Here is a 135,021-nt window from a genome sequence, read left to right as displayed (position 1 = left end):
TTGTAGTCTCCCAAGCTTTGGCTTGTGAGGGATGAGAGTAGAAGGAGGAGTGCAATACCTCTTTGAATTTGGCAAAAACACAAGGCAAGGAGAGTAGTGTGTGATCTACATGGGGTAATCCTACTCTGATGAAAGTCTTCCTTTTTTATATGGACAAGAATTGGAAGGTGATCGAAAAGAATCAGTGCATTAGGGGAACTTTGGACTTTCAAAGGGCCCTTTGGATTAAGGAGTGATTATGCATTGACCAATAGGAAGAGGGTTATTCTACTCTAAAGAAGGTGTCTTCCTTCTTTATATGGACAAGAATTGGAAGGTGATCGAAAAGAATCAATGCATTAGGGAAACTTTGGACTCTCAAAGGGCCCTTTGGATTAAGGAGTGATTATTCATGGACCAACAGGAAGAGGGTGGTGGCCACAGCTAGTCCCTTCAGAATAGTAGGGAACAAGGTCTAATCATTACTTTGTCCATAGAGACAAGTAGAGAAAAGGGAGGCCTAAGGGGTCCCTTTCCATCCAAGATTAGGGCCACTTCTCTATCACGCATTTATTCTTGACAAAAAAAAGTTGAGTTTTTCAAAAATTACTAAAATTCACTATTTCCCTCACCCTCCAAATCTATATTATACTCAAAGATTCATTTTTTCGTCTAAAAACTCATTTCATAATACCTTTTTGCCCAAGAAACTACTCATACACATTTCCTCTCTCTACTCTCCATCACCCTCCCCACCAAGCATGCCATTGATGTAAGCTTGTCCTCTTAACCAAGATTTACGTCACTCTCCCCACCAAGTTTTCCATTGCTGCAACCTAGCATCCTCCCCACCAAGCTTGCCACCACTATTGCTAGCTTCTCCTCTTCACCAAGCTCTCTATCACCATCCCCAGCAAGCTTGCCATTTCTACAAGATTCTCCTTCTCACCAAGATTTCCAATCACCCTCCCCACCAAGCTTTCCATTGGTGCAACCTAGCACCCTCCCAACAACCAAGCTTACCATTGTTGTAATCTAGGTTTTCTTGTTATAGAAATCTGAATTAATAAAATGATCTAATGATTGTTTGATGTTTATTGGGATACAAGGACTCATTCAATTTGGGCAACGACCATTAGACGATTTTAGATTAGGGATTTTGGTTATTTAAATGTAAAAATGCTTTTTCATAAAACGAGTTTTATTTTTACCCAAAGTGGAATGTACCTCTATTTTTTAGCATATGTTTTTTTTCTAATACATCTATAAGTACATGTGCAAGGAAGGTGTTCACTCGTGCATGCAGGCAAGATTGGAACCCAATACTATGTCATCTCTCTTGTGAAGCTGTCTTTCAAGTTTTGTCTCATCTTACATATGCAATAGTGGTATGAGAGAGTCAGGTGTACGACCTACAACAAAAAAAGAGAACCAAGCATGAGAAGACCGCCATCGGCAACCCCTCCTTCAACCTCACGTGAACAGCCTGCCTCCTAAGGCAACAACCAAGGTATAGTCCTTGGCATTGATTGGCACACATAGGCATAGTTGGTGTGCCGTTGGCACCGCACATGAGAGAACACACTCTAACTTGTTGCATCAAGAAGGAGGACAAACCCAGAACAACCTCAAGGTAAAGAGACAAGTTCTTTACCACTTGGCTATTCATCCTTTGTTGCTACTTATAACAAAGACAGTCTGCCTCCTAAGGCAACGACCAAGGTATAGTCCTTGGCATTGATTGGCACACATAGGCATAGTTGGTGTGCCGTTGTTGGCACCGCGCACGAGAGAACACACTCTAAGTTGTTACATCACAAGAAGGAGGACTTGAACTCAAAACCTCAAGATAAAGAGACAAGTTCTTTACCACTTGGCTATTCATCCTTTGTTTACTACTTATAACAAAGAAACTAGTTAAGAGGTAACGTGAAGGCTCCAATTTCCAAGCAACAAGCCTTTCTTTTCCACTTTTAACACATAGTCTTGAACACAACCCCCCCTTCCCCCCCTCCAAAAAAAAAAGTTTCTAACCCTTAACACATCATCATGGCAACTCCCACCAATAACGTTTTGGATGATACAAGCTCAAATTCTTCAACGAAAAGCGTCCAACCTCATGAGCGCAACGAGTTTAATACTTGACCATAGTTTTTCTCTCTCTACAAATGATGGAAGGGAGTTTTTCTTCTTCTTTCTCTTGTTCTTGCATAAGAAGTCATGTTTTTGTTTTGATTTATTCATTAAAAAAAAAGCTAATCTCTCTTTTGTGTAGAGACACTTTGAGAGAAAAAGCAAGTCTCTTTTACATCCATGCTTTCTCCTCTATTCAAAGTTAACTTTGATGATTATAATTTTACTTCCAAGTCATTATCCTCTTCATCTCAAGAAAGGTATAAGAGGCACCACTTTAAAAATAAAAGTTCTAGCATCACCAAGTATGTTTTTTTAAATTCAATTTATGGTTTTTATTTTGATATATAGAGTATGTGACAGTAGAAACTTACATATTTACTTATGTTAGCACATATTCATGATGCATAACAATTGAATGAATATTAATGATTTTCAATGATTTTTTATTTTTCCATGGTAACTGTGTCATTGCACCTTTTAGAGACAACTTGCATCACAAGAAATGCATGTGCCACCATACATGGGTCATCGAGGAATTTCCACTACACTTTCTTCTTGTGTGAAGAACAATTCTACTGGCCAAACATGAAACAAGATGTGCATAACTTTGTGTCCACTTGCATTGTTTGTCTCAACGTGTGAAACATGCACATGGAAAACAACAAGGATATATCATGCCTTTGTCTATTCCTTCCGCACCTTAGCAAGATTTATCTATGGATTTCATTACGAGTTTCCCTCTCACTTCATGACATCATAATATGATTTGGACTATTGTTGATAGATTTAGTTAAATAGCATATTTCATTGCATGTAAGAAAACATTGACTACACCACAAGTTACACATATTTTCATAAAGCATGTGTTTGTTCATCATGGCTTTCTTAAAGTGATCGTTTTTTATAGAGATTCATGTTTTTGTAATCACTTTTGGATAGCTTTATTTTCTAATTTGGGATACAAAATGGACTTTAGATCAGCTTTTCACCCTGAAAGTAATGGTCATACCAAAGTGACCAATAGTACTATTCTTGATCTCCTTAGATGTTACACAATTGACCACAAAAAGAATTGGGATGAGCATTTTCCTTTGTTGCAATTTGCTTATAATAACACTATTCATTCTACCACAGGGGCAAAGCTCCATTTAAAATTGTCTATGGCCTTAAACTTCCCACACCTATTGCAAATCTTAGTAGTAATGTTCTTGAGGTTGATCAGATAGCTAGAGGACCATATACATATATACATATATACATATATACATATAGATATGTATGTGTGTGTGTGTGTGTGTGTGTGCATGTATTCTATGAAAATATGTGTTTATGTATGTATATGTATGTACATATATATATATATATATATATGTATATATATATATGTGTGTGTGTGTGTGTGTGTGTGTGTACACACACACACACACATTTCTCTTGCATTAGAACTATTTGGTTGCTAGGCTGGCACTCTTATTCTATATTACAAGATTTTTTTGCTTTCTTTAAAAAAAAATGAGTTAATAACCTCATTCTAATTGTGGGGCATATGACTGGATCCTTAACTAATTTATCTTGCTACAAAGATCTTTTTAATTAATTTAGATTGGCACATGACTGGACCCTTGGTACTGCATCCTTGGTGTTTTTGGGCTGGATTTAGCCTTGGTGTATTGATAACCATTTGATAGGTTATGCTATATATGGTGGGTATTGGGTTTGGTAGCCGTCCGCCTCTTTACTTTCATGAATACTCGGATATTCGCTTGCAACGACTGGGGCCCTGGATCTTCTGCTGGGCGGGAGCTCTACATAGATGGTGCATGGCTTCCTATATAACTCAAGGTGAGTGGTCTATCCACTCACTTAGTCCTTTGTGCTTGTTACAGTAGATATGGCTTTGTCTCTGGCTACATCCGGGGGTGCGTCTCCTTCGGTTAATCAGGTGCATATTTTTAACAAATGCACTTGTTCAGTTTACGTCTGTTGCTGCTAACTGAATGGCCTTGAATATTTTGCAATTTATTCTCCCTTTGATGGCTTCATACATGTTTGCTAGCTTATACAGGATGGCTGATGCCTTGATTCCATAGGGATAGATGTGTAGGTGGAGTCTACCTTTCTGTGGAATAGTGGCATGTGTGCCATGCTATTTCCTCATTGTTTTTGGCAGATCTCATAGTGAGTTGTTTTGTTAGATGTTCACGGATTGCCTGATGCTCTGTTTTGTCAACATATTATAGTTGTCTAACCACATTGAGCAGTCCATATTAAATGGATTATTGTAGGAAGTGGATGCATATAGGCTATTTATTTATATTGGGTGTCTGTAGCAGGAATTTGCCTCACGATTTTTGTCCTGCTCGTGGGTATGCGTTGAATGCACGCGTAGTAATGGGTAATTGCTTTTGTGGTACTGCTGTTTGACTTGTATTTTGCACTTGGATGATGGCTTCTTTTGTGTCCTCTGGCACTTTGTCAGGTGGAGAGTATTTCCTGTCTGATGATGTTGCGTTATTATGAGGAGGTGTTGAGGGCTGCCTGATACCATGTTTGGTAATCAATACATTGGTTTTCACTGTACAGGATTTGGTGGTCTCTCAGGCCATAAATCTATCTCGATTGATTGTGTTGAGGTGGACATTGGGTTTGTATGGAAACACTAATGGCATAAGACACATTCTGAAATAGATAGGTGTTAATACATACACTTCTTGAACCTAGGTATGTGCAGATTATTTCTCTAAAACCTGGGTTACTCTGGTACCATTGTCAATATACAGGTTTATAAGTTATACTATATGATGGGAATTAACATGAGTATAGTGATGCCGTTACTGGTATGGTATGATATGGTTCCTGCAGGCATGATTTTGTGGTGGTAGGTGGGCACTTGCTTTGATGCATGTACTCCATAGATGGACTGAGATACAATGGATGCTCCATTTTGTCTGGTGCTCTGCCAGTTGTAATCCATCCCTTTTGCTAGATTTGTCATCCATGGTTTTTTGGTATATTGCTTACCTATTTTGTAGAGAATGTTCTATAGTCTGGGCATACTCTGGCATTGTCGTGCTTTTGATCTGATTTGGTTGGATTTCTGATAATGTTGGTACAACTTGTACATGACTGCTACTATGTAGTCATCTACCTGTTTTCAATATACAGGGGTATTCTAGTATGCTATAATATAATCTGTAAATTAACATGTAGAATGAAACATTTAATGAATCTATTAAGCCTATGAAAAAATTACGTAATTCATCTGGACAGCATTCGAGTTTATATGTTTCAACAGTATTAGAGTTGCATATTGGTTTGACATACTCTGAGTGGATGGTAAAAAGTTTCAAATTGCTTATGGTATATAATCTGTAATGAATGTATCTGGTAGGTAAAAATCGGAACTGCAATTTTTCAGGGATTTGCACCAATCTTGTCTAAGTGCAGAACTAATTTTAGACTGCTTGTGGCGAGATTAAGGCTTTGGTTAATATTAAAATATTACAAACGTTAGAATATTCATAAATAACTGATGGGCTTACAAACTTTGTAGAATATCTGACAATGATATTCTGGATAAATTTCATAATGATTCAAATGTTAACTTTAAAAAATCCTATTTGCTGGACATCTATAACACGTGGTTGGGCTTTACGACACCTGTAATACGCACAAGGACTAACATTTCTGTTGTTGTTTGTGTATGGATGCAGGTAACAGAGCTCACCTTTTCAAATAGGATGTTTTTGGGTTGATGTTGCTGCTGGACAGTAAAGCCTATGGGCAATTTTGTTCTTTTGAAACATTGTTTCTTCACTTGAAAATCTTGTATAATTTCAATGAAATAATACAGTTTTTCCCATTTACTTGTCGGAGTTGTTTTGGTCTTCTGACGTTTTGTCAGCTGTGTATAATTATGTATTTTAATTTAGGCAAAACACACACACACATATATATATATAGATATATATATATATATATATGTATGTATATACATATACACACACACATATATATATATATGTATGTGTGTGTGTGTGTGTGTGTGTATATATTTCATATATATATATATATATATAGTTATGTGCATATGTATATATATCCTCTCCTTTTCAAAAGTTCATAATATAAGACTATATGAAAAGATTCTTTTGGTATTTTGGGTTAGATATTAAGGGATTTGGGTTGAGGTGACAGCTATAACATGTGAAGGGATTGTAGTTACCTGTCACTCATTGTATTCGGTTGAGTTGTTACTAACTAGTACTCTGATTGGTTGGCAGGTAATGATTTCTTCTTATTCAATGTTGGCACCTGGATATCTTCCCAATGACTTTACAACTCCAAGAGTATTGGGATCAACCATAACTTTTTATAAATCCTATCTTTTGTCATTCTCAAACTCTATTGTCATTCTCCAACTCTATTGTCATTATCATATGTCATGTTTACGTTAAATTTTAGGGATATGATTCTTATGATATAATTTTTCATCTTATTGTGCAAATGTCAATAGTGTTCGAGTTCTTACTTCTCGTTATCCTACTTGTCTCTTGCACATGACGCATTTTTCATGCGACGTTAAATCTCAATATATATAATTGTTTCTTGAATCACCCTTGGTTGGGTGATTGTCATGTACAGAGTGTGTAGGATCCAGTGATTATTCCTAACTTAATTATATTTTTATTTTATGATAGGAAGCTTGGATTCCATCTCTCACAAATTATAAACTTTGGTGTCAAATAGACACAACCATTTTCCCTTGGGGGGGGAAACCATTCAATACATTTCTGAGACGACTCCAGTAGTACTTTTTATTCGAATATTATTTTTAAACAGGTTGCAACTATCAATCTTGACGATGAGTGGTGCTGATCTACTATGACACAAATAAAATAATTACTCTACTTTGTATTTGCTCTCATTCTATAATTATGTTCTCATAACACTTATATGTGGACAATTGGCTATTCACGCAAGTGGTAGCCAATTGCTCCACTTGTGTAGTCTAGCCTCCTATCGGGTTGGGAGGTGGGATACATACATACATACATATATACATTGGCATGTGTGTATATTATTTACATACATACATACATACATACATATATACATACATACATTGGTATATGTGTATATTATATACATACATACACATATACTTATCTGGTTAGATATATACTTACATGCATACATACATACATACAAACATACTTATTGGTCTGTTTAGATACACACACACATTCACATACATATATACATACAAACATACTTATTGGTCTGTTTAGATACACACACACATACACATACATATATACATACGAATCACAAACACCGAGCACACTCCTATCTATGTACTTGTAATTTTCCTTTTATATGCTTCATAACACATATATACAATTATACATACATAATGATATAGTTATACATACATGTATGTATATATGGAAATATCTATGTACATAATGATATAATTTTGTATAGATATATGGAGTCATGCAATATATAAGAATACCAAAATATAGGTATATGATGTCTCTATGCACCACACATATCCAATGTTATATAAGAATACAAAAATATAGGTATATGATGTCTCTATGCACCACACATATCCAATGTTATATGAGAATACAAAAATATAGGTATATGATGTCTCTATGCACCACACATATCCAATGTTATATGAGGTTATGATGTCTCTATGCACCAGACATATCCAATGTGATATGAGTTTAGAATCAGGTAATAAGAAACCTTGAAACAAGATTATGATTATGATTTATTATTTATATAAAAAGTCATAAAATCGTGGAACTAAAAGATCAAATGTCGCCTCATTGAGTTCCATCATGCATGAAGCCGACGATGATTATAATGTACATATAGATATATTAGTATGCAGACAATCTCCAACAAGAATACTCTTGCACCATGAAACAGTCCGCGATGCTTCAGGTTTTTACAACCTTCTTTAGAACATGCATGCTTTGATTTGGCGATAGTAGCTACATATAGTTATTATTGCGCTCCATTAATACTTGTTTGGGTATTGTACCCTACTCTTGTTGTTAGTAACCTCAAAGGCTTGTTGCTCATGCCATCTCTAATCGGTTACATCCTGCCTTCGGCTTAACAGAACTCTCGCATGGATATATACATTGACTATCACATACCTACCTAGTCCAACATGGGGCCTCGGCCATCGCACTTACACGTTCACACCCACATTCTCAGATTATGAATCACAATAATGCCCATAAATATTTATTGAGATTACGTGTTTTTGAGAATAAGGATTTTCCATGCTTTGTATCATTACATACTGGTCGGGCATGCTCAACGTATTGATAATCTAAATATATAACTAATGTTTACCTTATCTTCAACCTAGATTATGCAATTATGGATTATATAATTGAGGTGCTTATACCCTACGCCACTTGAAGAAATTTATTGATGTACTTGTGCCAAAAGCTAGACACCCATTTCCCTTATATAGACATAATGAGGTGATAGGTACCCTTATATAGACATAATGAGGTGGTAGGTACTCATATTGTTTATATGGCCAATCACCGATCTAAGTAGCTCATACCATACATAGTCTTTCTAATATGATCTTACTATAGTGACAAGATATTGAGACCATTGTCAGAATAGGCATGTTGAAATGAGGAACAACTCTTTGGCCATATAGGATGCTAGATGTATATACATAAAAGGACCATTAGACTAGTATAGTTAATGAATAATGGTTGTTCTAATGTTATACTAGTATAGATTACTCTGACTAAGCACATAGGATGCTAAATGTATATACATAGCCACCCTTGGTTGACTTCGTACTACACATCTAAAACCATTTTGCAACTGCATGATCATTGTTCTTTACTAAGAGTTCCCTTAATAATAACAATCCCTTTTTAGCTCCCTCTAAGTCTCTCTCTATTTTACTAATGGCTTATTTTGATATTACTTATGTGTTTGTAAACGAATACTGGGTTATGCATAATTTACAAAGTATTATACATTCATGATGCATTTATATATATCAGCATGATATTTTTAAATAAATCCTCTCCTTTTAAAAAGGTCATAATATAAGACCATGAAAAGATTCTTTTGGTATTTTGGGGTATATATTAAGGGGTTTGGGTTGAAGTGACCGCTATAATATGAGAAGGGATCGTAGTTACCATTCCATTGAGTTGTTATTAACTAGTACTCTGATTGGCTGATAGGTAATTCTTCTTCAATGTTGGCACTTAGATATCTTCCCAATGACTTATACAACTCCAAGACTATTAGGATCAACCATAACCTTTTCTAAAACTCATCTTTTGTCATTCTAAAACTCTAGTGTCATTCTCCAACTCTATTATCATTATCATCTGTCATGTTTATGTTAAATTTCAGGGGATGTAGTGCTTTTGATATAATTTTTTATCTTATTGTGCAAATGTCAATAGTGTTCTAGTTCTTACTTCTCCTTCTCCTACATGTCTCTTGCACATGACTCATTTTTTACGGGACTTCAAATCTCTCTCTCTCTCTCTCTCTCTCTCTCTCTCTCTCTCTATATATATATATATATATATATATATATATATATATATATATATATGTATGTATATATGTATGTATGTATGTATGTATGTATGTATGTATATGTATATGTGTAAATATATATGTATAATGTATGTATATGTATGTATATATATACATACATACATACATACATACATACATACACACACACACACACATACATACATGTTAAGTACCCACTGTGCAAACTCCTTTTCAATAGCATCATTTGAGTTGTTCAACACTTGCATATTTTTTTTAAAGCCGCAAAATTCGTATACATTTTCATATATGACAATAGCACAAAAATGCATTGACAAGATTTACTCAATTTTCCTTACGTCAACTGATAAAACTTGTTTAAAATCACCTCCGAATAACACCACCTTTCCACCAAACAATACATCTTGATGCATAATATCTTTGAGAGTTTATCCAAGGCCTCAAAAGTATATGGATGAGTCATTAGAGCTTCATCCCAAATAATCAAGGAGGCTTGCCTCAAAATCTTGACAAGGTGCATGTGGATTGAGAATGCAACTCTACTGGTATCTTGAATCTAGAGCATGCAATTCTGCCGTTGTTATAAGTAGCAAAGCTACAATGCCATATGATGCACATGCCAAAGAAATCTTTTGTTGGCCATAAATATGACATAATAAGGCATTATAAAGATATGTCTTGCCAGCCCCACCCAACCCGTCCAAGAAGAAAGCAGCTGCATTTGCATTTTCAATAGCTTGCATGACCTGGTCACATAAGCATCTCCTTGCTCCTGATTAAAAGACCTATCCATCCTATGATTAAAAGACCTATCCATCCTATCTGCCATTTCACTCTATTCAATGGCATTAAACATTGTTTCCTCTGCGCTATTAAATCAACCTCATTCATGTAAAGACATCATTGATCCACCTCAAGCATTCCAGACTAGTCAGCAAGCCTCTTACCATATTGCTCTGCAAGGTACTTTCTACATTATGCAATCCTTGGTTCTGTCCCAAGCTTGTGCAAAGTCTCTCATCTTGTATGCATGTATGCAAAGCATGTATATAGTCCTCTGAAAGCTCTTTAGATAACTTATGCCACAAATCACCAGGACATAAAGGATCACAAAACACCAAGATTATAACAAACAACTCTCGCAATTGCTTCCCTACTTGCTAAAAGGAAGCCTCTTATAAGACACTATTGTTTTTCAATAACCCTATTGCATTTCAAGCTTCCTTAAATGTAGGATAAATCACCTATTGTAGGTTTGAATCTTTTCAAATGACTTGCAACCTTTGCATACGGTGACAAGGGAAGCCAACAGCGTGACACCTCTATAGCTTAGCCTCCTTGATGTTTGTAAAATCAACTTCCAACACAAGATAGCCCAAAAAAACACAAAAGGGCATATCCTTTCTCCCAACTCAAGCCTCACCTGTTGGGAATTATGAGAACATACCAACCCAAAAGACCCTATGAAGCGAATTGAAGGGTCGGGGCTTGGAATTACAAGCACACACCAACCAAGCCTTGATGAGAGCCTCCTCAAAACAAACCATAGACCTAAACATGATTAATCATTCCCAAAATCTCACAAGATCAAGCCAAAATTCAAGCATCTTTCATCGAATCCCTTCACTCTACTCCCGACAAGACCTAGGCAGCACCCAATTGTTGCATCCAAAACCTAGCTTCCATGGTCAATACATTTTCAACCCAACACATCAATAGAACTCTAGAAAACTCTTGATGCATCCAAGATATAAATTTGGGCATGAAGAACCCTAATCTACACTCTCATACACCTAAAAATGAGTAGACAATAGGGCGGGATTGCACTGGTGCTCCTCCAAAGAAACCCCTCTTCCTCCTCAAAGTGGCCAGATGAGTTGTTTTTCTATTCAATAAAGAACCCCCTTTCTTATCAATGGCATCTACTTAATTGATGTGGCATTTCTTGTCCATTTTCATGCTATTCTTGACTTTTTTCACCCAAACATGACTTTTTTAAAGGCAATTTTAACCACACGAGCGGGTTAAAATCCAAGTCACCCAAATAATTGTCACCACTCCCAAATTAGTCCTCCATGCCTTCAACCCACCTCTCATAGCATCTAGGCATGTTTTTTGAAACTATGCATACCCATTTCTATATATAGACAACACCGTCACACGCACCGCATCGTCATTCTACCACATTTTATTCCACATATGTACATGTTAAAAACATGGAAATCATTTCCTAGACCAAAATCACACAACCCGTGCCACCTCCAAGGCCCTAACACCTGAATGAGATATATACATGGCAACCACGGGGCTAGGAATGTATTCATAATATATACATTGCATAATCATTTCCACCACCCATGAACGAATTGGCAAGTCTTTCCAAGGACCATATGCACTTGTTTGGTTTTGCAAAAAGTTTTTAACAACGGTAAGCAATATTCAAAGGTAGTAAACATCCCGGCAATGGGAACAATGTTGTAAATTCTACCAATTGTGCTACCTTTTTGCCTCTGAGTCTAGCACTTAAGGATTCCAAACATGTTTAGTTGGAAAATCAATATACAATAGTCCATGTGTTGCATCATGATTTTGGTTTGTTGTGAGCCACTTTGTGAGTGTGATTTTTCTATTTGCATCATCATTGACCGCATTTGTAACATCTATAGAATCGTGAAAGTTCACTAGGTAAATGAACTTGCAAGCGGAAAATCTTAGGCCTTTTGTCATGTATTTTAAATATATAAATTCTCCATATTGCTTTAAATGCAGATACATACTGTGCATTTAGATAGCTCTAAATTTCATCAACCACACCATCCTTGTCTTGGAATACAACAATTGCTCGATCGTGCCACTTGTATACATATTGTACAAATACTTCATAGCTGTAATAATTGAGTATACCTTAACATTTATATGGGCATTATATCTCAAAAAGACAAAAATGGATTGTAAGGAACAACCCATTGATTATCTGACTTCATGTTCTGTTTAGACACAACATATTGATCATCATCATCACTTCTCATATATGTTGGATATCCATCTCTACCAACATAGGTTTCATCACCAAAACGGCGAGAAAATTTGAAACTACATCTATCATACATGCATCTTTTGGATTTAAAGTACCACACGGACCATGTATGTTGCCAACGATAGATAATATCATGTAATTATGGAAACAAATGTCTATCTGGAAATTCAACACAAACCAACTTATCATCGTCTGATAATTTAGTCATCTTATGCTTAGCAACAAAGGACTAATAGAATGTGTGCATGAGGTAGACCTCACTTCTGAAATTATATCACAAAAACATGACCAATCACAGTTCCAAATACTACTTTCAAAGACCCGTAAATTTAGTCCTGGATGATCTGAAGCAATTTGGCTAGGCAATAATGCATTCTCTACCTCTTTCAATTGCGGATTGCATGTGAATGTTTTAAATAGATCAGGTTTCCCTCTCATGCATACAATTGCAATGGCATCTTGATAAAGTTGATACATGAAGCGTGTTTCTCCTTGAAATGAGGGCTTCAGCACAATCTTTTGGCGAACACTACTTCCAATTATTGGATGCATGCCATCTTGTTGAGCCATGCTAGCTATGCCTCGTGGTGCACTTTAGATCAGAGTGCCTTTAGATTATTTCTCATCCATAAAAGTCGATATTCTTCCATAAAAGTTGATATTCTTCCATTGCACACTGTAGGCATCAACAATATCTTGTTGTAACAATTTGTCTCCTCTTAGAAGAAACTCAACAATATCACTTCTTATTTGCAATCTAAAAGTGTAGCATTGCATTTGAGAAACAAACTTTGTAGTACTACCATCGAGGTATATATAACGATGCCACTCATCATCTCCTCTTGGAAACAAAAAAACATATAATAAAGGCATGTATGATCTGTGATTGCTAGATATTCTCTTCAATCCTCCAGCACAATAGTTCAACACAATATCATGATGCCCTATGGTACTCTCATCTCCCTGTTCTACAACTTCACTCCCATGTAGAGCTAAGTATTTTCGATTAGTGGACCTTTTTTTAGCAATCACCATTTTTACCTCAAGCATATCAAAAGCTTCCATCATCATAGTGGCAAAATGGAAAGCATTGGCATATGGATTCACATGATGCATCATATCTTGTAAACATTGCACTATATCTTGATCCAAATCATGCATATGATGTAATGTGCTTTCCAACTCATGCTCAGTATCAAAGAAATATAACTGACCAAAGTGAGTGATTGACTAGAGCTCTCATTAGGCATCATAGGTCCAATATTATGATATACACTTCTATGAACTTTGAAAGTGTAGACACCCCTTCCTTGAGAGAATGATTTGTCCACATGAGCACACAAAGATGATCACTTCCATGAACTTTGAAAGTGTAGACACCCCTTTCTTGATTGAGTGACTTGTCCACATGAGCACCCAAAGATGCAAAAGCTAATGCAATATTATAGGCTCTGATAGATTTGAGAAACATATAGCTCGTTGTACTTGTCCCGTGCATCAAATCCTTTAGCTCCATGGGCGGATAAAAAAGGAGGTAAGATCACTTTTCCACTAAGCAACAATTCTTTCCTACAAATGTAAAAATAAAATTTCCTTCTTCTTTCCACGAAAATGCACCACAAAGAGAGCGTTGATATTGTAAGGCTCCCAAATTATGTAGTAAGAATTTTCCATTGTATAGACATAGCAAAGAGATATGTTTCACACTTGAGGAATTTGGATAATTGTATCTAATGGATAAGAAATGCCTTTCAATTGTTGAGTAATTTCCATTTGAAAGTAGAGAGTAACCACCTAGGTTTGGGAACTCATGACCACTATTTGAAAGTAGAGAGTAATTTCCATTTGAAAGTAGAGAGTAACCACCTAGGTTTGGGAACTCATGACCACTATTTGAAAGTAGAGAGTAACCACCTAGGTTTGGGAACTCATGTGACCACTATTTTTCAAGTTTTCCAGATGTTCATAGCAAAGTTCAGCTATTCTGACTTCATGAACGCCCGCGTCTGATTGGTTGTCTCACATCTTCACATAGTGAAGTTCATTTCTTATGATTTCATGAACTGCATTGTTTATTATTGGTTGTATTACATTATTATATTGCTCTAATATGTGATTTGAGATATCTTGTAGAGGTTGTCGAGCACTGCTTCGTGATTTCGCACATTTATCTTTTTGAGTAGCATATGCCTAGCACGTTCAGGAGACAAAACCAATCGTCTAGCAACCATTTGATAAATAAATATATAGGACTTTTGTTATGGACTTTTCTGCATAATTTGGTTGAGAAAAAGATTTTTAGATGTGTGTGTGTGTGTAAAATATATAGTATTCAGAAAATATGCAAATTGGACAACTCTAGAAATCCTTCACTTTTACTATGGATTTTTGTGTTGCATAATACTTTGTTACAAATAATTTAGAGATAGAAAGATATTTGAATATATGTATGTGTGTGTATGTGTGCGTGTGTGTGTGTGTGTTTGTGTAATTCTTAACCATAATCATTTCTACACTTCTCTCCTATTTTGTAAAAAGAAATAAAGCAACATACATCTTGCAAAGACAAAAAAAAAAAGAACATTAGATACACATTGTCATTTTGTCGAAGTTTAACAAGTTCATGCCACCCAAAAACTCTGTTCATAAGTACATGCCACCAAAAAAAATTCTTCAAAGTGCTATCCTCTTGACCTTGAAAGTAGTCAAGAGAACCTTCTCCGTATTTGACATTTGAACCTTCAAAATTGCGTCTAGTTTATTTGCAATGATTCGTAGTTCAGAGATAAGACTATTGAGACGATTTTCTTCACCCACATGTGTAGACCCTAACTTCTCAAACACTTCATTTCACCAAAAATTGGATTACCTTCTTTTGATTATTCTCTATGTGAATGATATCAATCTACTAGCTTATTGATTGTGAATAATTTTAGCATTTGCTTCTCTCCTCTCTCCTCTTAGATTCCAAAAGAATCCACCCTCTATCTCCACCATGTTACATAACTTATGTACACAATCTCCACAATACTAACATGATGTCTTAATTTCCCTTAAAGATTCAATGATCTGGTTTTTAAAAACTCCGAGAGATGTTCATGGTGCAAGTAATTTAGCTTGACACCACACACTACTCACACGGCCTTCAAAGTTGACATCTAAATGCCCTAATCCATCAAAAGTATAGGCATGCTGAGATTACCTTGGGCTTCCATCTCTGTAACATAGAGAATAAATCATCAGCTCTCTTTCTTGTAGTCATAGAGAAAACAAAATATAGCCATGAATACAATGTTATATTGTGATACATCTAGGGGTAAAAAATACCTCACTATTAATAATGATTTTTATAACTCGAAAAAAATACTCTAAACTAATGTCAAATTAGATAAATGCATTATTAGTAGCTAATCATAACCATATCCTCCTCATCCCTAATTTGAGCATCAAGCTCTTTCTCAACCCTTGGGAGATGGAGTCTGATAGAGAGAGAGAGAGGTATATATATTGAGAGAGAAAGAACGGTACTTGTGTGTGTGTGTGTGTGTGTGTGTGTGTGTGTTCATTTGATTATGTTAATAAACAATGACAAATAGAGATTATCTACATGTATGTATCTCTTTCTCTTTGAACATAGTTATTCTATCAAAAAAACCAACATTGTAAAAACATAAAATTGTACACATGTATCTCTCCTCCTCCTCCTCCTCCTCCTCCTGGGCAAAATAATTTGCAACTACATATGGTCTATCCATTGCAGCTTTAACCTTGTTTGCATTTGACAATTGAACCTTCAAAATCGCACCATGTTTATTAGTAGTGCTTTGTAAATCAAGAAAAAGAGTATGGGTATGTTCCTTTTCACCCATATGTGTAGACCCTACCTTCTCAAGCACATCATTTTCAATTGTCTCCAAAATTTGCATTATCTTGTTTTGATTATTCTCTAGCCAAATGATATCAATTAGGAGAGCTATTTTAAGAGAGTGAATAATTTCTACATGTGGTTCTCTCATCTCTACTCTCAAATTCCCTAAAAAACCAACTTTTTCCTCCAAAGTGTTGCCAGAGTAGGTCTGGGTACTCTCTGATTGCTTGCAAGATGATTTAATCTCCCAGTAAGGATTCAAAAATCTATATTTTGAAAGGTCCAAGAGATGATTGTGGAAGTCTTTTAGCTTGCCACATGTTATTAACATGGCCTTCAAAGTTGATGTTTGAAGGATCAACTCCAGCATCATTAATCACCACAAACATGGCATCCTTCCAAGCGTCTGTAGATCATCTCGTTGACCTTTGCTCTCATTCTGTCCTATAATTATCTTCCAAATCATCTCACCGACATTCTTGAATATGTGCATCGGATCTAGAAGATGGTTGATTAGCAGCTTATCCCAGTACGGAAGAGAGTAGAAGATTGAAAGGTGCTTACATGGACTTTCTCCTGACGCTTTCCATGTTTTTTTCCAGTCTCCAATTATTAAGTGGTAGCGTAATGGTGCCCTTGCAAGGCAACCACCACGTAATTCATGGCCCTCCGGGAGGTATCGAGCATGCCCCTCATACACTGTCTTCTTTAGGGCCTACGAATATCTTGTGTCGAGTCTGGGGCCACAAATGAGACATGCATTATATCCTGAGATTGTTAGTCCAGAGAACTCTCCATACCCTGGCCAATCGTGCATTGTCCACATTAATATGCCTTGTATCATTGATGCTCGTTGACCTGTTGCAAATGCGGATGCATATGCACATATACATGCGCATGTACATTTGCGGATGCATCTGTACATGAACATGTGTACATGTAATAGAGTGAGGAAGAGGGAGGGAGAGAGAGATAGAGAAAAAGAGAGAGAGAGAGAGATTGGGGGAGAGAAAATAGAGCGAGGGAGAGAGAGAGAGAGAGAGAGAGAGAGAGATACATATACGGATATACATGTACATGTGCATATGTATCCACATATGCACATGTATATGTACATATATATGTACATGTGCATATGTATCCACATATGCACATATATATGTACATGTGCATATGTATCCACATATGCACATATATATGTACATGCATATATGTACATGTGTATATGCACATGTACATGTGCATATGTGGATGTACATGTGTATATGCATCCACATATGCACATATCGTTCTACCCCTCTCTCTCCCCTCCCCCTCTCTCTCTCTCTCTCCCTCTTTCCTCACTCTATTCTCTCTCTCTCCCTCCCTCTTCCTCACTCTATTACATGTACACATGTACATGTACACATATACATATGCATCCGCAAATGTACATGCACATGTGCATATGCATCTGCAGTTGCACATGTATATATACATGCGTACATGTACATGTGCATATGCATCCGCATATGTACATATATATGTACATGTACATGCACATGTACATGTGCATGTATGGATGTACATGTACATGCATATATACATATACGGATGTACATGTACATGTGCATATGTATCCACATATGCACATGTATATGTACATGCGTATATGTACATGTATATATGCACATGTACATGTGTATATGTGGATGCATATATGCACATGTACATGTGCATATGCATCCGCATATGCACATATCGTTCTACCCCTCTCTCTCTCCCCTCCCCCTCTCTCTCTCTCTCCCTCTTTTCCTCACTCCATTCTCTCTCCCCCCTCTTCTTTCTCTCCCTCCCTCCCTCTTTTTCTCGTTTTATTCTCTCTCCCTTCCCTCTCTCTCTCTCTCTAACTCTCCCTCTTCCTCGCTCCATTTTTTCCCCCTCAATCTCTCTCTCTCTCTCTCTCTCTCTCTCTCTCTCTCTCTCTCTTCCTCTCCCTCCCTCCCCTCAATACAAATGTGTGTGTGTGTTTTTGTGTGTGTGTGTGTTTGTGTGTGCAGCACAAGAAGAAAGAGAGAGAGAGATGTGTGTGCATGAGAGAGAGAGGGAGAGATGCATGTGTATGCGTGTGTGTGGAGAGAGAGGGAGAGATGCATGTGCATGTGTGTGTGTGGAGAGAGAGAGAGGTTACCTAATCTTCTTGCTCTTAGATCTGCAATTGCAGGTCTGGGAGATTTCGCGGCACTTATCCTTTTTTACATGACGGTATAAGCGTCGTATAGCCGTCACAATAAAGGCATCGGTATAACTGACGGTACGTAAATTGACGGTACTGCCGTCGTAATAGTCACTACAGGTGTCGGTATATGCATCGGTAGCGGTGTCGATATATGCGTCAGTAGTGGTGTCGGTATATGCACCGGTACCGATGCCGATAAGTGTGCCGATATAACAGACGATAAACAAAAATTTGATTTTTTCCCAATCCAGCATTTCCCTCTCGTTGATCGACAGACGATGGGGTCTTGCCGTCGGTATGCAGCCAACCTCTTGTAGTGATACCTCTCCATATTTGGCCATCCTATCCATTCATTGACCTTGATTTTTCCTAATGCTTAAAGGGTCCATGATACCCTTCCCATGGTTATATCTCAAGCCCAAAATCATTAATGCCAAAAGGCATTGGCCCATGGAAGGCCTAATCAACACACAATCCACACAAACAACCTGAGATAGCTAGCTAGATACTCAACCTTGAATAACTTGTTGCCAATATAGCACTTATAAAATCAAGTCATGAAAACATTGACGACGGCTAGAGATATCTCTCCTCGCTTGACACATTGACCTTAAAGCCCAAAAATCATAGCCCAAAAGAGAGGGTCAAAATCATAGCGAAAAAGAGAGGCCCAAATCAAGCCTAAAGAGGTTAGCCATACAAAAAACAAAAGGCATGGCAAGCCTAAAGACAGCCACAAATTAACCTTATCTCATCTATCCATAAGTTCATCAACACACTTTTTTTTGTCCTTCTTACATGTACTACTGTGTCGAGTGTTATTCTATTTATGCATGGTGGAGTACTAGTTTGGAGCTTTTGCCTTCACATTTTCCAATTTTTGACTCATGAAAAGGTCATCTTTTGATCCCTTTTTCATGGCCAAAGTGGACATGAAGGTTGGAGCACCATCAATGTCAATGTGGTCCTAATGATCATGTGATGTGGACCTTATCTCAAGATTCAAGTACCCTATCACAAGAAACTTTTGACACATTTCCACCATATTTCCCACATTACTGGACTAACAATATCATTAGCTACTACAAGGGAGGGATCCGCATACCTAAGCTAGGTGCGGTTGGGGACAGGGGAGTGCCCACTTGGGATGGAGGTCGGTTCATCCCATGGGGTGGCATAGATGGATCCAAATCCCATAAACGCTTCCAATCACTAACATGGGGCATGCCAGGAGGTCTTGCAAGGAACCCCTCCCGCATTGGATGGTCCAAGGGCAAATATTGTCAGCACCCTCATACACTAGCTTTCACAAGGTTTTAGAGTATCTTGCATCCAATTTCGGCCCACACATGGGACATGCATGTTGTCTAGAATAAGTAAATCCTATAAACTTTTGCAGGAACTCGTTCTCCTTGGGCATCTTGTCGGTCTCGTGTATTGCCACATTTTGGACATTTTAACATATCTGTGTATTCATGTCGAGAGAGAATACAATCATTTGGATATGTGTGGTAGGATTTGAAGTCAATACTAATATCTGAAAGAATCTTTTGAGTCTGACTTTGATCATATGGCATCTCATTCCCATCCGACAAAATTTGATCCTTCCATAGACTATTTAGATCTCTTCAAAATATTAGTTATTATGGACAAGTTAGTACACAACCGAATCTAGAGGAAAGAAAAGATAAAAGGAGAACTTACACAAATAATTTGGATACGCTTATATCAGACCATCCAAAAATCAATTGTAGATTCAAAATGGAAAGACATGTATGTAACATAGAAATACTAGCACAAGCATAAAGTGGTAGATAAGCAAGTCTCCATAATTCCGTCTCTTTCTTAGAGGTATGCTCCATAGAATGCTCTTATATGTGGGACCGGCCTTCATAAACAGGCACAGCCTCGTCCTCTTCTATATGGTCCCTAATGTGGAACGCATCTATCATTTCATCCATGTTGGTCTCAAAAAACTCATCAGTGGTGGGCTCGTCAAATATGGGATTATCCTCTGCAACAGTGCCTCGTACTCATTGACCCCACTCTGGTTGGAGATCAAGCGCCTTGTCATTGCTTACGTTGACCCCACTAAGCAATGATTGTAGATGCTATATTGGAAATACATCCCATTTCTTTACATGCTCGTTTACAAATTCTCCGTTTGCAAGCAACTTGATACTTACATCGTGCGCAAGGACACAATAATTTCTTTACATGCAGTAGTGCCTCATACTCATTAACCCCACTCTGGTTGGAGATCAAGTACGTTGACCCCACTAAGCAATGATTGGCGCAAGGACATAATAATTTCTCCTCCAAATTTGTAGGTATTGGTGGTGAGTTCACAACATTTGTATGTGCTCTCCATTGCTCGTGGCATGGGAATGTGGGATATACACTGAGCAGGTTGGTAGGTGGATTTATATAATCAGTAAGAAGTCGATTAAAACTTCAAAATTTTAATGAAAAATCGTAGCCGCCAACATTTGAAATGTAGAAGCCTTTAAAACATGAAATGTAGAAGCCAACATTTGAAATGTAGAAGCCTTTAAAACATGAGATGTAGAAGCCAACATTTGAAATGTAGAAGCCTTTAAAACATAAATTTTTTTTTGTCTAAAAAATGTCAATAAAAATGTTTTAATATATATCGTTAAAAACATCGATACATCGGTATATGCGTCTTTATAGATGGTGGTGAAACATATTTATCGATGCATATACCGACATTATTTTGGACACAAATTTCGACGAAAATAGAGACGCCACAAAAAACTACAAAAAGCAAAATTCACCTCACTTCTACATTCCATTTTCTCATATCTTGAATTTATTGCACTCCAGTCTTGCAGATCTTCACTTTAGGGTTCTATGTAAAGATATCCCTTCTTCCCCAGATCTCCTCTGGCCTTCCTCCTGTGTGTGTATGTGTGCATATTTTTGTGGATGCATGCGCATGCCTAATCTTTTTTGTTGTTATGCTTTTGTAGGTTAATTTATTACTAATCGTTGTTGTCGATCCTCATTGATCCTCGCTAATCTTCCCAGTACTTGCATGTGAGTGCCCTCTCTTGAGATTCCTCTTTCTCTCTCTCTCTCACACACACACACATAAAAATACTCACACTCATACACACACATACATACACATAAAAAATGCTCTAGAGAGATGGAGAGAGAGAGAGAGAGAGAGAGAGAGAGTGTGTGTGTTTTATTTTAATAATTTTTTCAAAAAAAGTTTCTCATACACACATATATATATGTACACACACACACACACACACATATACATACATACACACACACACAAACACACACATATACATACATACACACACACACACACACACACACACACCCATACACACACATATATATATATATACACACATACAAACACACACATACATAACTACACAAAAAAATGTTCTAGAGGGATGGAGAGAGAGAGAGAGTGTGTGTGTGTGTGTGTTTTTTTTAAATAGATTTACATACACATACATACATACATTAATATATATTATATGCATTAACACATCAATATATATATATATATATATATATATATACAAATGTACATACATACATTAATACATTATATATACATATACCCACAAGCTACTAGAACACATGCCCAATACATATTAGTAGCAACAGATTATCTCACCAAATGGGTTAAAGCCGCAGTAAAACCCCCAAGAATGATGCGCGTACAATGACTGTATTCCTTTATGAGCAAGTTTTCACTAGAAATGGATTGCCAATCGAACTTGTCAGTGATAGGGAGACCCACTTCATAAACAGTCATTGAGCACCTCGTAAGCGAATTCATGGTGGTTATCCATTCTACATACATTAATACATTATATATACATATACCCACAAGCTGCTAGAACACATGCCCAATACATAATAGTAGCAACAGATTATCTCACCAAATGGGTTAAAGCCTCAGCAAAACCACCAAGAATGATGCGCGTACAATGACAGTATTCCTTTATGAGCAAGTTTTCACTAGATATGGACTGCCAATCGAACTTGTCAATGATAGGGGGACCCACTTCATAAACAAAGCCATTGAGCACCTCTTAAGCGAATTCATGGTGGTTATCCACCAAAAGTCGGCCCCATATCACCCACAAGCGAATGGAAAGTAGAAAGTTCAAACAAAATCCTTTGTACAGTGCTCACAAAGATAGTGAATACAAACTGCTCGGATTAGGACGTGAAATATAGAGTACTTGCTTACAAAACTGCTATTGGTACCACGCCATACAACATAGTCTATGGTGGGAATGCCATCTTACCCATCAAATTCTTGGTTCCTACATTAAGAGTTGCAAAAGAACTCGAGTGAAATGGGAACATCTTCTCCCAACACCTAGAGCAGTTGGAAAAGTTGGATGAGATTTGACTAAAGGCCGTAGCAGGCATGTATGCTCAGAAACACCGACAGAAACAGTTCCATGATTCTCATATAAAATCTAGAAACTTGAAGCAAGGAGATGTACTTGTGTGTATACCCTTAAACAACACGCTCTAAAACTCAAAAAAAGGAGAGTCGGACCATTTTTTGTGTACCAAATATCTAACAGTGGTGTCGTTCGACTGGCTAGTCTAGATGGCAAAGTCATGCCTAACTGGATGACCGGATGTCGCATAAAAAAATATCAATTGCCACTAATACATGAAATGCTAGAAAGAATTCATGTAGCTAAAAGTAGAGTTAGAGCAAAGGAACGGACAATCCAAGAGGCATTGGAGGAGTCCAAGCAAAAGAGACGGAGGCCACAACACATTCGCAAAACACAAAGGCCCAACAAATGACAGGAGTTGGAATTCAAGATGGAGAGAGAGGTCTTCTCTCTATTCACACGAGCAGTGTACTTGGGTCCAAGAATGGATGATGAACTTAATCCATATGTATGTGCTCATTTGGGAACGAACAGCTACCCACAATTTGCCCTCATTGATTCAGGAGCCCATAAAAACTGCATGAGCTATTCATCAGTATACAGCCATGTTAAAGAGGCAGTATTAGTCAAGGAGAAACTCACCTTCGTGGGCTTTTCTTCTGAGACAACCACCACCCTTGGCTATGTGTGTGATTAACGACCTAAATTGTTCAGACAAGTTCTATGTCCTGCCTCAAAATATCGAAGGAGTGGATCTTCCCTTGGGACATGTGTCGCAGTAGATCTTCTCTTGGGACATGTGTCGCAGTGCAAATACAATGCCTACATTGATTGGACACATGACAGGTTGTACTTTGGTGCCAAAGTCACAAGGATGTACATTCAGTTTGCCAAAACCAACCCCTTAGCTAAAGAAGCAAAAATGTTAGAGGGCAATGGCCACGTCACTCAATCAACAGTACAAGTGCCCAACTCAACAGACACACAGGCCAACCAGGCAGACTCCACACCAATGGATGATTCACCCATGATGAACTATCTCCCAGAAGTATGGCTGGTGCTCAACTGTCAAACCATTCAGTGCTTGAGCCTAGGGAAATCTCTAATGTACAGGATAAACAAGTATAGGAAAAAGATCAGCAAAGAGGTGTACCTAACTTGGTAAAAACTCAGCCACACATCACCACGACTCAAACAGGTATGGGTTCTGAAGGGTTTAGACCCTACGGCCATGACTAATCAAGGAAAGTCAATCACCACCAAGGAGAAATCAAAACCCACTAAACTGAAGCCGACAAGTAAGCCAAGGTTCAAGCAAGTCTAGGTACCAAAAAAGGTGATGGAAGCCCAAAGAACAAACCAAGCCATTTGGATTCTAAAAACCACTCCTAGAACCCCCAAGGAAGTGCCATCCCCCACCCAACTGACAAAAAGGTGTCACACCAAAAGCCCTATAAAGAAAAAATGGATTCCGAAGAAGCCAGAAGGTAAGAATGATCAATCACTAATCACTTCAAAGCTTCTTCCAATCCATCAGACCAAACAAGTTTGGTGTCGCAAAACAACAAATCCCCACAAGATACTCAGTCAGTGTTGAAAAATAGGTAGAGGGAGAGGAGACACACACAGAGGAGTAAACCCTAATGTATATTGCAAACCCTATAACCATAGAGGGAAGCCATCTCCCTTCTCACACAATGCATAAAGCCTTAATCCATATAATACACACAACACACTATGAGTTGTGTCCACACACATCTAACCCTAGCTAATGTCCACACACTATGACCAGCTGGACACGGTCATTTATGTGTCACACATGCTGCTACCTAACATGCCAGCATATAGCATAGCTGGCACACACTGACATCGAGCTTGAATCTCAACAGCCCCTCTCAAGCTCATGATGTACTGCCATAGATGAAGATGTAGATGAGCTTGGGCTATCAAAGCTCTCAACACTCCCCCTCAAGCTCATCCCACGTACTCCCAACATAGTACGAAAGTACTCAAACTTCTCCCTGCTAAGTGGCTTTGTAAAGATGTCTGCCACACTTGTTCACATACTGTAGATCCACTGTACCATCCAGCACCTTCTCTCTGACAAAGTGATAATGGAACTCTATGTGTGTTTGGTCCGCGCATGAAACATTGGATTCTTGGCCAACTGTATACTGCTCATGTTGTCACAATGAATGACAACTTTGCCATCAATAGGCTCACCCAAATCTGCCAAGAGACTCTTTAACCAAATTCCTTCACAAGTAGCAATGGTTGCACCCTTGTATTCAGCCTCTGTACTGGATAAAGCAACTGTATGTTGCTTCTTGCTACTCCAACTCACCACGGCACTTTCAAGTTTAAAGGCATAACCACTAGTAGACCTCCTGTCATATGAGCTACCTGCCCAATCAGTATCTGTGTAGCCATGTATATCCAAGCCTTTACCACTCTCATAAAGAAGACCATAACCTGCAGTGGTCTTTACATATCGCATAATGCGTATCACTGTATCCAAATGAGGTTTTCTGGGGCTCTGCATAAATTGGCTTACTAGCTCCATAGCATAACTTAAATCCGGGCGTGTGATAGTCATGTAAATGAGACTACCAACCATCTTTCTGTACATAGATGGATCATCCAACTCCTCACCAAAATCAGCCCGCAACTTCACATTCTGCTCCAAAGGTATACTCATAGGCTTACACACTGTCATGCCATATTTTGCCAACATATCCAATGCATATTGGCGTTGCACTAACCATGTACCTGCATGGTATTTGATCACTTTAATTCCAAGAAAGTATCTCAACTCACCCAAATCTTTCATGTCAAACTACCCACTCAATGCTTTCTTGACATGCATCACATCTGTACCATGATCACCTGTGATAATCAAGTCATCCACATAGATGACAAGTAAAACAATCCCATGATTTGTTTTCTTCACATAGAGTGAAGAATCTGCTGTAGAAACCTGAAATCCAAGGGAGATAAGATATATGCTCATCTTATCACTCCAAGCACGAGGTGCTTGCTTCAAACCATATAATGCCTTTTTCAATCTGCATACATGAGCGGGATACTTTGAGTGTACATACCCTTCTGGCTGTGCCATATACACTTCTTCTTGTAGATCACCATTTAGAAATGCATTTTTGACATCCATTTGATGCATTTCCCAACCATTTGCTGCAGCCAGAGCAATGACTGCTCTCACTGTTCCCATCTTTGCCACCACTGGACTAAATGTTTCATCATAGTCCAAGCCTTGGGTTTGTGCATAACCCTTAGCTACCAATCTTGCTTTATATCGCTCAATGGAACCATCTGACTTGCACTTCACTTTGTAAACCCATTTACAACTAATGACATTTTTGTCCTTTGGTAATGCAACCAAATCCCATGTATCATTATGAACCAATGCGTCCATCTCAATATCCATTGCCTTCTCCCATACATGCTTTCCAATAGCTTCTGTATAGCATGTAGGTTTCACATGTTTCACCAAAGACGTCATATATGCATAATGCATAGCAAAATCACGGTATGTCAACCTGTCAATTGGATATCTGACCCTTTGGGATCTCCGTAATACATGCGGATCACTCTGAACACCTGTCACTCTAGCATGTGGTGGCACATATCTATCCTGCCTAGCACCAGGTGTGCGTAAAACAGGTATGCCAAGCTCCTCATCCAAACTCTCTGAACTTGACAACTCATAACCTGTAATTCCAATTCCTTCAACCTTCTTCTTTCCTTTATCCACAGCACTACTCCCAGTGCTCACACTCTCATGCCTCAAACGCCCTGACCATAGACGTACAGTACTACTCTCAACTTCTGTTGGCCCAGACATAGAAGTAGAACTAGAACTTGCTTGTGGCAAGTTCACAGGCACATCAGCTTCAAGTGACTCAATGACACCCTCATCCTTTGCCTTATACCAACTAGCAAGCTCATTAAACACATCTCGTGAGATAACCACTTGCCTAGTTTGTGGATTGTAACATTTGTATGCCTTACGATCTTGTGCATATCCAACAAACACACACTTTTCTGCCTTAGGATCCCACTTCCTCCTTCTTTCGTCAGGCATATGTACATAAGCTATGCATCCAAAAACTTTGAGGTGTCCAATGTCTAGCCTAAAACCTGTAAGCTACATCTCTGGCGTACTTCCATGTATGGCTGCTGTAGGTGTTTTATTCAGTATATACACTGCAGTGGCACATGCTTCTACCCAATAATAACCTGGCACATGCTTCTACCCAATAATAATCTGGCATGCTCTTTTCATTGAGCATTGCCCTGGCCACTTCACAAATGACTCTATTCTTTCTCTCAGCCACACTATTTTGCTGAGGTGTATACCTGCAAGTCAATTGTCTTCTTATACCATGCATTCTCAAGAAATGCTCAAAAGCATTTGAGGTGTATTCACCACCTCTATCTGTCCTCAAGCACTTAATCCAAGAACCATATTGCTTTTCTGCAAAAGCTTTGAAATCCATAAACTTTTCCAACACTTCACTTTTCTCTCTGAGAAAGTATATCCATGTCATTCTGCTAAAATCATCAATGAATGTTACATAATATAAACTGCCTTTGATAGATGGGTTTTGTGCAAGACCCCATACATCGCTATGTACTATCTCAAGTGGCCTGCTACTCATGTTGCCTTCTCTAGGAAACCGCAACCTTGCCTGCTTTCCAAACTGACAGGCTTCACAAACATGCATATTCCCATCATACTTGAATCTAGGCAGTCCACTAACAATGCCTTTTGTCTGCATATTCTTTAACCTTTGTATATTGACATGTCCAATCCTCTTATGCCACATATCAATGTCTTGTACCACATTTCTGCTTTTAGAGAACATGGCTGATTTTAACTCATGAATCCCAGCATCCAGCTTAAACAACCTACCTTCTTTCTTGCCTTTAGCAATGACTCTACATCCATGTTTGAAATCTTCAACGAAGCAACCATGCTCGTTGAAACGAACCTGTCATCCCTGTTCCACCATTTGACCAACTGAGGCCAAGCTTTTTGTGATAGAAGGCACATACAATACATCTAACATAGATTTTGTTTGACCATTGTGCATAACCAATGGTACACTTCCAACATGTGTAATGGCATGCTGAGTATCATCTCCTGTCTCCACATAGCCTTTCACATCCATAGGCTTCATATGCTCAAACCATTCACACATGACAAGTCATATGGTTTGATGCTCCAGAATCCATATACCAAGTGTCATCATTTTCAGCATTTGTCATCATAGATCCCACAACATGTTTCATGGCAAACAAGTGATTTACACTACCATCATTAGCATGATGCATAATTTCCACCATGTTGTGCATAATTTCCACCATAATGTCCACCACGTTGTGCTCTACCCCCTCTCAAATCATTTTGTTTGCGGAAACAATCACGTGCCATATGACCAAATTTTCCACAGTAATGGCATTCCACATCTTGCATAGATGTTTGTTGGCCTTGCCAACGTCCTCTACCACGAGGATTACCTCTGAGGTGTATATCCAAGAGGATTACCTCTGCCTCTCTGAGGTGTATATCCACGACCACCTCTAGCACCATATGAAGGCTGAAAATTCTGTTGTGGTGACCTGTCGTGCCATCCACGACCATTACCACGGCCACGTGATGCGAATCTCCTCCTGCCTCTAAATTGCGAATAGAAAGCCTGATTTCTGCCATTATCATCATGGCTAGTAGATGCATCCAGAAAGGAATCACTGAGTTTGATTTCCTCAACAAGCAAGAGTAAAACCAACTCATCAAAGTCTGGTAAACCTGTACTCCGAACCGAGATGGATGTATCAAATGATTTATACTCCTTGTTGCCAAGACCACACAAGGTAATGTCTACCAAATCATCATCAAGCATGGGGGCATTTATTGTTGCCAATGCATCTGCAAACTTCTTTATCTCTTGTACATAATCATGGATGCTCCTTCCATTCCGCTTCACATTATGTATTTGTTGTCGCGCAACTGAGACTTGCGAGCACTAGTGTCTGTATCAAACAACTTTACCAATGTATCCCATGCATCCTTGGGATTCTCAGTATCATGCATGTGTATGAGCATAGCATCCGAAATACATATAGACAGATAATGCAACACTTTGAATGCTCTTTCTGACCATTGCTTATGAGCTATAACTTGCTGCTGTGTAGGTTGTCGGGGTAGTTCCGGCTCTGGCTCAGCCATAGTGACAGGGGGACGGCGGGACGGCCACGTGGGACGTGGGAACGCCGTCCCGATTAACTGCAGGCGCGGGACGGAGGCGGGACGGCGCAGGGGACGGGACGGAGGGGACGTGGCAAGGGGACGGCCGTCCCCGTCGGAGGGGACGGCGGGACGTTGTCAGCCGGGGACGGGGACGCCTGCAACGGCGCAACGGCTACAGAAAAGTAGCCGTTTTTTTTCGGGCAACGGCTACTAGCCGTTGGCGGCTGGCCGTTTGAGGCTGGCCGTTTGAGGCTGGCCGTTTGAGAGAGAGAGAGAGAGAGAGAGAGAGAGAGAGAGAGAGAGCTGCCATATGCTATATAATGGGCTTATGCTACTTCTCTTCTACTCATTGCTCAAGCCTTCCATGAATGATGATGTACCTCTAGGCTCTCCACCATCTCCCTCTCCTACTCAAGCTTTCCTCTCCACTATCTCCCTCTCCTACTCCACCACCTTCCTCTCCACCCTCTCCTACTCCACCACCTTCCTCTCCACCCTCTCCTACTAGACTACTTCAATCTTCCCTCTACCTCTTCTCCTACTCTACCCTCTAAGCTCTCTCCACCCTCTTCTACTAGACTACTTCAATCTTCCCTCTACCTCTTCTCCTACTCTACCCTCTAAGCTCTCTCCACCCTCTTCTACTAGACTACTACTAAGTTACTAACTATTCATGGCATCCTCTTCTCGTGCGGGCGGTAGGAGTAGAACGGATGGGTGGTCATGGTGGGATGAGGTCAACTTCGAGCCTCCTACTCATGCGGGGGGTGCACGTCCATGGACATGCAAGCTTTGCCCATATAAGCGTGTGGGTGGGGCCAATAGGGTGAGGGCCCATTTGTTGCATGAGCCCGGTCATGAGGTGAAATTTTGTGAGCGGGTCACACCGGAGATAAGAAAGGAGCTTCTTGCAAAGCTTGCCGCCCATCAAGCTTTGAATGCAAGCCAAAGGGTGCGTGGAGTGGATCCCAACACTTATGTCACTCCAACCCAAACATCAGGTTCTACATCGGGTGGTGGTGCATCTTCATCTACCCCTCTACCACGTCCTCCTCGTGGCACTACTCGTGGCTTCACACAAGCCGCCTTCTCAATGCCGCAACCTAGTCCACCCTCTCTCTCTCGTCGGCAAAGTACTCTTGAGGGGAGTTGGGATCCCCAAAAGAAGGAGGAGGTTGATGCCGCGGTGGCCCGCTTCTTTTTTCATGACCACATTGCTTTTCGTGTGGCACGGTACGTATTTCACTCACATGATTTCATCATCATGTCTCACGAGTCTTGATTCACGGATCACCATTTTGCCATTCTAATTACTTGCCCTCTTTTTTTTTGAAATGATAAATAGGTCCGACTACTTCAAAACGATGGTGAAGAAGATTGGCGAGTACGGTCCTCACTACACACCTCCATCCTCCGAAACCTTGCGGACCACTATGCTTGACAAGGAGAAACGCCTTGTTGAGCAAGCGGCGGCAAACACAAAGAGACAATGGGCTCGCAATGGAGTCTCTTTGATTGCAGACGGATGGAGTGACACACGGAAAAGGTCTATCCATGGCCTTGTGGCATACTCACGGGGGGAGATGTACTTTGTCTCCTCACATGATGCTTCAGGGACGGGAAAGAGTGCGGATGTACTTGCTGCTGAGTGGAGTAGTGCTGTCGAGATTATTGGCCCCGAATGTGTGATCGGTTTCGTCACGGATGGTGAGGCGACAAATAGGGCAGCGGGAGCTATTCTTGAGAGTATGTATCCTCAAATCACCGTCTCTTTTTGCATGGCACATTGTCTCAATAATCTTTTGAAAGATATTGGGAAATTGTCATGGATTGAATCGGTGATTGATGATGCATGTGCAATTGTGACCTTCATCAACAATCACACATACCTTCGATCCGAGTTTGGGAAGAGGTCCACAAAGGTCCTTCTCAAGTACTCGGACACTCGCTTTGCATACAACTTTCTTATGTTGCATCGCTTGAAGGATTGTCAGGGTGCCGTGCGGCAACTATTCATCAGTGATGAGTTTTGCTCCTCATCTTTTGCACGTACACAGGTAGGGATTTCATGCAAGAAAAAGGTCGACGATGCTGATTTTTGGGAGGACCTCAAGCGCACTGACGCCATGGTGCATCCCATTGTCCACTTGCTCAGGATTGTTGATGCTATGCAGCCATGCATCGGCAAAGTATATGAAGCCATGGACCAGATGATAGAGAGTCTTGAGAAGCTTGAGCCAGACGTAGATAGATATGAGGAGATCCACTCGCTTTGTGTGGCGAGATGGAGCTCATATTCCTCTCCTTTACATGCAGCTGCTTTTATGGTGGACCCAGAATTTCAGGGAAAAGGGCAGGAGGGTGATAAAGAGGTGAGCAACGGTTGGAGACTCATCTTGGATCGCCTCACGCCGGATGCAGAAATTAGGCGCAAAATTAGAGACCAGCTCTCTAATTACAGGGCATTTCAAGGCTCATATGGATGTGCAGATGCGCAGCAGGACAGATTCAAGGTTGGTGCAGCATTATGGTGGGAGGACTTCGGATCAGATGGACCAGAGCTACAACAGTTGGCGATCCGGATCTTGAGCCAGTCCGTTAGCTCTTCTTGCCTAGAGCAATTATGGTCCTCCTACAGCCACATTTCATCAAAGAAAAGAAATCGGCTTGGGGTGGAAAGAGCTAATGATCTTGTCTTCATTAGCGCAAACTTGCGCATGCTTGGCAAGAGTGCAAGATGCAATGCCGATACTTTTACACAGTGGGAGATGGAACAGGAGGAGGCAGCTACAACTATTGCACAGGAGGGTGGGACAGATGGTTCTCATCATGAGCCTTCATCGGATGACACAAACCCCATCCACACTTCACGCACTCATGATCATGAGGCTAGCACCTCTCTTATTGGGAGCGCAGAGTATGAGAGCGAGTGACTTATATTTTGTATCGCCTAGGCCCGCGAGTGACTTATATTTTGTATCGCCTAGGCCCCAACATCTTTTGAGTATATCTATTTAATGTTATCAACTTTAAAGTCTTTCTTTTCCGACTTTGCAAGTCTTGACTCTTGACTCTTGCACCTCGTAGCGTAATTTAATTTTAAATGTAATGTGTATCATGATTCATAACTTTTGGAGTTAGAAAGCTTGTTGTTATTGATTGATTAATCTTGATTCTTTACTCCTCTAAAATTAACAATTTTGAGTGCCGTCCCCACCCCCCGTCCCCCTTCCCTACCTTTAGCCGTCCCCGTCCCCGTCCCCGTCCCCGTCCCCCGTCCCCGTCCCCGTCCCCTGGTAACTATGGGCTCAGCACCTGTAAAATGAGATTCCAAAAACCTTTTCCCTTCAGAAAACTTTTGATCCTGTACTTCCATGCCTGGAAGTTCTTCCTATCCATCTTTTTACCAATAATCTATACTGGATTATCCGACATATTGCTCAATGCAAATACACCTTTCGTACACTTCCAAATCTGTAAACGAACCTTCCTCAGCTCAACCACACTCCAATGAGTGTTCCAGATACTCCAAAGTAGTCAACAAACTTCAATTTTAATGTAGAAAATCAACCTGTATGCATCCAAAATGAACTGGCTCACGCAGTCCAAGATACCCTGTTTTGATGCGCTTTCCAAGGCTCCAAATTACAATGTAGTGGTTCAATCAAGTATGGATAACTTGTATTGACACCTAAACAAATCAATGTTGAGTATCAACACCAACCAACATGTGTACATATCAAATTTTGTCAAACCTCCTTCTCTGTTTTGAGAAAAATCAAAAAAACCAAAAAAACCAGTAGTAATTTTGCTCTAATTTCTTCAATCCTTGTCCAAATTGAGCAACCAAGTATTCATTAGCTTAGCAATGATATCCACTAACTCCATGTAAAAGAAATTAGACCAATTATTTAAGACCAGTGAGTAATTGATCGATTAAACACACTCTGTTTCTCTGCAAACCAGTAGACAGCTTGTTTAATCAGCTCATTTCCAGCTCCATAGATGATAATTGATCAATCCAATCATATAGCCTCCTTCTCAATTTTGAAATTAATCAAGTACCAGAGTTGAATTTGGGTCTCCACCAATGAAATAGTTGAAAAACTACCCTGTTTTTGCTGTCCAGTCTGTGCTACCTGCTCCTGAGGGCTTTGGGAGTGTTTATGTTGATAATTGGTGATGTAATTGAGATCTCCAAGAAATCCCGAAGGTATTCCTTGAAGGTGTGGCTCATTAGCCTCTGAAAAGTTGCAGGGGCATTAGTCAACCCGAAGGACATGACTCAGTAAGTGAAAATTCCCCATTCTGTGGTGGCAAATGCCATCTTGTATTGGTCCTCTGGTTTGATAGAGACTTGGTTGTATCCAGAGAATCCATCTAGGAAGCTATAGGCCTCCTTGCCAGCCACTCTCTTGAGAACATGCTCAGTGATTGGAAGGGGGTAGTTATCCCTAATGGTCACTGCGTTGACCTTCTTTAGGTTCACACAAACCCTTAACTTCCCATTCTTTTTGGGAACCACCACAATCAGTAAGACCCACTCGGTATGCTCAATCTCATAGATAAACTCAGCATCCTTGAGTTTATCAATCTCCTCTTTGATCTTCTTAGGAAAGTTCTCATTGTTGTAAGTGTATGGCCTTTGTCTAGATGGTTTTGAATCTGACTTACGAGGTATGGTGTGTTGGCAAATCTCAGGATCTACACCTTTTAAGTCTTTATAAGAACATGTGAAAACATCCTTGTACTCGTGAGACGAAGAGTATCCAATAAGGCCTCTTCTAGTGTAAGATCTGTGGCAATGTAAATTGGCTTTGCTTCCTCTCTCTGAGGTCAGCTAAGCCCACTCTCTTGGCATCTTCTGGTCCATCACAGGACTGATTGGAGTTATCTTGCACCCTATGAGGTTGTTGGACTACTACTCGTCGGTGACCTTGGATTGTGTAGCATTTGTAATGCTCTTGCACCCCCTCTTTATCTTCTAAGTTGGGGTCCTTTTCAGAGTCACCTTCACACTCTCTGGTCCAAACATCCTTAAGAGCTCGTTTTAGCTCTTGTTGGACTACTACTCGGTGACCTTGGATTGTGTAGGATTTGTAATGCTCTTGCACCCCTCTTTATCTTCTAAGTTGGGGTCCTTTTCAGAGTCACCTTCACACTCTCTGGTCCAAACATCCTTAAGAGCTCGTTTTAGCTCTTGGTGCTTCTTCTTCTTCTCCAAGCGTGACAAGTTTCTTGTTTATGTTTTTGGTGGTCCTTTTTCTGACCTCATTTTTCTTGATCTTTTGTGGGTTATTCACGTCATGTAGATGCCTAAAATTTCATCTTTAATGCAGTCGTTTGCCTCTACATGAGCTAGGTATTGATTCTTTGCCTTGAATTGAGGCATGGGCTGACTTGCAGCTTCAAACTTTTGCATCTCTTTGTTCTCTTGTTTTCTTCGAAAGTGATTTTGCCTCCTAGTTTTTTTATTAGGAAAATCAAAAAACCTTTTTTCACAATTCCGTCATAAGAATCTCCTGCGTCCATATGTCTCTCTCTCATTGTTGGACCCACTGGACTTCTCATCCATTAGTGTCATCTAACTCGAGGTGGTCTTGCATTTCGAAGAACTTGTCTTCCTCTTCTGACGCTGTGAGATTCCCATTTCTCCACCCCAAAAAGTATCTAAAGTAGACACACACACACACACACACGAGTCTCGAACACCCTTTTTTCTTTTCTTTTCTTCTCATAAACCTTGTACATCGTTTTCTCTGTTTTGTGAGAGCTCAAAAACCAGTAAATTTCACACATTCAAATGCATCAAAAATGCTCCAAAATCAGTGTAGGGCTTGTACATGAGTTGCCAATACATTCCTCCTTGTCAGATACATGTGTCTTTGCCAGATTTGCATCTATTTCACCATACATCACCGCTTCCAAGCTTCAATGGAAAGCTTCCAAAAAACCAAAATTTTCTTTTGCTTTGGGTTGCCCAAAATTGCTTTGTTTCTGCCTGAATCAGCTGCAATCCGCTCAAGGATGTTTAGAATACCTCACCCGGTAGGCCAAGCTCTCAGATCTGATAGAAATCGGTGTGCTCCAAGCTTCACAGCTTCTTCTCCCTCTTCTCTCACTCACTCATAAACCCTAATAGAGAGCACTAGGCTCTGATACCATGTTGAAAAATAGGTAGAGAGAGAGGAGACACACACACAGGAGCAAACCCTAATGTATATTGCAAACCCTAACCACATCTCCCTTCTCACACAATGCATAAAGCCTTAATCCATAATACACACAACACACTATGAGTTGTGTCCACACACATCTAACCCTAGCTAATGTCCACACACTATGACCAGCTGGACGCCCACCCTACAAGGCCATGCAAAGACACATTTGTTTCTCCCACAAGTAGGTACCCTGTATTTATCCGGAGGACTCAAACAAGGAAGGGGGGAGGCAATGTTGCAATCTAAATCTAGGCATAGCATCAAGTATTAAGGGTAGTATTTTAATGGACCTTATGTTCAATTTTTGAGCACTTGCTCACAATTTCGAGTTTTAATGCCCTTAAGTAACCTACAAGTCAGGGATATAAGCCATATCAAAATTCCCATAGGTGTGAGTTACCCCATGTACATAAGTTAAGTACTATATATAGAAAACCTCCAAAAAAGTAGCCAATTTGGCTCAAAAAGGACGATCCACTCATAGGAAATCACAAAAAGAGAGGGTACTAGAATCCCTTAGTGTCTCACTATTTTTGTATCTTTTATTATAAAAATTTTGCGTAATTTTCTTGATTTTCTTTAATTTCTCGACCAAATAATTAATTTTTCCCTCCCGAAAGCCCAAAAAATCCAACGATTGCCAAACGCTTCATCAAGGAGTCATCATCTTCAGGCAGAAAAAATTTGGTTCGGATCGGAGCAGGTCAATTCTTCAAGTTTAAATTCGGCAGCCCGACGAGATAAAAAGGTCACAAAATGGAGTACAGGTGTCCAAAATGGATAATTAACGAAGCGTGGAGCTTCTAAAGGCCCCTCTAGAAAGGTAGGTATGATTATTTCACTCAGCAAACCGGGCTTGAGGTGAGCTAATATAGTTCTACACTATAATGAGTCCCTCATTTTTGCATTCGAGCCCGAGGAAGAGCGCAAGAGAGCCGCTGGAACGCTTCTTCTCCTCTACACACATAGGAGTGCCACCGACGTACCAGCTTCTAGGTAAGCCTAATATACTCAACCCTCACCACCCACCAGGAGCAAGGCTCATGAAAAAACGGGGCGATTAAGCGCCGGCGAAGGCCGCGAGCCAAAAAGGCCCGTCGACCCCCGGTAGCATGCCATCTCACCACACCAAGCATGGCACAGCACTCCAAAGACCAAGGCGACTTACCCAGTGTGACCACAAAGAAAAATAGTCACTTTGAGCTACATCACGATGTAGTTGCTACATCGCGATGTAGCTAGACAGTTGCCATCGACCACCCAGAGGACCCAAAGAACACTCCAGGTACCAAGGCGACCCCACGACTCAAAACAGCAACAAGATTGGAGTAGATTTTACTACATCGCGATGTAGGGCAAATATCCCCAATGTAGCTGGCGTCAGCTACATCGTGATGCAGCACAGTGCTACATCGCGATGCAACTCCAACACTACCATCGCGATGCACCTCCAACACTACATCGTGATACACCTCGTCAGCTACATCACGATGCACACATCGCGATGTAATAAACAAAATTTCTTAGGAGCCAGATTCAGAAACCAATCAACAGACTCGGCAACGTTGTCGGAGCGTTTGTTGTCGGATAAGCCACAAGTCACAGGGACTTCGTGAGTTGCAAGCACACAATCACTTTCACCAAGCAAAATTTATCGGATGTATAGTGCCCGGCCACGTGAATCTTGACACAAAAATTGATGGTTCTCAATGCAAATAGGTCCACGGAGTGCCCAATCTTTTCACCAAGCGGTGTTTGATCTTTGTAGAAGGGTTATTTGAATGTGGAAGGAGGATTTATGTGAATAAGAGGGCTTTTCCCAATTAAGATCAACAATTCAGTTATTGCTTTTGATGCGTTTGATCTCTATGTTAGAGTAAGGGACTTCTCACCATACATGATCCAAATAAGAGAATCAAACACCATGTACAAAGAATGAAGGTGAGCTTTTATTGGATTTGGAAAAAGAAAGTCATTCTCAAAGGGACTCTTAGAGACTCCTATGTTGAGAAGCCGTTTGTCTTCTCCTTGTATACTTCCATCTTACTCTTCCATATTGATGCTGCTGATGCTATCAATGCATATACTCCAACTGACCATTGACCTTTGGCTTCGGTATGGGTTCCGGATGATCCTCCAGATTGTTGCTGCAGATCTCCCTCCTTCCTCTGGCCTGATCGCTATGGCTCCTTTTCTCTCTCTGCCGCCCTGATTCCGATCTGCACTAAACCAGCTGGTCACCTGCTCCACACGGCCTGGGCCTGCTGCCCTGTGTACTGGTTGCAGCAGCAGCCTCCTCCAAAGCCAGTAACTATGTCAAATCCCCACGGATCCCCTCGTGATCGATCTTGGTTCGAAACTTGAATCCTGCAAACAAACGAACAACAAACAAGCAAGGGGGTGCAGGCCTGACTCACCTCCCAACCTTGACAGCCGTGGGCGAGCCCACAGTCTTGGCTGTCCCCACCGAGCCACGAGCTGAGCTAACTAGGTTGACGTACCGACCAATCTCCTCCTCGCGACGTCCCATACCGCCACGAAGCTGCCCTCGTGGGCCTCGAGACTGCTGCCGGCCTCGGCTGCATAAAGCAGGTGCACGTCTGCACTAGATCCAGGCTCCAAGACCATAGAGCTCTCACAAACTCGCGAGACTCTCTATAATACAATAACTAATCTTGGCCACCCTTTTATAGGCTCTTGGCCGGTCATCGGGCGTCCACACTTGGCCGCCCGCCCGTCCATACTTGGGTGCCCGCCCGTTAGTATATCCCTAACTCAGCTCGTCAATCAGCCTGCCTAGTTCCAAGCTTCCCTAAGCCTCGAAACTAGTCTTGCATGCGTATAGCACACGGTAGATACCCACTGTGCACATGACATACTCCCCTTCCTCTAAGAGCTCACTCCTGAGCTCACTAAAAAGCCAGGGTAATCTCTCTGAAGAGAAGTCAATGTCTCCCATGTAGCGTCCTCCTCAACACGATCCTTCCACTTGATCTTGTATTCCGTGATAAGCGTATGACGCAATCTTCGTTCACGAAATCCAAGAATCTTTTCAGGTTCGTGCGGAACAAATGTCATGTCCTGGACATCTATAATTTCTTGAGGAGTAACTAACTGATCTGCTCCACCCAGTACTTCTTTAAGTCTACTGACATGAAATACAGGATGAACTTTCACATGAGAAGGCAAATCCAATTCATATGCAACTGAACCAATCCGTCGTGTAACACGAAATGGTCCACAGTATCTAGGGGATAATTTCGGAGATCTACCTGTCCGTAAAGTCTCGGAATCTTTCGGAACTCGCAAATACACCATCGTTCCTTCAGAGAACTCTCTAGGTGAACGATGTCTATTAGAATAAAACCTGTCTCGGTCTTGAGCACTTCTAATAGATTCCTTTGCAACTTGTAACATTTCTTGCATATCTTGCAAAAAATTACGTGCGGCATCATGCTGAAGTCCTGAGAATCCTACTGTAACAGGTGATCTTGGTTAAAAACCGTACATAAGCATGAAAGGACTAAACCCTGTACTCGTATGCTTAGTACTGTTATATGCAAATTCTAACATAGGAAGATAATCCTCCCACGAACTTTGTCTTTTGGATACATATGCTCGTAGCATATCCTCCAAAATCTGATTCACTCTTTCAGTCTGGCCATCAGATTGAGGATGATCTGAGGAACTCAAATTCAAAGTTGTTTCCAACTTCTCGAAAACAAGTTTCCAAAAATCACTCGTAAACTTAGAGTCCCTATCACTGACTATGTCCTGCGGTAACCCGTACAGTCTAAACAATTGCTCGATAAACTGCCGAGCTAATTGCGTAGCTGTAATATTCTTCCGGGTCGGTAAAAATCTAGCCATTTTTGTCAAGCGATCTACCACAACCCAAATAGAATCGTGGCCTTGATGTGTTCTTGGCAATCCGGTAATAAAATCCATGGAAATACTTTCTCACTTATTACCTGGGATTTGCAAAGGATGCAACAACCCAGCCTGTCTAAAGCGTTCATCTTTATTTGCCTAACAAATCTGACACTTGAGAACATAATCTTCTACATACCCTTTCATCTTCGGCCAATAAAAAGTGTGTTTCACTAATGATAGTGTCCTGTGTACCCCAGGGTGTCCAGCAAAAGGGGCGTCGTGACACTCCTTCAGAATCTTGGACCTAATGTCTGGGATCTCTGGTACACAAATTTTGTCATTACGGAATAGTAAACCATTCCGAATCATCCACTGACCTCCTGCAGCCTGAATGGTAGACTGCGCAGTCACCGAGTCTTGGTCAATCAATGAGCTCCCGTCCTGGATCTTCTGCCAAAATGGACCAAAATAACTATCAGTCCTGCAAAGCCCTCTCAATGACTGAAATAAGTCAGTGGAAATCTCGGTGAACGACAAAGTATTCACCTCTCTAATCCGACTAAGCGCATCTGCAATATTATTCATGGACCCTTTCCGATAACGGATCTCAAAATCAAAATCTTGCATTAACTCTGCCCAACGAGCTTTCCTGCCTCTCAAATCGTCCGCATCACACACATACTTGATTGACTGATGATCAGTCAATACCACAAACTTGGAGCCATATAAATAATGTCTCCAAACCTTGAGAGCATGAATCACAGCATAAAGCTCCTTCTCAAGGGTTGGCCAACGAGATTGAGTGTCGTCTAGCTTTTTACTTTCAAAAGCAACCGGTCTACCATCTTGAAATAAAGCAGCTCCGATAGCATAGTCACTGGCATTAGTTTCAAGAACATAAGGCCGACTAGGATCAGGCAATGCTAAGATAGGTGCTTCCTTGACTTTATCTTTCAAAAGTCTGAAGGCCATATCCAAATCATTATTCCAAGTGATAGGCTGATTGGACTTACGTCCACGACCTTTCAATAAGTCGGTCATCGGTAGTGTGAGCTGAGAGTACTCCCGTACAGATTTCCGAAGAAAAACAACAAAACCGAGAAAAGAACGAAGTTGTTTCACTGTTCGCGGTATAAGCCAGTCCAAAACCTTCTGAACTCGGTCATAGTCAATGCTCAATCCATCTCTAGTGATCTTGTGTCCCAAGTAAATGATGTTGGTCATAAAGAACTTACATTTACTCAATTTAGCATATAGTCGATTCTATCTTAAAATAGATAAGACAATCGTGAGGTGTCTGACATGATCCTCAAGAGTACGGCTATATATCAAAATATCATCCAGGAACACCACCACAAATTTTCCCAAATGTTCACGAAAAAGATCGTTCATCATTTGCTGGAAAGTGGCTGGAGCATTGGTTAACCCAAAAGGTAATACGAGAAATTCGTAATGGCCATACCTAGTCCGAAAGGCGGTTCTTTCGACATGCCTTTCATGAATACGTATCTGGTGATAGCCAGTACGTAAATCTATCTTCATGAAATATTTCGCTCCTGCTAACCGGTCAATTAGGTCATCTGATCTAGGGAGAGGATAACGGTTCTTAATTGTCAGCTTGTTCAATCTTTTGTAATCTATACACATTCTCCAAGTATTGTCCTTCTTTCTCCTAAGCAACACAGGTGCACCCCAAGGTGATTTACTTGGACGGATCTGGCCCATCCTCAAATAATCTTCGAGTTGTTTAGCCAACTCATCTTCCTCAGCTTGGCTCATCCTATAAGGTGGAATACTCACAGGATGAGCACCAGGGATCAAGTCAATACGATGATCTACTGTCCGTTCAGGTGGTAAACCCGATGGCAGTTCCTTAGGAAATACATCTTGAAACGAATCAAGTATCTTCTGTAATTCTTTGCTTTCAAACACACTTAATTCATTCACATCCATGGAAGGGATGAGAAAAGAAGAAAGTGGAATCAATACACAATGGAAAGCGGTATACAAAGAAGAATTCATTATATTTCCAAAATCAATTGTATTTACAAGAGGTCCTTGAGAGGAATGGATACAATCACCTAAAATACTATACTTGGTGTCCCTATGCTGAAAAGAAAAAATATGACTAGACCAATCTATCTGGACGTCAAGAGTCTTAAACCACTCAATCCCTAATAACAAGTCTACATTTTCTAGATGCATAACATAGCATTCCAGAGTATCGTTGTAGTCCTGAATCTGGATTGGAAGCATCTCCACCTTGCGATCCCAAACTTGTCTGCCCGCAGGTAGACGTACCTCATAGGTATGGTCGTTGAGTGTCGTATCAAGACTCAATTTCTGCACAAGTTTGTAGTTAACAAAGTTATGCGAACTACCAGGGTCTAACAGAATGTGAATTTTATGGCCATTCACTTCTCCATAAACTCGGAGAAGATCATGCATGCCAAATACCTTAGAATTGAACAGACAATCAGAACAAGTACTAGGGCGAGAAAGTACAGTAATTGACGTACCTGTCAAAGACAACTGGTTAGCTGCCTTTGGCTTGGGTCCTGCGTTTGTCTTGGTACCCTTTTGGTTCGGACACTCATTACGCATGTCCTTTTTCTTCGCGGATAAAACAACGTCCTTTCTTCTTGAGCTTCAAAGCCCGAAGGAGTCGTTTTTTCTTCGCTGGTGTCGAACTAGAATTCTTCGAAGGTTGGTCCGAAGACTTGCCTTCAGTCGTGTTAGCCATAGGTGCAGAGAACTTTCTTTTATGCTTGTTCCCCTGCTCGGTAACGGGTTTCGACTTGGAAGAGACCATCGTATCATCATAGATACGAGCTGAATGAATGGCCTCGTCCAGAGTTTTACATTTGTTATTTTTTAACCTATAATCGATACGAGTCTGGTAAACCAGCTACGAAAAACCCCAAAAGAGTAGTGGGATCCATCTTTGTACTTTCATCTCCAAGTCACGAAACTTCTGGAGGTAGACCTCATAAGTGAGGTGCTGCGAGGTCATGGTCAAAGCTGAAAACCGGGCAACAACATCGTAGTCATCCTCTTTCTTGAGGAATTCTTTCTTGAAAATGTCTTCGAATTGTGCCTAAGTCGTTGGCTTTGGGTTCAGTTCCTTCCACCAAAGCAAAGCTTTGCCGGACAGGAAACCAGCTGCTAATTGTATCTTCTTTCCATCATTATATGGATGAAACTGAAAGTGAACTTGCCACTTGTGTAGTCAAGTGTCCACGATCTCCTTGGTTCTCTGCTTTTGCTCGCCCCCGAACGGTTCCGGAGTAATATTGGGGCCTAAAAAAAATAAAAACCTTGGAAACCTTAGAGAGGGGAGGACTTTTAAACCTTTAAAAAAAAAAAATTAAACTCCCCTAAAAAACAAAAGCGAAAGCAATAAAAAAAAGAATGCTTTCCTACGTGTTTTTTTTTTCTCAACCTCCTGGATTAGCCCGACTGTGTGCTGACTGCGTCGATTGAAGCTGCCGTCAGGATTACGCTGGCGCCGCCACACGAGTATCCGCCTGCGTTGCAGCCAGCGCTTGTGCGCACACGTACGCCTGGCCACGTCGTGGCCTGGGCGCTGGTCTTGCGTGGCCTGGGCGCCGGCTGGGGCTGGCTACGCAGGCCTGGCCGCATGCCTAGTAGGCCTGGCCGTCTGTAGCTATCAGCAGCCCCCACGCCTATGACACACACGACACACACGTCAGCAGTATTCGGCCAGTCGCCAACTTTTCAACGGCAATCAAGCACTTCTCTCGCTCTCTCTCTCATGCGCCAAAAAACTACGAAAAGCATCATGCTTTTTTTCTTTTTCTTTTTTTTTTTCTGTTTTCTCTCCCTGCAAGGTATGCAACTGCACACAAGGCCTCTTCTTTGCAAAGCAATCAACCCTACTAAAACTACCATCTCCCATCATCAACATGGGTTTCTTTGATGAAGAAAAAGCACATACCAAACTGAAAACTGCATTAAGCACAGAAAAAACAGCAAGCTTTTTTAACACATACCGTACTTCGACCTCTTCTTCTCTACCTACCGACTTGCTCCTTCACGAGGTATGCTCTGATACCATTGTCAAATCCCCACGGATCCCCTCGTGATCGATCTTGGTTCGAAACTCGAATCCTGCAAACAAACGAACAACAAACAAGCAAGGGGGTGCAGGCCTGACTCACCTCCCAACCTTGACAGCCGTGGGCGAGCCCACAGTCTTGGCTGTCGAGCTAAGCTAACTAGGTTGACGTACCGACCAATCTCCTCCTCGCGACGTCCCATACCGCCACGAAGCTGCCCTCGCGGGCCTCGAGACTGCTGCCGGCCTCGGCTGCATAAAGCAGGTGCACGTCTGCACTAGATCCAGGCTCCAAGACCATAGAGCTCTCACAAACTCGCGAGACTCTATAATACAATAACTAACCTTGGCCACCCTTTTATAGGCTCTTGGCCGGTCATCGGGCGTCCACACTTGGCCGCCCGCCCGTCCATACTTGGGTGCCCGCCCGTTAGTATATCCCTAACTCAGCTCGTCAATCAGCCTGCCTAGTTCCAAGCTTCCCCAAGCCTCGAAACTAGTCTTGCATGCGTATAGCACACGGTAGATACCCACTGTGCACATGACAAACTACCTCCTCTTCCCTATCTATGCTGCGCTGACCAGATCAGATACGCACTGTCTCTCTACTGATTTTTTTTTTTTTACCAGTTCGCAACGTCTTCCCTTTTATCCAGATTCACGACGACCTCTACAATTCGCTTTTTCCCAGCCTTCCAGAAAATCCTTGCTTCACAGGCAATCCAGCTTTGCTTATATATCTTATTGTTATAAAGCTTTTCCTAAAAAGCTAGGAGTTCGTTCCCACCCTTGACTCCTCACTACCAATTTGACTTCCTCAATAAACAACGCATCCTCAAAAGCTTTGTATAGATCTCCACACTAGCCATGGTATAAGTCTCCAGTCACCCAATATACATTATGCCGAGAGCCTTCTTTATTAGCCAAGTTTTTATTGACTTCCCAAGTGACGTTCTTGGTGACATAGTCAGAATCCCATCCAGTTTTGTATCTAAAACACCAAACCCAAAATAGCAAATAGATACACACCCACACAATTACACACATAACATATCTAACTTTATATACATACACATACTATATGTATACACGCACACTAAACTACCCATATACACACACTATATACACGTTTACCCAACTCAACTCAACCCCTAACCCACACATACGTATACTCCTTAAATCCTACAACATACACACACATATACTTTTCACGTGTAGACGTCTGGTTCCATGACATCCACCCCCTCTAAACCTTCACATCCTCTGGCTGCATGTGCCAAAACGCTACATCATCTGGACCATTTCACTTCCACCCGGATCAAACGGATTGCATAGGCGCTTTGGTAGTATCAAGGCCACTGAGTGTATCAACTGTCCTTTCCCTCGATCAAATGGATAGTCAACTTGTCTCTTGTTAAATCCCTTTTCTTCTTCATAACCTATCAGCACATACCTGCTGGATACCTTATATACCTACGTGTACATCCCCCAAGTCCGTGAAAATGTGTTTCTCTTCTGTATGCCCTGTGAACCTTGTATGCCTATGCACTTTGTGACCACTATCAACCCCAAAAACCTGTTGGAACTTACCATTCCCTCGATAATCCCTTGGAACCTGTATATACCTATTGAATTGCCTGGGATCAAATGGAAACCCCCAAACCTGACATGTACTGAGCATGTGTCCAACACTGAATCACCTATACTCCAATATCCTTGTGACAACTTTGGCATTGATGGTAAAGCTTCACCCCCTCTATTCTCTTCACATATGAACTCATACCCCCAAAACTCTTGCGGTATCTCCACACCCTCTTGGACCTCTTGTGGGATTACCACACCCCCTAAAAACTCTTGTTGCTCACCCTCACTGTCACATGCACTCTGCACTCAGTGCATGGTGACAAGATGGCTCATCATCAGAAGTGCATCAGTTGTACAGTTTTAGAACCCAATAGGATGATATTTGTCGTACGCCGTGACCCCATTGTACATCCTCAGTCCAGGATAAGTCAGGCACGAGCTACGTAGGTCATTCCTCAGCCTTAGTGAGTTAGTCAGTCAGTCAAGTCCCTTAACCCACTTGGAGAGAATCATTCATGCATGTAGAGTCAGTAGAAGCCTTAGGGTTTGCATCAGAAAGCACTCTGCATCTTGCATAATATGCATACATATGCCTGTGCATCATTTAGAACATCCCCAAAGCCTTAGGGAATTTACTGGGATTTATTTGGTATTTTTTCCATATTTATTAGTATTTATTTATCATTATTTGCATTATTGGGCATTTATAAATATTAACTTTATTAAATGACCAACCTCCAGTTAGTATAAATAGGCTTGCCTAGAGCCTCTTTTGCTCATTCAGTCTTCATTGTGCTAAGAGCTCTCCTCTCTCTTGCTTTCAGCCCAAGACTAATCCAGCCCTAGTGCCCATAAGCTTTCTTCTCCAGCCCCTTGAGATCCATAGCTTCAGCCCAGCCCTAGGTGCCTGTCTTCAGCCTCATTCAGCCCTGAATTCAGCACTCAGTTCAGGCCCTGATTCAGTCCACAGTTCATCTTCAGTTCAACGCCAGTTTGCAGCCTCCAGACACCTGCGTTTTTCTGTCCAGCAGCAGAAGACCTCTGCGTTTTCTGTCCAGCAGCCTCAGTACCCTGCAGCTTCTGTCCAGCAGCCCCAAAACTGCTGCGTTTCAGTCCATCAGCACTCCTACAGGCCTGCGTTTCTGTCCACAGCAGTATCCAGCCCTGAATCAGCAGTCTACAGCAGTTTCCAGCCCTGAAACTGTTGTTTGCATCAGTGTCCAGCCTTCTGTGCATCATCAACACATTCAGCAGTCACATCTGGTGAAGGTAACACAGCATTCATATGTGTTTTCAGCATTCTAACAGTGTGTAGAACAGTCCACCTTCTTCTTCTTTGAGCCTCAGGTGTGCAGCCCTTCCTCATGCCCTTGGGAGGAGTGCATAGGCTCGAGATCAAGTGATTGAGGTGTTTCTACAGCAGTGTACAGATCAGCCGCTCTCCGATCCTCCGAGATCTTGCGTTTGGCTTATCTACAGTCCAAAGTCATTCTCTCTAAAGTAATAAAGCAAATACTATCTCGTTATCGGGATAGGGGGCCCTTCAGTGGGTAATTCGGGACCCAATCTGGTGTACAGTTATCATATATCTCTCTCTCATCTCTTTAAAGTTTGAAGTAAATGAAATGGATTGCTAAACTCACGAAACTCAGGATACAGAAGACGGTGTGAGCATATTGTGTGACAGGATCAACCAATACAAAGACTTCCGCTGCATATCACATTGGTATCAGATTCAGATAGTCCACACACACCGTATCCTAGCGTGGGGGCATCCTCGGATGGTTAGATTGCGTTCCGGCACGACCACTGACTTCAGCATCATGTCTACAGGAGAGAGTACCCATCAGCCGGAAGACGTCACCCCCGAAGGAGACCTTGTTCTTCCGCCTACAGCAGCAGACACCATAGCTCTTCTTAGAGCTCAGAACCAGCTACTAATGGAGCGTCTCCAACTCTTGGAGGCAGCAGCAGCACGTCCTTCTACACCTCCAGCAGCACCCGACTACATCTCCCTCTTCTTTCAGATGGAACAACAAAGGAGAGAGGACGAGGCCCGAAGGCGAAGAGAAAAAGAAGAAAGACGGGACTATGAGGAAGCCCAACGCAGGATCGACGAAGACCGGCGTCAGGCTGAACTCGCCGCTCGGGAACACCAACGTGAGCTTGATCGAGAACGTATGTTACTCGCATAGTTGTCACGGTACGAAAATACGATACGGTACGGTACGATACCGTACGGGAATATTCGGTACGATATGAAATTTTGGGATACGGTACGATAAAATACGGTTTTTATTTTTTACACTTACAAGCTATGGAGCTTCAAGCTTGAATGTGAGGGAAGGTTGGGAGGGGAGGAGTCTACAGTGCTTGAGAAACGAGTACATGGATATGTGTCTCTCCCGGTTGGATCTCCCGATTGTCTCCAAAAAAGAACCTGGATGGGTAATGCAATACCAAAGGTCTCCCAGTGTAGCATTTATGACTAAGGGACCGTCCTTGCACAAATACGAGGAGTGCATCTAGGGTGATAAGTTTAGGGACTCCTCTCTAGATCAAAATGGCCATGTCCAAATGTTCTCCCTTGTGCATAACTTGAGAATCTAATTGTCTAGCCTACCTATACCAGGGATCCCCAAGTGATGTAGCAAGATTCTCTCATCCTACCAATCAAGTGTACACTACCAGTCTACCTCGCCAGATTTTTTAGGTCTCTCCACAACCCCATATGGAATACTGAGTGGACACGAAAGTTGCGAAGTATTGCGAGCATTTGGGATCTTCGTAAAGCAGGGTTTCTATTTTTTTTAAGCATTTGGAAATTTTTTTTCAAGGAAAAAAAATTTTGGGGGAAAAAAAAAAAAAAAAAAACCTAACTCGTACCGTACGATATCGTACGAATTCGTACGGTATCGTACCGTACGACTCGTACGTACGAATAGGTTCGTACGCGTACGAGAAACAACTATGGTTACTCGAACACCAACGGGAAAAGGAGGCCATACACCTGAGGTATCAGCAGCTCTCCTCAGTCTCCCCAGTCATAGGTGTCACCAGCCAGCATCCCGCAGCAGCAACCACCATCATTCACAGTCAACCGAATTTCAGCAAGTATGATGGTAAGTGTGATCATTCTTCAGTTAATCAATTTGTTCATCAGTTTAATGCTCATTTTCCATTAGCTAGGATCACAGACCCACAAGACAAAGTCCACTTAGCGGCTCCCCATCTCACTGGTGAGGCAGTCACTTGGTGGCAGCATTGGTCTAGTATTCATACAGACCAGGCCACAGGTGTCACAGCCTTTGACTGGGACATCTTTGTCCATGACCTGAAGACCAGATTTCTCCCGCCCCAGTACATGACCGGTCTGAAAGACGAGTTCTATGGACTCAGACAGAACGGTTCCCCAGTGCTTCAGTTTTCCGGTAAGGTTATTACTTTAGCACATCAGTTAGGGTTATCTGAGCAGGCCAAGATGGAGCAATTCATTCGTGGATTGGACTCCAACATTCGGTTCACAGTTCGTAACTTTGAACCAAGTACATATGACCTTATCAGACCAATGCTGTTGAACCATATTGGTCCGTGGGAGCCATATTTGAACTTACACAGTTGAGAAATTACTCTCCTTGTCCTCATGAGAGACATTGGGATGCATCGTCTTCATCACCATTGATGTAGCAATGCCATCTTACCCTTCCCAACGATCTCCTTCTGGCTCCGAACCAGTTGGCTCAGCCAGTTCAATGACCTCATCATCTTGTGTAGAGACAAAACCAACAACTTCTACATTGTGCCTTCATCTACCATTTCAAAAGAGCAACAAAAGGTCACCAAAAGACTAGGTTCTTGAAAAGTCATTCTCTCTAAAGTAATAAAGCAAATACTATCTCGTTATCGGGATAGGGGGCCCTTCAGTGGGTAATTCGGGACCCAATCTGGTGTACAGTTATCATATATCTCTCTCTCATCTCTTTAAAGTTTGAAGTAAATGAAATGGATTACTAAACTCACGAAACTCAGGATACAGAAGACGGTGTGAGCATATTGTGTGACAGGATCAACCAATACAAAGACTTCCGCTGCATATCACACTCACTCTCATCAAATTCTTGGGGATTCACTTCACCATCTATGCACCCTTGAAAACTCCCATCATCCTCTTCAAACTCTTGTGAAATAGCAATGTACCCCAACTCTTCCACTAGGATCTCCCCTTTGCTAGGCTCCTGTTCAATAGGTTTTTGCTCAAGTTCCTGCGCACCAAAATCTATCTCACTTAGGTCCACATCACTAGGGTCTACATCCTGGGTATCATCGCATATGCCCTGTACCTCATGGGTTTCTTCATATATCTCCTGTACTTCTCCCATACCCTGTTCACCCTCATCTTGTGACTCTTCACCCCCTATTGTCTCAACCCCAATAATCTCTAATTCATCCTCTGTGGTTTCAATCCCACTAGACTCCAACTCACCTTGTGGTATGGCATCAATGCTACATGCACATTCCATAACAACATCACAAGCATTAACCCTCAGTACTTCAATCTCTTCATTCCTAGGCACACATGGAGTGGTTGGAATCTCTTTTTCATTCCCCAGATTAGGTACATGCTCAGACCCCTTTGGTTTATCCTGTACAAATCCATCTTCCACCCTTTCCATATGTAAGCTATAACCTCCAATATCTCTACCCACATAGGAAGATTGCATGGATGTAACCTCAAAACCATGTCTCATATCACCCGTATGTTGGTTTGTAACAAGAGGCATACCTGAATCACTTGTGCATACCTTTCTGGTGTTCCAAATAGCTTAACTGGGAGCTCTGTAGTTCCTGCAGTCATACTCAGAAGTACCATGCCACAGTCCTCCTGAGCAACTTCGGTACGGCATTGAACAACCAAGGAACTTCTACCGATGTCGTCTTCTTCAAGCTAAGCCATCTTGTTTTGCAAGTCATGCATAATCCTCACAATCTCGTCAGTCACATCCTTTTGGATAACTGTAGAAGCACACACATAAGGTTGAGGCTTAGGCAAAGGCTCAGGCTGCATCTATGAGGGAATATCCAATGTACGTGTGCCAAGCAATAGCTCACGTCTTTTCTGCTTCTTCACCAGCCTTACGACAGCCGCCTGTACACTTTATGTGGAGTCATCCCCAAGAGAGTTACCAACTCTGCCTGTAGTGTAGGATCTGCAGCTTGTAAAAATAGTACTACCTTCTCTGGCTGAAGAACATGCTAGTGCGAGGTACTTAGCTGGTCAAACCTGTATTCAAACTCTCTTTGTAGTGCGGTAGAGCTGAGAGTCTTTTGTTTGGTTTTTCTACCCATTCCAAGAAAGACTTGCGGGTCATTTTGTCATTATCCTCCAGGTAGAATTCGTCTTTCAAAACCTTCTTGAATCCCATCCAAGTCTCCCCGTGGCTCTCCACCAATGCTCATACACGGCTCCGAAGCTCGGAAACCACAACATGGGCAAAGTACTGTGGCATCTCGTCCTCCGGAACGCCGAAGAATTCCAATTTTTCTGAGTAGATTCAGAGAAACCTGGAAATATTTCGATCGTCAAACCACTTGACCTCCGCTAGAACCTCCTGTAGGGCTTTGGTAACAACTCCTTTGTGTTTGAATGTGTGGTAGGACCTCATGAATGTGTTGAAGTTGTCAGCTTCCCCCATCTCCCTATATCCTCTTGAAGAATTTGGTTCATCCATCTTGCAACTCGAAGTGTGGCTTTCACGTCGGGTTCACCAAGTATGTCGGAGCGTTTGTTGTCGGATAAGCCACAAGTCAAGGGACTCTGATGAGTTGCAAGCACACAATCACTTTCACCAAGCAAAATTTATTGGATGTATAGTGCTCAGCCACCTGAATCTTGACACAAAAATTGATGGTTCTCAATGCAAGTAGGTCCACGGAGTCCCCAATCTTTTCACCAAGCGGTGTTTGATCTTTGTAGAAGGGTTATTTGAATGTGGAAGGAGGATTTATGTGAACAAGAGGGCTTTTCCCAATTAAGATCAACAATTCAGTTATTGCTTTTGATGCGTTTGATCTCTATGTTAGAGTAAGAGATTTCTCACCATACATGATCCGAATAAGACAATCAAACACCATGGCGTATCAATGGTGAGCTTTTATTGGATTTGGAAAAAGAAAGTCATTCTCATCAAAGGGACTGTTATAGAGACTCCTCTGTTGAGAAGCCGTTTGTCTTCTCCTTGTATACTTCCATCTTACTCTTCCATCTTGATGCTGCTGAAGCTATCAATGCATATGCCCCAACTGACCAGTGACCTTTGGCTTCCAGGATCCTCAAGATTTTTGCCGCAGATCTCCCTCCTTCCTCTGCCCTGATCGCTATGGCTCCTTTTCTCTCTCTGCCCTGGTTTCGATCCGCACTAAACCACCTAGTCACCTGGCTCCATACGACGAAGGTCTGCCTTGTGTATTGGTTGCAGTAGCCTCCTCCAGAGCCAGTAACTACCTCCTCTTCCCTATCTATGCTGCGCTGACCAGATCAGATACGCACCGTCTCTCTACTGATTTTTTTTTTTTTACCAGTTCGCAACGGCTTCCCTTTTATCCAGATTCACGGCGACCTCTACAATTCGCTTTTTCCCCAGCCTTCCAGAAAATCCTTGCTTCACAGGCAATCCAGCTTTGCTTATATATCTTATTGTTATAAAGCTTTTCCTCAAAAGCTAGGAGTTCGTTCTTCCCACCAAGCCTCGACCCGACGAGGACTACTCCTTACCAATTTGACTTCCTCAATATGGTCCCCCTAACAACGCATCCTCAAAAGCTTCGTATAGATCTCCACAATAGCCATGGTATAAGTCTCCAGTCACCCAATATACATTATGCCGAGAGCCTTCTTTATTAGCCAAGTTTTTATTGACTTCCCAAGTGACCTTCTTGGTGACATAGTCAGAATCCCATCCAGTTTTGTATCTAAGACACCAAACCCAAAACAGCAAATAGACACACACCCACACAATTACACACATAACATATCTAACTATATATACATACACATACTATATGCATACACACACACTAAACTACCCATATACACACTATATACACGTTTACCCAACTCAACTCAACCCCTAACCCACACATACGTATACTGCTTAAATTCTACAACACACACACATATACTTTTCATATGTGGACGTCTAGTCCCACGACAACGTACACATACAAGATACGCACATAGGGACATATGCACAAAAACACGCCTAAAAATGGCAAAACAGGGACCAAAGACTGATTAGCAAACAAATAAGTAATTAACCTTGCCAATTTGTGTTATTAACAGAATGGCAAGCTCCTCTAGAGCAGCAGCAAAGCCCCAAGGCGGACATATCTCCCCTTACGTGCCCGATATGAAGCAATTGCGGCGGGTAGACACTGGGCACAAGTTGGACTCAGGACCACCTCTTGGAAGAGCAAGGCATAGAACTCTTCTCATGCCAATACCAAGATGAGGAGAACAATGCTTTATGAATACTCCATCATCTCCTCCGACTATACGAAGATATGCATTAAGCACTACCTGGTATGGTACAGAATGGGACTGGCCAGATTCGTCGCATCAAAGCTATGTGGAGTAGATATCAAGAGGGCCCACTCACACTTGCACACAATTGATGACCAGGGCAGGGCATTCATCCACAACCTCCAAGACCAACCAATCACAGTGGTCATCACACCTAACCTAGTGGCGTAGGCCTTGTAACTAAACCCCGGAGGTGTAGACGTCAAGTCAAAGATCGCTCCAGGCACAGCAAAGAAGGTCTGGCATGAGATAGAGCCAAGGAGCATTAAAACCTTTAAGAATATGAAGAGCGAACCGATGGCAGAGGCTCTATCAATCTTCTATCAAATGACAAATTTTGGATACCCTGTCCGCTTCACTCTACCGTGAGCAGGCCTGAAATTTGATACCCATTTTGGGCGTCATCCACAAATTTGGGCGTCAAATACACCTTGCACAATGCTCTAAGGTGTCAACACGAAATCTTACCAATGGGACTAAGGCGTCAAAAGAAACCCTATAAAAACCCCTAAGGAGTCATGGGTATATATATATATATATATATATATATATATATATGGGCCTAAATATATGGAAGCGCCCTCAGCCCCACGGGCCACCGCCCGGCGCCCACGACGCACGTACACGCTTCCCAGGGACCCAGGCTGCCCAGTGCCCGGCGCCCACGACGCACGTACACCTTCATATCCATAATCCGAGTGTCCCAGGGGCCAGAGTCCAGACTCCTAGCCCTATCTAATAATCTATCCCATCCTCTCTCTCCAGCAGGCGAGCGCAGTGGCCGGGCCCTATCTATCCCATCCTCTCTCTCCAGCAGGCGAGCGCAGTGGCCGGGCCCTATCTATCCCATCCTCTCTCTCCAACAGGCGGGAGTTGTATTTGCCGGGCGCCTTCTCCACCGCCATGCGATTAGGCACGCCACCGCAGCCCTCTTCATCATCAGTACTGGTCTGATCATCATCATTATCATCACGGATATGGCTGTGACGGGCAGTTGGGATCCCATGCGCAGTGGGTGCAGCGTCGTGACAGTGGGCCATGGTGGGGTAGAATCAATGGGAGAGGACTCGAGGAGTGCTGTGAACTGAGACTGCGAGAGGAAAAGAAGGTAAAATGAGAAGGCAGGTTAAGGCAGACAGTTATATAGCTTAATAATTAGATTAAAGCTGAGGCGCATGCATCTTGTAAGTTGTCGCTCAATGTCCAGTTTTCGATGCACTGTCAATGTGTAGTTTTCTGGCTGTTAGCACGCCGACACCCATGATAAAAAGAAATAGACAGGGGTTTCCATCGAAGCATGTATTTGGTGGCATCATGAAGCGGACTGTCAAGCTTGAGTGAAGCTGAAAAAAAGTAAAAGTAGGTGCAGCTACAGTGTGTGTTGTAGGTACTCACTTAAAGATGTTCGTCTCGGCAACTTCTGGTGCACCTTCATCATCAAGAGGCATGAATATACAAACAAAGGTTAGACAAAACTTGATTTTTTTCACTATGCTCATATATGAAATTGTATTTACTTGCAAGTGTTTGGTATCGATGATTAGTGATGATTTGATTGCTCTTAATATTCTGCTAGATGAGTCAAACTACTCTCGTTCAACTTTTTGGCAAAGGAAAAGTGAATGAGACTAGGATTGAAGAACATCCATCAAGGAGGCAGACAAGACATGATGTAGTGATGGAGGAGATATTTGGCGTAAGTGATGACAACAACAACGAATTTGCTGATTCTGAAATTGAGACATGCGAGGATGAGCTTGACTTTGACATGGAGGTACTCGGAGAGGAGACAGTAAGGGCTCCTTCTACCGCCACTGGAGATAGTGAAGAGAAGAAGAAAGGTCCAGTACGTAAGTTTCGTTCAAAATGGGTACGTAAATATGCTTTTCTCAAACATGTAGTTTGTGGTAAAGAAGAATTCATGAAGTGCATTTGGTGTGAAAAATACAAGTTGAAAGGGCCATGGGGTAGAGGAAATGGATGCAAAAGTATCATGCTAAGTGCCATTAGAAAGCATCGAAAGTCTAGAGAACATGCATGGGCTGCTGGAAGGTATCGAAGTGAGTGTGGGGTACAAATGCCAGCACGTATTGAGGTAATGACATGTAGAAACACATCCAAGGTGATAACAGTGATGAAGCTAGCCTATTTTAATGCACAACAAGACTTAGCATTGAGAAAGTATGAGAAATTATGTGATCTTGCTTATGCAATGGGTGTGGAGAATATGCCTATACAGCATGACTATTCTTCATACACAAATAGAATAGCATGTAGAGATTTTGTCATTTCCATTTCTGAGTATATAAAAAGATCTCAACTTAAACAATTATTGCAAAGCCCTTTTTATGGAGTGACTGTGGATGAGACAACTGATAGGGGATTAGAAAAGCATTTGATTATTTATCTTTGCTTTTTGCCTATGAATGGCAAAGCTTTATGTAATATTGAGTTTGCAAGATTGGTTTTGGTAAGTGATGGTTGTGCTCAGACAAAATATGATGCAATTTATAATGTTTTTAATGAGTGTGGTCTTGAAAAGCATCGCATGGTGGGAATTGCAACGGATGGAGATAGTTCCATGCTGGGTTGTAATGATGGTCTTGTAGCAAAGTTAAAACGAGATGTGCCTCACCTTGTAAACATACATTGTATAGCTCATAGGGAAGCTCTTGCCGTAGTTGATGCAGCAAAATGCTTCAGTTGTCTCTCATATATTGATAAAATGGCTAACAAGGTGTATACTTGGATATCTTCATCTAGCATACGACATACAGAATTCCAAAATTTGTTATAGGAGATGAATTTGCAGGTTTAAGAAGTGCTACGTATTCATGATGTCAGATGGCTCGCCAGAGGTAATGTTATGGTGCGGTTGACAAAGCTAATGCCTGCTGTTTTGAGCTTTTGGCAAGAATCTGCACCTGCATGGTACAATAAACTGAGAGTGTATAAGGTCTTGTTTTGCATTCACATGCTAGCTGATGTCTTGAATGACTTGAATATGCTAAGCAAACAGTTTCAGGCAGACATCATTGATATATCTTCAATAACTACTTGCATAGATGTAACTATTTCTTCGTTGAAAAGAAAGTTCTTGCGGGAGGAGTTTGGAAAAGGCACACTCTATCTAAAGAAGTTTATGGCTGATTCAGAAAGTGGGTTTCTACAGCATGTAAATGATGATGGAAAGGTCTATGCGCATAAACTCTTATACACATGTATTCCGGGTAAGGATAAAGATGGTCTTCCATTGGATGTATTGCCAGGTGATGTAATGAGTTGCACTATGCTTGCTAAGGCTTTTGTACAAAAGGTTGTGGATTGCATTAATGATAGATTTCCAGATGTGTTTCTATTCAATGCTGTCAAGCTTTTCAATCCACAGCATTACCCACGTGATAAAAAACGACCACGAGACTCTACGGAAAGAGAGAAGAAAGTCTCCATGTGGCTTGATCAATTGTTGGAGAGGTTTGGGGGATACCTTGTGGATGAACAAGGTTGCAAAAATGAGGTATTATCATTCACGGATACTTTGTATTATGGTTGTGAAGGCATGAACATGATAGATGCATGGCGTGTTTTTGCTTCTAATACTGAATGGCAGAACACATACCCCAACATGATGAAGCTTTGGCAAGCTATTTTGGTGATTCCTGCCTCATCAGTATCATGCGAAAGAGGCTTTTCAAAGCAAAATATGATCAAAAGTGATCTACGTCAATGCTTGGAAGTGAGCACACTTGATGCCTTGATGAGAGTCTCCCTTCTTGGTCCTGATGTTAATGATGTGGATTGGCCATGCGTTCATGAAATTTGGAAAGATGTGAAAGCGAGAAGGGTCTGTGATGGCTTATGATTCATGCATTTCAATGTACTTGGTTTGGAGCAACGTTTGACTCATTTTTCAATGGAATAGCATGCTGCCAATCGTGGGTTTGTGATGGCTTATGAGTCATGTTGCTATTGTCAGCTTTCAGCTTGATTTGGTTTGGAGTTATGTTGAATAAGTTTTAATTATTGGCAAAATTCTGGGTTTCTCATCCATAGCGTATCTATCAGGAAGTAAATTTCAGCTTTCAGCTTGATTTGGTTCGGAGCAGCTTTAAGCTTGATTTGGTCTGGAGTAAATTTTTTCCCCATCTTTTGCAGGTTTGACATAAAATTTTTAAGGTAAATTTAATGTTGTTATGGTCTGGTGCCAGGTGATTTGAATTGTTGCCTCATAGTGATGATTGCAGTTTGTTTGTAGCAAAGGCTAAGAAAGTTGTAGCTGTAGAAGGGAGAAAAGAACGTCTCTTATAGCCTAGCAAGTATGTGTTTTACTCATCCATGTTTGTGAGTTTATCTTGCTTGGAGCAGATATTGTAGGAGTGATAATATACTTCAGTGGAGTCCATGCTCAACTCTGCTCTCTTCGTACGGGACGATGGTTGGAACTTGGAGGTGCCATTCTTCTTGATGTAGCTGAGATGGTATGTGATGATTATTGGCATTTTTTGAGTATTTTGTATATCAAAGAGCTGGTCAAGTTCTATTTCTGTTGATAGTATGCTGCAGGGTTTGGAGTAGTAGCTGGTGGAAAAGAAGTGCTAGGCTCTAGCCGATGCAGCTTCATCCCTCATAGTGGATGTGGTAGAAAGCGAGGACATGGTGATCTCTATTATGTGCATCGCATAGATGCCAGAGTCCCCATTGAGGTCACGGTAAGTGCAGAGTTCTCTCTTGTGGATTTTGATATGCTCAATTATTTTTTAGCAGGAATCATTCATTCTTCAAAACCATACAGTGACAATCCATGCGAAGGATAATATTGATGGATATGTATGCAACAAAAATACACACAATACAAGAGCTTAAAAACGTTTTCTCATCAAGAGAATGCTGTCCTCTTGCAAGCGCATGGAAGAGGACGAGTTAAGATGACTCAAAATGCCATCTTCAGTTGTTTATTTACAAGTTGATGTGTATGTGTGTGCAATCACACTGTTAATGAGTGATTTGATAGTTTGTAAACTAAGTGATTTACATTACTGGACAATGGCCTGTGGGCCGTAGGTGTTTGGGGCTAGAGATAGAGATCGATACATAAGGCTTGAAACCTTGAAAATTACATCAGGGCATCATTTGATGCCTTGAAAATAAGGGGAAGACGTCATTGGATTTTTTATGAAGCCCAATACTAGGCATCAAATTTCAGGCCTGACCGTGAGTCACCCAATCTTTCATAAAGCTGCCACCACCGAGCAGATAATACATTATAATTGGTCAAAGTGGTGGACAACATGATCCTATACCAGTGTTCGAAAAAAACCAAAATCCTATATCTTTTTATACCTCCAATCTGAAAAATCAAAAGTAAGTTCTTATATTGCCAAGTGTAAAAATTTTTCTCTAAAATTCTTGAAAGTTTTATAAGTTTTATTCAGAATTTTACACTTTAAAAAACTCTTGCGACAAAATAACTCGAGTATCAAGAGAATGTACTTAAAAACGACTTTAAAACACTCTCGCAACAAAATGATTGGTGACATCAATAGAATTTACTAAATTGTTGATTGCCAAATTCATGAGTAAAATGATATTTATCATTAAAGAAAATAGAACCTTGCTTTCACAAGAATATCATCCATGCTTGTGCATAAATGCACTACAAATATTGCATTGCGTCCTAAAAGAAGCTAAGACTAGTTGAAATTATTTTACTCACAAGCTCCCAGATCCTTCATGCTCCTCCATCTCCTAACGAAAAGAAGATTGTATTATATGTTAGTACTTTGCTATGAAGGCATTAATAATGTATTTAACCTCTAAAGTTTTTAGAAATACCTTTTAGTCTTCATTTGTAAAAGCATGTCTTGTTGTAATGGCATCAAGCCTCCAAAGCTCTATTGCTGAGCTAAAGTCGAACTCTGACATTGGAGGACCTTCGATGGATACTCGCATTAAGGAAGTTGTACTCTTTGTCGTCAATCTATTCCTCAACTTTGATTTGATAATATTCTGTATACTAAAGCCACGCTCACAAATTGCAGTACTGGAGCATTGGACTAATGCAACTTGCGCTAGCTTTAGCAACCCTTCATACTTTTCTTGTAGAGTGATATTGTTACTTATGTAAGACCAAGTGTCCCGCAAATTCCACCCTTTCCAATCATTAGTGGCTTGAATCTTGAATGTAAGGTATTCTCTTCGAAGAGATATTGGATCTACAAATTTCTCCATTAACTCACCATTTGCAAGTTTGCTTTCTCCATAAAATGATATCAACCTGTCTAATTCATCAGCTCCAAAATTCTTAAGTAGCTTTCTAGGAGGATAGCAAGATGAAGAGAGTATTTTAAAACAAGCCAAGGTAGAGTTATCCACAAATCTCTCTTTCAAATCTTTAATAACACTTAATGTGAATGCTTTTTGAAAGCTAATAACCAATTCAATATCAGAGCCATCAGAAGAGCGAGATATCTTTTTGCTACGAAAATGGTCACCTTTTATTGAAGATCGTAAACCATGGAGAAAACCCTTATCTGGTCCATAATCAGGAATAATAGGAAAACCCCTTGTATCTTCCTTTCTTGCATTCATGTCAATATCCGGTTCTGACACAAACTCTATTTCCAATGCACAAATCTCAGCATTCACAATGCCAGGAATACTAGTAATATCAACATATGACTTTTGAAATATTTTACTTAACTTTGTCAAATGTTGATATAGATCTGCTAAGAAATGTAATGCATAAATGAGTTCTAGAGAAGACAATTTGCTAAAGACTACGAGATTCTCACTCTCAAAGAACTCAAGAAGAGGCTCTAGTGAGTCACAAAACTTTGCTAAAACCATTGATCTACTCAACCATCTAATTGAATGAATTTTATCCAATTGAATTATTGAGCATTCAAATTCTTCTTGTAATTCTTTTAATTTCTCTTTGCGGATGACACTCTTTCTAAAAAGAGTTGCGACTTCATTAACTGTGGAATCAATAGCTTTTGCAAATGAAAACTTTTCTATGCTTTTAGATGCACAAAGATTTGTGTGATGAGCCACACAATGCATAGATGTCATGAAAGGACAAGACTCCTTTAATCTAGTAGACACCCCGGATCTCTTTCCTATCATTACGGATGCACCATCAGATCCAAATCCAACCAACTTTCTTAAGTCCAATCCATTTTCTAAGATCAATGTTATTAAAGAATTATACAAGCCCTCGACAGTACCCAATAACATCTACAAGTCCAAAAAAAGATGTACGTGGACAATGATTCTCTAGATAAGATGCATATACTATCATGTGCTCATCGATAGATATATCTGTTGATTCATCTATCATGATCCCAAAACAAGGAGAATTTTTTAATCGTTCTACTATATTATGTGACAATGCTTTTCCAATATATTGAACAAAAGTTGCACAACTCTTATCATTGTTGTACATATGTTCGGGTACATTGGGAGTTTTGCATTCTCGCAGAAACTCTAACGTTGACACAAACTTGTTTAATGGGATATCATTTTTAGCAAGAAAATAGGCAGTACGAAATAGATTAGTAATCTCTTCGTCATGTGTTTCATTTTGTTTGCTCAATCCTACTTCAAGACTTCCTCTTGACATAGAAGGAATCAATGATAACCTATGTGTGCGAGAGCGTGCATGTGTACTTAGGGCACTATGCTGCATGTTTTGTGCACCTATTGTTGCAAACTCACTTTTGCAATTAGGATCCTCCATGCAAACCTTACAATACATGCGTGCTTTCTCTCTATCAAATTCCAGCCAATGAAATTCACTTCTCCAATTTTCACACCACGATAATCTAGCTCTTTTTCTACGCGTAGCCTCTTTTTCATCAATCTCTTCGCTGCTTATAGTAAAATCATTAGCAATAATTTCTTCGTCAATTTCTTTACTTGACCTTTTACCTTTTTTCTTCTTATCCACAATAACTTCTTTACTAAATCCTCCAAATCCGAGTAGTGTGGATTGCACAAAAGCCATCTGAAATATTTGAAATGTATTATTATGATAATATGTTCCTTGTAAATTAATTTTTTACCAAGAAATAGCAAGTCATGTCAAGTTGTATGCCTCAACATATCTAAAAATGAAAAGAAAAAAGATGTTGAGTAGTTGTGAATGAGAGACATAGAGAAGAGATGCAAGCTAGAAAAGAGAATGAGAGAGGCAAGCTAAAACAAAATTTACCCTGACCTTAATCCTGCAAAGTTTGATGCCAATCAATGATTTGTGAAGTGTTCGAACTTCGTACCCGAGCCACAACCTATATCAACCCTGCACAACCTATAGCATGTTATTTGACTGATGTGAATCCTTCTCCCTCTCAATCGTCTGTTATCAATTCTCTCTCTCTCTCTCTCTCTCTCTCTCTCTCTCTCTCTCTCTCTATATATATATATATATATATATATATATATATATATATACACACACACACACACATAACAATATAATCAGCTAATCACGATTCACCTCTGTCTGTCGCACAAAGAAATCGCAACTGGTCCAGTTCTGACAGGAAATGGGACTCTCCACGATGCTCAGTTGCAAGTGCTAGACTATAGACAACGGTGACCACACACAACACTGTATTTCACCAGGAGCTAGCTAGAATCGAGTCTGTCTGCTAGATGGAGCTTTGCAAAGCCTATGTAATCCACTGTCGCGTGTCTACTCAACAATTCTATGTTCTACAACTGCGTGGCCTGCAAGTGAAAACTGCAAAGGTTAGTAGTGAGGTTTGTGATGAGTAAATTGTGATGCCGTGGGTGTGGTAAAGCAAGGTCAATAAAAACGGGGGAGCGGTGCAGTTGGCACTTGGCAGATCAGCGCTCAATACACACGACTCACGAGTCACGGGTTTCTGACAAACTTGTCGTTTGCCCGTGGACATGGAGTCTCTGGAGTCTGAGACTCAGGGACGGGTCACGGAAGAAGGCTGAGAAATTAGAATGAAGAAGAAGGCTGGACACTCGTTTTGCATACCTGGAAAGAGAAGTCGTAGCATAACTCCGAGGACTCGTGGCAACACAGGGCTGAGGGAGGCTAGTAGTGAGCAGTGAGTGAGTGAGTGGACTGTAAGCGTCCTCGAGCAAGCGATAAGATAATGACTCGATAATTTATAGTTAATTTTATAAACGTTTAGATTCCATAACGATTAAAAATAAACGTTTTAAAACGTTTAGATTCCATATTACATAACGTTTATTTTTTTATTTATATTAATTTTTATAATATATATATAGTGTATAAATATGGTATATAAAAAAATTTTATTTCAACCAATAAAGGTGAAGTACCGTTGACTCTTATAGTTTGAAAGGTATTTGATTATTCCTTTTTTTACTAAAAATTATCAAACCTTTTGTAAATTTTTTTTGAAGGTTTTGAACACCTTCATTCGTAGAATAAGAAATTAAAATTTGAAAACTGAAGGTGCAAACTACGGTTTTTTTCGAACACTGATCCTATACAACAAATAGAAGCAGGGCAATAAAATGAAATTATTTCTATTCACCCGCTGGAGAGCTTCTCACAAAAGTGCACTAGGTTTTGGAGACAGCCAACTCCCAAGTGCCACAGCAACCATGCCTACTGGGCAAGCCTCGCAAAGCCGATTCCGGTGTCGCCCAAGGTAGAGTGAGGTCTATGAAAAAGCTTGGAGACCATCCCTTGGAGACGGTGAGCGAACCTAGAATAGAAGAGGAATCAGAGGAGTTCAACATTGAAGACTACCCTTTGAAAGCAGAAGAGGAGGCAAGAGCAAGGGCCGAATTGTACGAGGGGTTTGAATATGAGCCCTAGCACCCCATTGCCTCTCAAGAGCTCCAAGAAGAAGAGCAAGCTAATGTCATGAAAATTAATTTCCAATATCCTAAAAGTATTTCTTCTTCATAAATTGGCCATTCAAGAAAAAGTGGAGAATAAAGGAACAAGGGGAAATTAACTAAGTACTCATAGCTCCAACCCAAAGGTACGGGGGAAAAGGTGGAGATGGCTATGAGAAGGAATGAAGACCCTAAAGAAGCTTTCATACTCATAGGGGGGGAGGGGGTCCCAGATACGGATACACCTACGAGATGGGTGAAGGCTTTTGCACTCGTATTGGGTCCAAGGTATTAGGGACCAAATGTTACGAGTCAAGGCTAGGATTTAGCACTCATAATCTTGGTCCTAAGGTAAGGGGATCCAAGGGGGAAAAAGTTATGAGCAAGGGCTAAACCCTAAGGGTAAAGGCTTCATTTAGCCTCCAAAAGGACTTGCGAAAGACCCTTAAAAGAATCCATATTGGCAAAGGAATGAAAGGCCAAGGGTCTTACGTGCCATGGGCAGGCAAAGACCTAATCTATTTGGGCAGGCAAAGGCCTAGCCTATTTGGGCAGGTAGTGGCCATAGTACCTTTTTGCAAGCCAATCTATCTTTCATGATAGATGAGTATGCTATTGATCCAGATTTCAAGGATATCATGTTGGCTATTGCACTAGGGAGGAAAGAGGAGCCATTCAGTGTACAAGATGGCTATCTTCTCTATGGCAATAGGTTATGTGTTACGTGTAACCTACGTGAAAAAGTAATGTATGAATCCCATGCTCCTCCTTATGCGGGATTCAATCTACCCTTAAAGGGGTAGAGATATATGAAAAAGTAATGTATGAATCCCATGCTCCTCCTTATGCGGGATCTAGAGGGATTCAATCTACCCTTAAAGGGGTAGAGATGTATTTCTACTGGGGCCAACAATGAAGGCTGACACATAGGACTATGTCGCTAAATGCATTGTATGTCAAAAGACTAAGTATGATAGGGGGAAGCAACCTAGTTTGCTCCAACCACTTCCTATACCTAATTCTCCCTGCTGCTGGGAGATCTTATCCATGCATTTCATCTTTGGATTGCCAAGATCTGTCCATGGAAATATAGGTATGTGGACGATAGTTGATCGATTTAGCAAGCAAGCACACTTCATACCGATCAAAAAGACTATAACAGCACATCATATGGCTACCCTCTTCATTTCACAAGTATTTAAGTATCATGGCTTACCAATGTCAATTGTATCTGATAGAGATCCCAGAATGACAAGCATATTTTGGAAGGGTCTCTTTGACAACTTGGGTACAAAGTTGAATTTCTCTTCGACCTATCACCCAAAGTGAGATTGTGAATTCAACTATTCTTGATCTACTAGAAGCCTATGTAACGGAAGTAGATCAAAGAGATCAATGGGAAAAGTATTCGCCCTTGCTTGAGTATGCATACAATAATAATGTTCATACCTCAACAGGAAGGCACCCTTTGAGATAATCGAAGGAAGGCCCAAGCTCCCATTGATAGGCGAAACAAACTGGGCATGTATTTGCTGGGAATGATGAAGAGCACGGAGTGCGCAATGGAAGTTGCTGTGTGTGTGACGAGGGAGAGAGAGGAGAGAGAAGACACAATCTACAAGGGGAGAGCCATGCCCCTAATCTCCATACATGAGAAGCACACTCTCTGTACACTAGCTCTCTCTAGTGTTATCTGTACCCTTGAGAGGTTAGTGAGTAAGTGGGGCGTCCGGTCGGTCACATAGCCAACAACCTAACATTTCTCCCACTTGATGGCTAATGTGGGAGTCAAACAATTATACAATGGTTAGTTGTTAGTGAGATCCATAAGTCTCACGTTACGCCCATCAGCTGTGTCGACAGTCACGTTACGCCCATCAGCTGTGTCGACAGTGCTGGAAGCACTCACTGGACAGACTCTTTGTCAATGCATCTACTGCGTTCTCAGATGTATGTATCTTCACCAAGTCGAGCATCTTGCTTGCCAAGTACTCAGGGCTAAAGTGATAGCGCACATCAATATGTTTCGTCCTTGCATGAAACACCAGATTCTTGGCTAAAGCAATAGCACTCTGGCTGTCACAGTGAAGTACTGGCATCTTCTGCTCCAATCCAAGATCTTCCACTAGGCGAGCAAGCCATATAGCGTCTTTGCATGCTTCACTCAATGCAACATATTCAGCCTCTGTAGTTGAAATAGATGTACAATCTTGAAGAACGGATCTCCAAGAAATAGCAAAACGAGTAAACGTGTAGATCCAACCTATCATTGACCTACGACTGTCAACACAGCCTGCATAGTCACTATCAACATATCCATGAACAGTCAAATCCCCATGTCCATAGCATAGCTGTCTATCAGTTGTCACTCTCAAGTACTTGAGGATCATTTTGACAGCTTCCCAATGCTTCTTTCGAGGATTGGATAATAGCTGATAACTCCCACTGCATGGGCAATGTCTGGTCTCATAGCTACCATAGCATACATGAGACTACCACAAGCTGAAGCATATGGAACCTTAGCCATTGCGGCTTTTTCCACATTAGATTTGGGACAATCATCTATGCTAAGTATGCAGGTAATGGGGTATCACTGCTTAACTTCAAGTAAGCATGAAACTTAGAACCATCTACCTCCCCCTTCTGCATATTAAAGCATTCAAGCACCTTTTGCACATACTCTTTCTGAGACAAGTACAACAAACATTTCTTCCTATCCCGAGTAATGCGCATGCCCAATATTCTATTGGCTTCTCCCAAATCCTTCATGTCAAATTGTCGTGACAATTCTGCTTGATGTCAGCAATGTCCTTTGTGGATTACCAGCAATGAGCATGTCATCCACATACAAGATAAGCATAATGATCTGTCCATTCCATGGTCTCTTGATGTACAAACACGGATCCTCAGTATTGCGTACAAACCCTTGGGAGAGCATAAACTTGTCTGGGTGCTTGCTTCAAACCATAAAGACTTTTCTTAAGTTGGCACACCATATCTTCCTTGCCAAGAACAACAAACCCTTCATGTTGTAGCATATAAATCTCTTCCAGGAGATCACCATGTAAGAAAGCTATCTTAACATCCATCTGAACGAGGTCAAGGTCTTCCTTGGCAACCAATCCAAGCATGACACGCAAGGCGAAAAGATTTCCTTGAAATCTATGCCATACTCTTGCTTGAAACCCTTGGCTACCAACCGAGCTTTGTACGTTCCAACTCCGGATGCATACTTTTTCTTGTATACCCATCTACATGGTAACGCTTTCTTACCCTTTTGCAAAGGAACAAGCTCCCAAGTATCATTCTTTTCAATGCTCGCCAGCTCACTTTTCATCGCAAGTTTCCATTTTGCACTATCACCCGCTTAGCATGGCCTCTTTGTAAACAAGACGGCTCACCACTGTCACTCACCAAGATAAAATCCACACCAGGAACAAATATCTCCGGTGGATGTGACCCTCTTTGAGATCTACGTGGTGGTGGTGGCTGATTGTTAGCCACATCATGCTCATGTGCAACATCTTGCGGAACAACAATTGGCTCTCTAGCTAGCTGAGCAGGAGATGATACATCGGAGAATGTCACTCTCCTGTATTCTACTTCTTTAAGTGGCTGTTTATACATCTTGGTTTCATTGAAAACCACATCACTGCTATGGACAATGGACCTTGACTCAGGGTCCCACAAACGATAGCCAAACTCACCATCAATTCCGTAGCCAAGAAAGATGCATTTTCGACTCTTCGGATCCAGCTTAGCACGTAACGCTTTCGGAACATGTGCATAAGCCTCACAGCCAAAAGTGCGGAGTCTATCATAAGACACTTTATGTTCTGTCCACAACTCCCAGGCACTTTAAAGTTTAATGACGTATGTGGTGTACGATTGATAAGATACACCGCCGGTCAACATCGCTTCATCCCAAAATCCTTGTGTCAAGCTTGCTTGTGACAACATGGACATGATTCACTCTTGAATTGTCCTATTCATACGTTCAGCAACACCATTTTATGTAGGAGTAGTGAACTCCCTTTTGATACCCTTCTCAACACAAAAGTCATGAAACTCTTGGGAGATGTACTCCCCACCATTGTCTGACCTTAAGACCTTTAGCTTCTGGCCATACTGAGTTTCCATGAGACTAACGAACCTCTTGAAACAAGGGAATGTCTCATCTTTTGCTTTTAATGCATATGCCCAAACCTTTCTCGTTGCATCGTCTATGAACATAATGAAATACAATGCGGCGCCACCAAGACTTTGTGTCGACCGCATATGTCACTATGACAAGCTCTAAAGGGCCTTTGTTCTTATCAAACGACATATTATGGGGAGCACGCGTTTGCTTCCCGTAATGACACTGCTCACAGAAAGGAAAGTCATCAAAAGACATGGAAGGCACGTACCCCAAACGAGACAGTGTCTCCATACATTTCTTTGACATATGACCTAACCGGCCATGCCACAATGCAATGTTTGGTAGCTCGGTTAACGGACAAGACACTATCTTTAGCTGATACATAAAGAGGGTATAACGTACCAACTTTAGATCCACAAGCAATAACCATATTGCCTTTGCATATGCGCCATGACTGCTCTTTGAACAGGACCTTAAGCCCTTCATCATCAAGTCTCCCAACAAATATGAGGTTGCGAGTCAAGCATGGTACATGGCAAACATTCTTGAGGACCAACTTGTAGTAGCCATTGTCCAACATCATGACAATGTTGCCAATACCAACGATGTCACATAAAAAACTGTCGTCGCTAAGTGCGACGGAGCCAACAATCTCTTCATAACAAGTGAACCACTCTCTATGTGGTGTAACATGAAGAGATGCTCAAGCATAAATGATCGCATACAACTCTTTCTCCTGAACTGGGTACCTAGTCTGTGCATCATTGAGTTTCTTACTCTCGAAGGCTAACCTAGTAATGGTCATGTAGATCAAGACCCACTATGCACTTGTACATAGTGTGGAACTCTAAAAGCTCACCTGTATGTATGAAAAGCTTTGTGTTCTACTCCAATGGCATTGAAATGAGATTACAACCTATTATACTATACTTGGACAACATGTCCAAGCCGTACTACGTATAAGGTCTGTGTAATTCAAGAAAAGTGTAAAAAGAGTTAGGGACAGCAAGATATACTTCTATCGCGATAGAAGACTATCTGCTACCTCTTGACATTTTTTGCAATCTTTTAAGTTGGCACCAGGTCAAGAAGGGTTTAAATAGTATACACCCAAAGCTTCATGGTAATTGGATAAGTATGATGATTACTAATAGCCTTCTGCATCCAATCAGATAGAACACTACTTGGAGACCTAGGGCTTAAAGTACAAATTACCAAGAGCCTGCTGCATCCAATAAGATAGAACACTACTTGGAGACCTAGGGCTTAAAGTACAAATCCAAATAAGGTGAAACTTGGTGAACACACTTCCCAAGGCACAAGGAGACTAAGGGTAAAAAGAGACTTGGAAAAAAATGAAATTTGACCACTCAGTGACTAGGTAGGTGATAGAATTTGAATTTTTCTAATCCCTCTTAGCCACAAGATTGCCAAACTATAGAGAAAACACACACAAAATTTGGAGGCATTTGGACACCTAAAACTGATCCTCCTAAGCCCACATCTTGAGTTTGTAACTCTGATAAACACCAAAATTGACCCAGAGATCACAAGAGAGGTTCAAATCAGGTGAAAATTGGTAAGGATACTACTGAGAAGTGATGGAACCTAGGTGTAGAGGCAAAAGTTGATTTTGACCTCTAGAGAGTCAGTTCAGACTTCTCTCGTGATAGAAGACTGATCTGCCTGCAAACAAGATCGAGGTCATATTTTGACTCCATCCTTGGTTCATACTTCTCTGAAGGGTCTCATACATATTTCCAGATTTGCAATTGGACTAATGCATAGTAGAAATAGGTGAGCTAGACTTGAATACAAGGAGGAACCTAAGTTCCATACACAGTTGATTACTGAACCACCCTTGAGGGGTGTTCCACGACCAAAAGTATAAGAGTCTAAGTCACACATTGGTACTGCCAATAGCTATAGAGCAGAAGAGTAGGCAACATAGAAGACTTGGAACAGAATATTGAGTGTGAATTCTAAAATTCTTTCTGTTCAAGATCTCATACAACCCTTGTAAGCAACAAAAAAGGCTAATTATACTTGTGTAGATAACAAGGAAATTCCAGCTCCCATCAAGGATGACTGAAGCAGTTAAAGGTAAGCAGTCAAGTCTGATTTCTGCTTCATATGTATTTGAGGTCAGGAGTATTCATTTAGTCAGGAGCTAGAAGTGACAGGAGTCGAGAGAGTAGAGTATCACTAAAGCAAATAGACTAAAAGGATCTCTCTCTCTCTCTCTCTCTCTCTCTCTCTCTCTCTCTCTCTCTCTCTGTGTGAAAAGAGGTCGGCTGGTTCCCATTAATTAAAACATAAAATAAAAGCAAATAGACTTAAAGGATTCGCTTTGAGCTCTCACGCGATAGGGTGATCTACTTTGCTTCCATGGGCTCCAGCTTTGCCATCACTGATCGAGAGTTATCAGATCCATCACCATACGCATGCTTATGAGAGGAGATCATAGAATACTCTACACTCGAGGAAGTCTTCCTTATGGGAGACTGCAATGCTCGGACACGAAGTGAGCAGTGCGAGACTTATGATCTCGCGGATCCAGAGTCATTACACGCTACACAGAAGGACACCATCCGAGCATTGAAGTCTTCCTTACGGGAGACTTCAATGCTTGGACACACAGTGAGCAGTGCGAGACTTATGATCTTGAGGATCCAGAGTCATTACACGCTACACAGGAGGACACCATGAGAGCTTCAGTAGACACGACTGATCCTTTAGCCTACGGCCATCATCTACTGAGATTGGGTTCATAGCACCGTCTCGTTATTTATAACGGGATAGCACAGTGGCCTGCGTCAGGAGGATTGACATGTATGCCACATGGAGTCGCAGACGAGGGGGGAGTACAGTGGATTACATCTTGGGATCCAGGAAGGCCACTCACTTACTCACCTCTTTCACCACCTCTCCCATACCCATCGGAGCCAACCACACATAGCTTACATTTTCTCTCACTGCAGATACTATATCCCACACACCCACAACACGTACTCCACACCACTATCCATTTCACACACGAGCTAGCCCCCATTTACTCGGCTGAGGTCAAGAAGGAGCTCTTGTTACTCCATCCCACTACGCCACCATCCATACTCACCTCCCACATCACTTCAGTCCTCCAGACATCAGCTATTAGCCCCTTTCCACATACTACTCAGACAGGCCACACTCGCCCCTGGGACTATGCCTTAGAATCGCTGATACGATGATGAGTGGAGAGAGCTATATCGACGACTTCGAGCGCAGCGAGCACTTGGGGAGATCACTGAGAGAGGGGCAAGGCGACAGATGAAGACAATGATATGACAGAAGACTTAAGGAGGCACATGAGCTTGAGCTCTACCGATTAATCATGAGTATGGATAGTGCCACAGCATGGCACACCCTCCGAGAGCCCCGACCGAGTACACCTATTGAGGACTAACAGACAGCATGACTACGTTGAGCGGCTATATGACATACCACGACAGCCTCCTATCCCACACCCACCCGAGCCCCATCCCATGAGCTCTTCCTTCTTCACAGAAAAGATGATGGAGACAGCCATCCGCCGTCTATAGCATCGACGATCAGCTCACCATATAGGACTAAAGAGTAAGCACCTGATCTACGCAGCCGCCACAGTAGCCCCGTTGATCGCACATGTCTTCAACCACTATAGGGAAGGGCTTTCCGGAGTGGACCAGGCACACCATTGTGCCAATTCATGAATCTGGCGACACCCTAGATCTAGGGAACTACAGGACTATCATGATTGGCCATGTAATGGCCAAACTCTACGGGGCAGTACTTGAGGCAGACCTCAGCCCATTTGCAGAGGCGGAGGGTCTACGGGCCCCTGGCCAGGCAGGCTTTAGACGAGCATTCTCCACCATTGACCATGTCTTCATTGCGCTGCCTCATTGATGGGACGAAAACGCGGAAGAAGAGGCTCTACTGATGCCATGGGCTATCTATGCTCTCTATGAGAGGGAGACGGGGTAAGTACGATGCCCAGGTGGTGTTTCTGAGTCCTTGTCTAGCACCATTGGTGTGAAGCAGGGATGCCCGCTCTCTCCGACTCTTTTCGGGTTATACATCGACGAGATCTCTTACTACATCTTACGGGCGAGAGGGGCGGGAGTTGATCTCGCAGGTACCCCAGTTTATATTGTGCTATATGCTGATGACATTGTATTGATTTCAAAGTCGCCAGAGGGCTTACAACGCCACCACCTAGGCGCCTTGGATGAGTTCTGCACACATTGAAAATTGACGGTGAACCTTGAGAAAACCAAGGTCATGATCTTTCACACTTCCCCAGCAGTCAGAGTGCAGCCACATTTACACCAGCAGGAGGAGCAATTGAGGTAGTCACCTCATTTGTCTACCTAGGAGTCACCTTTGTCGACCTACCATGGCCCTTCTCCATGCATCAGGTTGCCATTGACAGACTTACTCGAGGTTATGCAGCTCTAGCCATGCTAGAGAAAGAATGCCACCAAGTGCACTTTCAGGAGCCCCATACGAAGGGGTAGCTATTCGACACTTTGGTCACTCCAGCTTTGATGTATGTTACGGCAGTCTGGACACCAGGATTGGCTGATGTTCAGTGGAGACAGGTCGAGAGGCTCCAGATATGTATGATCTCACGCTTATTTCCCAGCAAGCGTACAGTGCCACATGATATTGTCTAAGCCAAGCTAGCTGCACCTCCATCCAGATATCCGAGTCTGGATATGACAGATCATGGTACACACATGTTAGAGCATGGTTCAGAGCGCATGGCCTTACATGGAAAGGCTACCACCTTTCCGATACGATCCCCCGACTCACCCTTCATTCATCTCTCACGTAGTGAGAGAAACATGGTACTTAGACGGGACTTATGGCAACTCTACACTAGACAGACATGGATTACATCCACCCTGGAGGGGAAGATGTCAGACTACAGAGACCAGTTCCTCACGGTGTCAGATGATGGTTTTATCCAACGCCCGCGCTACATGGACACATACATGCCTCACAGCTCACGGGTAGCTATCAGCCAGCACAGGGTGGCATCACGCAGATTACGGATCGAGACTGGACGAGCTGATGATACCCCTCGGGAGGAGAGAGTTTGCCAGTTTTGCAGAGAGGTTGAGTGCGGGGAGCACTTTATCTGCAGATGCAGAGAATATGAGGACATCAGAGATACATATGAGACCTTGTTCAGAGAGCAGCCTACTCTCCGAGAGATCATGGATGGTAGAGATCAGCATTAGGTGGGGCGCTATATACTTGAGATACAAAGTCACAGAGACACTTTACTGCACCCCCCAAGGCGGCACAGTCGGGAGGATGACAGGCACAGCTCACAAACTTCTTCCAGAGGACCACCCCTCTTCCTTTACACACTGACACTCAGAGAGGAGTGACTCTGCAACAGGCTGAGACACATCGGGCGAGACGACGACCACAAGATGCAGGATGTCGGGCCCCACAACTTCACTGCAGACAGATCCACGCCACAGACCGTTGCGCTACGGAGGAGCGACGAGCCCAGATGATGGCTGACCCAGCAGCGCTCATACGAGCAGCCTTTGCTCCCGACCCACCCATGTATCACATCTTACATCCCCCCATCAGTACTGGATGGAGCTAGCTAGGTATCTGCATTCTCGTGATTGTACTAACATAAGCATATAGACATGCATATACACCCATAGACATAGAGCTCCATCCCACTCACCAGTGGGTTTTTTCCATTTTCCACTTAGTTATACTGTTGTATCAATTCAGCTTTATTTGTCTTTTCCGACAGAGGGAAGACACACCACATGTAAATCTGATTTGTCTCATAGGCCAGTTTTGGCCTTTAATAGACGTAAAATCTCTCTCTCTCTCTCTCTCTCTCTCTCTCTCACACACACACACACACACAAACGAGATGGGCTGGTTCCCATAAATTGAAACACAAAACTAAAGCAAATAGACTAAAAGGATCTCTCTCTCTCTCTCTCTCTCTCTCTCTCTCTTTTCCAGTGCACACGTCTCTGTGTTACTGAGTATAGAACTCCCGTGAGTGCCAGAGTGGCCTACTTACAGGATATACTATCTGTACAATGAGGCTCATCTCCGAGCTCTAATATGGAGTTATGGTGGATGATAAGATGAGCGCAAAACGAACCAGCGTGGTCGTGAATACCTCCAACGGATGCATCCCCCCACAATCGTAAACTTGTGTTTGGGCTGATTGGGTTGAGTGGACCGTATTAGGTTAATGGGCTCCCCTTGTCTTCTCTAGCGTTTGTCCTCCCGCACATTCGCAATAGCATTCGCGGTCTTTGCGATTTCCATAGTTCGTCTCTGGTCTGCGTTAATTCTCGCATTCGCCTTCAAGCATTTACCTTCATCTTTGAGCATTAGTATTCACCCTCGAGCATTCACCCATTGAGGTATTCTTGTATCGCATTCATTTGTGCAATCAAAGCAAATACCATTTTGCTTGCGGAGTGGGGGGGTCTTGGTGGGTTTGGGACCCCATCTGGTGTCGCTTCTCTCTCTATCTTTCTCTCTCCACTCACTTACACATTCACTCTCTCATTCTCTCTCCATATCTATCTCTGTCTCTCAAGGCATGAGTAACCCTAAGGCTCACCCTATTCATTCCTTGTTAAATGCTTGAGTTTGTGTGGAGTACAACTATCCGCAAGGCATTTCAATTCTTCCGCTGCACCTCTTACATTGGTATCAGAGCCTTCTGTGCTTCATTTCTCACATTCTCTTGCAAGAAACAGGAAATGCAAACAAAGGGATAAAGACTTGGACTTGCAAGCGTGGCTAAAAACCCTCTGTCCTGACACTACTCCCCCCTTTGGAAAAAGTTTTTGTCCGCAAAAACCAAAAGTAGGAAGTCATAATGAATAAGCTGTATGCAAATTCAATACATAAAACATTAAGGTTGTGAACGGATAATAATCGTGAGCATAATGTCAGATTAAGATTCAAGAAAACATAATAGCCTTGGCTATAAAAAAGAACTTGAACATGCTAAGATAGCATCTATGATCATAATCATATGCAAATTCATAGCACTGAACCAATACTAGTCAAGCAGTAGAGCCAAGATTAAGGTTCAAGACAAAATTGCAGAATTCTTGCGTGGAAAATATATAAGGTTGTGAAACTACAACCCACACCAATATAGACAATGGTGGCCACTTAAGCTGTCTAGATGGTAGAGTGCTAGAAAAAGGCAATCCTCTCAAAAGGAGAGCGACAAGCACTGAACTTAGGACTTTGAAATGACACAGATTATGTAAGGCGCTAGTGTCAAGTCCGTGAGTATGTCATATCCTCTACATGTGTGACCTTAGTATATAAGGCACCTAGGGTTTGTACCTTATAAGTTTTTAGTCATAATCAAAGGTGCATCGATTTCTGTGTCATCTGTGTGTGAGAGAGAGAGTGCTACAACCTTATCCACTGCGCTACGCCTTGCTTCCTAGCCGCATGGACGAGCGGACGACACCATCACGGTAGCCTCGTCGATGGCTACGCGCTCATACTCAACACGCGCGCCAAATCGCGCGACGCGAGCTCATCCACCCGTAGAGTAAATCTGAAGGTAAGAGCCTCAAATGATGTCCGATTTGAGTGTTCTAGTAGTCTATAGAACCACGCCAGAATCAGCTACGCATTGATACTCAGCAAGTTCAGTTTCATGCATTTTGAAATCCTGTTGTCATCTATCACGTTTGTTGCAGTCTGTAGAGAGGATTAGGGTTAGGGTTTCAGTTGTGGGAGCTCTTGGGTAGGTGTATCCTAGTGTAGGGATGGTACCTGATGAGTTTCGTTCGATTCTGACATGATTGGAGGTGTTAGATGCTAACGTGAGCCATCATAGGATAATGGCGATCTCTGATGTACTTAGATGTGATTAGGATGATACATTTTCGAGTGTGTATGTATAGGACGGTCTCAACCTGACAAGCTCACGAGATTGCCTCCGTGCACCTACGAGTCACTTGTGTCTTCGGATTGACATTCATGTTAATCTAGGGTTATGCGTGTATGCATGAGCACGTGTGTATACCCCTAAAACATTGGCACCGTTGCCGGGGACACTAGACTCTAAGTAGGAAGGCCTATGTCACACTCGAGTGATGGTTAGCTTGCTCTAGTTTTGACTAGAGAAAGCGATTTTTCTGATAGGATCCGAGAGAGGATATCTCGCGATCTAGTGGATAGCCAGGAAGCATGAGTCTTGCCGAGGGTCCGCGACTGGGTAGTGTTAGTAAGTTAGATTAGTATTGGGAAGTGTAATTGGGTTTTAGTTTTTGGTTTGTGTTTAGTGTAGGATTTAGGGTTATGAGTATGGTATCGGAAGAGTTTGGGAAAAACGCGAGTTAAGCGTAGAGTGATATCCGTTTGCTTGAGCACAAAACCCAACCCTTCGACACAAAACATAGGTCTATAGGTAGGATAGAAACTCTGATTTTGATCTAGCGCATGAAAAAAACGCAAGAGTAGCGAGAAATCTGAGAAAAAACAAGGGTAGTTGCGAAGAAACGCTAACCGACTCGATAAGGGGTAAAACAAGGGAAATTTCTGGTTTGTTGAGGGATTTGACTTCCACTTGTCAGAATACGCAGCGGAGATGATGACCAGATCTGGGACACGAGCAAAACGCATGCAGAAAAAATACAGCACAAGAGAGAGAGAGATGTGTAGGCGTGTAACTCTGCTCTATATACACAAGAAGATCCCGGTATGATACACAAATGGTATGGGGGCTGGGGGCCTATTCATATGCCCCCAGATGAGCAGTCGGCCTGCTGAAAAAAGCTCCACGACTGCAGCATCAGTCGGCCAGCACTAAATGAAGCCCACGACTGCATACATCCAGTCGGCCAGCAGTACAGAGGTCCACGACTGCTGATGGGCAGTCGGCCAGTCACCTGTCTGCTGATGGGTCAGTCGGCCAGCCACTCAGTGCTCCTGCCAACTCAGAACTGCCTCCCAAGCCACAGAAAAAATGGAAAAAATAAGGGAAAAATGATAAAACACCTCATAAGGGCGGGCACACCCACAACAAAGGCCCTGGTGTATAAAACTAGACAGGAGATGACTTCTAACACCAGCTCCTGGCTGTGAAACCAACCACTGGGAGCTTGGGTGCCACCTGAGCAAATCGTGAGAGAGCGACTTCGTGAAGAGGTCCACCATACTGTCCTCCGTCGCGAACAGAACTCTAGCAAGATGTCATTAGCAACGATCTGTTCAAGAAGAAAGTGCCTCTGGATGACCATGGGTTCCTCCAGTGGAAGCCCAAACCTGCAATGCAACCTCTGCATCCTCACCACCTCACAAGCAGCATCACAAGCAGCCCGGTACTCTGCCTCTGTCCGCGACAAGGCAAAAGATGACTGCCTCTTACTGCTCCGTAAGACTGCTCCTGGGCCTGAAGTAGATCTCGTCGTGTCCGGATCTCCTCCCCAATCCGAGTCACTCCAACCGTGGAGTCGGACTCCATCCAACAATCCCCCTCCTATGTACAAGAGTCCATGATCCTTCGCATGCCGCAGAAACCACAGGAAACGCAATCCTGCCTCCCAAAGAGTCATCTGCAACCATGAGCTCAACCGTCTCATCAGGAAGCTCCCATCCAATCTGGTGTCCATCAACCAGATCAATGAACCATTCTGCTTCTGAGTCAAAGAGGCATCACACAGCCCACAAGGATCAACACCTGTTATTACGGTGCACAAACAAGTGCTTGAAACCTCCTGAAGACCACGCAAGGCCTTCTGAAACCTGTCAACCACCCCCTCTGAATCCGGAACCACAAAGCCTGGAGAAACCACCTCCTTCTGCAAGTAATCAGCTGCCACCTGCCTGGCTTTCCGAAAGGTCCCCGTGGAAAGAACATCCTCATCTACTGGAGGTTCTTTGTCCCGAACACGACGAGACATCAGAGCATAAGTGACCCGTTCAGTTTCCTCTGACTCACGAACACAAGAACCACCAACATCAGTACTGGAAAGTTCCTGCCAACTGCTGCCATCTACTGGTAAGCTATCCACCATCTGGTCCCGGAAAGCCTGCACCTGCAGTGTATCCACACACAAGTGGCCATTACCACACTGCCACTCATCATCACAAACCTGAGGACCTGGGAGATGAAAGCTTGTAGACTCCATTCTCCACTCCGCCTTCCCAAACCACTTGGCCTGTTGCTTTGTCCCGGAGAACAACAAAATGCTCATCAAACTCCACCCGTACGCCAGTCTTGCAAACCTGATGCACTGACAACAGATGTAAACCAAGTGCCGGAACATACAACACCTAGGAGGAATGCTTCCCCCCTCTGCCATCGGGAACTATCTCCATCCTGCCCTCACTGTGAACTGGGATAGTGGACGTATCCCCAGTAAGTATGTGACCAGAAAGCCTGCAGAGATCCTGTAAAACCGGAAGGAGACATGTGCCTGGAAGCACCACTATCTAGAATCCACTCCCGAGTATCCGTTGCGGAGAATCCTCCAATCTCCTCCCTGCCTGAAGAAAATGAAACAGCGGTGTCCACCACCTCCAGGTGCACAAAAGCCGGAGTCTTCATGATTGCTACTGAGGAATCTTCACCCTTCTCGGTCTTCCGCTTGGGACACTGCCTCCAATAGTGGCCTTTCTCGCCACAATCATTACAGGTCCTCTCTGCCTTCAGTTTCTCGCGGTCAGCGTCGGACTTCTTCTCAGAAGACTTCTCCGATGAAGCCTTTCCTTTGCCTGAGTTACGGCCTTTCAACCGTTGGCCAGTTAAGGCCTCCGAACCTCCACCGTGAGGAGGGTTCGTGAATCGTTCCTCCTAGTCCAGGACCATGGGTACAAGCTCCTCCCACGTGATGGTGCTGAGCCTGCCACTTGTAATCAAAGACGAGTAAAATGCTGAGTACGAAGAGGGCAAATGTGACAGAAACGTGATGGCCATGTCCTCTGACGATATCTCCTTCCCAGCTTGAAGAACTTCCTGCTGAAGAGCCTACAGCTTGTTAATATGCTCCCGCATCATCGACGACTTTGCAGGGCTCATAACCCGCATCTGTACTTCCAAGGAAATCCTCTTCATGGGCGATACCCTGTTGTAAAGAGAGGCCAAATGCTGCCATATACCTCTGGCCAGCGTCATATGCTTTACATGATTGATTACCTGTGGTGTGCAGTTGAGGAAAATAAACGAACGGACCCTGGCGTTGACACGATCCCACATCTGTGTCTGAGCCTCCCGGTCCTTTCGGATCGACGGTAACTCCCCTTCCTCTACTTCCGGCCGTGGAATACCAACGACGACGAAATCTGCGAGGTCGTAAGACTCCAGAACAGATTCCATCATAACCTTCCATATGCCGTAGTTGCTCCCGTCCAACTGACGGTCCACCGGGAACGTGGGGAGTGTCGGGATCTTCACATGCCTCTCGGCCATCTCTAACAGATCTGCCATGGCGGGGATGTACTCTGAATAGGGTGTGGGTGGGAACAAAGAAGAACTAAAACCTACAACAAGTGGCTGTCCAGCAAATCAGCCCGCCGTCCTCTTGCTTCTCCTCTTCCCGAACAGTCCAAAACAGTCCACCAATCAGCCACACAACAGTCCCCCTCTTGCTCACACAAATCCCAAGAACTATCTAGAGCCTAGGCTCTGATACCATGTCAGAATACGCAGCAGAGATGATGACCAGATCTGGGACACAAGAGCAAAACGCATGCAAAAAAAATACAGCACAAGAGAGAGAGAGATGTAGGCGTGAAACTCTGCTCTATATACACAAGAAGATCCCGGTATGATACACAAATGGTATGGGGACTGGGGGCCTATTTATATGCCCCCAGATGAGCAGTCGGCCTGCTGAAAAAAGCTCCACGACTGCAGCATCAGTCGGCCAGCACTAAATGAAGCCCACGACTGCATACATCCAGTCGGCCAGCAGTACAGAGGTCCACGACTGCTGTTGGGCAGTCGGCTAGTCACCTGTCTGCTGATGGGTCAGTCGGCCAGCCACTCAGTGCTCCTGCCAACTCAGAACTGCCTCCCAAGCCACAAAAAAAATGGGAAAAATAAGGGAAAAATGATAAAACACCTCATAAGGGCGGGCACACCCACAACAAAGGCCTTGGTGTATAAAACTAGACAGGAGATGACTTCTAACACCACTATACATCAAAAATCTTCCAGAATTGAATTTGGCCTCATCTCTGTCAATTTAGACTTCTATCGCGATAGATGTCTGAGCATACAGAAGAAAAGTCAAACTAAACTTCTGCTGACTTGGCTGGGTTATACATAGCATAGTTACCTTGTGGCTAAAATTGGGAATCATTTGGACATCTAGGTATCATGATAAGGCCAGTTTAGTAAATTTTAGAAGGTGTTTTTATGGATTTGAGCTTGCAAAACTGAAAGAGAAGTGTGAAGTGAGTTTTTATGGCTTGAGTGCAAGAGTATAAAGGTATAAGCTCTGTGTAATTCAAGAAAAGTGTAAAAAGAGTTAGGGACAGCAAGATATACTTCTATCGCGATACAAGACTATCTACTAACTCTTGACATTTTTTGCAATCTTTTGGGTTGCACCAAGTCAAGAAGGGTTTAAATAGTATACACCCAAAGTTTCATGGTAATTGGATAAGTATGATGATTACCAATAGCCTTCTGCATCCAATCAGATAGAACACTACTTGGAGACCTAAGGCATAAAGTACAAATCCAAATAAGGTGAAACTTGGTGAACACACTTCCCAAGGCACAAGGAGACTAAGGGTAAAAAGAGACTTGAAAAAAAATAAAATTTGACCACTGTCAAACTAGGTAGGTGATAGAATTTGAATTTTTCTAATCCCTCTTAGCCACAAGATTGCCAAACTATAGAGGAAACACACACAAAATTTGGAGGCATTTGGACACCTAAAACTGACCCTAAGCCCACATCTTGAGTTTGTAACTCTGATAAACACCAAAATTGACCCAGAGATCACAAGAGTTCAAATCAGGTGAAAATTGGTAAGGAGACTAGTGATGAGAAGTGATGGAGCCCAGGTGTAGAGGCAAAAGTTGATTTTGACCTCTAGAGAGTTAGTTCAGACTTCTCTCGTGATAGAAGACCGATCTGCTGCAAACAAGATCCAGGTCATATTTTAACTCCATCCTTGGTTCATACTTCTCTGAAGGGTCTCATACATATTTCCAGATTTGAAATTGGACTAACAGAGCACCCAGGATAGCAAGTCAGATAAAAGACTACCCCAGTCAAACTTGGTCACTGACTTGTATAAAAAGGTCGAGTCGAGCAGATAGCCGTTGCACAGTAGAAATAGGTGAGCTAGACTTGAATACAAGGAGGAACCTAAGTTCCATACACAGTTGATTACTGAACCACCCTTGAGGGGTGTTCCACGGCCAAAAGTATAAGAGTCTTAGTCACACATTGGTACTGTCAATAGAGTGTCAACCAAGTTGACCAAGACCCCTTGACCACTATTCACGAGGAAGAGTACTCCAGTACTTCTTCTGAGTTTTCTCTGTCAATATGGCTGCTGAAGGATCCGCTATGAGTTTCCACAGTGGTAACTTAATGGCTGGAACCTCTAATCTCTTTGACGAGGGAAACAAGATTGAGTTAGAACTCAAGTACTCTAACCGACATGGAGCTAGCATCTACCAGGATGACAACCATAATTATTACTATAGAGTTGGAGATGTGTTAAACCCTGCCCCAGAAAGGGTGGAGGTGGAAGTTTTTTACACTCCGATTGTTATGTGGACCGGTTAGGTGCTCAATATCGTACGGTAGAGGACCTTGACTCTATACACGAATATGGGAACGTGGCATTAGCAAGAGATAAACAGGATGTGGAAGAGATACAGCCAATCGTTCGTATGGGGATATGTAAGAGTGTATGCAAGGGCAAGAAGATACCAAAACTGACCATGCAGCTAACGGGCTCTATCGGATGAACACGGAGACAAGAGGCACATTTTATAAGTGCTTGGACCCCAGAGCTAGAGAGTTGACTGATGAGAAGTATCTGTATGTTTTTACACATCAGAGACAGGCTGGAGCGCCTACTCTCATCCTGTACAAATTTGAGCGGAAGTATTGTCGAGCCAACTCTGTTGATCTAAACAGGTTCCATATAGGAGGGTCGCCTGCTTCTCAAGTGCTAATGAGTCCCGCTAATCCCACACCTCAGTCAAGAGTAGAAACGGAACGAGCGATTGAATCTCAACTCAAGAAGATGCTGATACGACCTGAGAGGGGAAGTTCAAAAGATGGAGTAGTTATAGCTGGAACGGTGATGAGAGGACATGGCGGTAGAATCTCTACACCCAATATGATTGCAAAAACATCGGAGTTAAGAGGTGGACATACGGCCGAAACAGGGTTTTTGCATCCACACCCCAGAGGAGACACCCCGGTAATACGAGGAGAACGAGCAGGCGGGCGTGCTCCTGAAAGAAGAATGGATCGAGGTGACCACCTAGGAGAACCTCTTCGGAGAGTTCCTCGGGGTGAATATCTCCCAGATATGGCTAGGGGCAGATTGTACAAGGAGCGTAGAGTACAACCGTCATAGGTTGCCAAGTGGGTCAATAAAAAATTCTCAAGATCTAGAGACCCATTCGCTCATGTGGCAAGTTACGTCCAAGTCATAGAAGCAGAAAATGTAACTGTCATGAGAACACAGTACCAAGGATTTGGAATGACCCTAGAGGGTGATGCTGTAGACTGGTTCCAATCCTTGAAGAGTGTGGAATACGCTAACATGGATGAATTCTATGAAGAATTCACGGGAGAGTTCTCGAAACGTGGAATTGAGCACAACAGCTACTCCCAAATCTATGACTTCCAACAAGAACCAAAAGAGTCAGTTAGGGATGCATCTAGGAGAATGAAGAGGTATGTGAAGAGATGTCTCAATATATCTCTTCTTGGACAATCTTTCATCAAGTGGTCTCCTTGGCACTTATAGCATGGCCCCCTACGCATTGGAGTACCTGCATAAGGTCTGGGAGGGTAAGTTGGTCTAGGCTTAGCTCCTTCTTGCGCTATGAACATGACGGTCCTCTGGTCCTTAGCATAATGCCCTTCCATTGTCGCCGAAGACGTTCCCGGATTGGCTCCACTTCCTGGTACCCAAGTCTCAAGATGTGGTGCCTCTTCATAGACAAGGTAACCTGCACTGTTGTATCCACTGGGGTCCTTGTAATATGACGTTGGCACTATAGCTCGTTCTTGTGACTCGTCTGCTGGTGAAGCATAACGCACAACTTGTCCTTCTCCTGGCAGTGGTGGTTGCGCTCCTAGTACTGGCATCGGTTTCTCCACTCCTGCTGGGTGATGCGCCGGCTCAGGTGCATATCTCGGTTGAGGCGGTGCTACTGCTGCCGTTGGAGTCATTGGTCGCTCTCGAACATAACCTTTATTGTAGAAGCACTCCTCGGTCGTATGATTCGTGTATTTCCTTTCAATGTCACACCATTTAGGCATCTTTGGGGGAAGTGTTGTTGGGCAATCCCTCGATAGATGGTCACCATTACATGTGTAACATCTTTTCGGCTTAGGAACTGTTACTGCTGCTGCGGTGTTGACTCGACGAAGCACTTCCTCAGTGAGCTGCTCATAGTCCACAGCTGCCTCTGCCTTCTTGGTTGCTTTGACAGTGGAAGTTTCACTTGAAGTGGAACTTTTCCTGTCACCATTCTTGTCAGCGTCTTCTTCAAAGACTTTGCAATTGTCAACTAAGTCAATTGCTTCCTTCGTGACCTCATCTAGAGAGACGCACTTCAACCATCCGGACCGAAAAGGAAAGTCAACTTTAAACATGGTTCACAGTATACCATCTCCAATAGGATCTGAATGAGACGATCGTCCCAGTGAAGGTAGTGACAAGAGCACAAGCTAAGAAGAGAGCACAAGAGCCCAAGCCTGTGCTGAGCAAAGAACGGAGGAAGAGAAGACTGACAAGTCTAGCGTCAGAACTTCTAGTCGAGACAACCCATGGAAAGAACGTAGAGCGCAGATGAAGGCTAGACGAGAACGTAAACAGAAGGCTGTAGAAGCTGAGCTGGCAACAGCTCGAGAGCAATTAAAGCAGCACGGATTGGCTGAAACCCTTAAACCAGTTGATGTACCGAGCAGCAGCCCACATGTGAGTGGGTGGCATCCCAGCTCACATGTGAGCCAGGCACGTCAAGAGGTTCGAGAGGCAGAGGAGCAGAGACACGAGTTTTACTATTATCGCCATGCCTCTCAGTGGACTCAGCTTGGTGATAAAGTGACTGGGGAGTTTTTTGAGATCACCGGACCCCGCCATGCTCGAGCAGGAGTACGCCAGCTTAGGAGGCAGGACGGATCGTTAGCCACTGAGCCCGAGGAGATTAGAGCTATTGCCACTGAGTTCTACAGAGACCTGCTTTCAGCGGAGCCAGCCACGGAAGCACGTGATGCTTGCAGACAGACTGTGTGGACCCATGTGCAGAGGAGGGTCACAGATCGTATGCGCACAGCTTTGGGTGCGCCCCTTTCAGAGGATGAGCTTGTTGAGGCTTTGAGGACTCTCCCGCGTCATAGTTGCCCTGGGGAGGACGAAGTGCGAGTTCAGGGGGATCCGTCTTGGTAGACAAGGTTTTTGAGCCGCTTGATGCCATATTGCAAGCATTTGAGGCGAGATTGAGGAACAGACAGACCCTAGAACAAAGGTGGTTGACTCACCCCTATCCGGAATTAGAAAAGCAGAGGCTGGAAATGTGTAAGCAGCTTATAGAGACTGCTCAAGCATTGTTGGAACCTCCACCCATAGATCTAAAGGATAGAGTAGTACAACCAGTGCACAGAGAAGTGAACGATAAAGTCATTATGCCTAGGGAAGAAGAGGTTCGTAGTAGGGAAGAACCGCTGCCTAGGTCGCAAGACCCTAGGGAAGTTCCTAACACAACGGACGAATCAGTGATGGAATTCCCACCCTATGTTCCTATTGTTGAAGAGCAATGGCCAGAAGAGTTATGGATGGCTATCAAAAATGCCCAAGAAAGGGAAGATGACGTCAAATCAGCTCCATTCTCTGAAATCGTTTTAGATCGACCGCCAATGGACGTTCATATGAGGTCATTCTATGGTGATGTGGGCTCTATGGCCTCCAAAGACAGTAGACCAACGTCACTAAGGACTTTGCCACCATACATTGGAGATTATGAGGCAAGGTCAGAGTTAATGAAGGTTCCATCGAAAAGGTTAGGGCAAAAGCAACGACTGGATACCAAAAGCTCTATCTAGTATCCCTCCCTCTCTCTCTCTAAAGCTCCATCCCTCCCTCTCTTTCAAGCTCCATCCCAAGTCTCTCCCTCTCTCTCTCAAGCTCCACCCCTCCCTCTTTCCCTCTCTCTCGATTCTAAAGCTCCATCCCTTGCTCTCTCGAGCTTATGGCACAAGTGAAGGTGCAAGCTCGGGTGGTAAGAAGAAGAAGGATGAACCATCATGGTGAGAAGAAGTGCATTCACGAGTGTTGGGAAAGGCCGGCGGTGCACGCGCATGGAAATGCAAACTATGTGGCTTCGAAAGGCAAGGAGGCACAACCAAAGTCCGCGCTCACCTCCTTAAGCTAGAGGGACAACAAGTATCCATATGCAAGGAGGTGAACGCCGAGTTGTTGAAGGTATATCAAGCCAAGGATGCCGCCATCAAAGCTATCAAAGACGTGAAAGAAGCGGCCAACCCGAAGCGCCCCGCAATCGACCCGAACGACTTGGTTTTTCCCTCTTCTACGCCTTTTTTATCCCTTGGTGTTGATAGTGATGCGGCGGCGGCGGCGGAGGCGGGAGCGACATCATTTCGATCGGCATTCACAATGCCTAAGACTACTCCGGTCTCCGCTCCCAAACCTCGGCAACGCACTCTACAAGGCTCTTGAGATCCAAAAAGGAAGGAGGATGTGGATGCAAGTGTTGCCCGCTTCTTCTATCATGATCACATTCCCTTCATAAAGGCTCGGTAAGACTTTAGTCCTCTCATACCACATAGTATTTACATTGTACAATTCTAGGCTTTGATGCTAAATTCTAATTTCTAATACCTATGTCACATGTAATACCTCTTATGTGTCAAGACTGTGTACAAGGATTGGAGAGTATGGGGCACACTATGTGCCACCCTCTTCGGAGGTCCTCCGCACTACTCTACTAGATAGAGAGAGGGCCGTTGTGGAGATGGCAACCCTTAACATGAAGAGGCAATGGACAAAGTATGGAGTGACTCTCATTGCCGATGGATGGAGCGACACCAGGAGGAGATCTATCCTTGGCGTTGTTGCCTATTCCAAAGGGGAGATGTATTTTGCCCACTCCCATGATGCTACGGAGTCCGGAGAGTCGGCCGATGTCCTTGCGGGAGAGTGGGCCTCCGCCGTAGAGACCATCGGTTCGGAGCTTGTGATAGGGCTAGTCACCGATGGAGAGGCATCAAACAGGGCAGCCGGAGCTATTTTGGAAGGCACAAACCCTCACATCACCGTGTCCTTTTGTATGGCACATTGCCTTAACAATCTCCTAAAGGATTTGGGCAAACTACCTTGAGGCTTGGATAGAGCCTCTCATTGCATCTACGGCAAAAATAGTGTCTTTTGTCAACAATCACAATATCCTTCGTGCTGAGTTCTTGAAGCGGTTGGGGGGCAAAGTTCTTCTCATGTATTGTGAGACCCGCTTTGGCTACAACTACCTTATGGTTCATCGCTTTGTCGAGTGTCAAAGTGCAGTGCGGAAGCTCTTCATCAGTACTGAGTTTGCGGAGACATCCCATGCAAGTACAGCCACAGGGATCATTTGTACAAGGAAGGTAGAGGATCTTGAGTTCTGAGAGTCTCTCAAGACTCTTGACAAATTGGTAAAACCAGTAGTCCACTTGCTTAGAGTGATGGATGGATGCAGCCTTGCATTGGAAACGTTTATGAAGCAATGGATCGCATGTAGACAGCCTCGGAGAGCTTGAGAAGGACCCAGATAGACTCGAAGAAATCAAGGACCTTTGCACCAGCAGGTGGAACTCCTATGGTTCACCTCTTCATGGTGTAGCTTTTGTGTTGGATCCGGAGTTCCAAGGTGCACGTCAAGAGCATGATTCCGAGGTGAATAGGCATTGGAACACTATTTTGAAGAGGCTTCACCCTGATCGTGACATGCAGCGCAAAATCAAGGATCAGCTTGCGTTTTACAGGGATATGCGAGGATCATTTGGGACTGCCGATGCTCAGATTGATCGCACCAAGATTTCATTCGTCTTGTGGTGGCAAGAAAATGGTGCGGATGGTCCCGATCTTCAGCGACTTGCTATCCGCATTCTCAGCCAAGCGGTTAGCTCCTCTTGCTTGGAGCAATTGTGGAGTGTTTAAACTTTATAGCCACATTGCATCTAGGAAGAGGAATCGACTTGGAGTGGCAAAAGCAAATGACCTTGTTTTTGTCAGTGCAAATTTAAGAATGCTTGGCAAGTCAGCATCCAAAGTGACAGACCCTTTTCTGCAGTGGGAGATGGAGGCAGAGGCAGAGGCAGAGGCAGAGGTGCTTGGAGAGGCCGGAGGATCTACGCATGAGGATGAGCATATGTAGGACGATTGGGACGATATTCATGATCAGCAGGGCACCACTACGGATTGGGAGGCGGGGGCCTCTTCTCCTCCTACCCAGGCATGAGGCATGAGTCACGACTCATTGCTCATTGGTTTTAACTTTTTGTTTCCTTTGAGTCTTGACTCTAGAGGCTTTACCCCCTTTTTGTATTGCCCCACGGGCCACCACATGAGTGATTGAGCCTTGCAGTTTTTGTTTTGCACTCTAGTCTCTAGCCTCTACATATCTTTTCATAGCGGCATTGCTACCCTTGTAAGCCACAGTAATGATCTATTATCTTGTTGCTCCAAGCCTCCAAACTTTTGTGTGCACTGTGGAGTGTGGACTCTATTGAATATTCAACTTTAAGTTATTGATCTTTCTATGCAGAATATGAATAGTGCGTTTGCAACCGGTTATCGCACGTAAGTCTTGACTCTTAAGCCCTATTCTATGATTGAAAAGCATGCCTAAATAGGATTCTACTTGGACTAATGGGTGTACCAGGCTCTCTACTACCATATAGGTTAAATCCAGCCTAATTTATGCATATTTTAGGTTTAGCGTTCCGGCCCTCGTTCCCGTTCCACCTTTCCGGGGGCCCCCATTCCGTTTCCCGTTCCGGAGCCCCCCATTCCCGTTCCGTGTTTCTATGCTCCAGATATGCATTGGCGGGTTATCCCAAGCGTGGGATACAATCACCGATGATTTCTCTGAGTGTTTCAACTTTCTCAATGAGACCCTCAAACGAGTCAAACTCGACTACAACAAGATTGAATGTACTTCCTCGAGGGCTGCGGCCAAGGACATATGAAGCGGGCATGCCATTCTCGAAAGCTCACTCCACTACAACTGAATCATAGAGGAGTTTTGCTCTTCCAAGCCTTCTACTATCCATGGGCTTTTAGTTTTTAGTTTCCCTTTGTAATCCTACGCTTGTACCAGTCGAGTAGCTAGGGCCTACTTAGTCATACCAACTTTCAGGGCGTTGTCCCAATGTAACAACCATTCCCTCTCCATCGTGAGAGAAGACTATCTTTTGTACGCATCTCTCTCTCTCTCTCTCTCAAATATTCACAGTGCCAAAACAATAAAGGCATACTAGTTTAAGCAAGTGGCAGGGCAGTGGCTCTTACATCTGTGTCTGACGCTCCCAAAGCATGACCGGCGGATGCAAACGAAACCACATGGGAGCCATCCCATGGCTGGGAAAGCTGATCTACTTCATTAGCAAAGCTTTGCAAAGTCCCGTCACTGGCACAAAGCGCAGAGCGTGCCACAGGAGGTGATAAGGCAAACGCAGATGCACGTCCACCACTTGACCTCAACGCAAAAATTTTTGTGCCTGTGAACACTTGCCGATTCTCGTACAGCACCTTCTCCTCGTAGATGTCCGGGATAGAACTGAAACAAGCCTTCTTAGTACACACACGCGCAAGCGCACACTCACACACGTAGGCAAATTTACAAAGATCTTACGTGAAGGACGACAGCATCCTATCGTCGTTGAACGCCCACAGCTTCTTGAAATCTTCTATATCGTGGGTCCAAAGGCCCTGCTTTCTAATCAACCGCTCGTTGGGCACACACTCCCCAATCCTATTCGTCATGTTTGCAAGAACGCGCCTGCTTCTTCTTCGCTACTGCTCTTCGCGCTTGAGGGGGTAATTCAAACGGGAGCTTTTGAAATAGGTTACTAAACGATTCGCCTGCTTTACAGCCCAGTGGCAATGAAAAGCCAAAATCGTCGCCGGGCTGAAAACCTCGGAACATGCAAGCAAAATATGGCACGCGTGCGTTTCGGCTCACACGGGGTCATAACCTCTGGGCCAATCATTTTATGTTGACTGCTTCGGGAGCTTTGCCAATTTAGTCCTAATATGAACTGCAAACAAAGACTTCCGCCATGTTGACCACTATTTTGATGCACAGTGTGACTGCGACACCTAAGAATCCTTTGAATAGCGCAGGAAACATTTAATTTGGCAAAGTCCGATTCTTCAGGCGGGTGAGCGAAAAGGGTCGAAAGCGAGGCATGGCATACACCTGGACACGATGTCGTTTGGGTGAGAGAACGACTCGCCTCTGCACAGACCCGAAGGATCTTTTGATCATGTTGTGCACCGCATGCTCTCTCTCTCTCTCTCTCTCTCTCTCTCTCTCTCTCTCTCTCTCTCGCACGAGTGCTGCAGGAGCAGAGGAGGTCTATGTGGTAGTAGTAGGTGGAGAAGTGGCTTAGGCAGGCGCAGTAGGCACACGCGGCATTTTTACAGTTCAAGTGGGCGTCTGAGATTGTCCACATGTAGAGCACTAAGAGGCCAACTTGTGGACCAGTTTTCAGGCCAATCTGATTATTCATCAACTAGTTAGAGCTCCAGCTAATGGGCCTTTTTGGCACCATAAATCGGGTAAAGTCACTCATAACTTTATAAGTGACTCTAATAGTTTATTAGTGCCACCCACTCTCTAGAATCATGGGGGACTGGAGCAGGTATAAATAGGCTGCCAAGGGTAGGTCTCTCTCCCCATCTAGCATCCCATACATGCACCAGCATCCACAAGCTCTAGCGCCCCCCTTTCTGCATATTCCCATCGTTTTTGGGATCTTTGCATTTTGGGGTCATTAGCCTACGTATTGGCAGGCTTGCATTTTAGGCTTGGCGCTTGGAGCACTTGTGTTTGGGCTGATTGGGTTGAGTGGACCGCATTAGGTTAATGGGCTCGCCTTGTCTTCTCTAGCGTTTGTCCTCCTGCACATTCGCAATAGCATTCGCGGTCTTTGCGATTTCCAGAGTTCGTCTCCGGTTTGCGTTAATTCTCGCATTCGCCTTCGAGCATTTACCTTTGCCTTCAAGCATTTACCTTCATCTTTGAGCATTAGTATTCACCCTCGAGCATTCACCCATTGAGGTATTCTTGTATCGCATTCATTTGTGCAATCAAAGCAAATACCATTTCGCTTGCGGAGTGGTGGGTTTGGGACCCCATCTAGTGTCGCTTCACTCTCTATCTTTCTCTCTCCACTCACTTATACATTCACTCTCTCATTCTCTCTCCATATCTATCTCTGTCTCTCAAGGCATGAGTAACCCTAAGACTCACCCTATTCATTCATTGTCAAATGCTTGAGTTTGTGTGAAGTACAACTATCTGCAAGGCATTTCAATTCTTCCGTTGCACCTCTTACATTGGTATCAGAGCCTTCTGTGCTTCATTTCTCACATTCTCTTGCAAGAAACAGGAAATGCAAACAAAGGGATAAAGACTTGGACTTGCAAGCGTGGCTAAAAACCCTACAAAGTGCAGCACGTAGAGATTCCTAAGACTTTGTCACTCACTCTCTTTGAGCGGTTGGCAAAGCGGCACGCCAATCTTAGGGAGGTCGATAAAGCAACTTTAGTGTGAGCACAAGGCCGCTATGTAGTGCACCGGCAAAGTGTAAGAGATAGCTTGGGGTAAATTTTTTTCTCTCCTTCTTTGGCCAAGTAGTTTATGGTTGTGTGAGAATAGGGGACCGGCTTACTGACTCTCCACCCAATCGTGCTCTCTTTATATAGAGCCCCCCGAGCCATGCCCTAGCCCCTTCGTTCTCTTCACATTAGGATGGCCGGTACTCCAGGACCACTGTCCTGACACTACTCCCCCCTTTGGAAAAAGTTTTTGTCTGCAAAAACCAAAAGTAGGAAGTCATAAATGAATAAGCCGTATGCAAATTCAATACATAAAACATTAAGGTTGTGAACGGATAATAATCGTGAGCATAATGTCAGATTAAGATTCAAGAAAACATAATAGCCTTGGCTATAAAAAAGAACTTGAACATGCTAAGATAGCATCTATGATCATAATCATATACAAATTCATAGCACTGAACCAATACTAGTCAAGCAGCAGTAGAGCCAAGATTAAGGTTCAAGACAAAATTGCAGAATTCTTGCGTGGAAAATATATAAGGTTGTGAAACTACAACCCACACCAATATAGACAATGGTGGCCACTTAAGCTGTCTAGATGGTAGAGTGCTAGAAAAAGGCAATCCTCTCAGAAGGAGAGCGACAAGCCACTGAACTTAGGACTTTGAAATGACACAGATTATGTAAGGCGCTAGTGTCAAGTTCATGAGTACGTCATATCCTCTACATGTGTGTTGATCGGCAACGGCAACGACTCATGTAATTTTGTTGAGACACCATTTTTTTACGAACTTGGATCACTTTATTTGTAATCATCTTTTATTCATCGAAAACTGGGACGCGCGGCATTTCCACTTTGTACAGTATGAGTAGTCGTAGGATTATCTTTTACATTTTTCCAATTTTGAACACCAGGTGACCTTAGTATGTAAGGCACCTAGGGTTTGTACCTTACAAGTTTTTAGTCATAATCAAAGGTGCATCAATTTCTGTGCCGTGCTGCCTTGCTCCCTTGCCGCATTGATGAAAGAACGACGCCATCACGGTAGCCTCGTCGAGGGCTACGCGCTCATACTCAACACACGTGCCGAATCGCGCGACGTGAGCTCATCCACCCCTGGAGTAAATCTGAAGGTAAGAGCCTCAAATGATGTCCGATTTGAGTGTTCTAGTAGTCCATAGAGCCGCGCCGGAATCAGCTACGCATTGATACTCCGACAGTTCAGTTTTGTGCATTTTGAAATTCTACTCTGTCCTCTATCACGTTTGTTGTAGAGAGGATTAGGGTTAGGGTTTGAGTTGTTGGAGCTCTTGGGTAGGTGTATCCTAGTGTAGGGATGGTACCCGTTGAGTTTAGTTCGATTCTCACATGAATGGAGGTGTTAGATGCTAACGTGAGCCATCGTAGGATAATGGCTATCTCTGATGTACTAAGATGTGATTAGGATGATACATTTTGAGTGCGTATGTATAGGACGATCTCAGCCTGACAAGCTCTCGAGATTGCCTCCGTGCACCTACGAGTCACTTGTGTCTTCGGATTGACATTCATGTTAATCTAGGGTTATGCGTGTATGCATGAGCACGTGTGTATACCCCTAAAACATTGGCGCCGTTGCCGGGGGGACACTAGACTCTAAGTAGGAAGGCCTATGTCACACTTGAGTGATGGTTAGCTTGCTCTAGTTTTGACTAGAGAGAGCGATTTTTCTGATAGGATCCGAGAGAGGATATCTCGCGATCTAGTGGATAGCCAGGAAGCGTGAGTCTTGCCGAGGGTCCACGACTAGGTAGTGTTAGTAAGTTAGATTAGTATTGGAAAATGTAATTGGGTTTTAGTTTTTGGTTTGTGTTTAGTGTAGGATTTAGGGTTATGAGTATGGTATCGGAAAAGTTTGGGAAAAACGAAAGTTAAGCGTAGAGTGATATCCGCTTGCTTGAGCACAAAACCCAACCCTTCGACACAAAACTTAGGTTTATAGGTAGGATAGAAACTCTAATTTTGATCTAGCGCATGAAAAAAACGCAAGATTAGCGAGAAATCTGAGAAAAAACAAGGGTAGTTGCGAAGAAACGCTAACCGACTCGATAAGGGGTAAAACAAGGGGAATTTCTGGTTTGTTGAGGGATTTGACTTCCACTTAAATTATAGATACATCAGAAATCTTCCAGAATTGAATTTGGCCTCATCTCTGTCAGTTTAGACTTCTATCGCGTGATAGATGTCTGAGCATAGCTGACTTGGTTGGGTTATACATAGCATAGTTACCTTGTGGCTAAAATTGGGAATCATTTGGACATCTAGGTATCATGATAAGGCCAGTTTAGTAAATTTCAGAAGGTGTTTTTATGGATTTGAGCTTGCAAAAGTGAAAGAGAAGTGTGAAGGTGTTTTTATGGATTTGAGCTTGCAAAACTGAAAGAGAAGTGTGAAGTGAGTTTTTATGGCTTGAGTGCAAGAGTATAAAGGTATAAGCTATGTGTAATTCAAGAAAAGTGTAAAAAGAGTTAGGGACAGCAAGATATACTTCTATCGCGTGATAGAAGACTATCTGCTACCTCTTGACATTTTTTGCAATCTTTTGGGTTGGCACCAAGTCAAGAAGGGTTTAAATAGTATACACCCAAAGTTTCATGGTAATTGGATAAGTATGATGATTACCAATAGCCTTCTACATCCAATCAGATAGAACACTACTTGGAGACCTAGGGCTTAAAGTACAAATCCAAATAAGGTGAAACTTGGTGAACACACTTCCCAGGGCACAAGGAGACTAAGGGTAAAAAGAGACTTGGAAAAAAATGAAATTTGACCACTGTTAGGCTAGGTAGGTGATAGAATTTGAAATTTTCTAATCCCTCTTGCCACAGGATTGCCAAACTATAGAGAAAACACACACAAAATTTGGAGGCATTTGGACACCTAAAACTGACCCTAAGCCCACATCTTGAGTTTATAACTCTGATAAACACCAAAATTGACCCAAAGATCACAAGAGAGGTTCAAATCAGGTGAAAATTGGTAAGGAGACTAGTGATGAGAAGTGATGGAACCTAGGTGTAGAGGCAAAAGTTGATTTTGACCTCTAGAGAGTTAGTTCAGACTTCTCTCGTGATAGAAGACTGATCTGCTCTGCTGCAAACAAGATCCAAGTCATATTTTGGCTCCATCCTTGGTTCATACTTCTTTGAAGGGTCTCATACATATTTCCAAATTTGAAATTGGACTAACAGAGCACCCAGGATAGCAAGTCAGATAAAAGACTACCCCAGTCAAACTTGGTCACTGACTTGTATAAAAAGGTCGAGTTGAGCAGATAGCCGTTGCACAGTAGAAATAGGTGAGCTAGACTTGAATACAAGGAGGAACCTAAGTTCCATACACAGTTGATTACTGAACCACCCTTGAGGGGTGTTCCACGGCCAAAAGTATAAGAGTCTTGGTCACACATTGGTACTGCCAATAGCTATAGAGCAGAAGTGTAGGCAACGTAATTAGAATAGAATATTGAGTGTGAATTCTAAAATTCTTTCTGTTCAAGATCTCATACAACCCTTGTAAGCAACAAAAAAGGCTAATCAAGGACGACTGAAGCGGTTAAAGGTAAGCAGTCAAGTCTAATTTCTGCTTCATATGTATTTGAGGTCAGGAGTATTCATTAAGTCAAGAGCTAGAAGTGACAGGAGTCAAGAGAGTAGAGTATCGACCAAGACCCCTTGACCACTATTCACGAGGAAGAGTACTCCAGTACTTCTTCTGAGTTTTCTATGTCAATATGGCCGCTGAAGGATCCGCTATGAGCTTTCATAGTGGTAACTTAATGGCTGGAACCTCTAATCTCTTTGACGAGGGAAACAAGATTGAGTTAGAACTCAAGTACTCTAACCGACATGGAGCTAGCATCCACCAGGATGACAACCATAATTATTACTATAGAGTTGGAGATGTGTCAAACCCTGCCCCAGAAAGGGTGCAAGTTTACAAATACAGTTCCAACAATATTTCCATCTTTTCTCATCACTCCACATCCTTTCACATTAGTCCCCATCTTTTCTCATCTTCCCACAATTTTTTTTCTTTTGGGTTGATGTGGAAGGTTTGGGGCCCTCCTTGACTTTGGTTGGTGCTGAGGTTGTAGGTTTGAGACTCATTAGCATTGATGATGATAATGTTAGAGTCTCTTGTGGAGTGGTTTTCGATGACGCGAAAGACCAGACGTGAATGTCATGACGTGAAAGAGCAGGTGTGAAAGTCATGACGTGAAATAGTAGACGTGAATGTCATGACGTTGAAAGACAGACATGAATGTCATGACGTGAAAGAGCAAATGTGAAAGTCATGACGTGAAATAGCAAACGTGAAATAGCAAACGTGAAAGTCATGACGTGAAAGTGTAGACGTGAAAGAGCAGATGTGAAAGTCATGACGTGAAATAGCAGATGTGAAAGTCTAAAACGTGAAAGTCATGATGTGAACGTACAGACGTGAAAGTACAGACGTGAAGTTACAAATGTGGAAGTCCAAGACGTGAAAGTATAGACACGAAATTGCAGATGTGAAAGTGTAGACGTGAAACTGCAGGGGACTGACATTCATGGGCCGTGACTTTACAACTATGTTTGCACTAGCTTAGGATGGATCATTTATCATTTCCAGAGGGGTGACAAGAGCATTGTTATTCCGATTGTTATGTGGACCGGTTAGGTGCTCAATATCGTACGGTAGAGGACCCAGACTCTATAGACGAATATGGGAACGTGGCCAGAGATGAACAGGATGTGGAAGAGATATAGCCAATAGTTCCTATGGGGATATGTAAGAGTGTATGCAAGGGCAAGAAGATACCAATTGACCATGCAGCTGACGGGCTCTATCGGATGAACACGGAGATAAGAGGCACATTTTAGAAGTGCATGGACCCCAGAGCTAGAGAGTTGACTGATGAGAAGTATCTGTATGTTTTTACACATTAGAGACAAGCTGGAGCGCCTACTCTCATCCTGTACAAATTTGAGCGGAAGTATTGTCGAGCTAACTCTGTTGATCTAAACAGGTTCCATATAGGAGGGTCACCTGCTTCTCAAGTGCTAATGAATCCTGCTAATCCCACACCTCAGCCGAGTAGAAACGGAACGAGCGATTGAATCTCAACTCGAGAGGATGTTGATACGACCTGAGAGGGGAAGTTCAAAAGATGTAGTTATAGCTGGAACGGTGAGATGAGAGGACATGGCAGTAGAATCCCTACACCCCCAGTATGATTGCAAAAACATCGGAGTTAAGAGGTGGACATACGACCGAAACAGGGTTTTTGCATCCACACCCCAAAGGAGACGCCCCGGTAATATGAGGAGAACGAGCAGGCGGGCGTGCTCCTGAAAGAAGAATGGATCGAGGTGACCACCTAGGAGAACCTCTTCAGAGAGTTCCTCGGGGTGAATATCTCCCATATATGGCTTGGGGCTGATTGTACGAGGAGCGCAGAGTACAACCGTCTCACAGGTTGCCAAGTGGGTCAATAAAAAATTCTCAAGATCTGGAGACCCATTCGCTCATGTGGCAAGTTACGTCCAAGTCATAGAAGCAAAAAATGTAACCGACATGAGAACACAGTACCAAGGATTTGGAATGACCCTAGAGGGTGATGCTGCAGACTGGTTCCAATCCTTGAAGAGTGTGGAATACGCTGACATGGATGAATTCTATGAAGAATTCACGGGAGAGTTCTCGAAATGTGGAATTGAGCACAACAGCTTCTCCCAAATCTATGACTTCCAACAAGAACCAAAAGAGTCAGTTAGGGATGCATCTAGGAGAATGAAGAGGTATGTGAAGAGATGTCCTTTAGAGGAGCTTCCAACTCACGCGAGGATCATCTCAGCAGATTCATTCGTGGGTTGAGAAGTGAAGTACTCAAGAAGGATCTCTACATAAAGAAGTGCGTCTCCCTAGATGAGGTCACAAAGGAAGCAATTAACTTAGTTGACAATTGCAAAGTCTTTGAAGAAGACGCTGACAAGAATGGTGATAGGAAAATTCCACTTCAAGTGAAACTTCCACTGTCAAAGCAACCAAGAAGGCAGAGGCAGCTGTGGACTATGAGCAGCTCATAGAGGAAGTGCTTCGTCGAGTCAACGCCTCAACAGCAGTAACAGTTCCTAAGCCTAAAAGATGTTACACATGTAATGGTGGTGAAAATTGGTGACGAGACTAGTGAGAAGTGATGGAACCCAGGTGTAGAGGTAAAAGTTGATTTTGACCTCTAGAGAGTCAGTTCAGACTTCTCTCGTGATAGAAGATTGATCTGCCTGCTGCTGCAAACAAGATCCAGGTCATATTTTGACTCCATCCTTGGTTCATACTTCTTTGAAGGGTCTCATACATATTTCCAGATTTGAAATTGGACTAACAGAGCACCCAGGATAGCAAGTCAGATAAAAGACTACCCCAGTCAAACTTGGTTCATACTTCTCTGAAGGGTCTCATACATATTTCCAGATTTGAGATTGGACCAACAGAGCACCCAGGATAGCAAGTCAGATAAAAGACTACCCCAGTCAAACTTGGTTCAGACTTCTCTGAAGGGTCTCATACATATTTCCAGATTTGAAATTGGACTAACAGAGCACCCAGGATAGCAAGTCAGATAAAAGACTACCCCAGTCAAACTTGGTCACTGACTTGTATAAAAAGGTCGAGTCGAGCAAATAGCCGTTGCACAGTAGAAATAGGTGAGCTAGACTTGAATACAAGGAGGAACCTAAGTTCCATACACAGTTGATTAATGAACCACCCTTGAGGGGTGTTCCACGGCCAAAAGTATAAGAGTCTAAGTCACACATTGGTACTGCCAATAGCTATGGAGCAGACGTGTATGCAACATAGAAGACTTGGAATAGAATATTGAGTGTGAATTCTAAAATTCTTTCTGTTCAAGATCTCATACAACCCTTGTAAGCAACAAAAAAGGCTAATCATACTTGTGTAGATACACCAAGGAAGTTCCAGCTCCCATCAAGGACGACTGAAGCGACTAAAGGTAAGCAGTCAAGTCTGATTTCTACTTCATATGTATTTGAGGTCAGGAGTATTCATTAAGTTAGGAGCTAGAAGTGATAGGAGTATTCATTAAGTCAGGAGCTAGAAGTGACAGGAGTCGAGAGAGTAGAGTATCGACTGAAGAGAGTGTCAACCAAGTTAACCAAGTCAGGAGCTAGAAGTGACAGGAGTCGAGAGAGTAGAGTATCGACTGAAGAGAGTGTCAACCAAGTTAACCAAGACCCCTTGACCACTATTCACGAGGAAGAGTACTCCAGTACTTCTTCTGAGTTTTCTCTGTTAATATGGCTGCTGAAGGATCCGCTATGAGTTTCCACGATGATGACTTTATGGCTGGAACCTCTAATCTCTTTGACAAAGGAAACAAGATTGAGTTAGAACTCAAGTACTCTAACCGACATGGAGCTAGCATCTACTAGGATGACAACCGTAATTATTACTATAGAGTTGGAGATGTGTCAAACCTTGCCCCAGAAAGGTTGGAAGTTTTTTACACTCCTATTGTTATGTGGACCGGTTAGGTGCTCAATATCGTACGGTAGAGGACCCAGACTCTATAGATGAATATGGGAACGTGGCATTAGCCAGAGATGAACAGGATGTGGAGAAGAGATACAGCCAATAGTTCCTATGGGGTTATGTAAGAGTGTATGCAAGGGCAAGAAGATACCAACTGACCATGCAGCTGGCAGGCCCTATCGGATGAACACGGAGACAGGAGGCACATTTTATAAGTGCATGGACCCTAGAGCTAGAGAGTTGACTGATGAGAAGTATCAGAGACAGGCTGGAGCGCCTACTCTCATCCTGGACAAATTTGAGCGAAAGTATTGTCGAGCCAACTCTATTGATCTAAACAGGTTCCATATAGGAGGGTCGCCTGCTTCTCAAGTGCTAATGAATCCCGCTAATCCCACACCTCAGTGAAGAGTAGAAACGGAACGAGCGATTGAATCTCAACTCGAGAGGATGCCGATACGACATGAGAGGGGAAGTTCAAAAGATGGAGTAGTTATAGCTGGAACGGTGATGAGAGGACATGGCGGTAGAATCCCTACACCCAGTATGATTGCAAAAACATCGAAGTTAAGAGGTGGACATACGGCCGAAACATTATTTTTACGTCCACATCCCAGAGGAGACGCCCCGGTAATACGAGGAGAACGAGCAGGCGGGCGTGCTCCTGAAAGAAGAATGGATCGAGGTGACCACCTAGGAGAACCTCTTCGGAGAGTTCCTCGGGGGGGGGGGGGGGGGGTGAATATCTCCCAGATATGGCTAGGGGCAGATTGTACGAGGAGCGTAGAGTACGACCGTCACAGGTTGCCAAGTGGGTCAATAAAAAATTCTCAAGATCTGGAGACCCATTTGCTCATGTGGCAAGTTATGTCCAAGTCATAGAAGCAGAAAATGTAACTGACATGAGAACACAGTACAAGGATTTGGAATGACCCTAGAGGGTGATGCTGTAGACTGGTTCCAATCCTTGAAGAGTGTGAAATACGCTGAAATGGATGAATTCTATGAAGAATTCACGGGAGAGCTCTCGAAACTTGGAATTTAGCACAACAGCTACTCCCAAATCTATGACTTCCAACAAGAACCAAAAGAGTCAGTTAGGGATGCATCTAGGAGAATGAAGAGGTATGTGAAGAGATGTCCTTTAGAGGAGCTTCCAACTCAGGCGAGGATCGTCTCAGCAGCAGATTCATCCATGGGTTGAGAAGCGAAGTACTCAAGAAGGATCTCTACATAAAGAAGTGCATCTCCCTAGATGAGGTCACGAAGGAAGCAATTGACTTAGTTAACAATTGCAAAGTCTTTGAAGAAGACGCTGACAAGAATGGTGACAGGAAAAGTTCCACTTCAAGTAAAACTTCCACTGTCAAAGCAACCAAGAAGGCAAAGGCAGCTGTGGACTATGAGCAGCTCACAGAGGAATTGCTTCGTCGAGTCAACGCCGCAGCAGCAGCAGCAGTAAACAGTTCCTAGGCCTCAAAGATGTTACACATGTAATGGTGACCATCTATCGAGGGATTGCCCAACAACACTTCCCCCAAAGATGCCTAAATGGTGTGACATTGAAAAGAAATACACGAATCATACGATCGAGGAGTGCTTCTACAATAAAGGTTATGTCCGAGAGGACCAATGACTCCAACGGCAGCAGTAGTACCGCCTCAACCGAGATATGCACCTGGGCCAGCGCATTACCCAGCAGGAGTGGAGAAACCGATGCTAGTACTAGGAGCGCAACCACCCCTGCCAGGAGAAGGACAAGTTGTTGTGCGTTACGCTTCACCAGCGGCGGTGGTGGACGACTCACAAGAACAAGCTATAGTGCCAATGTCATATTACGAGGACCCCTGTGGATACAACAATGCAGATTACCCTGTCTATGAAGAGGCACCACATCCTGAGACTTGGGTACCAGGAAGTGTGGCCAATCCGAGAACGTCTTTGGCGACAATGGAAGGGCATTATGCTAAGGACCTGAGGACCATCATGTTCATAGCATAAGGAGGTACTAAGCCTAGACCAACTTACCCTCCCAGACCTTATGCAGGTACTCCAATGCTTAGGGGACCATACTATATTGAGAGTCAATGTTTACAAAAATGACTGTGGAACATTTCATTCCTGAGTGTGTCCAAACCAACCGGACCGAAAAGGAAAGTCAACTTTAAACATGGTTCACAGTATACCATCTCCGGTAGGATCATAGAATGAGACGATCGTCCCAGTGAAGGTAGTGACAAGAGCACAAGCTAAGAAGAGAGGAGAAGAGCCTAAGCCTGATGAGCAAAGAACAGAGGAAGAGAAGACTTACAAGTCTAGCGTGAGAACTTCTAGTTGAGACAACCCATGGAAAGAACGTAGACTGCAGATGAAGCCTAGACGAGAACGTAAACAGAAGGCTCTAGAAGCTGAGCTGGCAGCAGCTCGTCGAGAGCAATTTAAGCCACAGGGATTGGCTAAAACCCTTAAACCAGCTGATGTATCGAGAAGTGCGAGTTCAGGGGGATCCGTCTAGGTAGACAAGGTTTTTGAGCCGCTTGATGCCATATTGCAAGCACTCTCGAGGCAAGATTGAGGAACACACAGACCCTAGAACAAAGGTGGTTGACTCACCCCTATCCGAAATTAGAAAAGCAGAGGCTGGAAATGTGACCCCTGAACCCTAAACCCCTAACCCTAAACCCCTAAACCCTAAAACTTAAACCCTAAAACCCTAAACCCCTAAACCCCTAAACCCTAAAATCCTAAAACCCTAAACCCTAAGCTCTAAGCCCTAAACCCTAAACCCTCCCTAAACCCTAAATCCTAAACCGTAAACCGTAAACCGTAAACCCTAAATCCTAAATCCTAAAAACTCAAAACCCTAAAACCCCGAACCTTAAACCCTAAATCCTAAACCAAAACCCAAAACCCAAAACCCGAAATCCTTTAAACCCTAAAAACCCTAAATCCTAAACCCTAAAATCCTAAATTCCTAAACCCTAAACTCCTAATCCCTAACCTCTAACCCTTAAACCCTAAATCTAAAACCCTAAAACCCTAAAACCTAAACCCTAAAACCCTAAAACCCTAAAACCCTAAAAACCCTAAACCCTAAATCCTAAATCCTAAACCCCTAACCTTAAAACCCTAAACCCTAAAATCCTAAACCTTAAAATCCTAAAACCTAAACCCTAAACCCTAAACCTAAACCCTAAAACCCTAAAACCCTAAAACCCTAAAACCGTAAACCCCAAAACCCAAAACCTAAAATCTAAACCTTAAACCCTAAAACCCTAAAAACCTAAAATCCTAATAATCCTAAACCCTAAACCCTAAACTCTAAACCCTAACCCTAACCCTAACCCCTGAACGTGAAACCCAAAACCCAAAACCCAACCCCGAAACTCGAAATTATATCTGTCAAGAATGTACAATGAGAAGTCAAGCCCTTTTGTTTGTCAAAGTAAGGGAATTGTATTTCACATGCGTATTGATAATTATTGTCTTATTATTTACAAAAGGAGATATGCTAGATCATATAACTTGAAACATAAAGCTTCCTTATGAGAATTCAACATGTAGTGTGTGTGTGTGTGTGTGTGTGTGTGGAGAGAGAGAGAGAGAGAGAGAGAGAGAGAGAGAGAGAGCGCGCTTGAGACTTATACCTGTAGATCAAATGAGCTAGTATATTTGTCTTGCTCCAAGTACCACATGTTTCTCCAACAACGCCTAACTTGCAACCTCATCGTGAATTCTCTTGCCCATCGGTATGTATTGCACAATGCCACCAGTTTAGGGTTTAGGGGTCAGGGGTTAGGGTTCATGGGTCAGGGTTCAGGGTTCAGGGGTTTAGGGTTTCGGGTTTAGGGTTTGGGTTTAGGGGTTAGGGGTTAGGGTCTAGGGATTAGGGGTTCGGGTTTATGGTTTAGGGTTTCGAGTTTCGGGTTTTGGGTTTTGGGTTTCGGATTTCGGGTTTCGTGGTTAGGGTTTTGGATTTTGGGTTTCGCGTTTAGAGGTTAGGGTTAGGGTTTAGGATTTAGGGTTTTAGGGTTTAGGTTTTAGGTTTTGGGTTTTGGGGTTTAGGGTTTTATGATTTAGGTTTTAGGGTTTAGGGTTTAGGTTTTTAGGAATTTAGGGTTTAGGGTTTAGGGTTTAGGGTTTTAGGATTTAGGATTTAGGGTTTAGGGTTTTAGGGTTTAAAATTTAAGTTTAAGATTTAAGTTTAAAATTTAAGTTTAAAATTTAAGTTTAAGTTTAAGTTTAAGATTTAAGTTTAAGATTTAAATTTAAAAACAAAGGCAAGGCGAGCGGCCCTAGAGGGGATTGAGGGAGAGAAGAAGAAGAGAGGGGGGGGGGTGAGGGAGAGAAGAAGAAGAAGAAGAGAAGAGACAAGCCTTGATGCAAACACTTTTAAACTTGCAACTAGTTGCATGCATTAGAGGCACTCATCAGTGCAATGAAAAAAATGAGAGTACAAGGCTTTGCTTAAATAGGAGGAGGAGGGGGAGGGGGGTGCATAAAAAAGAGGGAAGATTGCCTCAAAATGAGGGAAGAAGGCCTCAAAGTGAGGGGAGAAGGCCTCAAAGTGAGGGGAGAAGGGGGGCTGCCAATATAGGGAAGTCAACAGTTCCAAAAGAGGCAAGAATGCCAAAAAAGAAACATTGCCAAATAGGCAAGTCAACTTTACCAAAACAGGCAAAAAAGGACTAAGTGCCTAACATATACAAAACACAAGACAAAATTTGATTTAAGAGACAAAAAGGACTTAAAAAAGTCGATTTCTTGTATTAACTTGAGGGTGTAGTTCCAAACTAGTTTCGCTCTAGAGTGAGCTCTTCAATGGAACACCCAAGTTTGAGAGTACAAGAATGAGAGCTCTCCCTTATGTAGAGAGGGGAGGGCTAGCTTTTGCCTCTTTGCATGTGGGATAATTCAGCCTTTTGTTGTGAAAAAGCAAGCTTAGGACATGAAGAACCCAACGCAACAAACGGCGCTCGAATTGGATAAGTAGAGCTCTCTAAACAAGTAAAAGAAGCTCAATAGCATCTCATGCAAGCTAAGGGTTTTGAACTCATGACCCCTTTCATTAGAGTCACAAGCCTTAACCATTAGGCTAGAGTGGACATGTTGACTCTACATGCAAAAATAAGTTACATAAGACTACAGAGATGCATAAAATAGGTGGAGGGTTTTCCCGATAGCAGAACCAAGCATGGGAGGTCTCATATGCTGTTAAGCCGATGCTCCCAAAGGTTGCTTTACAAGGTGGGTCCATGCTAAAAATAGTACTTACTAAAAATAGTATTTACTAAAAATAGAAAGTTACAAATTAGAGGTTCGAAACCTTGATCTAACAAGATAGGAGCGCAGATTCCTTGGATTTCTCCAGCAAATCAAAGGTCTAGGTATATGCTTCAGCTCGGGATTTTGTTGGCAAAGTTGAAAAAGTTTAGGGTTTAGGGTTTTAGGGTTTAGGGTCTAGGGTCTAGGGTCTAGGGTTTAGGGTTTAGGATTTTTAGGGTTTAGGGTTTTTAGGGTTTAGGGTTTAGGGGTTTTTTCAGGTGTGCGGTTGTGGAGTGATAAAGATAAATAATCGGTAGCGACAGCTAAAAGTAGCTGCGACAGCAAAAAATAAATTTTTCGGGGGCCGGTTACGTGATAGTGAAGTGATGTCAAGTGGAGTGTATGTAAGATATGGTGTTGAGGTGTGAATAGTATGAACTTAAGATGGCCACGCACTATGACCAAAAAGTCCAAAATCCCACCTCACGAGGACAACAGCTAGCCGAAAATTACGACCAGTTGCCCACGCAAACTAAAGGCTAAGATGTGGGGACAGCAAATTGCCACAAAAGAACGACTAGTTGCCCACCAAACCAAAGGCTAAGACGTGGGGACAACAACTTGCCGCAAAAGAACGACTAGTTGCCCTCAAAAATAAAGGTAAGGGGAAGGGAAGGTGCATCAATCGAAATGACACTTAGCATGCCACGCAATATGACATTATGCTAGATCGAAGGAGCATACTCAGCAGAAACACTAAACCAGCCAAATTAATGACCAAGTACCTCTTGCTAAGCACCAAAACAATGGCCTTACTCACACACACAAGAAAGTGCCTCTGATTTGATGCCAAAAGTGCCATTAAACTCAAGATAGTGGTTCTTGAGAACAAGAGAGGTAATTGTCATGATGAGGTTGAGTTCTACATGGTTGAAGTCACCCTGTATCATCATCTTGAGGGCATGCAGTCCTTCATTGGTGGGAATACTGGGGTACAGAGATTCCACATCAAATGTGAAGAGGATAATTTCTTGTGGTAGATGAAGCTCAGATAACTCTTTAATCAGAGTGAGGGAGTCTTTTAGATGTTGCTTTTGTTGGAAGAGAATGGGAAAAAGCTTATGATGAAGCCATATAGACGCATTCTCAAAAACAAAGCTGTAAGAGCAGATTGGCCTTCCGACCACTGTAGGTTTGTGGATTTTGGGCAAGAAATAAAGAGAGCAAACTCTGAACCCTTGCTCTGGCTTCTGCAAAATAAACTTTGCTTCATCCCTTGAGAGCACACTAGACTTTTGACAAATGCACGCAAGCCTATCAAACAAACAGTTCATTCAATGGAGCTTGGGTGACTGGGAGATAGACCTGTTGATCTAGAAGTTGCCGATCACCTTCATTAAGATACCATGATTTATCAAGAATTACCAAACCAAGGTTTTTATCTGCTGGCTTGATAATGATGTTATGGTTCTTTATCAATCTGTTAAGGGCTCTTCTCAAATGAAGCGGAAGCTTGTTCTGAGGAAGTCGTTCACATGAAGAGATTGAATTTTGAAGTATGACTCTTCCAGTGTTGATGATGTCTTCCAGAGGCTGATAAACTTTAGAAGGATTCCAATTCGGGTTTGCAACTCGAAAAGGAGGAAGAGGTCTATCTGGTGCATTTCTGAAAAACCATCGAGACGAAGTTGTCTTGCAAAATTATCATAGTCTTTGGTTAGATGTGTTGAATCCGGAAACTTTGACGGAGGAATATATCCTAAACCAAGTCCTAGAAGCTTTTTCTCGCTAAATGAAAGCTTGTACTGAGAGAGATTGTGGATGGCAGTGTTTGAAACACGTTGATCCACCTCAGTTGGGGTCTTTCTAGAGAAAAGCAATAGAGCATAGCGCTCGGGATCTTGGAGAGGGAGCCATAAGAGGTGCCTTAACGCCGGGGATTTTGAGACCGAGATCGGCTCGGTGGAGCGGATCTGCTTCGTGAATTTTGCCGATTTTGTTTCTTTCCCGAACCAGATTTCTGGGTATTGCGGCCTTGTCGAGAAGAGGAAGGCTGTGCAGAGGAGGGGGCGGAAGTCTTCTTCCTTTGAGGTTGATTTCCACCCCCTTGCCGGTTTCCCCGTTGGTTTTTTGGCTGGGTAGACTTGCCTTTATTTGGCTTGTTTCCCTGCTGCTTACCTTGGTGGTTGTTTTGCCGGTCTTTCTGCTGATTGCCTTTTTTTAGAAGCTTGGTTGCTTCTAGTTTTCTTCTTGTTGTTGTTCTGGCTTTTCTTTTGTTGATTATCTTTCCGTTTTTTGTTTGTCCCACCTGTGTCATTTGCTAGACTTTTCTTTAGCTTGTTGATCTGTGCTTGAACTTGCTCTTTGACTAGCTTGGCTATAGAGGGTTCAGTAGGAAGAGGATCCTGTGCAGCATTCCTCTTGGTGAAAGTAGCTTGCTTGATCTTAGATTTAAGGAGATGAGAGACCCTGAAATTATTTATGGCAGTTTTGAAATCTTTGAGCAGCTTGTTCTTCCAAGTCTTCATGGTGTTTTCCCATAAAGCGTGTGGGCTGTCCATGAGTTCTAAAGCAGCCATGAGGTTCAGGATTTCTTGGAGACTGGCTTCAAAAGTGGAGGCATAAGCATCCAGCTTCTTTTCTTGATTCTCTACCAGCTTTACCTGGGCTTCAATGAGGACTTCCAAGCAGCTGCTCCTGTAATTTTTACAAAGATCTTGTAGAGTTTGATTGAGAAAGGACTGTCCTTGTTCATCTTGCACAGTAAGGCGGGGTGGTTTGAGTCGAAGATTGTTAGGTACGGTGCCTTCTCCTCTTTGCTCTCTAAGCTTTTTGAGGTGAGCTCTACTTTTCTCAAAAGCTAAAAACATCTTCTTGTACTCCTCGATAGACTTCTTCAAGAAATCTTTAAGGTGAGAAGGTTGAGCGATGGGAAGAGTAGGTAGAGCAAAAAGGTGATCATAGGATGATGATGAAGCACCAAGTGTAAACCTGTATTAGTTTTGTGCATTAGCAGTATTTATAGAATCATCCATTCTTCGCTTAGCACGTTCTCTTTCTCCACTAGCAAATTGAAACGCTCCGTGGCTGGTAGAAGGGTTGTCTTGACCTTCGTTTGCTGCCTTTGGGGTAGTGTTCAAAAGCACCATGATAGCAAAGGTTTAGGGTTTAGGGATTTTTTCAGGTGCAGTTGTGGAGTGATAAAGATAGGGTTTAGGGTTTAGGGATTTTTTTAGGTGTGCGGTTGTGGAGTGATAAAGATAAATAACCGGTAGCTGCGGCGGCAACAAAAAATAAATTTTTCGGGGGCCGGTTACGTGATAGTGAAGTGATGTCAAGTGGAGTGTATGTAAGATATGGTGTTGAGGTGTGAATAGTATGAACTTAAGATGGCCATGCACTATGACCAAAAAGTCCAAAATCCCACCTTACGAGGACAACAACTTGCCGAAAAATACGACCAGTTGCCCATGCAAACTAAAGGCTAAGATGTGGGGACAACAACTTGCCGCAAAAGAACGACTAGTTGCCCACCAAACCAAAGGCTAAGACGTGGGGACATCAACTTGCTGCAAAAGAACGACTAGTTGCCCTCAAAAGTAAAGGTAAGGGGAAGGGAACGTGCATCAATCGAAATGACACTTAGCATGCCACGCAATATGACAGTATGCTAGATCGAAGGAGCATACTCAGCAAAAAGACACTAAACCAGCCAAATTAATGGTTTAGGGTTTAGGGTTTAGGGTTTAGGGGTTTTTTCAAGTGTACGGTTGTGGAGTGATAAAGATAAATAACCGGTAGCTACGGCAGCTAAAAGTAGCTGCGGCGGGCGGCAGCAAAAATAAATTTTTCGGGGGCCGGTTATGTGATAGTGAAGTGATGTCAAGAGGAGTGTATATAAGATATGGTGTTGAGGTGTGAATAGTATGAACTTAAGATGGCCACGCACTATGACTAAAAAGTCCAAAATCCCATCTGACGAGGACAACAGCTAGCCTAAAAATACACGACCAAAAGCCCACGCAAACTAAAGGCTAAGATGTGGGGACAACAAATTGCCGCAAAAGAACGACTTAGTTGCCCACCAAACCAAAGGCTAAGACGTGGGGACAACAACATGCCGTAAAAGGACGACTAGTTACCCTTAAAAATAAAGGTAAGGGGAAGGGAAGGTGCATCAATTGAAATGACACTTAGCATGCCACGCAATATGACATTATGCCAGATCGAAGGAGCATACTCAGCAGAAAGACACTAAACGAGCCAATTTAATGACCAAGTGTCTCTTGCTAAAAGCACCAAAAACAATGGCCTTAATCACACACACAAGAAAGAAAGCTTTACTAGCCCAAAAAAGGACTAAGTGCCTAACATACACAAAACACAAGACAAAATTTGATTTAAGAGACAAAAAGGACTTAAAAAAGTCGATTTCTTATATTAACTTGAGGGTGTAGTTCCAAACTAGTTTCGCTCTAGAGTGAGCTCTTCAGTGGAACACCCAAGTTTGAGAGTACAAGAATGAGAGCTCTCCCTTATGTAGAGAGGGGAGGGTAGCTTTTGCCTCTTTGCATGTGGGATAATTCAGCCTTTTGTTGTGAAAAAGCAAGCTTGGGACATGAAGAACCCAACGCAACAAACGGCGCTCGAATCGGATAAGTAGAGCTCTCTAAACAAGTAAACGAAGCTTAATAGCATCTCATGCAAGCTATGGGTTTTGTACTCATGACTCCTTTCATTAGAGTCACAAGCCTTATCCATTAGGCTAGAGTGGACATGTTGACTCTACATCCAAAAATAAGTTACATAAGGTAACTATAAGACTAGAGAGATGCATAAAATAGGTGGAGGGTTTTCCCGATAGCAGAACCAAGCATGGGAGGTCTCATATGCTGTTAAGCCGATGCTCCCAAGGGTTTAGGGTTTAGGGTTTTAGGATTTTTAGGATTTTTAAGGTTTTAGGGTTTAGGGTGTAGGGGTTTTTTTCAGGTGTGTGGTTGTGGAGTGATAAAGATAAATAACCGGTAGCTGCAGTAGCTAAAAGTAGCTGCAGGCGGCAGCAAAAAAGAAATTTTTTGGGGGCCGGTTACGTGATAGTGAAGTGATGTCAAGTGGAGTGTATGTAAGATATGGTGTTGAGGTGTGAATAGTATGAACTTAAGATGGCCACGCACTATGACCAAAAAGTCCAAAATCCCACCTCACGAGGACAACAGCTAGCCGAAAAATACGACCAGTTGCCCACGCAAACTAAAGGCTAAGATGTGGGGACAACAAATTGCCGCAAAAGAACGACTAGTTGCCCACCACCAAACCAAAGGCTAAGACGTGGGGACAACAACTTGCCGTAAAAGAACGACTAGTTGCTCTAAAAAATAAAGGTAAGGGTAAGGGAAGGTGCATCAATCGAAATGACACTTAGCATGCCATACAATATGACATTATGCCAGATCGAAGGAGCATACTCAGCAGAAAGACACTAAACCAGCCAAATTAATGACCAAGTGCCTCTTGCTAAGCACCAAAAACAATGGCCTTACTCACACACACAAGAAAGACAGTTTACTAGCCCAAAAAAGGACTAAGTGCCTAACATACACAAAACACAAGACAAAATTTGATTTAAGAGACAAAAAGGACTTAAAAAAGTCAATTTCTTGTATTAACTTGAGGGTGTAGTTCCAAACTAGTTTCGCTCTAGAGTGAGCTCTTCAGTGGAACACCCAACTTTGAAAGTACAAGAATGAGAGCTCTCCCTTATGCAGAGAGGGGAGGGCTAGCTTTTGCCTCTTTGCATGTGGGATAATTCAGCCTTTGTTGTGAAAAAGCAAGCTTAGGACATGAAGAACCCAATGCAACAAACGACGCTCGAATCGGATAAGTAGAGCTCTCTAAACAAGTAAAAAAAGCTCAATAGCATCTCATACAAGCTAGGGGTTTTGAACTCATGACCCCTTTCATTAGAGTCACAAGCCTTAACCATTAGGCTAGAGTGGACATGTTGACTCTACATCCAAAAATAAGTTACATAAGGTAACTATAAGACTAGAGAGATGCATAAAATAGGTGGAGGGTTTTCCCGATAGCAGAACCAAGCATGGGAGGTCTAATATGCTGTTAAGCCGATGCTCCCAAAGGTTACTTTACAAGGTGGGTCCACGCTAAAAATAGTACTTACTAAAAATAGTAATTATTAAAAATAGAAATTTATAAATTAGAGGTTCGAAACCTTGATCTAACAAGATAGGAGCGCAGATTCCTTGGATTTCTCCAGCAAATCATAGGTCTAGGTATATGCTTCAGCTCGGGATTTTGTTAGCAAAGCCGAAAAAGTTTAGGGTTTAGGGAGGCCCCCAAGTTTAAAGCTTTGGTGTACTTGGAGTAGTCAAGCTTAAGAACTAGGGGGATCCGCTTACTCGAAGAGGTTTCTCGATTGGAAGCCTTTAGAAGTAGAGTTGTTCGCATATTGTACTTGATCTTGCTGAAAGTTTTCCGAAGGAGAGAATCCAGATATCCTCTACCTCGAAGTCGTTGGAAAAACAAAAGCTTTAGCTTGATGTAGCTTTGAAGTGTGCTTTCCCTGATGACATAACGCTTAAGTTCTCCAATGATGAAGGCTTCCTTTTGATGACTAGGGTGCTAGGAAGAGAAAGGGAGGTATTGATACCTGTTCAGCTCTTTCTGAAAACAACTAGTAGAAAGCTTTCCTGTGGTTTGAAAATTAGTACCTTTGAAGAGGTGAATGTCCCAAAACTCCACAGATGAATTGGAGATGACATGTGTTATCTTGATATGCTCCTGAAGATCTATTGCATAGTTGCTAAGATGTTGAAGCAAAGTGGTGTGAGACCCATGCCAAAAACCTAAAGCGTCATCAATGTATCTTTTGTAGTAGAGTAGCTCTGTTGTGGGATGTACCTATTCTTGAAGGTTTTCTACATAACATAGAAAAAGGCAGGCATAGACAACAGCAAAATTACTGCCCATAGCAGTGCCTCTGATTTGATGCCAAAAAGTGCCAGTAAACTCAAGATAGTAGTTCTTGAGAACAAGAGAGGCAATTATCATGATGAGGTTGAGCTCTACATGGTTGAAGTCACCCTGTATCATCATCTTGAGGGCATGCAGTCCTTCATTGGTGGGAGTACTAGGGTACAGAGATTCCACATCAAATGTGAAGAGGATAATTTCTTGTGGTAGATGAAGCTCAGATAACTCTTTAATCAGAGTGAGGGAGTCTTTTAGATGTTGCTTTTGTTGGATGAGAATGGGGAAAAGCTTATGATGAAGCCATATAGACGCATTCTCAAAAACAAAGCCATTGTAAGAGCAGATTAGCCCTCGACCACTGTAGGTTTGTGGATTTTGGGCAAGAAATAAAGAGAGCAAACTCTAAACCCTTGCTCTGGCTTCTGCAAAATAAACTTTGCTTCATCCCTTGAGAGCACACTAGACTTTTGACAAATGCAGGCAAGCCTATCAAACAGTTCATTCAATGGAGCTTGGGTGACTAGGAGATAGACCTGTTGATCTAGAAGTTGCCGATCACCTTCATTAAGATACCATGATTTATCAAGAATTACCAAACCAAGGTTTTTATCTGCTGGCTTGATGATGATGTTATGGTTCTTTATCAATCTGTTAAGGGCTCTTCTCAAATGAAGCGGAAGCTTGTTTTGAGGAAGTCGCTCTCACATGAAGAGATTGAATTTTGAAGTACGACTCTTCCCCAGTGTTGATGATGTCTTCCAGAGGCTGATAAACTTTAGAAGGATTCCAATTCGGGTTTGCAACTCGAAAAGGAGGAAGAGGTCTATCTGGTGCATTTCTGAAAAACCATCGAAGACGAAGTTGTCTTGCAAAATTATCATAGTCTTTGGTTAGATGTGTTGAATCCGGAAACTTTGACGGAGGAATATATCCCAAACCAAGTCCTAGAAGCTTTTTCTCGCTAAATGAAAGCTTGTACTGAGAGAGATTGTGGATGGCAGTGTTTGAAACACGTTGAGCCACCTCAGTTGGGGTCTTTCTAGAGAAAAGCAATAGAGCATAGCGCTCGGGATCTTTGAGAGGGAGCCAGAAGAGGTGCCTTAACGCCGGGGATTTCGAGACCGAGATCAGCTCGGTGGAGCGGATCTGCTTCATGAATTTTACCGATTTTGTTTCTGCCTGAACCAGATTTCTAGGTATTGCGGCCTTGTCGAGAAGAGGAAGGCTGTGCAGAGGAGGGGGTGGAAGTCTTCTTCCTTTGAGGTTGATTTCCACCGCCTTGCCGGTTTCCCCGCTGGTTTTTTGGCTGGGTAGACTTGCCTTTATTTGGCTTGTTTCCTTGCTGCTTACCTTGGTGGTTGTTTTGCCGGTCTTTCTGTTGATTGCCTTTTTTAGAAGCTTGGTTGCTTCTAGTTTTCTTGTTGTTGTTGTTCTGGCTTTTCTTTTGTTGATTATCTTTCCGTTTTTTGTTTGTTCCACCTGTGTCATTTGCTAGACTTTTCTTTAGCTTGTTGATCTGTGCTTGAACTTGCTTCGGAACTTGCTCTTTGACTAGCTTGGCTATAGAGGGTTCAGTAGGAAGAGATTCTGCATCTCCCATGGCTTGATCCTGTGCAGCTTTCCTCTTGGTGAAAGCAGCTTGCTTGATCTTAGAGTTAAGGAGATGAGAGACCCTGAAATTATTTATGGCAGTTTTGAAATCTTTGAGCAGCTTGTTCTTCCAAGTCTTCATGGTGTTTTCCCACAAAGCGTGTGGGCTGTCCATGAGTTCTAAAGCAGCCATGAGGTTGAGGATTTCCTGGAGACTGGCTTCAAAAGTGGAGGCATAAGCATCCAGCTTCTTTTCTTGATTCTCTACCAGCTTTGCTTGGGCTTCAATGAGGACTTCCAAGCAGCTGCTCCTATACTTTTTACAAAGATCTTGTAGAGTTTGATTGAGAAAGGCATGTCCTTGTTCATCTTGCACAGTAAGGCGGGGTGGTTTGAGTCGAAGACTGTTAGGTACGGTGCCTTCTTCTCTTTGCTCTCTAAGCTTTTTGAGGTAAGCTTGACTTTTCTCAAAAGCTAAAAACATCTTCTTGTACTCCTGGATAGGCTTCTTCAAGAAATCTTTAAGGTGAGAAGGTTGAGCGATGGGAAGAGTAGGTAGAGCAAAAAGGTGATCATAGGATGATGATGAAGCACCAAGTGTAAACCTGTATTGGTTTTGTGCATTAGCAGTACCTATAGAATCATCCATTCTTCGCTTAGCACGTTCTCTTTCTCCACTAGCAAATTGAAACGCTCCGTGGCTGGTAGAAGGGTTGTCTTGACCTTCGTTTGCTGCCTTTGGGGTAGTGTTCAAAAGCACCATGATAGCAAAGGTCTAGGGTTTAGGGATTTTTTCAGGTGTGCGGTTGTGGAGTGATAAAGATAGGGTTTAGGGTTTAGGGATTTTTTCAGGTGTGCAGTTGTGGAGTGATAAAGATAAATAACCGGTAGCTGCGGCAGCTAAAAGTAGCTGCGACAAATAAAAATAAATTTTTCGGGGGCCGGTTACGTGATAGTGAAGTGATGTCAAGTGGAGTGTATGTAAGATATGGTGTTGAGGTGTGAATAGTATGAACTTAAGATGGCCACGCACTATGACCAAAAAGTCCAAAATCTCACCTTACGAGGACAACAACTTGCCGAAAAATACAACCAGTTGTCCACGCAAACTAAAGGCTAAGATGTGGGGACAACACCTTGCTGTCGCAAAAGAACGACTAGTTGCCCACCAAACCAAAGGCTAAGACGTGGGGACAACAACTTGCTGCAAAAGAACGACTAGTTGCCCTCAAAAGTAAAGGTAAGGGGAAGGAAAGGTGCATCAATCGAAATGACACTTAGCATGCCACGCAATATGACATTATGCCAGATCGAAGGAGCATACTCAGCAGAAAGACACTAAACCAGCCAAATTAATGGTTTAGGGTTTAGGATTTAGGGTTTAGGGGTTTTTTCAAGTGTGCGGTTGTGGAGTGATAAAGATAAATAACCGGTAGCTGCGGCAGCTAAAAGTAGTTGCGGCAGCAAAAATAAATTTTTTGGGGGCCGGTTAGGTGATAGTGAAGTGATGTCAAGTGGAGTGTATGTAAGATATGGTGTTGAGGTGTGAATAGTATGAACTTAAGATGGCCACGCACTATGACCAAAAAGTCCAAAATCCCACCTCACGAGGACAACAGCTAGCCGAAAAATACGACCAGTTACCCACGCAAACTAAAGGCTAAGATGTGGGGACAACAAATTGCCGCAAAAGAACGACTAGTTGCCTACCAAACCAAAGGCTAAGACGTGGGGACAACAACTTGCCATAAAAGAACGACTAGTTGCCCTAAAAAATAAAGGTAAGGGGAAGGGAAGGTGCATCAATCAAAATGACACTTAGCATGCCATGCAATATGACATTATGCCAGATCGAAGGAGCATACTCAGCAGAAAGACACTAAACCAGCCAAATTAATGACCAAGTACCTCTTGCTAAGCACCAAAAACAATGGCCTTACTCACACACACAAGAAAGACACTTTACTAGCCCAAAAAAGGACTAAGTGCCTAACATACACAAAACACAAGACAAAATTTGATTTAAGAGACAAAAAGGACTTAAAAAAGTCGATTTCTTATATTAACTTGAGGGTGTAGTTCCAAACTAGTTTCGCTCTAGAGTGAGCTCTTCAGTGGAACACCCAAGTTTGAGAGTACAAGAATGAGAGCTCTCTGTTATATGTACATTATGTGTGCTATGTTATATACACATTATGAGTGCATATACTAGGAGGCTAACGCACATTAGGCTTGTGAGCATGGGAGCATGGGAACAAGCTCTAGTGGAGCATGGGTTAGGACTAACCTTAAGGATTAAGGTTAGGGTCAGGTATCGAAGGGTCACAAATGAGGAATGGAAAGTCAAGAGTCACTTGAGGGCTATGTACATTATGTGTGCTATGTTATATACACATTATGAGTGCATATACTAGGAGGCTAACCCACATTAGGCTTGTGAGCATGGGAGCATGGGAACAAGCTCTAGTGGAGCATGGGTTAGGACTAACCTTAAGGATTAAGGTTAGGGTCAGGCATCCAAGGATCACACATAAGGAATGGAAAGTCAAGAGTCACTTGAGGGCTATGTACATTATGTGTGCTATGTTATATACACATTATGCGTGCATATACTAGGAGGCTAACCCACATTAAGCTTGTGAGCATGGGAGCATGGGAACAAGCTCTAGTGGAGCATGGGTTAGGACTAACCTTAAGGATTAAGGTTAGGGTCAGGCATCCAAGGGTCACACATGAGGAATGGAAAGTCAAGAGTCACTTGAGGGCTATGTACATTATGTGTGCTATGTTATATACACATTATGAGTGCATATACTAGGAGGCTAACCCACATTAGGCTTGTGAGCATGGAAGCATGGGAACAAGCTCTAGTGGAGTATGGGTTAGGACTAACCTTAAGGATTAAGGTTAGGGTCAGGCATCCAAGGGTCACACATGAGGAATGGAAAGTCAAGAGTCACTTGAGGGCCCTAGTGACTCTTGACTTTCCATTCCTCATGTGTGACCCTTGGATGCCTGACCCTAACCTTAATCCTTAAGGTTAGTCCTAACCCATGCTCTGCCCTCAAGTGACTCTTGACTTTCCATTCCTCATGTGTGACCCTTGGATGCCTGACCCTAACCTTAATCCTTAAGGTTAGTCCTAACCCATGCTCCACTAGAGCTTGTTCCCATGCTCCCATGCTCACAAACCTAATGTGGGTTAGCCTCCTAGTATATGCACTCATAATGTGTATATAACATAGCACACATAATGTACATAAAACACTCTCCTTTATGTAGAGAGGGGAGGGCTAGCTTTTGCCTCTTTGCATGTGGGATAATTCAGCCTTTTGTTGTGAAAAAGCAAGCTTGGGACATGAAGAACCCAATGCAACAAACGGCGCTCGAATCGGATAAGTAGAGCTCTCTAAACAAGTAAAAGAAGCTCAATAGCATGACATGCAAGCTATGGGTTTTGAACAAATGACCCCTTTCATTAGAGTCACAAGCATTAACCATTAGGCTAGAGTGGACATGTCGACTCTACATCCAAAAATAAGTTACATAAGGTAACTATAAGACTAGAGAGATGCATAAAATAGGTGGAGGGTTTTCCCGATAGCGAGGGTTTTGCTATCGGGGGTTTTCCCGATAGCAAAACCAAGCATGGGAGGTCTAATATGCTGTTAAGCCGATGCTCCCAATTTAGGGTTTAGGGTTTAGGGTTTAGGGTTTAGGATTTTAGGTTTTTTAGGGTTTAGGGTTTAGGGGTTTTTTTCAGGTGTGCGGTTGTGGAGTGATAAAGATAAATAACCGGTAGCTGCGGCAGCTAAAAGTAGCTGCGGTGGCAAAAATAAATTCTTCGGGGGCCGGTTACGTGATAGTGAAGTGATGTCAAGTGGAGTGTATGTAAGATATGGTGTTGAGGTGTGAATAGTATGAACTTAAGATGGCACGCACAATGACCAAAAAGTCCAAAATCCCACCTTACGAGGACAACAGCTAGCCAGAAAATACGACCAAGTACCCACGCAAACTAAAGGCTAAGTTGTGGGGACAACAACTTGCCGCAAAGACTAGTTGCCCACCAAACCAAAGGCTAAGACGTGGGGACAACAACTTGCCGCAAAAGAACGACTAGTTGCCCTCAAAAATAAAGGTAAGGGGAAGGGAAGGTGCATCTATCGAAATGACACTTAGCATGCCACGCAATATGACATTATGCCAGATCGAAGGAGCATACTCAGCAGAAAGACACTAAACCAGCCAAATTAATGACCAAGTGCCTCTTGCTAAGCACCAAAACAATGGCCTTACTCACACACACAAGAAAGACAGTTTACTAGACCAAAAAAGGACTAAGTGCCTCACATACACAAAACACAAGACAAAATTTGATTTAAGAGACAAAAAAGACTTAAAAAAGTCAATTTCTTGTATTAACTTGAGGGTGTAGTTCCAAACTAGTTTCGCTCTAGAGTGAGCTCTTCAGTGGAACACCCAACTTTGAAAGTACAAGAATGAGAGCTCTCCCTTATGTAGAGAGGGGAGGGCTAGCTTTTGCCTCTTTGCATGTGGGATAATTCAGCCTTTTGTTGTGAAAAAGCAAGCTTAGGACATGAAGAACCCAATGCAACAAACGACGCTCGAATCGGATAAGTAGAAATCTCTAAACAAGTAAAAGAAGCTCAATAGCATCTCATGCAAGCTAGGGGTTTTGAACTCATGACCCCTTTCAATAGAGTCACAAGCCTTAACCATTAGGCTAGAGAGGACATATTGACCATACATGCAAAAATAAGTTACATAAGACTAGAGGGATGCATAAAATAGGTGGAGGGTTTTCCCGATAGCAGAACCAAGCATGGGAGGTCTAATATGCTGTTAAGCCGATGCTCCCAACAAAGGTTGCTTTACAAGGTGGATCCACGCTAAAAATAGTACTTACTAAAAATAGTAATTACTAAAAATAGAAAGTTATAAATTAGAGGTTCGAAACCTTGATCTAACAAGATAAGAGCGTAGATTCCTTGGATTTCTCCAGCAAATCATAGGTCTAGGTATATGCTTCAGCTCGGGATTTTGTTGGCAAAGCCAAAAAAGTTTAGGGTTTAGGGAGGCCCCCAAGTTTAAAGCTTTGGTGTACTTGGAGTAGTCAAGCTTAAGAACTAGGGGGATCCGCTTACTAGAAGAGGTTTCTCGATTAGAAGCCTTTAGAAGTAGAGTTGTTCGCATATTGTACTTGATCTTGCTGAAAGTTTTCCAAAGGAGAAAATCCGGATATCCTCTACCTCGAAGTCATTGGAAAAACAAAAGCTTTAGCTTGATGTAGCTTTGAAGCGTGCTTTCCCTGATGACATAACGCTTAAGTTCTCCAATGATGAAGGCTTCCTTTTGATGACTAGGGTGCCAGGAAGAGAAAGGGAGGTATTGATACATATTCAGCTCTTTCTGAAAACAACTAGTAGAAAGCTTTCCTGTGGTTTGAAAATTAGTACCTTTGAAGAGGTGAATGTCCAAAAAATCCACAGATGAATTGGAGATGACATGTGTTATCTTGATATGCTCCTGAAGATCTATTGCATAGTTGCTAAGATGTTGAAGCAAAGTGGTGTGAGACCCATGCCAAAAACCTAAAGCGTCATCAATGTATCTTTTGTAGTAGAGTAGCTCTGTTGTGGGATGTACCTATTCTTGAAGGTTTTCTAAATAACATAGAAAAAGGCAGGCATAGACAACAGCAAAATTACTGCCCATAGCAGTGCCTCTGATTTGATGCCAAAAAGTGCCATTAAACTCAAGATAGTGGTTCTTGAGAACAAGAGGGAAAATTGTCATGATGAGGTTGAGCTCTACATGGTTGAAGTCACCCTGTATCATCATCTTGAGGGCATGCAGCCCTTCACTCGTGGGAATACTGGGGTACAGAGATTCCACATCAAATGTGAAGAGGATAATTTCTTGTGGTAGATGAAGCTCAGATAACTCTTTAATCAGAGTGAGGGAGTCTTTTAGATGTTGCTTTTGTTGGACGAGAATAGGGAAAAGCTTATGATGAAGCCATATAGATGCATTCTCAAAAACAAAGCCATTGTAAGAGCAGATTGGCCTTCCGACCACTGTAGGTTTGTGGATTTTGGGCAAGAAATAAAGAGAGCAAACTCTGAACCCTTGCTCTGGCTTCTGCAAAATAAACTTTGCTTCATCCCTTGAGAGCACACTAGACTTTTGACAAATGCACGCAAGCCTATCAAACAAACAGTTCATTCAATGGAGCTTGGGTGACTGGGAGATAGACCTGTTGATCTAGAAGTTGCCGATCACCTTCATTAAGATACCATGATTTATCAAGAATTACCAAACCAAGGTTTTTATCTGCTGGCTTGATAATGATGTTATGGTTCTTTATCAATCTGTTAAGGGCTCTTCTCAAATGAAGCGGAAGCTTGTTCTGAGGAAGTTGCTCACATGAAGAGATTGAATTTTGAAGTATGACTCTTCCAGTGTTGATGATGTCTTCCAGAGGCTGATAAACTTTAGAAGGATTCCAATTCGGGTTTGCAACTCGAAAAGGAGGAAGAAGTCTATCTGGTGCATTTCTGAAAAACCATCGAAGACGAAGTTGTCTTGCAAAATTATCATAGTCTTTGGTTAGATGTGTTGAATCCGGAAACTTTGATGGAGGAATATATCCCAAACCAAGTCCTAGAAGCTTTTTCTCGCTAAATGAAAGCTTGTACTGAGAGAGATTGTGGATGGCAGTGTTTGAAACACGTTGATCCACCTCAGTTGGGGTCTTTCTAGAGAAAAGCAATAGAGCATAGCGCTCGGGATCTTGGAGAGGGAGCCATAAGAGGTGCCTTAACGCCGGGGATTTCGAGACCGAGATTGGCTCGGTGGAGCGGATCTGCTTCGTGAATTTTGTCGATTTTGTTTCTGTCCCGAACCAGATTTCTGGGTATTGCGGCCTTGTCGAGAAGAGGAAGGCTGTGCAGAGGAGGGGGTGGAAGTCTTCTTCCTTTGAGGTTGATTTCCACCCCCTTGCCGGTTTCCCCGCTGGTTTTTTGGCTGGGTAGACTTGCCTTTATTTGGCTTGTTTCCCTGCTGCTTACCTTGGTGGTTGTTTTGCCGGTCTTTCTGTTGATTGCCTTTTTTAGAAGCTTGGTTGCTTCTAGTTTTCTTCTTCTTGTTGTTCTGGGTTTTCTTCTGTTGATTATCTTTCCGTTTTTTGTTTGTCCCACCTGTGTCATTTGCTAGACTTTTTTTTAGCTTGTTGATCTGTGCTTGAACTTGCTTCTGAACTTGCTCTTTGACTAGCTTGGCTATAAAGGGTTCAATAGGAAGAGATTCTGCATCTCCCATGGCTTGATCCTGTGCAGCTTTCCTCTTGGTGAAAGCAGCTTGCTTGATCTTAGAGTTAAGGAGATGAGAGACCCTGAAATTATTTATGGCAGTTTTGAAATCTTTGAGTAGCTTGTTCTTCCAAGTCTTCATGGTGTTTTCCCATAAAGCGTGTGGGCTGTCCATGAGTTCTAAAGCAGCCATGAGGTTCAGGATTTCCTGGAGACTAGCTTCAAAAGTGGAGGCATAAGCATCCAGCTTCTTTTCCTTATTCTCTACCAGCTTTGCTTGGGCTTCAATGAGGACTTCCAAGCAGCTGCTCCTGTAATTTTTACAAAGATCTTGTAGAGTTTGATTGAGAAAGGCCTGTCCTTGTTCATCTTGCACAGTAAGGCGGGGTGGTTTGAGTCGAAGACTGTTAGGTACGGTGCCTTCTTCTCTTTGCTCTCTAAGCTTTTTGAGGTAAGCTTGACTTTTCTCAAAAGCTAAAAACATCTTCTTGTACTCCTGGATAGACTTCTTCAAGAAATCTTAAGGTGAGAAGGTTGAGCGATGGGAAGAGTAGGTAGAGCAAGAAGGTGATCATAGGATGATGATGAAGCACCAAGTGTAAACCTGTATTGGTTTTGTGCATTAGCAGTATCTATAGAATCATCCATTCTTCGCTTAGCACGTTCTCTTTCTCCACTAGCAAATTGAAACGCTCCGTGGCTGGTAGAAGGGTTGTCTTGACCTTCGTTTGCTGCCTCTGGGGTAGTGTTCAAAAGCACAATGATAGCAAAGGTTTAGGGTTTAGGGATTTTTTCAGGTGTGCAGTTGTGGAGTGATAAAGATAGGTTTTAGGGTTTAGGGATTTTTTCAGGTGTGCGGTTGTGGAGTGATAAAGATAAATAACCGGTAGCTGCGGAGCTAAAAGTAGGTGCGGCAACAAAAAATAAAATTTTTGGGGGCCGGTTACGTGATAGTGAAGTGATGTCAAGTGGAGTGTATGTAAGATATGGTGTTGAGGTGTGAATAGTATGAACTTAAGATGGCCAGGCACTATGACCAAAAAGTCCAAAATCTCACCTTACGAGGACAACAACTTGCCAAAAAATACGACCAGTTGCCCACGCAAACTAAAGGCTAAGATGTGGGGACAACAACTTGCTGCAAAAGAACGACTAGTTGCCCACCAAACCAAAGGCTAAGACGTGGGGACAACAACTTGCCGCAAAAGAACGACTAGTTGCCCTCAAAAGTAAAGGTAAGGGGGAGGGAAGGTGCATCAATCGAAATGACACTTAGCATGCCACGCGATATGACATTATGCCAGATCGAAGGACCATACTCAGCAGAAAGACACTAAACCAGCCAAATTAATGGTTTAGGGTTTAGGCTTTAGGGGTTTTTTCAAGTGTGCGGTTGTGGAGTGATAAAGATAAATAACCGGTAGCTGCGGCAGCTAAAAGTAGTTGCGGCAGCAAAAATAAATTTTTCGGTGGTCGGTTATGTGATAGTGAAGTGATGTCAAGTGGAGTGTATGTAAGATATGGTGTTGAGGTGTGAATAGTATGAACTTAACATGGCCACGCACTATGACCAAAAAGTCCAAAATCCCACCTCACGAGCACAACAGCTAGCCGAAAAATACGACCAGTTACCCACGCAAACTAAAGGCTAAGATGTGGGGACAACAAATTGCCGCAAAAGAACGACTAGTTGCCCACCACCAAACCAAAGGCTAAGACGTGGGGACAACAACTTGCCGTAAAAGAACGACTAGTTGCCCTTAAAAATAAAGGTAAAGGAAAGGGAAGGTGCATCAATCGAAATGACACGTAGCATGCCATGCGATATGACATTATGCCAGATCGAAGGAGCATACTCAGCAGAAAGACACTAAACCAGCCAAATTAATGACCAAGTGTCTCTTGCTAAGCACCAAAAACAATTGCCTTACTCACACACACAAGAAAGACGCTTTACTAGCCAAAAGAAGGACTAAGTGCCTAACATACACAAAACACAAGACAAAATTTGATTTAAGAGACAAAAAGGACTTAAAAAAGTCGATTTCTTGTATTAACTTGAGGGTGTAGTTCCAAACTAGTTTCGCTCTAGAGTGAGCTCTTCAGTGGAACACCCAAGTTTGAGAGTACAAGAATGAGAGCTCTCTGTTATATGTACATTATGTGTGCTATGTTATATACACATTATGAGTGCATATACTAGGAGGCTAACCCACATTAGGCTTGTGAGCATGGGAGCATGGGAACAAGCTCTAGTGGAGCATGGGTTAGGACTAACCTTAAGGATTAAGGTTAGGGTCAGGCAGCCAAGGGTCACACATGAGGAATGGAAAGTCAAGAGTCACTTGAGGGCTATGTACATTATGTGTGCTATGTTATATACACATTATGAGTGCATATACTAGGAGGGTAATCCACATTAGGCTTGTGAGCATGGGAGCATGGGAACAAGCTCTAGTGGAGCATGGGTTAGGACTAACCTTAAGGATTAAGGTTAGGGTCAGGCATCCAAGGGTCACACATGAGGAATGGAAAGTCGAGTCACTTGAGGGCCCATGGGAGCATGGGAACAAGCTCTAGTGGAGCATGGGTTAGGACTAACCTTAAGGATTAAGGTTAGGGTCAGGCATCCAAGGGTCACACATGAGGAATGGAAAGTCAAGAGTCAAGTGACTCTTGACTTTCCATTCCTCATGTGTGACCCTTGGATGCCTGACCCTAACCTTAATCCTTAAGGTTAGTGGCCCTCAAGTGACTCTTGACTTTCTATTCCTCACGTGTGACCCTTGGATGCCTGACCCTAACCTTAATCCTTAAGGTTAGTCCTAACCCATGCTCCACTAGAGCTTGTTCCCATGCTCCCATGCTCACAAGCCTAATGTGGGTTAGCCTTCTAGTATATACACTCATAATGTGTATATAACATAGCACACATAATGTACATATAACACTCTCCCTTATGTAGAGAGGGTAGGGCTAGCTTTTGCCTCTTTGCATGTGGGATAATTCAGCCTTTTGTTGTGAAAAAGCAAGCTTGGGACATGAAGAACCCAATGCAACAAACGGCGCTCGAATCGGATAAGTAGAGCTCTCTAAACAAGTAAAAGAAGCTCAATAGCATCTCATGCAAGCTATGGGTTTTGAACTCATGACCCCTTTTATTAGAGTCACAAGCCTTAACCATTAGGCTAGAGTGGACATGTTGACTCTACATCCAAAAAAAAGTTACATAAGGTAACTATAAGACTAGAGAGATGCATAAAATAGGTGGAGGGTTTTCTCGATAGCAGAACCAAGCATGGGAGGTCTCATATGCTGTTAAGCCGATGCTCCCAAGGATTTAGGGTTTAGGGTTTAGGATTTTAGGATTTTTAGAGTTTAGGGTTTTCGGCGGGTTTAGAGGTTTTTTTCAGGTGTGCGGTTGTGGAGTGATAAAGATAAATAACCGGTAGCTTCGGCAGCTAAAAGTAGCTGCGGCAGCAAAAAATAAATTTTTCGGGGGCCGGTTACGTGATAGTGAAGTGATGTCAAGTGGAGTGTATGTGAGATATGGTGTTGAGGTGTGAATAGTATGAACTTAACATGGCCACGCACTATGACCAAAAAGTCCAAAATCCCACCTCACGAGGACAACAGCTAGCCGAAAAATACAACCAGTTGCCCACGCAAACTAAAGGCTAAGATGTGGGGACAACAAAAGAACGACTAGTTGCCCTAAAAAATAAAGGTAAGGGGAAGGGAAGGTGCATCTATCGAAATGACACTTAGCATGCCATGCAATATGACATTATGCCAGATCGAAGGAGCATACTCAGCAGAAAGACACTAAACCAGCCAAATTAATGACCAAGTGCCTCTTGCTAAGCACCAAAACAATGGCCTTACTCACACACACAAGAAAGACACTTTACTAGCCCAAAAAAAGGACTAAGTGCCTCACATACACAAAACACAAGACAAAATTTGATTTAAGAGACAAAAAGGACTTAAAAAAGTCGATTTCTTGTATTAACTTGAGGGTGTAGTTTCAAACTAGTTTCGCTCTAGAGCGAGCTCTTCAGTGGAACACCCAAGTTTGAAAGTGCAAGAATGAGAGCTCTCCCTTATGTAGAGAGGGGAGGGCTAGCTTTTGCCTCTTTGCATGTGGGATAATTCAGCCTTTTGTTGTGAAAAAGCAAGCTTAGGACATGAAGAACCCAATGCAAGAAACGACGCTCGAATCGGATAAGTAGAGCTCTCTAAACAAGTAAAAGAAGCTCAATAGCATCTCATGCACGCTAGGGGTTTTGAACTCATGACCCCTTTCATTAGAGTCACAAGCCTTAACCATTAGGCTAGAGTGGACAAGTAAAAGAAGCTCAATAGCATCTCATGCACGCTAGGGGTTTTGAACTCATGACCCCTTTCATTAGAGTAAAAGAAGCTCAATAGCATTTTATGCACGCTAGGGGTTTTGAAATCATGACAAAGAAGCTCAATAGCATCTCATGCACGCTAGGGGTTTTGAACTCATGACCCCTTTCATTAGAGTCACAAGCCTTAACCATTAGGCTAGAGTGGACATGTTGACTCTACATCCAAAAATAAGTTACATAAGGTAACTATAAGACTGAGAGATGCATAAAATAGGTGGAGGGTTTTCCCGATAGCAGAACCAAGCATGGGAGGTCTAATATGCTGTTAAGCCGATGCTCCCAAAGGTTACTTTACAAGGTGGGTCCACGCTAAAAATAGTACTTACTAAAAATAGTAATTATTAAAAATAGAAATTTATAAATTAGAGGTTCGAAACCTTGATCTAACAAGATAGGAGCGCAGATTCCTTGGATTTCTCCAGCAAATCATAGGTCTAGGTATATGCTTCAGCTCGGGATTTTGTTAGCAAAGCCGAAAAAGTTTAGGGTTTAGGGAGGCCCCCAAGTTTAAAGCTTTGGTGTACTTGGAGTAGTCAAGCTTAAGAACTAGGGGGATCCGCTTACTCGAAGAGGTTTCTCGATTGGAAGCCTTTAGAAGTAGAGTTGTTCGCATATTGTACTTGATCTTGCTGAAAGTTTTCCGAAGGAGGAGAGAATCCAGATATCCTCTACCTCGATGTCGTTGGAAAAACAAAAGCTTTAGCTTGATGTAGCTTTGAAGTGTGCTTTCCCTGATGACATAACGCTTAAGTTCTCCAATGATGAAGGCTTCCTTTTGATGACTAGGGTGCCAGGAAGAGAAAGGGAGGTATTGATACCTGTTCAGCTCTTTCTGAAAACAACTAGTAGAAAGCTTTCCTGTGGTTTGAAAATTAGTACCTTTGAAGAGGTGAATGTCCCAAAACTCCACAGATGAATTGGAGATGACATGTGTTATCTTGATATGCTCCTGAAGATCTATTGCATAGTTGCTAAGATGTTGAAGCAAAGTGGTGTGAGACCCATGCCAAAAACCTAAAGCGTCATCAATGTATCTTTTGTAGTAGAGTAGCTCTGTTGTGGGATGTACCTGTTCTTGAAGGTTTTCTAAATAACATAGAAAAAGGCAGGCATAGACAACAGCAAAATTACTGCCCATAGCAATGCCTCTGATTTGATGCCAAAAAGTGCCTCTGATTTGATGCCAAAAAGTGCCATTAAACTCAAGATAGTGGTTCTTGAGAACAAGAGAGGCAATTGTTATGATGAGGTTGAGCTCTACATGGTTGAAGTCACCCTGTATCATCATCTTGAGGGCATGCACTCCTTCATTGGTGGGAATACTGGGATACAGAGATTCCACATCAAATGTGAAGAGGATAATTTCTTGTGGTAGATGAAGCTCAGATAACTCTTTAATCAGAGTGAGGGAGTCTTTTAGATGTTGCTTTTGTTGGAGGAGAATGGGGAAAAGCTTATGATGAAGCCAGATAGACGCATTCTCAAAAACAAAGCCATTGTAAGAGCAGATTGGCCTTCCGACCAATGTAGGTTTGTGGATTTTGGGCAAGAAATAAAGAGAGCAAACTCTGAACCCTTGCTCTGGCTTCTGCAAAATAAACTTTGCTTCATCCCTTGAGAGCACACTAGACTTTTGACAAATGCAGGCAAGCCTATCAAACAGTTCATTCAATGGAGCTTGGGTGACTGGGAGATAGACCTGTTGATCTAGAAGTTGCCGATCACCTTCATTAAGATACCATGATTTATCAAGAATTACCAAACCAAGGTTTTTATATACTGGCTTGATAATGATGTTATGGTTCTTTATCAATCTGTTAAGGGCTCTTCTCAAATGAAGCGGAAGCTTGTTCTGAGGAAGTCGCTCACATGAAGAGATTGAATTTTGAAGTATGACTCTTCCAGTGTTGATGATGTCTTCCAGAGGCTGATAAACTTTAGAAGGATTCCAATTCGGGTTTGCAACTCGAAAAGGAGGAAGAGGTCTATCTGGTGCATTTCTGAAAAACCATCGAAGACGAAGTTGTCTTGCAAAATTATCATAGTCTTTGGTTAGATGTGTTGAATCTGGAAACTTTGATGGAGGAATATATCTCAAACCAAGTCCTAGAAGCTTTTTCTCGCTAAATGAAAGCTTGTACTGAGAGAGATTGTGGATGGCAGTGTTTGAAACACGTTGATGCACCTCAGTTGGGGTCTTTCTAGAGAAAAGCAATAGAGCATAGAGCTCGGGATCTTGGAGAGGGAGCCAGAAGAGGTGCCTTAATGTCGGGACCGAGATCGGCTCGGTGGAGCGGATCTGCTTTGTGAATTTTGTCGATTTTGTTTCTGTCCCGAACTAGATTTCTAGGTATTACGGCCTTGTCGAGAAGAGGAAGGCTGTGCAGAGGAGGGGGTGGAAGTCTTCTTCCTTTGAGGTTGATTTCCACCCCCTTGCCAGTTTCCCCGCTGGTTTTTTGGCTGGGTAGACTTGCCTTTATTTGGCTTGTTTCCCTGCTGCTTACCTTGGTAGTTGTTTTGCCGGTCTTTCCGTTGATTGCCTTTTTTAGAAGCTTGGTTGCTTCTAGTTTTCTTCTTCTTGTTGTTTTGGCTTTTCTTTTGTTAATTATCTTTCCGTTTTTTGTTTGTCCCACCTGTGTCATTTGCTAGACTTTTCTTTAGCTTGTTGATCTGTGCTTGAATTTGCTTCTGAACTTGCTCTTTGACTAGCTTGGCTATAGAGGGTTCAATAGGAAAAGATTCTGCATCTCCCATGGCTTGATCCTGTGCAGCTTTCCTCTTGGTGAAAGCAGCTTGCTTGATCTTAGAGTTAAGGAGATGAGAGACCCTGAAATTATTTATGGCAGTTTTGAAATCTTTGAGTAGCTTGTTCTTCCAAGTCTTCATGGTGTTTTCCCACAAAGCGTGTGGGCTGTCCATGAGTTCTAAAGCAGCCATGAGGTTGAGGATTTCCTGGAGACTGGCTTCAAAAGTGGAGGCATAAGCATCCAGCTTCTTTTCTTGATTCTCTACCAGCTTTGCTTGGGCTTCAATGAGGACTTCCAAGCAGCTGCTCCTATACTTTTTACAAAGATCTTGTAGAGTTTGATTGAGAAAGGCATGTCCTTGTTCATCTTGCACAGTAAGGCGGCGTGGTTTGAGTCGAAGACTGTTAGGTACGGTGCCTTCTTCTCTTTGCTCTCTAAGCTTTTTGAGGTAAGCTAAAAGTAGCTGCGGCGACAGCAAAAAATAAATTTTTCTTGGGCCGGTTACGTGATAGTGAAGTGATGTCAAGTGGAGTGTATGTAAGATATGGTGTTGAGGTGTGAATAGTATGAACTTAAGATGGCCATGCACTATGACCAAAAAGTCCAAAATCCCACCTCACGAGGATAACAGCTAGCCAAAAAATACGACCAGTTGCCCACGCAAACTAAAGGCTAAGATGTGGGGACAACAACTTGCCGCAAAAGAACGACTAGTTGCCCACCAAACCAAAGGCTAAGACGTGGGGACAACAACTTGCCGCAAAAGAACGACTAGTTGCCCACCAAACCAAAGGCTAAGACGTGGGGACAACAACTTGCCGCAAAAGAACGACTAGTTGCCCTCAAAAATAAAGGTAAGGGGAAGGGAAGGTGCATCAATCGAAATGACACTTAGCATGCCATGCATCATGACACTATGCCAGATCGAAGGAGCATACTCAGCAGAAAGACACTAAACCAACCAAATTAATGACCAAGTGCCTCTTGCTAAGCACCAAAACAATGGCCTTACACACACAAGAAAGACACTTTACTAGCCCAAAAAAAAGGACTAAGTGCCTCACATACACAAAACACAAGACAAAATTTGATTTAAGAGACAAAAAAGACTTAAAAAAGTCGATTTCTTGTATTAACTTGAGGGTGTAGTTCCAAACTAGTTTCGCTCTAGAGTGAGCTCTTCAGTGGAACACCCAAGTTTGAGAGTACAAGAATGAGAGCTCTTCCTTATGTAGAGAGGGAGGGCTAGCTTTTGCCTCTTTGCATGTGGGATAATTCAGCCTTTTGATGTGAAAAAGCAAGCTTAGGACATGAAGAACCCAACGCAAACAAACGGCGCTCGAATCGGATAAGTAGAGCTCTCTAAACAAGTAAAAGAAGCTCAATAGCATCTCATGCAAGCTAAGGGTTTTGAAATCATGACCCCTTTCATTAGAGTCACAAGCCTTAACCATTAGGCTAGAGTGGACATGTTGACTCTACATGCAAAAATAAGTTACATAAGACTAGAGAGATGCATAAAATAGGTGGAGGGTTTTCCCGATAGCAGAACCAAGCATGGGAGGTCTAATATGCTGTTAAGCCGATGCTCCCAAAGGTTGCTTTACATGGTGGGTCCACGCTAAAAATAGTACTTACTAAAAATAGTAATTACTAAAAATAAAAAGTTACAAATTAGAGGTTCGAAACCTTGATCTGACAAGATAGGAGCGTAGATTCCTTGGATTTCTCCAACAAATCATAGGTCTAGGTATATGCTTTAGCTCGGGATTTTGTTGGCAAAGCTGAAAAAGTTTAGGGTTTAGGAATTAGGGTTTAGGATTTTAGGATTTTAGGATTTAGGGTTTTAGGATTTTAGGGTTTTAGGGCTTAGGGTTTAGGGCTTAGGATTTAGGATGTAGGGTGTAGGGTTAGGGTTTAGGGCTTAGGGTTTTGGGTTTAAGGTTTAGGGTTTAGGGTTCAGGATTCAGGGTTCAAGGTTCAGGGTTTTAGGGTTTGGTGGGTCAGCAGCAATCGGTTTAGGGTTTAGGGTTCACTTTACTATTTAGGGTTTAGGGTTTAGGGTCTAGGGTCTAGGGTTTTAGGGTTTAGGGTTAAGCCAGCCTGCAGCAAGGGTTTAGGGTTTAGGGTTTAGGGGTTTTTTCAGGTGTGCGGTTGTGGAGTGATAAAGATAAATAACCCGTAGCTGCGGCAGCTAAAAGTAGCTGCGACAGCAAAAAATAAATTTTTCGGGGGGCCGGTTACGTGATAGTCAAGTGGAGTGTATGTAAGATATGGTGTTGAGGTGTGAATAGTATGAACTTAAGATGGCCACGCACTATGACCAAAAAGTCCAAAATCCCACCTCACGAGGACAACAGCTAGCCGAAAAATACGACCAGTTGCCCATGCAAACTAAAGGCTAAGATGTGGGGACAACAACTTGCCACAAAAGAACGACTAGTTGTCCACCAAACCAAAGGCTAAGACGTGGGGACAACAACTTGTCGCAAAAGAACGACTAGTTGTCCACCAAACCAAAGGCTAAGACGTGGGGACAACAACTTGTCGCAAAAGAACGACTAGTTGCCCTCAAAAAAAAAGGTAAGGGGAAGGGAAGGTGCATCAATCGAAATGACACTTAGCATGCCATGCAATATGACATTATGCCAGATCGAACGAGCATACTCAGCAGAAAGACACTAAACCAGCCAAATTAATGACCAAGTGCCTCTTGCTAAGCACCAAAACAATGGCCTTACTCACACACACAAGAAAGACACTTTACTAGCCCAAAAAAGGACTAAGTGCCTCACATACACAAAACACAAGACAAAATTTGATTTAAGAGACAAAAAAGACTTAAAAAAGTCGATTTCTTGTATTAACTTGAGGGTGTAGTTCAAAACTAGTTTCGCTCTAGAATGAGCTCTTTAGTGGAACACCCAAGTTTGAGATTACAAGAATGAGAGCTCTCCCTTATGTAGAGAGGGGAGGGCTAGCTTTTGCCTCTTTGCATGTGGGATAATTCAGCCTTTTTGTTGTGAAAAAGCAAGCTTAGGACATGAAGAACCCAACGCAACAAACGGCGCTCGAATCCGATAAGTAGAGCTCTCTAAACAAGTAAAAAAAGCTCAATAGCATCTCATGCAAGCTATGGGTTTTGAACTCATGACCCCTTTCATTAGAGTCACAAGCCTTAACCATTAGGCTAGAGTGGACATGTTGACTCTACATGCAAAAATAAGTTACATAAGACTAGAGAGATGCATAAAATAGGTGGAGGGTTTTCCCGATAGCAGAACCAAGCATGGGAGGTCTCATATGCTGTTAAGCCGATGCTCCCAAGGGTTGCTTTACAAAGGTGGGTCCACGTTAAAAATAGTACTTACTAAAAATAGAAAGTTACAAATTAGAGGTTCGAAACCTTGATGTAACAGGATAGGAGTGCAGATTCCTTGGATTTCTCCAGCAAATCATAGGTCTAGGTATATGCTTCAGCTCGGGATTTTGTTGGCAAAGCTGAAAAAGTTTAGGGTTTAGGGAGGCTCCCAAGTTTAAAGCTTTGGTGTACTTGGAGTAGTCAAGCTTAAGAACTAGGGGGATCCGCTTACTCGAAGAGGTTTCTCGATTGGAAGCCTTTAGAAGTAGAGCTGTTCGCATATTGTACTTGATCTTTCTGAAAGTTTTCCGAAGGAGGAGAGAATCCGGATATCCTCTACCTTGAAGTCGTTGGAAAAACAAAAGCTTTAGCTTGATGTAGCTTTGAAGCGTGCTTTCCCTGATGACATAACGCTTAAGTTCTCCAATGATGAAGGCTTCCTTTTGATGACTAGGGTGCCAGGAAGAGAAAGGGAGGTATTGATACTTGTTCAGCTCTTTCTGAAAACAACTAGTAGAAAGCTTGGTTTGAAAATTAGTACCTTTGAAGAGGTGAGTGTCCAAAAAATCCACAGATGAATTGGAGATGACATGTGTTATCTTGATATGCTCCTGATGATCTATTGCATAATTGCTAAGATGTTGAAGCAAAGTGGTGTGAGACCCATGCCAAAAACCTAAAGCGTCATCAGTGTATCTTTTTTAATAGAGTAGCTCTGGTGTGGGATGTACCTGTTCTTGAAGGTTTTCTAAATAACATAGAAAAAGGCAGGCATAGACAACAGCAAAATTACTGCCCATAGCAGTGCCTCTGATTTGATGCCAAAAAGTGCCATTAAACTCAAGATAGTGGTTCTTGAGAACAAGAGAGGCAATTGTCATGATGAGGTTGAGCTCTACATGGTTGAAGTCACCCTGTATCATCATCTTGAGGGCATGCAGTCCTTCATTGGTGGGAATACTGGGGTACAGAGATTCCACATCAAATGTGAAGAGGATAATTTCTTGTGGTAGATGAAGCTCAGATAACTCTTTAATCAGAGTGAGGGAGTCTTTTAGATGTTGCTTTTGTTGGAAGAGAATGGGGAAAAGCTTATGATGAAGCCATATAGATGCATTCTCAAAAACAAAGCCATTGTAAGAGTAGATTGGCCTTCCGACCACTGTAGGTTTGTGGATTTTGGGCAAGAAATAAAGAGAGCAAACTCTGAACCCTTGCTCTGGCTTCTACAAAATAAACTTTGCTTCATCCCTTGAGAGCACACTAGACTTTTGACAAATGCAGGCAAGCCTATCAAACAGTTCATTCAATGGAGCTTGGGTGACTGGGAGATAGACCTGTTGATCTAGAAGTTGCCGATCACCTTCATTAAGATACCATGATTTATCAAGAATTACCAAACCAAGGTTTTTATCTACTGGCTTGATAATGATGTTATGGTTCTTTATCAATCTGTTAAGGGCTCTTCTCAAATGAAGCGGAAGCTTGTTCTGAGGAAGTCGCTCACATGAAGAGATTGAATTTTGAAGTATGACTCTTCCAGTGTTGATGATGTCTTCCAGAGGCTGATAAACTTTAGAAGGATTCCAATTCGGGTTTGCAACTCGAAAAGGAGGAAGAGGTCTATCTGGTGCATTTCTGAATTTTGAAGTATGACTCTTCCAGTGTTGATGATGTCTTCCAGAGGCTGATAAACTTTAGAAGGATTCCAATTCGGGTTTGCAACTCGAAAAGGAGGAAGAGGTCTATCTGGTGCATTTCTAAAAAACCATCGAAGACGAAGTTGTCTTGCAAAATTATCATAGTCTTTGGTTAGATGTGTTGAATCCGGAAACTTTGACGAAGGAATATATCCCAAACCAAGTCCTAGAAGCTTTTTCTCGCTAAATGAAAGCTTGTACTGAGAGAGATTGTGGATGGCAGTGTTTGAAACACGTTGATCCACCTTAGTTGGGGTCTTTCTAGAGAAAAGCAATAGAGCATAGCGCTCGAGATCTTAGAGGGGGAGCCAGAAGAGGTGCCATAACGCCGGGGAATTCGAGACCGAGATCGGCTTGGTGGAGCGGGTTTAGGGTTTAGGGTTCAGGGTTCAGGGTCGGCGGGTTTGCAGTTCGGGGTTCAGGGTTTAGGGTTTAGGGTTTAGGGTTTAGGGTTTTTTAGGGTTTTAGGGTTTTTTTAGGGTTAGGGGTTTTTTCAGGTGTGCGGTTGTGGAGTGATAAAGATAAATAACCGGTAGCTGCGGCAGCTAAAAGTAGCTGCGGCAGCAAAAAATAAATTTTTCGGGGGCCGGTTACGTGATAGTGAAGTGATGTCAAGTGGAATGTATGTAAGATATGGTGTTGAGGTGTGAATAGTATGAACTTAAGATGGCCATGCACTATGACCAAAAAGTCCAAAATCCCACCTCATGAGGACAACAGCTAGTCGAAAAATACGACCAGTTGCGCACGCAAACTAAAGGCTAAGATGTGGGGACAACAACTTGCCGTAAAAGAACGACTAGTTGCCCACCAAACCAAAGGCTAAGACGTGGGGACAACAACTTGCCGCGCGACTAGTTGCCCTCAAAAATAAAGGTAAGGGGAAGGGAAGGTGCATCTATCGAAATGACACTTAGCATGCCATGCAATATGACATTATGCCAGATCGAAGGAGCATACTCAGCAGAAAGACACTAAACCAGCCAAATTAATGACCAAGTGCCTCTTGCTAAGCACCAAAACAATGGCCTTACTCACACACACAAGAAAGACACTTTACTAGCCCAAAAAAAGGACTAAGTGCCTAACATACACAAAACACAAGACAAAATTTGATTTAAGAGACAAAAAAGACTTAAAAAAGTCGATTTCTTATATTAACTTGAGGGTGTAGTTCCAAACTAGTTTCGCTCTAGAGTGAGCTCTTCAGTGCAACATCTAAAAGACTCCCTCACTCTGATTAAAGAGTTATCTGAGCTTCATCTACCACAAGAAATTATCCTCTTCACATTTGATGTGGAATCTCTGTACCCCAGTATTCCCACCAATGAAGGACTGCATGCCCTCAAGATGATGATACAGGGTGACTTCAGAGCTCAACCTCATCATGACAATTGCCTCTCTTGTTCTCAAGAACCACTATCTTGAGTTTAATGGCACTTTTTGGCATCAAATCAGAGGCACTGCTATGGGCAGTAATTTTGCTGTTGTCTATGCCTGCCTTTTTCTATGTTATTTAGAAAACCTTCAAGAACAGGTACATCCCACAACAGAGCTACTCTACTACAAAAGATACATTGATGACGCTTTAGGTTTTTGGCATGGGTCTCACACCACTTTGCTTCAACATCTTAGCAACTATGCAATGGATCTTCAGGAGCATATCAAGATAACACATGTCATCTCCAATTCATCTGTGGATTTTTTGGACATTCACCTCTTCAAAGGTACTAATTTTCAAACCACAGGAAAGCTTTCTACTAGTTGTTTTCAGAAAGAGCTGAACAGGTATCAATACCTCCCTTTCTCTTCCTGGCACCCTAGTCATCAAAAGGAAGCCTTCATCATTGGAGAACTTAAGCATTATGTCATTAGGGAAAGCACGCTTCAAAGCTACATCAAGCTAAAGCTTTTGTTTTTCCAACGACTTCGAGGTAGAGGATATCCGGATTCTCTCCTTCGGAAAACTTTCAGCAAGATCAAGTACAATATGCGAACAGCTCTACTTCTAAAGGCTTCCAATCGAGAAACCTCTTCGAGTAAGCGGATCCCCCTAGTTCTTAAGCTTGACTACTCCAAGTACACCAAAGCTTTAAACTTGGGGGTCCCCCTATACCCTAAACTTTGTCGGCTTTGCCAACAAAATCCCGAGCTGAAGCATATACCTAGACCTATGATTTGCTGGAGAAATCCAAGGAATCTGCGCTCCTATCTTGTTAGATTAAGGTTTCGAACCAATAATTTGTAACTTTCTATTTTTAGTAAGTACTATTTTTAGCGTGGACCCACCTTTGTAAAGCAACCCTTGGGAGCATCGACTTAACAGCATATGAGACCTCCCATGCTTGGTTCTGCTACTATCGGGAAAACCCTCCACCTATTTTATGCATCTCTCTAGTCTTCTAGTTACCTTATGTAACTTATTTTTGCATGTAGAGTCAACATGTCCACTCTAGCCTAATGGTTAAGGCTTGTGACTCTAATGAAAGGGGTCATGAGTTCAAAACCCATAGCTTGCATGAGATGCTATTGAGCTTCTTTTACTTGTTTAGAGAGCTCTACTTATCGGATTCGAGCGCCGTTTGTTGCGTTGGGTTCTTCATGTCCTAAGCTTGCTTTTTCACAACAAAAGGCTGAATTATCCCACATGCAAAGAGTCAAAAGCTAGCCCTCCCCTCTCTACATAAGGGAGAGCTCTCATTCTTGTAATCTCAAACTTGGGTGTTCCACTGAAGAGCTCACTCTAGAGCGAAACTAGTTTGGAACTACACCCTCAAGTTAATACAAGAAATCAACTTTTTTAAGTCTTTTTTGTCTCTTATATCAAATTTTGTCTTGTGTTTTGTGTATGTGAGGCACTTAGTCCTTTTTTTGGGCTAGTAAAGTGTCTTTCTTGTGTGTGTGAGTAAGGCCATTGTTTTGGTGCTTAGCAAGAGGCACTTGGTCATTAATTTGGCTGGTTTAGTGTCTTTCTGCTGAGTATGCTCCTTCGATATGGCATAATGTCATATTGCATGGCATGCTAAGTGTCATTTCGATTGATGCACCTTCCCTTCCCCTTACCTTTATTTTTGAGGGCAACTAGTCGTTCTTTTGCGTTGTTGTCCCCACGTCTTAGCCTTTGGTTTGGTGGGCAACTAGTCGTTCTTTTACGGCAAGTTGTTGTCCCCACATCTTAGCCTTTAGTTTGCATGGGCAACTGGTCGTATTTTTCGGCTAGCTATTGTCCTCGTGAGGTGGGATTTTGGACTTTTTGGTCATAGTGCATGGCCATCTTAAGTTCATACTATTCACACCTCAACACCATATCTTACATACACTCCACTTGACATCACTTCACTATCATGTAACCGGCCCCCAAAAAATTTATTTTTTGCTGCCGCAGCTACTTTTAGCTGCCGCCGCAGCTACCGGTTATTTATCTTTATCACTCCACAACAACCGCACACCTGAAAAAACCCCTGAGATGACATGTGTTATCTTGATATGCTCTTGAAGATCTATTGCATAATTGCTAAGATGTTGAAGCAAAGTGGTGTGAGACCCATGCAAAAAACCTAAAGCGTCGTCAATGTATCTTTTGTAGTAGAGTAGCTCTGGTGTGGGATGTACCTGCTCTTGAAGGTTTTCTAAATAACATAGAAAAAGGTAGGCATAGACAACAGCAAAATTACTGCCCATAGCAGTGCCTCTGATTTGATGCCAAAAAGTGCCATTAAACTCAAGATAGTGGTTCTTGAGAACAAGAGAGGCAATTGTCATGATGAGGTTGAGCTCTACATGGTTGAAGTCACCCTGTATCATCATCTTGAGGGCATGCAGTCCTTCATTGGTGGGAATACTGGGGTACAGAGATGAAGCTCAGATAACTCTTTAATCAGAGTGAGGGAGTCTTTTAGATGTTGCTTTTGTTGGACGAGAATGGGGAAAAGCTTATGATGAAGCCATATAGACGCATTCTCAAAAACAAAGCCATTGTAAGAGTAGATTGGCCTTCCGACCACTGTAGGTTTGTGGATTTTGGGCAAGAAATAAAGAGAGCAAACTCTGAACCCTTGCTCTGGCTTCTGCAAACTCTGAACCCTTGCTCTGGCTTCTGCAAAATAAACTTTGCTTCATCCCTTGAGAGCACACTAG

The 135,021-nt window shown here is 42.6% G+C and overlaps 4 protein-coding genes and 3 pseudogenes across 8 annotated transcripts; 5 read left to right on the top strand and 2 right to left on the bottom strand.

Moving 5' to 3' along the window:
• Positions 1-13,363: 13,363 nt before the first annotated feature.
• On the bottom strand, positions 13,364-19,175 carry LOC147614016 (uncharacterized; annotated as a pseudogene).
• Positions 15,773-88,463, bottom strand: LOC147614010 (uncharacterized). 2 transcript variants are annotated; one of them, XM_086780567.1, is made up of 6 exons: positions 87,970-88,463; positions 87,627-87,894; positions 61,077-61,157; positions 60,788-60,863; positions 59,350-59,472; positions 58,726-59,132 (listed from the first exon to the last, which is right to left on the bottom strand). In XM_086780567.1, the coding sequence occupies exons 1-3, from the start codon at positions 88,098-88,100 to the stop codon at positions 61,152-61,154; spliced, it is 405 nt and encodes a 134-aa protein (XP_086636693.1). In that variant the 5' UTR covers positions 88,101-88,463; the 3' UTR covers positions 58,726-59,132; positions 59,350-59,472; positions 60,788-60,863; positions 61,077-61,151. The 2 variants fall into 2 exon arrangements, with proteins under 2 accessions (XP_086636694.1, XP_086636693.1); XM_086780568.1 differs by lacking the exons at positions 58,726-59,132; positions 59,350-59,472; positions 60,788-60,863 and adding an exon at positions 15,773-15,965.
• Positions 29,846-32,809, top strand: LOC147614015 (uncharacterized). The gene has a single exon (XM_086780566.1). The coding sequence runs from the start codon at positions 30,858-30,860 to the stop codon at positions 32,454-32,456; it is 1,599 nt and encodes a 532-aa protein (XP_086636692.1). The 5' UTR covers positions 29,846-30,857; the 3' UTR covers positions 32,457-32,809.
• LOC147614014 (uncharacterized) lies at positions 54,254-55,655 on the top strand. Its single transcript, XM_086780351.1, has 2 exons — positions 54,254-54,322; positions 54,435-55,655. The coding sequence occupies exons 1-2, from the start codon at positions 54,260-54,262 to the stop codon at positions 55,653-55,655; spliced, it is 1,284 nt and encodes a 427-aa protein (XP_086636477.1). The 5' UTR covers positions 54,254-54,259.
• LOC147614013 (uncharacterized) lies at positions 55,690-57,573 on the top strand. Of its 4 annotated transcripts, none has more exons than XM_086780375.1 (3): positions 55,690-56,594; positions 57,224-57,336; positions 57,412-57,573. In XM_086780375.1, exons 1-2 carry the CDS (start codon positions 55,725-55,727, stop codon positions 57,230-57,232), a joined length of 879 nt encoding a protein of 292 aa, XP_086636501.1. In that variant the 5' UTR covers positions 55,690-55,724; the 3' UTR covers positions 57,233-57,336; positions 57,412-57,573. The 4 variants fall into 4 exon arrangements, with proteins under 4 accessions (XP_086636501.1, XP_086636500.1, XP_086636499.1 ...); XM_086780374.1 differs by having other exon boundaries at positions 55,690-57,013; positions 57,422-57,573; XM_086780373.1 differs by having other exon boundaries at positions 55,690-57,336; positions 57,422-57,573.
• On the top strand, positions 70,515-72,582 carry LOC147614012 (uncharacterized; annotated as a pseudogene).
• Positions 82,911-86,574, top strand: LOC147614011 (uncharacterized; annotated as a pseudogene).
• Positions 88,464-135,021: the final 46,558 nt, after the last annotated feature.

This window comes from Cibotium barometz, chromosome 42, assembly GCF_041138505.1.
Source record: "Cibotium barometz isolate CiBa-2024 chromosome 42, ASM4113850v1, whole genome shotgun sequence".
NCBI lineage: Eukaryota > Viridiplantae > Streptophyta > Polypodiopsida > Cyatheales > Cibotiaceae > Cibotium > Cibotium barometz.
Note: the sequence above shows the minus strand (reverse complement) of the source record. Positions and strands in the feature narration are given on the sequence as shown.

Excerpts from the sequence above, each read along its gene's own strand:
- LOC147614010 (XM_086780568.1), bottom strand. The coding sequence starts at position 88,100 with ATGACGAATAGGATTGGGGAGTGTGTGCCCAACGAGCGGTTGATTAGA. Across the intron at positions 87,895-87,969 it reads AGGATGCTGTCGTCCTTCAC|TTCTATCCCGGACATCTACG; the intron begins GTAAGATCTTTG and ends GGCTTGTTTCAG.
- LOC147614013 (XM_086780374.1), top strand. The coding sequence starts at position 55,725 with ATGGTGCGGTTGACAAAGCTAATGCCTGCTGTTTTGAGCTTTTGGCAA.
- LOC147614015 (XM_086780566.1), top strand. The coding sequence starts at position 30,858 with ATGATAAATAGGTCCGACTACTTCAAAACGATGGTGAAGAAGATTGGC.
- LOC147614014 (XM_086780351.1), top strand. The coding sequence starts at position 54,260 with ATGTTCGTCTCGGCAACTTCTGGTGCACCTTCATCATCAAGAGGCATG. Across the intron at positions 54,323-54,434 it reads GCATGAATATACAAACAAAG|ATGAGTCAAACTACTCTCGT; the intron begins GTTAGACAAAAC and ends ATATTCTGCTAG.